The sequence below is a fragment of the Dipodomys spectabilis genome, unplaced genomic scaffold, assembly GCF_019054845.1.
Source record: "Dipodomys spectabilis isolate Male_0828 unplaced genomic scaffold, ASM1905484v1 ptg000175l, whole genome shotgun sequence".
Taxonomy (NCBI): Eukaryota; Metazoa; Chordata; class Mammalia; order Rodentia; family Heteromyidae; genus Dipodomys; species Dipodomys spectabilis.
In genome coordinates this window covers 11,955,894-12,083,454 of record NW_024870852.1, presented here as the reverse complement: position 1 = coordinate 12,083,454, position 127,561 = coordinate 11,955,894, and the positions used below count along the sequence as shown (strand labels likewise).

General features: G+C 45.5%; 3 protein-coding genes and 1 pseudogene across 5 annotated transcripts; 2 read left to right on the top strand and 2 right to left on the bottom strand.

The window, feature by feature from the left end:
• The first annotated feature begins 18,165 nt into the window (after window positions 1–18,165).
• Pigu (phosphatidylinositol glycan anchor biosynthesis class U) lies at window positions 18,166–92,715 on the top strand. The gene is made up of 12 exons (XM_042694560.1): window positions 18,166–18,440; window positions 25,818–25,882; window positions 32,299–32,358; window positions 33,917–33,979; window positions 38,647–38,756; window positions 41,970–42,070; window positions 56,437–56,534; window positions 66,960–67,114; window positions 69,176–69,319; window positions 71,286–71,410; window positions 80,761–80,903; window positions 92,285–92,715. The coding sequence occupies exons 1-12, from the start codon at window positions 18,311–18,313 to the stop codon at window positions 92,396–92,398; spliced, it is 1,308 nt and encodes a 435-aa protein (XP_042550494.1). The 5' UTR covers window positions 18,166–18,310; the 3' UTR covers window positions 92,399–92,715.
• Window positions 92,716–92,895: 180 nt separating this feature from the next.
• Window positions 92,896–94,437, bottom strand: Map1lc3a (microtubule associated protein 1 light chain 3 alpha). Of its 3 annotated transcripts, none has more exons than XM_042694563.1 (4): window positions 94,244–94,437; window positions 93,932–93,987; window positions 93,738–93,844; window positions 92,896–93,479 (listed from the first exon to the last, which is right to left on the bottom strand). In XM_042694563.1, the coding sequence occupies exons 1-4, from the start codon at window positions 94,281–94,283 to the stop codon at window positions 93,317–93,319; spliced, it is 366 nt and encodes a 121-aa protein (XP_042550497.1). In that variant the 5' UTR covers window positions 94,284–94,437; the 3' UTR covers window positions 92,896–93,316. The 3 variants fall into 3 exon arrangements, with proteins under 3 accessions (XP_042550497.1, XP_042550496.1, XP_042550495.1); XM_042694562.1 differs by having other exon boundaries at window positions 92,896–93,045; window positions 93,310–93,479; window positions 93,738–93,987; window positions 94,244–94,381; XM_042694561.1 differs by having other exon boundaries at window positions 93,738–93,987; window positions 94,244–94,378.
• A 13,187-nt stretch (window positions 94,438–107,624) lies between these two features.
• Dynlrb1 (dynein light chain roadblock-type 1) lies at window positions 107,625–127,262 on the bottom strand. Its single transcript, XM_042694756.1, has 4 exons — window positions 127,188–127,262; window positions 116,118–116,193; window positions 113,184–113,351; window positions 107,625–108,040 (listed from the first exon to the last, which is right to left on the bottom strand). Exons 1-4 carry the CDS (start codon window positions 127,188–127,190, stop codon window positions 107,997–107,999), a joined length of 291 nt encoding a protein of 96 aa, XP_042550690.1. The 5' UTR covers window positions 127,191–127,262; the 3' UTR covers window positions 107,625–107,996.
• On the top strand, window positions 121,193–122,267 carry LOC122120499 (annotated as a pseudogene).
• Window positions 127,263–127,561: the final 299 nt, after the last annotated feature.

Sequence of the window (127,561 nt, the reverse complement as noted above, 5' to 3'; positions counted from 1 at the left end):
ACAGAGTTATGGTTCCCTAACCCCAGAGGACTCTTCATATATACTCTGGTAACCTGAGATGACTCCAATTTACTTCCCAGTATTATCTTCATTCCAACTGTAGGCTGCTAGACCAGATACCAGTCTACTACTGCTGGTCCCTGGGAGTAGATTTAGTATTTTGGTACCCTCACCTCAGCCTGTGGGCTATAAAAAGAAGTAGCAGGTCCTGGTGTTGGTGACTCTTGCCTGTAATCCTAGCTACTTGGGAGGCTGATATTGAGAGGATTGTGGTTAAAGGTCAGCACAGGCAGGAAAATTTTCAAGCCCTTGAACAACAGAGAACTGGGCATAGTGGCACACACATGTTATCCCAGCTATGACAGGAAACCTAAAATAAGCAGGGTGTGGTCCAGATGCATGTCTGGGCCAGAAGCAAGACCCTAAAAATTAACCAGCACTAACTAAAAAGGGCTGGAGAGGTAGATCAGTAGCAAACCCAGGCTCAGTAACACACAATACACGCACACACAAAAACAACAGTATTCTTGGGGGTAATCCTGGAATCTCATTTCCAATCAGATACAAAGTGCTGCTCCTGTGTACATACATGATGCATATTCATAGATACCCATGCATACACTTGAAGACGTCTATGTACAAATATACACAAACACGTATGGATTTACATTCATAGGATAAACAGCTGCCCACGTCCATCTCACCCATGCTCAGATGTGAATATTGCCCAATTTTATGGCCACCGAGATCAAGAGGATACCCTACCATTCCTGCCTTAGGCTTGTCTACACTGTGCCCTGGGGACACTCCACTGCCTTGGGGCCCCCACTTCAAAGGGAAGACATGTGTCAGCTGGGCGTGTTCCTCCCGGGACCTTGAGTATGCTTGAAAGTATGAAGCAGTCTGTGTCCTGGCTGGAGAACTGTTTCACCACTCATGGCCTGCTTTTCTACTCCACCCTTAAGATAGAGGTGGAGGCCTGGCACCGTGGGCTCATGCTTGTAATCCTAGTCCCTCAGAAGGCTGAGATCTGAGGATTGTAGTTCAAAGCCACCCCAGGCAGGAAAGTCTATGTGACATCTCCAATTAAGCACCAAAACAACCACAAGTGTAACTATTTCAGGGTTTCAGCCTTGAGAGAAAAAAAAAGATCAGGAACATGATTCTGGCTCTGAGTTCAAGCCTCAGTATTAAGCCTGGGAAAGCCACTCTCTTTCTCTAAGCCTCAGTTTCCCCAACTTCAAAACAGGCAGCTCCAGGCTCCACTAGCAGTACCCTCTCCCATATCAACCTCTAAATATCCAGGTCTGTTTGTGTGAACTGTACTCAGGGCCCCTATCAGGGAGGAGGACAGCATCAGGACAGATTTGATTTCAGAGAGGGAGGCCGGTGGCTGTAAACCACAAGCAGGCCTGGCTTAGCTTTATCTCTCTTCCCAAGGTGTGAGGGAGGGGTGGCAACTTTGCGATCCTAGAGGTGTGTTTGTGAATGTGGGTACGAACCTAAGTGAACTGCTCTGGTGTGTGTGCTCATCATAGATTCCTTCACTGTAGATTTCTTTTTAAAGAGAAATGTTTGCATCCATTCCTGACCAACGGTGGTGAGAAGAGACAGCTTGGGAGCCATTCAGGAGCAAAAGGAAAAGAAGAGTTGTTAGGGTTGTGTCCTCTGCCTTTGCCTGAGCAGGGCTGGATTCTGTACCTCCTTCCTGGAATGTGGCTTAGGGACATAGCCCCAGCAGGCTGGTAAGCTGGAGAGGAGAGGATGGACAGGACTTCCCTCCAGAAGAAACTACTGCTCTTCCAGGAGCTAATAAACTCTTGAAGCTCAGATCACTTCTCTCTCCTTTTTACAGTGCAGCTTCTTACTCCAAGCTGAAATTCACATGACTCCAGATGGACTAGAAGAGTGAGCAGCACTGTCCTCACTACTCTTTTATGCTGTACACACACAAAATGTGAATGAACACACTCCACAAACCACTACCGACTTGTACTTTAAGCAATTTGCTTTTGTAGTTTCCAGCCCCTAGGGAATCCAATGTGGCACTTGCCTAATCTCCCTGTGTCTGGAGTGTGTGTGTGTGTATGTGTGTGTGTGTGTGTGTGTGTGTGTGTGTGTGTGTGTGTGTGTGTGTATGTGTGTGTGTGTGTTGGTCCTGGAGCTTGAGCTCAGGGTCTAGTTTTTGCTCAAAGCTGGCACTCTACCTTAAGCTACAGCTCTACTTCCAGTTTTTTTTTAATTTTTTGTTTGTTTTGTAGTTCATTGGAGTCTCATGGACTTTCCTGCTCTGGCTAGCTTCAAACTGCGATCCTCAGATCTCAGCCTCTTGGGTAGCTAGGATTATAGGCATGAACCACTGGCACCTGACCATATCCAGTATTTTAGTGGTTATTTGGAGATTAAAGTCTCACAGACTTGCCTGTCTGAGCTGTCTTTGAACTGCAGTCCTCAGATCTCACCCTCCTGAGTAGCTAGGATTATAGGCATGAGCCAAAATATATTGTGCTTTTATGTAACATAAAATCATTTCTATCAACAGACCCTCCTGAGTAGAGTATACTATCATGTGAACAGGGCCACATGACAAGAACTCAAGAAAGGCCTCTAACTGGGGAAGGTAACCACCTGTCAACAGATAGAAAAAATGGAGGCTTAGTAATACAGCCCTAAGAAAATGAATTCTGCCAAGAAGCTGAAGTTGCCTGGAAGCCAGTCTTCCCTAATTAACACTCCAAAGAAGAATAGAGATGGCCAACACATTGATTCAGCCTTGTGAAATCCTGAGCAGAAAACCCACAAGTCTAGGCCCAGCTTTCTGATTTACAGAACTATGAGCTAAATAGTGGGGGTTGTCTTGTGCCCTTAGGTTTTAGTGGTTTATTATGCAGCAATAGAGAAGTAGTGTATTTGCACTTAAAAGAATTTTGTGTGGTTTGGATTGATTCTACATGAAAATTGATGACCCAGGAATATAGCTCAGAGGTACAGCCCTTGCCTAGCATGCTTGAAGAGGAGGAACAAACAACTTGAGCTACTAATCTTACTCCTGTATATTTTGTTTAAATACAAGTCTTTTTGTAAATAGTGTTATAATTGGAGAAAACAATTTTTTTTCTTTCTCTGCTAATCATATAGTTGAAACTAAGTAATTTGAATGTGTGGGATACAACTTTATAGTATGTGTCAGCCAAATGACACTTTCTTCAGGAAGCTCTTCACAGTATCTCTGGGCAGGGCAAAGTGTCCCCTCCCTCCTCAGAGCCCCCCAAACACATGGCCTGACTCTGATCACCACACACTTTTAGTTCACCACATACCAGGAATGCCTTTGTTACTTTCTGGGAGGCAGATATCTTTTCTATATTTAAGAACCTCATTTGAGGGGCTGGGAAGGTGGCTCAGTGGTAGAGTGCTTGCCTTGCATGGATGAGGCTCTGGGTTCAATTCCTCAGCACCACATAAACAGAAAAAGCCAGAAGTAGTGCTGTGGCTCAAGTGGTAGAGTGCTAGCCTTGAGCTGAAGAGCTGAGGGACAGTGTCCAGACCCAGAGTACAGGTCCCACGACCAAGAAAAAAATAAAACAAAAAACCTCATTTGATGTAAACAGGACCATAATCAGAGATACTAGCCTGACTACACAGATCTAGCAGCTAGGATAGTGGGTAGAATGAGATGGTAAGTGAACTCAAAACAGAAGGATTCAAAGAAGGCTTCCTGGGCTGGGTAGGTGGCTCAGTGGCAGAGTGCTTGCCTCGTATGCATGAGGCCCTGGATTTGATTCTTCAGCACCACATAAACAGAAAACCCCAGAAGTGGCACTGTGGCTCAAGTGGTAGAGTGCCAGCCTTGAGATGAAGAGCTCAGGGACAGCATCCAGGCCCAGAGTTCAAGCCCCACAACCATCACCACCAACAAAAAAAAGGCTTCCTTGGGAGAGAGGACATTTGAGCCAGACTATAAAAGACCTTTGGGCAAATGATTGAAAGGCCTGGAAATACTATTTCAAATTAGGTGCCCTGAACCCTTGTCTTGGTTCTGCCTGTTACTTGCAATATGACTTTGAATGACTTTAGTCCTTTTTGAGCCTCCATTTAACTATCTGTTCAATGGAGCATGATGAGGATTTTTGTGTAGAGCCCTTTCTCTGTCCAAGACTAAGGAGAAGTTTGTCTTGTCTTCCTTCCAGAGCAAAGTCTATTTGTCTCTGGCTCTTAAGGTCTTCAAGGATGCCAGAAATTCCACCATTGCTCTAACCTCCTTCATAAACATTGCCCTCTTTTTTTTTTTTTTTTTTTTGTCTGTCATGGGGCTTGAACTCTGGGCCTGGGCACTGTCCCTCAGCTCAAGGCTAGCACTCTACCACTTGAGTCACAGTGCCACTTCCGGTTTTCTGAGAGGTTTATTGGAGATAAGAGTCTCATAAACTTTCCCACCCTGACTGGTTTTGAACCCTGATCCTCAGATCTCAGCCTCTTGAGTAGCTAGGATGACAGGTGTGAGCCATGGATGCGAGGCACATTGCCCTCTTTTAACACCCCCTAAGTTGTAGCTAATCAAGAAAGGGGGAAGCTGACTCCCTCCATATCTAGTGAAATGGAACTTTCAGAATGGATTCCGAGGGCTGGGAAGGTGGCTCAGTGGTAGAGCACTTGCCTTGCATGCCTGAGGCCCTGGGTTCGATTCCTCAGCACCACATAAGCAAAAAGAAAAAAGCCGGAAGTGGTGCTGTGGCTCAAGTGGTAGAACACTAGCCTTGAGCTGAAGAGCTGAGGGACAGCGCCCAGGCCCAGAGTTCAGGCCCCATGACTGGACCCAAACAAACAAACAAACAAAAACAGAATGGATTCAGAGAGAAATACCCGTTGAGGTATGTTAGGAAAAAGTAGTGAGGTAAAACAAAGTGATCATATCAAATGTCTTATTTTTCTTGGCCTGGCTCTCCCTTCCATTGATAGGCCCTCTAGATATACAACTCTATGGTTAGTTGGCTCTGCTTCTCAGCCCAGCACCCTGGTGACAGGAGCCAAGTGAGTGAGAGGTGACAGGAGAGGCTATTTGGAATGATGTTGATAATAGTCTAGGTCCCGTTGTCTAAGCCAGGCTATCCTTGGGACAGGCAGATGGGACAAAGGTCATAGCCTGAGTCCTTGCTTCAGAAAGAGGACAGAGACTTTCTATGAATACCAATAATTCTTAGTGTATTCTTCCTTTTTTTTTCCTCTAGGGCTTGTTTGGCTTCTATTTTATAATTATATTTTATTTTTTATTTGCTTAATTATAAGGACACAGTTCAAAATTCCAAAAGATTAACAGATAATCCAGTGAAAGACAAGTATCCCTCCCTCCAGTTCACAACCAAGAGTCTCCTTCCTGGGAGGCTGCTGCCAATTCCAGTTTCCTGTAATTCCTTCCAAAGAATTCTGTGCATTTAAAATCCAATGCATAAAGCCAAGCGTCGGTGGCTCACGCCTGTAATCCTAGGTACTCAGGAGGCTGAGATCTGAGGATCTCGGTTCAAAGCCAGCCCGGGCAGAAAACTCCGTGAAACTCTTATCTCCAATAAACCACCAGAAAGCCGGAAGTGGTGCTGTAGCTCAAGTGGTAGAGCACTAGCCTTGAGCTGAAGAGCTGAGGGACAGCGCTCAGGCCCAGATCAAAGCCCACGACCAACCAAAAAAAAAAAAAAAATCCAATGCACAGCTAGGCATAGGTGGCTTATGTCTGTTATCCTAGCTACTCAGGAGGCTGAGATCTGAGGAGCATGATTTGAAGCCAGCCAGGGTACAAAAGTCCATGAGACTTATATCCAATTAACCATTAAAAAAGTCAGAAGTGGAGATGTTGTTCAAGTGGTAGAGTGACAGCCTTGAGCAAAAAGAAAAAAAAAATCTAAGGGAGCTGGGGGCTGGTGGTTTACATCTGTAATCCTAGCTACTCAGGAGGCTGATGTCTGAGGATTGCAGTTCAAAGCCAGCCTGGGCAGGAAAGTCTGTGAAACTCTTATCTCCAATAAACCATCAGAAAACCGGAAGTGGTGCTGTAGCTCAAGTGGTAGAGTTCTAGCCTTGAGCTGAAGAGCTGAAGGACAACGTTCAAGCCCAGAGTTCAAACTCTACTACTGACCAAAAAAAAAAAAAACAAAAAAAACCCCACAAAAACTAATGGATATTGCTCAGGTCCTGAGTTCAAGCCCCAATACTGTCACAAGAAGAAGAGGAGGAAGCGGCTAGGTAATAGTGGCTCACATTGTAAATCCTAGGTACTCAGGAGGCTGAGATAAGAATATCACAGTTCAAAGCCAGCTTGGACAGGAAAATCTGTGAGACTCTTATTTCAAAATAACCACCACAAAGCCAGAAGTAGCGCTATGGCTCAAGTGCTAGAGTGCTAACCTTGAGCAAAAAATCTTGGCACCCAAGTCCTGAGTTCAAGTCCCAGGACCTGTGAATATGCACATGCATGTGCATGCAAATACACATACACACTCTAAATTAAACTGGGTTGCTGTTTTCCATTGTGTGAATATAGAATTTAGTTAATCAGTATTTGATGGACACTCGGATGGGTTTAGTGTCTTAACTACAAGCAATGCTACAGTGACTACCTTTGGGTTTTTTGTTGTTGTTTTGCCAGTCCTGGGGCCTGAACTCAAGGCCTGGGCACTATCCCCGAGCTGCTTTTGCTGCTTAGGGCAACACTCATCACTTGAGCCACAGTCCCACTTCCAGCTTTTTGTGTATATGGTACTGAGGAATTGAACCCAGGGCTTCATGCATGCAAGGCAAGCACTCTGCCACTGAACCACATTCCCAGCCCACAGTGACAATCTTTGTTTAGAATAAATTTGAAGAAGTCAAGTACAAACTAAATAGATCCTACCAAATCATGCTTCAAAATACTGGGCCACTTTAGAATTCCATCAGCGCTGCAGAGCATCAGCTTTAGAGCTGGACCTGGCCATGTGCTTCCTTCTCAGTCAATGTACCAGGTCTCAATTAGCACTGGGATAGGCCAAGCCCTTAGCCTGGTGCTACAGAAGAGTGGGTGAGCAATCCTTAGGAAAGGAAGGATGCTTATGGGTGAGGGACAAGCTGTACTCCATCAGCCAAATGGTCCTTCTGATAACCAATCCTCTCTAAAGCCAAGAGGTCACCTAGGAGTAAGCAAGCTCCCCGTCACTAGAAGCTAGTATCAATAAATATACTGAACAGCTTTGGGCTTGTTATCTTGTCTGAGAGATGAGTCAGCCTCAGTTTCTACCCTCCCAGAGCTTGAAACTTAAGGAGAAAACACACAAGTAAACAGACAGTGACGATTGAGTTTACTGAGTAGGACTTCCTTTTCTAACAATATCTGGAACTTCCTGCCACGTAGCGAGTGAACATGCTGGAAACAAAAACAACAAATATCTTTTTCAAGGCTCAAGTGAACCTGCAACAACTTGGCTTTTAGCAGATATTTGTGGAGATGAAGTTTGGGGCTTACATAAAACTAGGGATTGCAGACTAAGATACTAACTAAGACCCTCGATTAATCTAGGAGCTTTGAAAGGGAGAGGCCTGGGAAAGTTTGAATCTTGGCAGAACGCCCTGTGACCTTCCCAGAATATGAGAGGATGAGAGGCTTATCAGAAATAAAGGCCATCTCCATGTCTCTCATGTTCCCTGGGAGACAGACATGCCAGTTTTATTGTTTCCTACCTTCTGATTAGCATGGGGTTTGCTCCCTCTCACCCCTTCCATTCAGCATGCAGCTGCACGTAGAATATAAAACTTCTGGGCTGGGAAGTTGGCTCAGTGGTAGAGTGCTTGCCTTACATGCATGAAGCCCTGGGTTCGATTCCTCAGCACCACATAAGCAGAAAAAAGCTGGAAGTGGTACTGTGGCTCAAGTGGTAGAGTGCTAGCCTTGAGCTAAAGAGCTGAGGGACAGCGCCCAGTCCCAGAGTTCAGTCCCATGACCGACCAATTAAAAAAAAAAAAAAACCCACAAAAAACTTCTTAGCTGCTATCTGGAATTTACATTTCCACAACAGAATAGTACCCCATGACTCAAGTAGCAACAGGTGGATTGTTTTTGCTTCATTCTCATCTTTTTATGGTATGTAGGACTGAATCACAAGGAGCTGGCTTGTTTTTCTTGCTGCCTACTCAAGTAAGAAGCTATTTTAGTCTAAAATGGTTCCTCCTGTATTTCAGCCTTAGCCTTGCTTTGGTTTGTAAATATAAGCTTAAGAAGTGGTTGCTGCATGCTGCTGGGGCTGGGTACTTATTTCAGAAAAGAATAAACTCATTTCTCCAAATGGCTCCATCCCCAAATCCCAGATTTGAGTTTTGTTGGCTCTGATTGGCCTAATATATGTCATATGCTCATCCCTCAGCCAATCATGATGGCTAGGGGGCTGGTAAAGAATTGTTTATTTCAGTCATTTCAGGGTCTGGTCCTGGAATGAGATTGAGGTCAATCCCATTCAAATCATGTGGCTCAGAAATTCAAGGTCTTGTTAGAAAAGGAGAGATGGGGACTGGATGCCAGATAACAACAAGCAAAACCTATTGTACGTGCTTCCTTTCTTAGAGCAGGAAAAGTATGGGCATATTTAGGGCAAAGACACTAAGAGCTTAGATACTTAGCTGTGAGAAGTGTGACTTCCAGAGAGGGTGAGGGGCTGTAAGAGAAGAGGCCAGGAGTGGGGAAGCCAACCCTCAGCTTTGAGTTTGGGATCTACTTTACATCTTGTTCTTGTTTTACTAACAAGATGGCTTTTGAAATTATAGCCTTTTGAGAGAAAGAGACAGGAAGGAAATTGGTATAGCTAGGGGTATTAGGTTGCAGAAACCTATCCTCAGGACATTATGTAAGTGCAGATCCTTGGTTCCTTTTGGACCCTTACAACACCTGAATGGAGGACTAAGGAAGGAACTGTTACAGAGCCTTCAGAGACTCACCACTCAGAGTGGGAATCTGCTAACATAGGAGACCAGTGGTGAGACGCTGGTGTCTGATCCCAGTGTTGCCACTGCCTTGCTGTGTGATCCTGGATGTGGCCCTGCTCCTCACTGGGCCTTCGTTTTACTATATATATAGTAGGCTCCCTACTTCCCCCTATCCCTCATTCATTCTTTCCATTCACCTTCCCCACACCCTCACCTGCCATACCTGTCCTCATGCCAAAAGAACCTGGTTTACTTTCTTTTTTGTCAGTTGTGGGGCTTGAACTCTGGGCTTACGCACTGTCCTTCAGCTCTTCAGCTCAAGGTGAGTGCTCTACCACTTGAGCCACAGTGCCAATTCCAGTTTTTAGGTGGTTAATTGGAGATAAGAGTCTCACAGACTTTCCTGCCTGGGCTGGTTTTGAACCATGATCCTCAGATCTCAGCCTCCTGAGTAGCTAGGATTACAGGAGTGAGCCACTGGCCTCCAGCATGGTTTACTTTACTTTTTTTTTTCTGTCGGTCATGGGGGCCTGAACCCTGGGTCTGGGTGCTGTCTCTCAGCTCTTCAGCTCAAGGCTAGTGCTCTACCACTCGAGCCTCAGTGCCACTTCCAGCTTTTTCTGCTCATGTGGTGCTGAGGAATGGAACCCAGGCCCTCATGCATGCAAGGCAAGCACTCTACCACTGAGCCACCTTCCCAGCCCATGGTTTACTTTCTTACCATTCATTTTTTGAAGAGTTTATTAATTGTTTTACCCATGGTGTCTCAGAGGTGCATGGATTATAACTTAATCAGAATAACCTTCTCTATGGCTTCCTCTTTCTCTGCCCCTCAGAAGCAATAGCTTTCACTGAGATTCCTTATACCATCTGCAAACATACTAGCAATATATTTCAAAATTATTCACCCTCCATCTTTTTTTTCTTTCCCCTCACCCTCATCCTCCCAAACAATCCTGTGGTTAGAATCATGTTCTACATATATGTTTGTATATGTATATTCATCTGTGTATACATACATAACTATATTAATACTTAGTAGATATTAATGAATAAAATATGAATATGTATGTCCTTTAGGTCTAGCTTCAACAAATGAATGAGGGAAGTGGCGCTGTAGCTCAAGTGGTAGAGCGCTCGCCTTGACCTGAAGAGCTGAGGGACAGTGCCCAGGCCCAGAGTTCAAGCCCCACAACCGACAAAAAAATAAATAAATAAATAAATAAATGAATGAGAAGATGAAGCTTAATTTATCTTGCCCAACAGATAATCTACAATCCCAGCCACTTTCCTGCTTATATGATTTTATTTTTCTTTATGACTGTGTGATATTCCATGGTATATATGTCCTATGTTTTCTTTATCCATTTATCTGTTATTGGACACCTTAGTGGATTCCATAGTTTGGCTACAGTGTATAACACTGGCCCACTTTTCTGGGGTATGTTGGTCCTAGGGCCTGGGCACTGTCCCTGAGTTTTTTGCTCAAGTTCTAACTAGCACTCTACTACTTTGAGCCACAACACCACTTTGCATTTTCTGGTGGTTAATTGGAGATAAGAGTCTTATGGACTTTCCTGACTGGGATGGCTTCCAACTTTGATCCTTAGATCTCAGCTTCTTGAGTAGGTAGGGTTATAGGTATAAAACACCAGTACTGAGCTTTTTTGCTTAAGACTAATGTTCTACCACTTGAGCCATAACTCTACGTGCAGTAGAGTTGGTGCAGTATGGTGGTTAACTGGAGATAAGAATCTCACAGACTTCCCTGCCTAGGTCAGCTTCTAACTGTGATCATCAGATCTTAGCCTCCTGAGTAGGATTACAGGCATGAGCCGTGGAGGTCTGGCTGACTTCTCACTGTTTTTAGAGTAAGAATTCAACTTAGATTCATGGTCTACAAACGTCATCTGGCTTTTGTCTGCTTCTCTGATTTCACGTCTTGCTCACATCGTTCTTACCACAGTGGTCTCCCTTGTTGTACATTCTTTGCCAGCTTAGCCCCCTCATCCCTATAGATAGCAGTCAACTCTACATCAATGACTCCTTTACCCTCTAGACTTCAGTTTACACTTCAGACAGGCCTTCCTCGACCACTCAATCTTTAGTAGGTCCTCCTTTATTCATTATCTTTGCTCCTAGTCTAATCACAAACCCTACTTTATTTTTCTGCTTTCTTCTGTTAGTGTGACTTTCTGCTAGACTATAAAACTCCAATATGGAAAGGATTGCCCTTTCTTTTTGCCATAATTATTTGTGGGTGTTTGTTACTTTTTCCCTAAGCTAGCATCAAACACTGCACTGCTGTCACTGAATTGACTTCACCCAATTTTCTTTTCTTGTTTTAATTTAAATTTAAATTGTATTGTCAAGGTGATGTACATAGGAGTTACAGTTATATAGGTAAGGTAGTGAGTACATTTCTTGTCAAACTTGTTACCCCCTCCCTTTGAAGAGCGTTGTCTTAAGCCAACAGGCAGGTACAGGACTTAATATTTCAGTTTCCAAGAATAATAACTCTTGAATGACATGGTACAAGGTCATTACAAACCAGTTGTAGTTCACTCACTGGAATGAGTCAGAACTCAGGTGAGGCAAAAACACCCCAAAATTGAGGTAGGACAATGTTTTTGCTTACCTGACTATGCTACAGCTCTGGTCTGCTGTTTGATCCTGTGGGCTCCTAAATAACTTTATATTTATGATGTTGCAATCTGTTTGCTATTTGGAATGTACAAAATATACTGGGTAGATTGCATCTCCACAACCTAGCACAGGATCTAGTTAATGGCAGCCGCTCAACAAATGAGAAAGAAAAATCCACCCAGGTGTGTGTGGCTTAAAATTGTTTAGTTAATGGTTCAGGGCCTTAGTTTCTTCCTCTAGTTAACCCACACATCATCTAAGATGTTTGGATTTACAGCTTGCTCACTCCCTCCTCTTATTCTTTACCTATTCCTCCCCAACTGTAACAACTAAACAAGCCAACCCAACTCAACCCAACCCAAATTCCTCTCATTTTCTCAGATAGAGTAGCTTAACCACAAGATTTGGAGCGGGCATACAGATCCTGGTTCTGCCACTTGTCTTGTGACCTCGAGCAAATTACTAAGCCTCTTTGTGTTCTCATGTGTGGGTGGAGATGGGGAAATAATAGTACATGTAATAGTGCGTGCACATGTAAAGCACTTAAGATAGTATTTGGCACATAACAAGCACTCCATACTTACTAACCTATTTCTATCCTCTTTTTGTTACATAAGCTACTGGATACCTATACCTTCAGGGTTAGGGTTTTCAAGGTATGGCATCTGAGTGAAAATTAGGATTACTTTTGTTTATTTTTGTCAGTTGTGGGGCTTGATTTCTGGGCCTGGGCACTGTCCCTCAGCTCTTCATCTCAAGGCTAGCACTCTACCACTTGAGCCACAGCGCCACTTCTGGTTTTTTGAGTAGTTTATTGGAGACAAGAGTCTCACGGACTTTCTTGCCCCAGCTGGTTTTGAACTATGAACCTCAGATTTCAGCCTCCTGAGTAGCTAGAATTACAGGTGTGAGCCACAGGTGCCTGGCTACTTTTGTTTTTACTTTTATTTTTGCCATTCCTGGGATCCTGGAGCTTGAACGCGGGGCCAGGGCACTGTCTTGAGCTTTTTTTTTTTTTTTTTTTTTTCCCCCCCGCTCAAGGCTAGCATTCTACCACTTAAGCCACAGCCCTACTTCCAGCTTTTTCTGTTTATATGGTACTGAGGAATTGAACTCAGGGCTTCATGCATGCTAGGCAAGCACTCTACCACTAAGCCACATTCCCAGCCCTAGAATTTTTTTTAAAGAAAAGCATTTGCTGGGTGCTGGTGGTTCACACTTGTAATCCTAGCTACTCAAAAGACTGAGATCTGGGGCTGGAAAGGTAGCTCAGTGGTAGAGCGCTTGCCTTGCATGCATGAGGCCCTGGGTTCGATTCTTCAGCACCACATAAGCAAAAAGAAAAAAGCCGGAAGTGACACTGTGGCTCAGGTGGTAGAGTGCTAGCCTTGAGCTGAAACGCTGAGGGACAGCGCCCAGGCCCAGAGTTCAGGCCCCACAACTGGACCCCCCCCCCAAAAAAAAAAAAAAAAAAAAGACTGAGATTTGAAGATCATAGTTTGAAGCCAGTCCAACCAGGAAAGTCTATGAGACTCTTATCTCTGATTAACCACCAAAAAAGCTATAAGTGGAATTGAGGATCAAGTAGAAGAGCACTAGCCTTGAACAAAAAAAGCTCAGGGACAGCATATAGGCTCTGAGTTCAAGCACCAGGACCAGCACACATGCCCATGTGTACGCGCACACACACACACACACACACACAAGATAAGGAATGCAAGCATCTAGGATTTGTGAATTACAGTCTTTATGACAGAGCTAGGAAGTTTACATTTAAAAAATACACCCTAGGGCTGGGAATGTGGCTTAGTGGTAGAGTGCTTGCCTGGCATCATGAAGCCCTGTGTTTGATTCCCCAGTACCATATAAGCAGAAAAGGCCGGAAGTGGTGCTGTGGCTTAAGTGGTAGAGTTCTGGCCTTCAGTAAAAGAAGTTTAGAGATAGTATCTAGGCCCTGAGTTCAAGCCCCAGGAATGAAAAACAAACAAAAAAAATACCTGTGTGCCGGTGGTTTTCACCTATAGTCCTAGCTACTCAGGAGACTGAGATCTGAGGATCCTGGTTCAAAGCCAGCTCATGCAGGAAAGTCTGTGAGAATCTTTTTTTTTTTTTTTTTGTCGGTGGTGGGGCTTGAACTCTGGGCCTGAATGCTGTCCCTCAGCTCTTCAGCTCAAGGCTAGTACTCTATCATTTGAGCTACAGCACCACTTCTGGGTTTCTGGTGTTTTATTGGAGATAAGAGTTTCATGGACTTTCCTGCCCAGGCTGGCTTTGAACTGTGATCCTCAGATCTCAGCATCCTGAGTAACTAGGATTACAGGCGTGAGCCACCAGTGCCCGGCGTCTGTGAGAATCTTATCTTCAATTAAACATTACAAGACCAGAAGTGGTGCTGTGGCTCAAGGTGGTAGAGTGCAAGCCTTGAGCTAAAAACCTTAGGGACAGTGCACAGGCCCTGAGTTCAAAACCCATGACTGGAAAACAACAATAACAACAAAAACAAAAACACCCTCCCAATAATTCTGATATTTGCTATTTTTTAAAAAAGTTATTTGAAGGGCTGGGAAGGTGGCTCAGAGGTAGAGCGCTTGCCTTGCATGCATGAGGCCCTGGGTTTGATTCCTCAGCACCACATAAGCAAAAAGAAAAAAGCCGGAAGTGGTGCTGTGGCTCAAGTGGTAGCGTGATAGCCTTGAGCTAAAGAGCTGAGGGATAGCACCTAGGCCCAGAGTTCAGGCCCCATGACCAGACCCCCCCCAAAAAAAAATAATAAAAAAGTTATTGAAGCCCAGTGCTAGTAGCTCACACCTATATTCCCAGCTACTCAGGAGTCTGAGATCTGAGGATAGTGGTTCAGAGCCAGCCTGGGCAGGAAAATCCATGAGACTCTTATCTCCAATTAACCACCAGAAAACTGGAAGTGGCGCTGTGGCTCAAGTGGTAGAGCGCTAGCCTTGAGCTGAGGAGCAGAGGGATAGCAGCGCCCAGGCCTAGAGTTCAAGCTCCATGACCACCACCACCACCAACAACAACAAAAAAGAAAGGAAGGAAGGAAGGAAGGAAGGAAGGAAGGAAGGAAGGAAGGAAGGAAGGAAGGAAGAAAGAAAAAGAAAGAAAGAAAGAAAGAAAAAGAAAGAAAGAAAGAAAGAAAGAAAGAAAAAGAAAGAAAGAAAGAAAGAAGGAAAGAAAGAAAGAAAGAAAGAAAGAAAGAAAGAAAGAAAGAAAGAAAGAAAGAAAGAAAGCAAGAGAAAGACTACAAAATTAGATTGAAGAAAATCAAGGGGATCATAAAGTCCAGCCAATATTGGTGCTGGCAAAAGTTGAAGGAATAAGCCCCGGCGCTGGTGGCTCACGCCTGTAATCCTAGCTACTCAGGAGGCTGAGCTCTGAGGATCGCGGTTCAAAGCCAGCCCGGGCAGGAGAGACTGTGAGACTCCTATCTCCAATAAACCACCAGAAAACTGGAAGTGGCGCTGTAGCTCAAGTGGTAGAGCGCTTGCCTTGAGCTGAAGAGCTGAGGAACAGCGCCCAGGCCCAGAGTTCAAGCCCCATGACTGACAAAAAAAAAAAAAGTTGAAGGAATAAAGATTCTGAAATTACTTATTATGTAAATTTTATAAGAGGATTAATAAACTGGAAAAAGGAAAAGAAACTGTACCATTATCAGTCATTTTTTTCTATTCATTTAATCACCTCTGGTCCTGGCAACCAGTAATCTGCTTTTTCGGGGAGGGGGGGGAAGGGGGGACAGTATTGTGGATTGAACTCATGGCCCTGCACAATCACTTTACCATTTAAGCTATGACACAGTCCTCACTAATCTACATTTTGCATCTACAGATTTGCCTATTTTGGACATTGCACATAAATGGAACTGTGTAACACGCTCTTTTGTAACTTATTTCACTTAGCATAATATTTTAAAGGTTCACACATTTTATGGTACGTGTCATGCTTTGTTTTCTTATTGCTTAATCATGTCCCATTGTGTAGCTATACCACATTTTATTTATCCATTCATGATTAAGTACAATAGACATTTGGATTACTTCTAGTCTTTGGCTTTATGCATAAGCTATCAACATTTGTGTAGATATATGTTTTCATTTGTTTCAAACATGTAGCTAGTATTTGAATTGTGGGATCATATGGTTAACTTTTCTTTCCTTCCCTTTTTTTTTTGTGATGCTAAGGATAAGACCCAAAGCCTTGGACATGCCAGGCAAGTGTTCTACCATGGCGCTTCATTCCTCCCACCATGTTTAACATTTTGAGGAACCGCTGCCACACTCTTCCAAAGTGGCTACAATGTTTTATGTTCCCACCTGAAGTATATATGGGTTCTAATATCATGACCTATTTGTCAGCATGTGTCATAATCTGTATTTTGTTATAGCCACCCTAAGTGAGTGTAAAGCAGTATCTCACTGAGATTTTTTTAAGAGTTTTATTTTATTTATTTATTTTTTTTGGGGGGATGGTCTGGTCGTGGGGCCTGAACTCTGGGCCTGGGCGCTGTCCCTCAACTCTTCAGCTCAAGGCTAGCACTCTACCACTTGAGCCACAGCGCCACTTCTGGCTTTTTTCTTTTTGCTTATGTGGTGCTGAGGAATCAAACCCAGGGCCTCACGCATGCAAGGCAAGCGCTCTACCACTGAGCCACCTTCCCAGCCCCCTCATTGAGATTTTGACTTGCATTCCACTAATAACCAATGATGGGGAGCATCTTTCTATTTACTTACTGATCATTTGTGTTCCTCCTCCTCCTCCTCTTCTTCTTCCTCCTCCTCCTCCTCCTGCTCCTCTTCCTCCTCCTTCTCCTCTCCTCCTCCTCCCCCTCTTCCTCCTCCTTCTGCTCTTTCTTGGCTTTTCCACTTAGATATCAGCCCTGGGCTGGGCATCCTCCTAGCACCTTAATCCTCTTTTTTCTTTTCTCACCCTGTTTTTTGTTTTGTTGATCATGGGGTTTGAACTTTGGGCCTGGACCCTGTCCTTTAGCTCTTAAGCTCAAGGCTAGCCACGGCACCACTATGGCTTTTTCTGCTTATGTGGTGCTGAGTAATCAAATCCAGGGCCTCACACAAGTAAGGCAAGCACTCTACCACTGAGCCACCTTCTCAGCCCCTTGATTTCCTTTCTAATCATCAAACACATCTTGCACTTTCCTGACTCATAGTTTGATACCTTTGCTTGGAAACTCTGATTAGTATCTCAGTCACAAGCCTACAACCGATACATTTTTTCAGATAGGACACAGAACAGGCTAAGCAACTTGTTGAAGGTCACAATGCTAACAATTCTTTTACTCCAAAATATATCTTAGAACTCAATATGGTGGTTGGCAGATAGCTGGCATTCAATAAACAATGGTGGACTAAGTAAAAGAATACATTTACCACCTTTTTTGTCATTATCATGGCTTACAAACTTTAACACTACAGTTATTTTTTCCAAATTGGGTGATATGTACATTTCTTTCCTTTAGCTTAGTGTTCCCTCTTTCTCTCTCAATTCCTCTTCCCATCGCTGCCCTTGAGTTGCTCTGATTCTGTACCCTCCTCCAAGTGTCCTTCAGATGTGAACATGTATATACTATATGTTGGGTCAAGAACATGGAGTCCCCCCAAAAAAAGAAAAATTAAGAGGTCTTTTGTTTTTTGAGTTCTATTTACTTTGTCATATCTTCTTGCATTTTGAGTTTTACATCTGTATATCTGGGAGACCATGTGCTGTTTCTCTCTCTGATCTTGGCTTACCTTGCTCTACATGATTTGTTCTAGTGCCATCCATTTCCCTGTGAATGATTTACCACTCTGTGGGGGGGGGGGGGGCATGGACCCTGAACTCTGGGCCTGGGCGCTGTCCCTCAGCTCTTCAGCTCAAGGCTAGCACTCTACCACTTGAACCACAGCACCACTTCCGGTTTTTTCTGCTTTTGTGGTGATGAAGAATCGAACCAGGGCCTCATGCATGCAAGGCAATCACTCTACCACTGAGCCACCTTCCCAGCCCAGAGAAGTCATTTTTTTTTTTTTTGGGTCCGGTCGTGGGGCCTGAACTCTGGGCCTGGGCTCTGTCCCTCAGCTCTTCAGCTCAAGGCTAGCGCTCTACCACTTGAGGCACAGCGCCACTTCCGGCTTTTTTCTTTTTGCTTATGTGGTGCTGAGGAATTGAACCCAGGGCCTCAGGCATGCAAGGCAAGTGCTTTAACCACTGAGCCACCTTCTCAGCCCCAGAGAAGTCATTTTTTAAGTCGGTTGTGGCGCTTGCACTCAGGGCACTGTCTCAACGCTTTTCTGCTTAAGGTTAGCCCTCTACCACTTTGAGCCACAGCTCCACTTTCAAAGGTTTTTTTCCTTAATCATCAAACCAGAGTGGAAAATGGGACCTTAGGACAACATACACACAAAAGTGAAGGTCATCTCTTTAGAACTCGCTCACCATCCTAGGAAAATAACGACGGAACTATGACTTGTCCTTGCACAAATTTACTATGCACCTGTAATCGAAGGTGTCGCCCAAACACAAGTTTGATACACTCCACTTTCCGTCGTCTAGCTCGTCCAGCCGCACGGCCTTCTGGGAGTGGTAGTTCCCTAGTCGGCCAGCTCCGCTGACTGCACGCGCGCGCGCTCCACCACGGAACTACACAGGGCGGCGCGCAGGTGGCGAAGCTCTTCCTCCTCTCCTTTCCCTCTCCGCCTGCGCGCCCACCCCAGTTATCATGGCGGCTCCCTTGGCCCTGGTGCTGGTGGTGGCCGTGACTGTGCGGGCGGCCTTGTTTCGCTCTAGTCTGGCCGAGTTCATCTCCGAGCGGGTGGAGGTGGTGTCCCCACTGAGCTCTTGGAAGAGAGGTGAGGCCTCAGTGAGGCCGCGGGCTCCCGTAGACAGCCAGGCCCGGCCCGCGCGGGCCCGGCCTCGGTGAATGGGAGGCAGGGGCAGTGGCGGCCAGCGCGCGGTGCGGTGGGAACTGACCGGCGCCTGGGGTCCCCGGGAGAGCTGGGGGCGGAGCCGTGGCGCGAAGGGGGTGTGGAGGAGGTGTGAGGTGGAGCCACGGAGTCCGACCACCTGCGGGGTGGGCGCGGGAGGGGGCGTGTCCCCTGGCCCCGGCGGGATGGGTGGAAGGCAGGGGGTACGGGGGTGCTGGGTGGCGTGGGGTACGTGCAGAGCCTTGCCTTGTGGCGCGGGATCGCGAGCGGGATCCACAGGGTAGCAGGTCGCTTGTGGCGGGAGCTGGAATGAGGGAGGTAGAGCATCTGTACACGCTCAGCGCCTAGGCTCAGGGTAGGATTTGCAAGGAAGTTTGCCCTAGCGTTCGTTCTTTTTTTTTTTTTCCCCCTAAGTCAGACAGACATTGGTTTATGCTAAGCGCCTACGAGACACACCGACTTTGGCTGAAGGAACCACATGAACAAGTAGTTGTAATTATTTGTGAAAAGTGTGTTTTCTGTGTCCACACAGTTACTTTCTTATTGTTCTGACCCAGAATAAGCTGCCTCCATATTTTACATTTCCTAAGAGTGGAAAGTCTGGCGTGGCTTCCCTCCTTCCCCAGTACTGGGGTTTGAATTAAGGTCCTCCCCTTTGCTTGGCTGTTGCTTTTATCACTTGAGCCGTTCCTCCAGTCCTGCCTTTTTTGTCCATCGTGGGGCTTGAACTCTGGGAATGGGTGCTGTCCCTCAGCTATTCAGCTCAAGGTGAGTGCTCTACCACTTGAGCCACAGTGCCACTTACTGACCCTGCTTTTTGATGCTTATTTTAGAGATGGAATCTAACATTCTGTCACCATCCTCCAGATTTCAACTTCCTGACTAGCTAGGATTACTCAGGTGTGAGCCACCAGTACAGGTTAGAGTTGACTCTTGAAGTACATAGGATTTGATAAAGGAAACTAGAATGGGACTGGGAAGGTGGCTCAGTGGTAGAGCGCTTGCCTTGTATACATGAGGCCCTGGGTTGGATTCCTCAGCACCACATAAGGAAGTGGTGCTGTGGCTCAAGTGGTAAAGCGCTAGCCTTGAGCTGAAGAGCTGAGGGACAGCGCCCAGTCCCAGAGTGCAGGCCCACAAACTGACCAAAGAAAAAGAAAAGAAAAAGGAAACTAGAGAGAAGGGAAATAAATGTCAGGTAGCAGAAGTTAAACTAGGACAAAGACTTGTTTAAGGATGTGAAATATACAAAGTAGATAAGTGAGAAGGTGGGGCTTAGGTTGGGGCAGTTTGATTATTAAGAAAATATTTTTTTTTGTATGTTTTTTTTGGGTCTAGTCATGGGGCCTGAACTCTGGGCCTGGGCGCTGTCCTTCAGCTCTTCAGCTCAAGGCTAGCACTCTACCACTTGAGCCACAGCGCCACTTCTGGCTTTTTTCTTTTTGCTTATGTGGTGCTGAGGAATCGAATTGAACCCAAGGCCTCATGCATGAAAGGCAAGCGCTCTACCACTGAGCCACCTTCCCAGCCTCTCCTTTTTTTTTTTTTTTTTTTTAAATTGGCCTGGGCACTGTCCTTGAGCTTCTTTTGTGCTCAAGGCTACCACTTGAGCCACAGTACCACTTTCAGCTTTTTTGAGTAGTTTATTAGAGATAAGAGTCTTGGGCTGGGAAGGTGGCTCAGTGGTAGAGTGCTTGCCTAGCATGCATGAGGCCCTGGGTTCAATTCCTCAGCACCACATAAGCAGATAAAGCCAGAAGTGGCACTGGGCTCAAGTGGTAGAGTGCTCGCCTTGAGCTGAAGAGCTCAAGGGCCAGTGCCCAGGCCCAGAGTTCAAGCCCAGAACTGGCAAAAAAAAAAAAGTCTTTTGGGGACTTTCCTGCCCAGGCTGGCTTTGAACCGTGATCCTCAGATCTCAGCCTCCTGAATAGCTAGGATTACAGGCCTGAGCCACCAACACCTGGCAAGAAAAATACTTTTAAATACATTATACATACAAATTCACATATAATAAGTATAGACAGAGCTCAGTAAATTTTTATGAGCCCTGTAACCCAGTAGCCAGCACATAGATCAAGAAACAACATTTTTACCCTGTCCGGAAATCATTTGTATCCTGGAAGTTCCAGTGCTTGAGGTTTTTTGTTTGTTTGTTTTGTTTGTTTTGTTTCTTGGTTGGTTGTGGGGCTTGAACCTAGTGCCTAGGTGCTGTCCCTGAGCTCTTTTTGATCAAGGCTAGTGCCACAGTTCCACTTCCAGTTTTCTGGTGGTTAATTGGAGTTAATTGGAGTTAAGAGTCTCATAGACTTTCCTGCCTGGGCTGGCTTCAAACCATAGCCCTCAGATCTCAGTCTCCTGAGTAGCTAGGATTACAGGCCTGACCCACTGGCACTGGGCTAAGTGCTTGAGTTTTGATGTTATACCATAAGCATTTTGGAATGGAGAATGACACAATGAATGGACATTTTATTAATAAAGTTCCTAAAAATACTTAGTAAATATCACGGAGTATGGTAAGCCTATTTATATAACATTTCTCAGTCCTCACAGTAATTCTTATGTGGTAGATAGTAGTTTTTTCCCCCATTTTGCAAACAATGAAACAGATTTAGAGTGGTCATTTGCCCAAGTTTCTCAGCTGGTGAATGGTAATAAAGATGCTCATAATTTATGTGTGAAAGTTTAACTTGGATTTGAAATTTTTGCATGTAATAGTTTGTTGAGTTTAGTTGAGGCCACTTGGTTCCTGCTTTCTTCTGAATACCAGAATATTGAAAGCACTGTAGATCCTTCTCCATTGCACTCTTAGTACCTCTTTATATACCATACCTCTGTTAAGAATACTTCTCACGGGCTGGGAAGGTGGCTCAGTGGTAGAGTGCTTGCCTTGCATGCATGAGGCCCTGGTTCTATTTCTCAGCACCACATAAGCAAAAAGAAAAAAGCTGGAGTGGCGCTGTGACTCAAGTGGTAGAGTGCTAGCCTTGAGCTGAAGAGCTGAGGGACAGCGCCCAGGCCCAGAGTTCAAGCCCCACGACTGGACCCCCCCCCAAAAAAAAAAAAAAGAATACTTCTCACTTCATTGGATACATGGCTTGAGTTGTAGAGGGATTGCCTGGTAAGTGTGAGGTCCTCAGTTCAAACTCTAATATTGTGTGTGTGTGTGTGTACACGTGAGCGCATGTGCATGCACTGGTCTTGGGGCTTGAACTAAGGGTTTAGGTGCTGTGCTGTCCTTGAGCTTTTTGCTCAAGGGTAGCTCTCTTAGCACTTGAGCCACAGCTCCACTTCTGACTTTTTTTTGGGGGTGGTTAATTGGAGATAAGAATCTCAAGTGTTGGGGTTTTTGTGTGGCTTTTAATTCTATTCGTTTCTTTTGTCCCCATCTGTTCTGCTCTTCATCTTGATATTTATGTGTTGAAGAATCCAAACTATGAATGATCTGTATTGTCTCTCATAGTTTAGATTCATGGTACAATGCATAGTTCCTGAAAATTGGTAACTGGATTCTGAGACTTGATACTAGGAATATTTTGCCATGTTAGTTTTTTTTCTTTTCTTTTTTTTTTTTTTTTTTTGTTGGTTATGGGGCCTGAACTCAGCTCTTCAGCTCAAGGCTAGTGCCCTACCACTTGAGCCACAGCACCACTTCTGCCTTTTTCTGTTTATGTGGTGCTGGGAATTGAACCTAGGGTCTCATATATGCGGGGCAAGCACTCTACCACTGAGTCACCTTCTCAACTCCTTTTTTTTTCTTTGTGTTGGTCTTGGGACTTGAACTCAGACCTGGGTGCTGTCCCTGACCTTTTTGCTCAAGTCTAGTGCTGTACCACTCGAGCCATAGTTCAACTTCTGGTTTTTTTGGTAGTTTAGTGGAGATAAAAGTCTCACATTTGAGCATGTTGGTGGCTCACACACCTGTAAACCTAGGTACTTCAGGAAATTGAGATCTAAGGATCACAGTTTGTAGTCAGTCCAGGGAGAAAAGTCTGTGAGACTTTTTTTTTTTTTTGGGTCCAGTTGTGGGCCTGAACTCTGGATCTGGGCACTGTCCCTTAGCTCTTCAGCTCAAGGCTAGCGCTCTACCACTTGAGCCACAGCACCACTTCCGGCTTTTTGCTTTTTGCTTATGTGGTGATGAGGAATCGAACCCAGGGCCTCAAGCATGCAAGGCAAGCGCTCTACCACTGAGCCACCTTCCCAGCCCTCTGTGAGACTTTTATTTCTAATTAAGCACCAGAAAACTGAATGTGGTACTGTGGCTCAAAGTGGTAGAGCACTAGCCTTGAGTGAAGAAACTCAAGTACAGTGCCCAGGTCCTGAGTTCAAGCCCCATGACTGAAAAGAAAAGAGTCTCATTGACTTTCCTGCCAGGGCTGGCTTTGAACCACAATCCATAGATCTCAGTCTCCTCAGTAGCTAGGATTATAGGTGTGAGCCACCAGCACTTGGCTGCATTGGATCAGGGGAATAAGCTAAATGTAATTGCCTTATTGATGATGTTAACTTTAATCTCTGATTAAGGTGTCTATCAGAAGTCCTCCTGACTTTTCCACCACAAAGTTACTATTTCCCTTTGTAATTAAGAAGTATAGTAAGGTTGAGTCTTTGGTTGTAAAATACCATTTCTCTCTAAGTTTTTGGCCATTAAGTTTTGTATTTATAGATCAGTCTTTCTCACAGCAATCATTACTATGATATTCTAATGGTGGCCTTTCTCTGCCCCTTATACCTTTTTCAGTTCATAATTGGAATTTTTTTTTTTTTTGGTCACGGGGCTTGAACTCAGCTCTTCAGCCCAAGGTGAGCACTCTACCACTTGAGCCACACTACCACTTCTGGTTTTCTGGTGGTTAATTGGAGAGAAGAGGCTCACAGACTTTCTTGCCTGGGCTGGTTTTGGATCTCAGTCCTCAGATCTCAGCCTCCTGGGTAGTTAGGATTACAGGCGTGAGCCACCAGCTTTTTTTTTTCTTTTTTTTTTTATGGTTGTGGGGCTTGAACTCTGGGCTTGGGCGCTGTCCCTCAGCTCTTCAGCTCAAAGCAAGTGCTCTACTACTTGAGCCACAGCACCACTTCCAGTCTTCTGGTGGTTTATTGGAGATAAGAGTCTCTTAGACTTTCCTGTCTGGGCTGGCTTTGCAGATCTCAGCCTCCTGAGTAGCTAGGATTACAGATGTGAGCCACCAGTGCCGGCTCCTCTTTCACTTTCTTTCCTCCTTTTTCTGTCTCTGTTTCTGTCTGTCTCTCTGTCTCTCTGTCTCTCTCTCTCTCTCTCTCAATATAGTATCTCACTTTCTGGCATGGGCCATTATCCTCCTATTCACACTTCCTAATATAGCAGGGATAACAGGTGCACTTCACCATGCTCAGCTTTTTGGGTTTTGTTGTTGTTGTTGTTTTTGACTGTCATGGGGCTTGAACTCTGGGCCCAGGTGCTGTCCCTGAGCTCTTCAACTCAAGGCTAGCACTCTACCACTTGAGTCACAGTGCCACTTCTGGTTTTCTGGTGGTTTATTGGAGATAAGAGTTTCAAAGACTTCTGCCTGGGCTGGCTTTGAACCACGATCCTTCAGATCTCATCCTCCTGAGTAGTTAGGATTACAGGTGTGAGCCACTGGTGCCCAGCCTGTGGGGTTTTTTGTTTTGTTTTCTCCTGTTCTGGGGTTCTTATGAACTTTTTACCTATGCTAGCCTCCAATTATTTCCTCGCAATCTCTACCTCCTGAATAGTTGGGATGACAGGTATGAACCCCAGCACCTGGGCTTGTCTCTTTTCTTTTTTCTTTTCTTTTTGTCATGGGGCCTGAACTCTGGGCCTGGGCGCTGCCCCTCAGCTCTTCAGCTCAAGGCTAGCGCTCTACTGCTTGAGGCACAGCGCCACTTCCAGCTTTTTCTGCTTATGTGGTGCTGAGGAATTGAACCCAGGGCTTCTTGCATGCAAGGCAAGCACTCTGCCACTGAGCCACCTTCCCAGCCCCTCTTTTCTTTTTTTTTTGAAACAGGTACAGGTTCTTACTATATAGTCCAAGGTAGCCATGAGCTATGTAGCCCAGGCTGGCCTCAAATTTACTTCTCTTGCCTCAGCTTCCCAAGTGTTGGGAACGCAGGTGGGCACTGGCTTTTTATTTATTTTCTCAAATTGAATGAGTGTTTTAAAGTGTAATGAGTGTTTTAGGGGGGTGAATATACTCAGAATAACTTATATGTATGAAATGTCATAATGAAACCCATGCGTTGTACACATGATACATGGTAAGAAGTTTTTGACCACTAAAATAACTTTCATCTTTATTTTCAGCTTTTTAAAATTAAACTTATTTTTTGTTGTTTTTAAACAGTTGTACAAAGGAGTTTCAATTCAGCATGTCAGTTTTATGAGTACGATGCATCTTGATCCATGCCTCCCTTTCCATCACATCTTCCATCTAGTTACCTAGTTCCATTTTCACATAGGTATGTTGAGTATCACAGCTGTATTTGCCCACCATTCCTCTGTCCATTTGGCTGCCAAGATTTTTTTGTTCTTTGGTGTGGCTGCTGCTGCTTGAACTCAGGGCCTCATTCAAATGGTAGACTAGAAGCATGGCTCAAGTAGTAAAGCACCAACCATGAGTGAAAAAGCTGAGTGAGAGCACAAGGCCCTGATTTTAAGACTTTTTTTTTTTTTGTCGTGGAGCCTGAACTCTGGGCCTGAGCCTGTCCCTCAGCTCTTCAGCTCAAGATGAGCACTTGACCACTTGAGCCATAGCACCAGTTCTGGTTTTCTGGTGGTTAATTGGAGATAAGAGTCTCATTGACTTTTCCTGCCTGGGATGGCTTTGAACCATGATCCTCAGATCTTAGCCTCCTGAGTAGCTAGGATTACAGGCATGAGCCACTGGCACCAGGCTAATTTTAAGTACACACACACACACACACACACACACACACACACACACACACACACACACACACACACACACACACACACACACACACTTACTTCCTGGGGATGAGGTAAAAGGATTAGATAAATTCTAATACCCCTTCTTGGTCCTGAGCCACTGGCACCAGGCTAATTTTAAGTACACACACACACACACACACACACACACACACACACACACACACACATACACACACACACACACACACACACACACACACACACACACACACACACACTTACTTCCTGGGGATGAGGTAAAAGGATTAGATAAATTCTAATACCCCTTCTTGGTCCTGAGTGTAACATATTAATTCATGATCCTTTGTTGATATCTCTGAAATCTGAGTGAACTTGGATGTCTTACTTTTCAGTGGTTGAAGGCCTTTCACTGTTGGACTTGGGAGTGTCTCCGTATTCTGGAGCAGTATTTCATGAAGTAAGTGTTCTTATTTTCTTTTCAGTGCACTGAGTAGTTTGCAGTCATGGATGCCAAAGCCTAGCCACTGTTTTATACAAAGATTTAAAAAGATCTATTTTTGAAAATCCTTTTTGGAAATGGCCCCTTTTTTAGACATCTTTATAAAAAGGAAGTTTCAAAATTTCAATGGAAATGATCCAGATTAGGATTTTAACTTTAAATAAATGAGACTTTTGTAGAAATGCCTATTTTTAATGGCAAATAAGTTACAAACAGTTCCCAATCCATGCACAGATTGTATGCTAAGCAGCCTGAAATTGGTTCTTTGAAACATGCTCTCCCATGAAAACTGAAGTAATGTTGGTTTCTTAGAAAGCCCACCAAGTTTATTTACCCATAAAATTATCTAAGCTTAGTAAAACCACTCAATTAGTAAAAACACTCTTAAAACAGTCCTAATCTTCTGTTGCTTGTGTAACTGCAACATTCCTGACAAATCCTTTATAGTTATAGTTCAGTCTTTTTTTTTTTTTTAAACTAAATTTGACTGTGTGTGTGTGTGTGTGTGTGTGTGTGTGTGTGTGTGTGTGTGTGTGTGTGTGTGTGTGTGTGTGTGTGTGTGTGTGTGTGTGTGTGTGTGTGTGTACACATGTGTACCTAGGGTTTGAACTCAAGGTCTTTGCACTGTCCCTGAGCTTTTGTACTCAAGGCCAGCAAACTACCCTTGAGCCACAGCTCCACTTCTAACTTTTTGGTTGTTAATTGGAGATAAGAGTCTCATGGACTTTCCTGCCTGGGCTGGCTTTGGACTATGGCCCTCAGCTAGAATTACAGGTGTCAGCCACTGGTGCCCAGCTTGCCATCATGTATTTTTTTGAATTTTATACAGAGGGGGATTTTTGTTACAGTTCTCCACATGTTCACAATATATTCTTTTTTTTTCTTCTGTGTGGGGCTTGAACTCATGGCCTTGGTGCTGTCCCTGAGCTTGTGTGCTCAAGGGTAGCACTCTACCATTTTGAGCTACATCACCACTTCTGGTTTTCTGGTGGTTAGTTGGAGACAAAAGTCTCATGGACTTTCCTGCCTGGGCTGGCTTTGAACTGGGATCCTCAGATCTCAGCCTCCTGAGTAGCTAAGATTACAGACTTGAGACACTGGTGTCCAGCTGTTCACAATATATTCTAATGAGTTTCACTCTTTCTATCACTCTTTTTCATGTGGTAAATAGTTGGGAAGGTGTGCTGAGTCTCTGAGCTTAATAAAACCAAGTCACTTCCCTTCTGGTTCTGGGGGATTGGTGAACTAAATTGTAGTAGTAGACCAACCCTCTTGGCAAAAACAGCTAGAAAAGCAGATTAAAAAAAAAAGTGTGTAAAGACAATGGAAAGTACCAAGATAACCCAAACTCAAGAGCAGAGTTCAAAAGTGAGATGAGTAGTCTAAGATTTTTTTTTTCCTTATGGCATTTACCAATTTGTGAGTTTCACAGGCTGAGAGGTCACAGACAGAAACTGTCTTATAATAGGCCAAGAGTTAAGCAAAGCTATTGTGCAATGCCATAGTGTTAGAAAAATAAATATTTCAAAGTAGGACAATCAAGGTAGTAGGGCCTTGTTAAATTGCTTGGGTTTTTAGTTGGCCCCTCTGAAGGACTGCATTCTAAGACTAAGGATAGATTAGATATAGACCAGCCTTACAAAGACTGAATCCAGTTTCTTCTTAGCTCAGTCCCTAATTGGATTAAAGCAGTGCAAGCTTAATTGCTTACCATAGTTTAAAGAGACTAAAAAATTCTAGAATAGCCTCATCCAGAGCTCTGATTTTTCAGATAGTGTCCACCATTCAATAAAAAATTACCAATATAAGAGGCAGGAGACTGGTAATAAAAACAGATTCACAGGGGCTGGGAAGGTGGCTCAGTGGTAGAGCGCTTGTCTTGCATGCCTGAGGCCCTGGGTTCAATTCCTCAGCACCACATAAGCAAAAAGAAAAAAGCTTAAAGTGGCACTGTGGCTCAAGTGGTAGAGCGCTAGCCTTGAGCTGAAGAGCTGAGGGACAGCGCCCAGGCCCAGAGTTCAGGCCCCACGACTGGAAAAAAAAAAAAAAATAACACACACACAAAAAAATAGATTCACGGGGCTGGGAAGGTGGCTCAGTGGTAGAGCGCTTGCCTTGCATGCTGAGACCCTGGGTTCGATTCCTCAGCACCACATAAGCCGGAAGTGGCGCTGTGGCTCAAGTGGTAGAGCGCTAGCCTTGAGCCGAAGAGCTGAGGGACAGCGACCAGGCCCAGAGTTCAGGCTCCATGACTGGACCCAAAAAAAAAAAAAGATTCACAAGGGCTGGGAAGGTGGCTTAGTAGTAGAGTGCTTGCCTTGCATGCATGAGGCCCTGGGTTCGATTCTTCAGCACCACATAAGCAGAAAAAGCTGGAAGTCGCACTGTGGCTCAAGTGGTAGAGAACTACCCTTGAGCTGAAGAGCTGAGGGACAGTGCCCAGGCCTAGAGTTCAGGCCCCATGACTGACAAAAAAAAAAAAAAAAAAGCTTCACAAGTAAGTCTGATACTGGAACGATCAGACTTATTTTAAAGTAGCTGAGTTAGGTGTTGTGCAAGCCTGTAATCCCAGCACTTGAGAGGCAGGAGGATCTTAAGTTTGAGGCCACACTGAGCTACGTTGTGAGCTCCAGGCCAGTCAGGACTACATAGCAAGACTCAATCTCAAAGATTAAAAACACAAAAGCAATGATTATTATGTTCAAGATGACAAGGTAGAAAAATTCACCAGAGGGCTGGGAATGTAGCTTAGTGGTAGAGTGCTTGCCTAGCATGCATGAAACCCTGGATTCAATTCCTCAGGACCACATAAACAGAAAAAAGCCAGAAGTGGCACTACGGCTCAAGTGGTAGAGCACTAGCCTTGGGCACAGAGGGGCTTAGAGACAGTGCCCAAGCTGTGAGCTTAAGCCCCAGGATCGGCAAAAAAAAAAAAGAAAAGAAAAGAAAAAGAAAAATCCACCAGATAGTTTTAAGATAAACTTGGCAGATTATACGGAACTAAAGAGAAGCTTAGTGATCTGGAAGATAAAGTATTTAGAAAATTCTAGACTAGTCAGTCAGGCACCATTGCTCAAATGTCCAGCTACTTGGGAGAAGCATGATAGTGACTTTCTGTAATCTGCTAAGCTATGAAGGAGAATTGGTCTGAGATCTACCCTGAGCAAAAGGCAAGGAGCCCCAATACCATACCCATACACCCACAGAGGGGATTGGGAAGGGAGGGAAGGAAAGAAGGAAAGAAAATTCCTACACCGAAGCTTAGATTAAAAAAAAAAGGAAAACAAAGAAAAAGATAGTCTTTTAAAAAAGCCCAAGAGACCCAGAAACAAAGATAGATCTATTTACTAATGGGGTAGAAGTCAGTAAAGATATCGTTGGTTGAAAAGTTGTGTTTTTGTGTTGTTGTTTTTGGCTGGGAATGAGGCTTAGGGGTAGAATGCTTGCCTAGCATGCCTGAAGCCCTGGGTTCAATTCCTCAGTACCACACAAACAGAAAAAGCTGGAAGTGGCACTGTGGCTCAAGTGGTAGAGTGCTAATCTTGAGCAAAAGAAGCTCGGGGACAGTGACTAGGCCCTGAGTTCAAGCCCCAGAACTGGCAGAGAGGGAGCGAGAGAAAGAGAGGGAGAGCGAGAAAGAGAGGGAGAGAGAGAAAGAGAGGGAGAGAGAGAAAGAGAGGGAGAGAGAGAAAAAGAGAGAGAGAGAGGAAGAAGAAAAGGAAGGAAGGAAGGAAGGAAGGAAGGAAGGAAGGAGGGAAAATGTGATTGAGCCGGGCACCAGTGGCTCCAGCTACTCAGGAGACTGAGATCTTAGGATCATGGTTCAAAGCCATCCCTGGCAGGAAAGTCTGTGAGACTCTTATCTCCAAGTTAACCATGAGAAAGCCGGAAGTGGCTCTGTAGCTCAAATGGTAGAGCACTCACTTGAGTTGAAGACAGGTTCAGGGGCAGCGCCCAGGCCCAGAGTTCAAGCCCCATGACCGGCAAGAAAAAAGAAAAGAAAGAAAAAGAAAGAAAGAAAGAAAGAGGTGCCAGTGGCTTGTGCTTGTAATCCTAGCTACTCAGGAGGCTGAGATCTGAGGATCACAGTTCAAAGTCAACCCAGGCAGGAACATCCGTGAGACTCTTATTTCCAATGAACCACTTGAAAACCGGAAGTGGCGTTGTGGCTCAAGCGGTAGAGCACTAGCCTTGAGCTGAAGAGCGCAGGGACAGTGCCCAAGCCCAGAGTTCAAGCCCCATGACCGACCAAAAAAAAAGAAAGAAAGAAAAGTGTTTTTTTGTTTTTTTCAGTATTGGAATTTGAACTTAGGACTTTTCTCTTGCTAGGAAGATGTTCTGTCACTTGAGCAACTCCTCCAGCCTTCAAAATTTACCAGGGATTGTCATTCAAGAAGCTCTGTATATCCAGTGTATACTGTGTGACTTTAAAATGTCCAAAGATGGGCTGGGAATGTGGCTTAGTGGTAGAATGCTTGCCTAGCATACAAGAAGCCCTGGGCTTGATTCTTCAGTACCCTATAAACAGGAAAAGCTGGAAGTGCTGTGGCTCCAGTAGAGTGCTAGCCTTCAGTCTTTTTTTTTTTTTTCCGGTCGTGGGCCTGGGCACTGTCCCTCAGCTCTTCAGTTCAAGACTAGCACTCTACCACTTGAGCCCCAGTGCCACTTCTGGCTTTTTTCTTTTTGCTTATGTGATGCTGAGGAATCGAACCCAGGGCCTCATGCATGCAAGGCAAGCGCTCTACCACTGAACCACCTTCCCAGCCCCCATTTTATGTAAATATATGAAAAACATATGGCTTTCAGGCTGGGTTAAAGAAAAATAAGTATATGTTTCTTTTTTTTTTGGGTCTGGTAGTGGGGCCTGAACTCTGAGCATGGGGGCTGTCCCTCAGCTCTTCAGCTCAAGGCTAGCACGCTACCACTTGAGCCATAGCACCACTTACGGCTTTTTTTTTCTTCTGCTTATGTGGTGCTGAGGAATCGAACCCAGGGCCTCATGCATGCAAGGCAAACGCTCTACCACTGAGCCACCTTCTCAGCCCCAAGTATATATTTCTTTTTTAAAAAAAAAAATCTCAGCTGCGTATACAGTAGCTCAAGACTGTAAATTCTAGCTGTTCAGGAGGCTAAGATCTGTAAGTTGAAGTATGGCTCAAATGTTAGAGCCTTGAGGAAGAAAGCTTAGCAAGATTGCAAGACCCTGAGTTCAAGCCTTAATATTGTCACAAAATAAAACAGAATTTAGGCTGGGAAGTTGGCTTAGTGATAGAGTCCTTGCCCAGCACACGTGAAGAAGTAAGCCATGGGTTCAATTCTTAGTACCACATAAACAGAAAAAGCTGGAAGTAGCATTGTGGCTCAAGTGGTAGAGTGCCAGCCTTGAGCAAAAGAAGCTCAGAGACAGTGTGCAGGCCCTGAGTTCAAGCCCCAGGCCTGGCAAAAAACAACAAAACAAACCTAGAATTTAAAACAAAACCCTGCATCTAATTGCATAGTTTAAAATATATAAATCAAAAATGATGAACTAAAAAAGAAATCAATAGTCAGTGGGAGACTTTTTTCAAGGACTTTTTATTGGTGTGTATTAGTTATATGGGGAGTTCATTGTGACTGTTCCATACATGCATACAGTGTACCCATCACATTAACCCCTCTCATCACTCTCCCTTATCTTCCCACTCTGGACCTGTTTTTAACCCTTTTTTTTGGTGCTAGTACCAGGGTCTGAACTCAGGGCCTTATAGTTTTGCTTTTTCCCCTCACATCTGCCACTAGAACCACAGCTCCAGTTGGACATTTTACTGGTTAATTGGAGATGGAGTCTCAAACTTTTTTATGCTAGTTGGCTTGGAACTCTGATCCTCAAATCTCACCCTCCTGAGTAGCTAGCATTAGGGGTGTTAGCCACCAGTGCCTGGCCTCCTCACTTCTTAAAAGAATTTCAATAGGATTCACTGTTCTGCTTTCATCCATATATCTAAATGAAATACTTCAACCATATTCATCCTCATTCATTCTCCGTTTACCCTTCCCTCTCCTTCTCCCAAGAGAACCTGTTTTACTCCTATCATTTGTCTTTTTTAGTGTGTATTAATGGTACCAAAAGAAAACAGCATTTGTATACACATTTATCAGAGACTAGAAAAAGGTATAATTTTCTAGTTTACTTATAAGTTCAGCAGTTTTGGTCCTCTGTTGTCCCCATTGGCTGTTTGATATTTCCTAGAACTAAGATTTTCCTCCCAGTAAACACTATTAGGGAGAGGGAACACATTTTTTTTTTTTTGCTGAAGAATAGTTTCCCCATTTACAATTGATAATTTGTAGTAAGATTTTACTAAATTTTTTGTATGTTTGTTTTTCTCCTACAGACACCATTAATAATATACCTCTTTCATTTCCTAATTGACTATGCCGAATTGGTATTTATGGTAAGTAACCTTCCATAAGGTCACTATGTTTGTATTTCTAATTTTATAATTATCTTTTTTAAGGGGAAAAATCCATCTTAAGAAATTTATTTATTTATTTATTTAATTTTGTCAGCCATGGGGCTTGAACTCTGGGCCTGGGCACTGTCCCTCAGCTCTTCAGCTCAAGGCTAGTGCTCTACCACTTGAGTCACAGCGCCACTTCCAGGTTTTTTCTTTTTGCTTATGTGGTGCTGAGGAATCGAACCCAGGGCCTCAGGCATGCAAGGCAAGCGCTCTACCAGTGAGCCAACTTCCCAGCCCCTCTTATTTTTTCTTTTAGGGAGAATAACTTCAAAAACACTTAAATGACTAAGTTTACTTGATGGAGTTAAGAATGAAACTTGTCAATTTTTTAAATTTATTTTTATTTTTTTGCTGCTAGTCCTGGGGCTTGAACTCAGGGCCTGGGCGCTGTCCCTGAGCCTCTTGGTTGCCAAGGCTAGCACTCTACCAATAGAGCCACAGCACCGTTTCTGGCTGCTTTGAATAGTTTATTGGAGTTAAGAGTCTCATGGACTTTCCTGCTTGGGCTGGCTTTGAGCCACAATACTTAGATCTCAGCTTCTTGAGTATCTAGGATTACAAATATGAGCCACCAGTGCCTGGAGACACTTACCAGTTTTAACATTACTGTTAGATCTGAAATAAACTTATGGTCTGGCTTTTTTAAAATGGCTACTTTTTTTTTAATTGGCAGTGGTGACAAGTGGCTGCTATTTATTGAACACTTTTTGTGTGCTAGACACTTGACATATCTGAGCAGTAGGCAATAAAGCTGCTATTTTACAGAAAACTGAATTGACAATTTTAGAGCAGATGTGAGACACTAAACTGAAATGGGCTGGATGGGTCCTCATGCTGAGGATTTTCCACTTCTATTTCCCTGAGTGAGTCTGACCTCTGAATGGTCAAAGTGAGGGTCAGGCAGCATTCTGTTTCTTCTACAATAACTTTCTTTTTTTTTTTTTTTTCTTTCCCCTTGGTCAGTCATGTGCCTGAACTCTGGGCCTGGGCGCTGTCCCTCAGCTCTTCAGCTCAAGGCTAGCACTCTACCACTTGAGCCACAGCACCACTTCTGGAACTCTGGGCCTGGGCGCTGTCCCTCAGCTCTTCAGCTCAAGGCTAGCACTCTACCACTTGAGCCACAGCACCACTTCTGGCTTTTTCTACTTATGTGGTGCTGAGGAATCAAACCCAGGGCCTCATGCATGCAAGGCAAGCACTCTACCACTGAGCCACCTTCCCAGCCCTGTTCTTCTATTCTTTTTTTTTTTTTTTGGGGTCCGGTCGTGGGGCCTGAACTCTGGGCCTGGATGCTGTCCTTCAGCTCTTCAGCTCAAGGCTAGCACTTTACCGCTTGAGCCACAGCACCACATCCGGCTTTTTTTTTCCTGCTTATGTGGTGCTGAGGAATCGAACCCAGGGCCTCAAGCATGCAAGGCAAGCGCTGTACCATTGAGCCACCTTCCCAGCCCTGTTCTTCTATTCTTATTACTTCTCTTCCTCTTCTTGACAGATCACTGATGCACTTACTGCTATTGCCCTATATTTTGCAATTCAGGACTTCAACAAAGTTGTGGTAAGTAGTTGGGGGGCAGGTGGGGGGTGTGGGAGGAAGACGTTTACCCAGCTGATTGAATTTGGTAGCCTGCTGGTCTTTGTTCTTGTAAATAATCAAAGGTTATGTACTTAAAGATCCAACTGTTTTAAAATCCTAAGTGGGAGTTAAGCTTCTGTAGTGGAAAAACCCAACTGACCAGACAGTTTTACTAATAGATACAGAAATGTCAGTTTAATCTATCGTTTATTAATGGCCACATATCTATGCAAAATGAGACTTTCCGGAAAAAGCTGAATGATAGTTATATTAATGAAGCCTCGTAAAAATCTTTACATTCTTTCTTTTTTATTTCAAAGGAAAATGAATACAGACTTTAGCTCACAGTGTTAGCCCACTTGAGATAAATGTTGGATTCCTAGTGTTAATTATACAGTTTCCTGTAGAGAATAATCTTTTTTTTTTTTTTTTTGCCAGCCTGGTGCTTGATCTCAGGGCCTGTGCACTGTACCTGAGCTTCTTTTGCTCAAGGTTAGCACTGTACCACTTGAGCTACAGTGCTACTTCCGGCTTTTTCTGTTTATGTGGTACTAAGGAACTGAACCCAGAGCTTCATGCATACTAGGCAAGCACTCCAACACTAAGACACATTCCCAGCCCGAGAGTAATCATTTTGGAGACAGGGGTGGTGTTGTTAAAGATTGAATCCAGAGCCTCATGAATCCCAGGCAAGTCCCTTTTCATTGAGGTAGTAATCTTAATTAGGAAATTTGGCGTGTATTAATATTAATGCCTGTTGAAAGTATTGATGTAAACTTTATTCTTTTTCTTCCCCCCCCCTTTTTTTTTTTTTGTCGGTTGTGGGGCTTGAACTCTGGGCCTGGGCACTTTCCCTCAGCTCTTCAGCTCAAGTCAGGTGCTCTACCACATGAACCACAGCACTACTTCCGTTTTTCTGGTGGTTTATTAGAGATAAGAATCTCACGACTTTCCTGCCTGGGCTGGCTTTGAACTTTGATCCTCAGATCTCAGCCTCCTCAGTAGCTAGGATTACAGGCGTGAGCCACTGGCACACGGCCTTTTTTCTTTTTTTGTCAGTAATGGGGCTTGAACTCAGGGCCTAGGTATTGTCCCTGAGCTCTTTTTTGGCTAGTGCTCTACTACTTTGAGCCACAGCTCCAGTTTTTGAGTGGTTGATTGGAGATAAGAGCCTCATGGGGACTTTTCTGCCCAGGCTGGCTTCGATCAATGATCCTCAGATCTCAGCCTACTGAGTAGCTAGGATTACAGGCATGATCCACTGTCGCCCAGAAACTTTACTCTTAACTCTGCAAGAGGAATTGCACGTCGAGACCACTCTCCTTCCTCTGAGATCTGAGAGAATTAATGGATTAACCATGTGTACTACCCTGTTAGTTGTGAAATTAATTATTTTTGGCTTAATCCTTCTTGATTGGCTGGGAGCCACTGAAAGGATTTTGGCTGACATGAGATAAGGCTGCATCATATTTGTGTTGCCAGTTTGTGTTTCGTTTTCACTTCTGTTACCAAGTAATAGAACCATATATAAAAGTGTATGCTGCTGTGACACTGGGGTCATCAGTAATAAATAAAGCTATTGAGCTCTAGAATTTTAGTTCTCAGGAAGATTTTTAAACATCTAGATTGCAGATTCTTTTTTTTTGGTCGGTCATGGGGCTTGAACTCTGGGCTTGGGCACTGTCCCTATGCTCTTCAGCTCAAGGCCAGCACTCTACCGTTTGAGCCACAGCGCTACTTCTGGCTTTCAAGTGGTTTATTGGAGATAAGAGTCTCAGGATGTCCCTGCCCCGGCTGGCTTTGAACTTTGAACCGTGATCCTCAGATCTCAGCCTCTTGAGTAGCTAGGATTACAGGCATGAGCATCTGGCGCCTAGCTTAGATTGCAGATTCTTAATTTGGGGACTCTTTATAGACTTAGTGGTCTATAAAACCCTTGAAATGGCTGAGTACCAGTGCCTCACACCTGTAATCCTAGCTACTCAGGAGGCTGTGATCTGAGGATCATGGTTGAAAGCCATCTCAGGCAGGAAAGTCAGTGAGATTCATCTCCAATTAACCACCAGAAAACCAGAAGTGGTACTGTGGCTCAAGTGGTAGACCACTTGCCTTGAGCTGAAGAGTTCAGGGATAGCACCCAGGCCCAGAGTTCAAGCCCCATGACCGACAATCAATCAATCAATCCCTTGAAATGGTATGAAAAAATTATATATGAGCTGGGCTCTGGTGGCTCATACCTGTAATCCTAGCTCTCAGGAGGCTGAGATTTGAGGATCGTGGTTCAAAAGCCAGCCTGGGCAGGAAACTCAGTGAGACTCTTATCTCCAATAAATTGTTCAAAAAAGCCAGAATTGGCACTGTGGTTCAAGTGGTGGAACACTCCCCTTGAGCAAAAGAAGCTCAGGTATAGCACCCAGGCCCGAGTTCAAGCTCCAGGACCAGCACACACACAAAAATAAAACATATTTGTATATGAATGTGTTGCTTCTTTTCTGGAGTCCCTACCTGTTATTGGAGCTCAAAAGCTTTGACTTCTCCCCTAACAGATTAAGAACTATCATTTGAAAGCTATTATCAATAAGGTTAGGGAATGTAAATTTTACTAATAAAGAGTAGCTTAACTTTAGAGGCAGAGATGAATTGCTCTTAACATGGGGGAGAATGATGAAAGGGGTGATATCAATCAAGATGTATTGTATTTATGAACTGACATATTGAATGGTAACCCCTTTGTACTAGTTAAAGATAGTTAATTAAAAATAACAAAAAAAAAGAAATATTCTAACAAGATTCCTTTGAGGAGCACAGATGAAATAACTGGGCATGAGATCCAGAAACTAAAGAATTCAAATATAGATTGGCAGTAGCTATTTTCTCTGCTGCCAAGTTAGTGTATATACAGGAGAAAAAAAAATTGAATTTCACGTTTTGTTTTATTTTTATTTATTGTTGATGTTGGTTCTAGGGCTTAAACTCAGGACCTGGACACTATCCCTGAGCTTTTACTCAAAACTAGTGGTCTACCACTTGAGCTAACACTTTACTTCCATTTTTTTTTTGGTGATTAATTGGAGATAAGAGTCTCAGGGACTTAACTGCACTGGCAGGTTTCGAATTGTGATCCACAGATCTTAGCCTCCTGAGTAGCTAGGATTACAGGTGTGAACCATGGGCACCTGACTTGTTTTATTTTTGTTTGAAGTAGGGACTGAATATGTAGCTTAGCCGGGCTATATACTTAAAAAAATACTAAATGTTGCTTTTTTTTTAATGTCATAGCAGCCAGAGCCAGTGGCTTAACACCTATAATCCTAGCTAATCAGGAAACTGAGATATGAGGATCATGATTCAAAGCCAGCCTGGGAAGGAAAGTCTGTGAAACTGTTATCTCTAATTAACCACCAGAAAAATGGAAGTAGCACTGTGGTTAAAAGTGATACAGTGCTAGCCTTGAGCAAAAGAGCTCAGGGACAGGGCCTAGGCCCCAAGTTCAAGCCCCTGGACTGAACAAAAAACAAAAATGTAGCTCAGACTGACTTTGAACTTTTTTTTTCTTATTGGTCGTGTGGCTTGAACTCTGGGCCTGGGTGCTGTCCCTGAGCTATTCAGCTCAAGGTGGGTTCTCTACCACTTGAGCCAAAGCGCCACTTGGGGTTTTCTGGTGGTTAATTGGAGATAAGAGTCTCATGGACTTAACTTCCCAGGCTGGCTTTGACCCGTGATCCTCAGATCTCAGCCTCCTGAGTAGCTAGGATTTTAGGAATGAGCTACCGGTGCCCAGCATCTGTCACAGTTTATGTTGTCTAAAGATTCTCTGATCATTTCCTCAGCAGGGCTATCCATGTGGGGTTAAAGAGGCTTTACCTTACATATTCTGACCCCTGTTTGCTTATAAGGTTCCCTATATCTTTTTTCTTTTCATTTTGGAACACACCCATGAACTTGCTGGGACACATCAGGAGAAGGCACTATCCACCCCCATCCGTCTTAGCTCTTCAGCTCCCAACCACACCCTCTCTTTTTCTTCATCATGACCATTTTGCCCCTCTTCTATGGGAGGAAAAAAAAAAAAGGAAAAAGGAAAGCTTGTAACAAGAGAATGAGGATGCTGGAATGTATTTTGCTCTGCTAATGACATTTTTGGGTCCTACGACCACTGATCACTCTTCAAAATGGCTCAGAACTGGTTATGCCACTCATTCATTCATTTGGTTATTCAACAGATCTCTATTGTTTGCTAGCTGTGCCAGGTGTTAGGCATATGTGGTGAACAATTATGGAACTCATAGTCTTAAGGAAAGCTAGGCATTAGTTATGCAAATAAGTGAAAAAAATTCTAACTATGAGCAATGAAAAAATGTGTGGCTCAACTAGTGGGGTGCCTGGTAAGGACAGTATGCCTTCCTGAGGAACTGATAGGAACTGACTATGGGAAGGGAAGAGATCAGATACAAAGGCCAGAAGTAGGAAGAGCATTGGCCTGTTCATTTTGCTGGAACTCAGAAAGTGGGAGGTAGGGAGAGTGAGTATGAGATGAGCCTAGAGATGTAGGGACAGACCAGGAAGGGCCATGTGAGCCATGGCAGACTTGTCTTCATCCTAAAAGCCATTTGTTTCATGCATTTTGTTATCCCCACCTCCCTTCCCAGTTTAAAAAACAGAAACTCCTCCTTGAACTTGACCAGTATGCCCCAGACGTGGCTGAACTCATCCGAACCCCTATGGAAATGCGGTACATTCCTCTGAAAGTGGCCCTGTTGTAAGTATTCTTTGACAAACCAGTTGAGTGCCAACAAATGCGAGGAAAATCTGATGAGACTTTCCCATGTTGTTTGTTGTATTTTTGAGATTTTTCAGTCTTAGTCATCAAGTATTTGCTGTAGTTGTGTTGCACAATTGGGGTTCTGGCCAACAAAAGAGACAGAGCCATTCTGTCTCTGTTGGGACAAAGACTCACTCAGGGACATGTACAATCAAACCCTTCAAAATGCTTTGTGACTCAGTGCTGATCTAGTTACTACTTGTAGCTACTGTTTCTAAAAAATAGTAGTTTTTCAATATATGGATTAAATAATGTTCAATCTTTATATGGTTATTATTTTCAAGAAGCTCCTGTGTTTTCTGTACAGTTTAGTTACCCATTTGTAATTCAGAAAGTAGAAGTAAAATGTCAAGCCAACCCATCCTATCTGAATGACCAGTGTGGCAGAGTAGAACTTAATGAGGTTTTATGAAAGAATTTTCTGAGTACTAGTGCTGCCAGGAAGTTTACTTCTTTCAGGTTATTCCCATTTGTGTTCCTGACATGCACCAATAATAATTATTATTCAATTAGCTAATACTTGTTGAATATTTATAATATTTTAATTTCTAAGGATACTCACAATAGATATTTCCTTATGGAAAATCATGCCCTCCACTGTTGGTTCATGCATGTAATCCTAGGTACTCAGGAGGCTAAGATCTATAAGGATCAAGGTTTAAAGCCAGCCTGGGCAGGAAATTCCCTGTGAGACTTTTTTTGTTGTTGGTCGTGGGGCTTGAACTCTGGGCTTGGGCACTGTCCTTGTGCTCTTCAGCTCAAGGTGAGCGCTCTACCGCTTGAGTCACAGCACAACTTCCGGTTTTCTAGTGGTTTATTGGAGATAAGAGTCTCACGAACTTTCCAACTTTCCTGCCCGGGCTGGCTTTGAACCGTGATCCTCAGATCTCAGCCTCCTGAGTAGCTAGGATTACAGGCGTGAGCCACCGAAGTCCGCCTTCCCTGTGAGAATTTTATCTCCAGTTAAACCCCAGAAAACCAGAAGTGACACTGTGGCTCAATGTGGTAGAGCAGTAGCCTTGAATGAAAAAGCTTAGGGACAGCACCCAGGCCCTGAGTTTAAGGCCCATTATCAACAACAACAACAAAACCCAAAGCATTCTATGCAGAATTAAGGTGGGTGCTGGTGACTCTTGCCTATAATCCTAGCTGTTTAGGAGGCTGAGATCTGAAGACCTTGGTTTAAAGCCAATCTGGGCAGGAAAGTCCATGAATCTCTTCTCCAATTAAACACCAAAAAAGCTAGAAGTAGAGCTATGGTTTAAGTGGTAGAACACTAACCTTGAGCAAAAACAGCTCAGGGATAGCACCCAGGCTCTCTGAGTTAGCCTTAACATCAGCATGTGCTGTGTGCACACGGGCGTGTACACACACACACACACACACACACACACACACACACACACACAAAATGTTTCAAAATTAGAAGAAGCCTGTTAAGGAGGGCTTATTCATTCCTTTGCCCTTTGTGTAAGTTTTGTTTGTTTGGTTTTTTTTTTTGGGTCCGGTCATGGGGCCTGAACTCTGGGCCTGGGCGCTGTCCCTCAGCTCTTCAGCTCAAGGCTAGTGCTCTACCACTTGAGCCACAGTGCCACTTCCGGCTTTTTTCTTTTTGCTTATGTGGTGCTGAGGAATCGAACCCAGGGCCTCAGGCATGCAAGGCAAGCGCTCTACCACTGAGCCACCTTCCCAGCCCCCCTTTGTGTAAGTTTTGTGTTCAGTGTTTCGTTAGATTTCTGGGAGCTGCTGCTTCAACATTGTTTTTTTTTTTTTTTTTGGGTCCGGTCATGGGGCCTGAACTCTGGGCTTGGGCACTGTCCCTCAGCTCTTCAACTCAAGGCTAGCACTATACCACTTGAGCCACAGTGCCACTTCCGGCTTTTTGCTTATGTGGTGCTGAGGAATCAAACCCAGGGCCTCAGGCATGCAAGGCAAGTACTCTCCCACTGAGCCACCTTCCCAGCCCTCAACATTGTTATTTAGAAATGGCTTGTTTTCCCTCCTGCAAAACAATTTTGGAGTATCAATTTACATCCATATATTTCAAAAACATTGATGGGAACTAATTTATAGGACCAAAGATTAACCTTATAAATCCTTATGGACTTACGTTTCGTTTCTCCTGGGTTTTGTAATAGCAACAGGTATTATTTTAAAGGTCATGTAATAAGCCTATCTACAATTGCTGTGGGGAAAAATGTTAGGCCTTTGGCTTTAGAAGTGCTAATCTTATTGTCCTGGGAGGTATTGGATTTAGGGTCTTTATTTGTGAATAATAATTAAAATATATTCCTAAGAAACTGGGATGTTTCTTCCTTTGTCATACTCAGAATTATATAACTGGCCTCCCTTTTACTTCAGAGTCAGATTTGAAGCTGATTATTATAACACTATAGAAGACCCATTTTGGTTTCTTTCCTTTGACTTTATTTTCTCTGTTATTTATTTTTTCCTTGGTCTTGATTATTGCTACATTAACTACTATTTTTGTTATCTGTTCTCATTTTAGTCACTGCAAATTCTTTATAGAAGCAGGATAGAAACAAATAACAATAGTTCATTATGATTATAGAAGATTTCCTAGTCTCGAGCACTTCATATTCATTTTCTCAGTCCATTCCTTCCAACTTAACTTTTTCTCATGGAAGGTCAGAAAGTCCTGTGAAGTTCTGTGCCAGGTGGCTTGTTAAATTTAGGGGACAGGGAATATATTTTCTTTCATTATCTGGCTCAGTGGATACTGATTGACTACCATGAGAGCTAAGTAGTAGAAAGAATGTAGCCTTGACAGCCAGAAAGACCTGATTTTGAAAGTATTTATTAGCTTGTGAAACTTTGGGCAAGTTTTTAAATCAGAGTCTCTTTCATCATCTACAATACTAGAATAATATTGTTGCTAGTTTATAGGTTCTTATGATGATTAAATATGATGGTTTTGAATATACAACATAACCATAATATTCAGTATTTTTTTCTCATTGATCCCCAGCTCTATTTCATTTCGTTTAACTTGGGAGAACTTATTTCTAAGAAGTCACTTTCCTCTGACTATGCTTTTAGTAAATCTCTGAACTTCCTGGCTATGGTAGCCAGAACATACAGGTCCACTGATCAAGGTTACTAATACCAAATATGTATGTTTTTCCCCAGCTATCTCTTAAATCCTTACACGGTCTTGTCTTGTGTTGCCAAATCTACCTGCGCCATCAACAACACCCTCATTGCTTTCTTCATTTTGACTACAATAAAAGGTAAGGCCCCAAGAAGAGTATATAAGGCTCAGTCCCTGATTTTTATGCTGGGTTTTATAACACGTATGCAATAACTTTTTTAAAAAAGGATTTTGTTAATTACCATATATTAATTGTACAAGAAGTTTCCATGTGACATTTCCATATATACATACAGTATACTCCATCAAAATTAGTCCCTCCATCTCTCTCCCTTTTCCTTTCAATGAGGATTGTTCTTTGAAACAATTTCAACAGTTTTCTTTGTACTATTTTCAGAGATACATATAAAGTTTTTTGACCATATTTGCCCCCTCCTGCTGTTACCCACCATACAGCATGGCCTATTTTACTCTGCTAAGACTGATTTCTATTCAGCCAATACTGATGGTGTAAAGAAGTTTCGCTATGGTAATTCATATTCATTTATTATAATTTAGTCAGATTAATATCATCTATTACTCTCTGCTATGGTTTTTTTTTTTTTGGTCATGAGGCTTGAACTCAGGGCTTAGGTGCTGTCCCTGAATTCTTTTGCTCAAGGCTTATCACTCTACCACTTGGAGCCACAGCACCATTTCTAGTTTTTGAGTGGTTCTTTGGAGATAAGAGTCTCCTGGAGACTTTTCTGCCTGGCTTGGCTTTGACCCAAGATCCTTAGATCTCAGCCTCCTGAGTAGTTAGGATTCCAGACATGAGCCACCAGCACCCAACCTTTGACTTAAAAAAAAAAGCCGCGTTTAGTATTTTTTAAATTATACAAGTCATATAACGTTACTATAGAAAAAAAAATTTATTGTCAGTAATGGTGCTTAAGCTCTTTCAATCAAGGCTAGTACTCTACCATTTTGAGCCACAGTACTTCTTCCAGTTTTCTGGTTGTTAATTAGAAATAAGAGTCTAAAGGACTTTCCTGCCTGGATTGGCTTTGAACCTCGAATCTCTGATCTCAGCCTACTAAGTAGCTAGGGTTATAAGTGTGAGCCACCAGTGCCTGGCTTAATATAGAAAATTTTGATGACAAGAGAAAAAAAATAATTAAAGCACCCTAAAAAACTACTCAGAATCATTATTAGCATAAGTCTTTTTAAGGTTCTGAACTGCTTTTTGGCTTTTCCTTGGATGGACTTGTGTATTTTTTTTGTGTGTGTCTGGTGGTGGGGCCTGAACTCTGGGTCTGGGCGCTGTCCCTCAGCTCTTCAGCTCAAGGCTAGCGCTCTACCACTTGAGCCACACTCACCACTTCAGCTTTTTTCTTTTTGCTTATGTGCATGCTTATGCATGCAAGGCAAGCGCTCTACCACTGAGCCACCGTCCCAGCCCCGGACTTGTGTATTTTTTAATACATTTTGAATAATTACATTGCTAATTCATGAATTATACATTTCATTCTTTATTGCATTCCTATATAAGAAATAAAAATTTCTGATACCTCTTTTGTACCAATATTCTTACTTCTGCTTTTCCCATTTTCTTATAATAGTTATATTGCTGCTTTGATTTAACTAGTAGTCAGAGATTGAGGTGTAGTTATAGTAGAGTGTATGTTTAACACTCACAGGATTCTGGGTTCAGTCACTACCATTGCAAAGGAATAAAATATCCATTGTCAATGTTTCATTTTACATTTTTTTTCCTTGTTTTATTTTTTTGGTGTCAATGGGGCCTGAGCACTGGCTTAACACTCTACTACTTGAGCCACAATTCCACTTCTAGTTTTTTTTTTTTTTTTCCTGGTTAATTAGAGATGAGAGTCTCACGTATTTTCCTGCTCTGGTTGGCTTCAAACCTTGATCTTTAGATTTCAGGCTTCTGAGTAGCTAGGGTTACAGGTGTGAGCCACTGGCACCAACAGTTTTAGCTTCTTGAGTAGCTAAGATTATAGGTATGAGCCACTGGAGCACAATGATTACTTTTTTGTAGGATTATTCTTTTCTTTAGGATTACATCTTTTTCTTTTTCTTTTTTTTTTTTTTTCTGGTCAGATGTGAGGCTTGAACTCTAGACCTGGGTGCTGTCCCTGAGCTCTTCAGCTCTATAACTTGAGCTACAGTACCACTTCTGGTTTTCTGGTGGTTAATTGGAGTAAAGAGTCTCCTGAACTTTCCTGCCTGGGCTGGTTCTGAACCATGATCCTCAGATCTCAACCTCCCGAATAGATTACAGGCATGAGCCACTGGCACCCAGCTTTTTTTCTTATATAATTTAAAAAATTTTTCTGGGATTAACAATTGCCTTTTTTTTTTTTTTTTTTACCATCTTGGGGCTTGAACTCAGTACCTGGGCACTGTCCCCGAGCCTCTTTGTGCTCAAGGCTAGTGCTCACCACTTGAGTCACAGTCTAGCTTTTTCTGAGTAGTTTATTGGAGAAGACTTACAGACTTTTCTGCCCAGGCTGGTTTTGAACAATGATTCTTAGATCTTAGCCTCCTAATAGCTAGGATTACAGGAATGAGTCACCAGCACCTGGCATCAATTGTCTTTCAGTGTTTAATATTTTGCTTAGGTTTTCTTGGTAGCAAACATTTTCCCCCCATTTTCCCTAACAGATCTGTCAAGTAAGTACCTAACAATTTTGTTTGCGAATACTTAAAATACCTGTCAGTCACATGGTTTTTCTTGAGAACTCTCTCACGCATCTGTTCTAACCTCTTGTTATCTGGTCCTGGTGCAAAGCTGAAACTTCCCTTCATAATTCTCTTCTGCTGTCTTGAGATTTATTGATTTTGATTTCTCCTGTTTTACTGAAATATTTTCTATAATCATTTTCTAAAAAAGGTTATATAGGATAGATACACTGAATAATACTTTATCTGGAAAAATGTCTTTGTTCTAGTTTACTACCTAGGTAATAGCTAGTAAGGATTTGGGAGTATACTAACTCTGTTTCAGAATTTTGAAGCTATTGCTTCACTTACGCGGTAGCATTTTGGTTTTGACTGGCCAGTTCAATGGCATTACATGTAGCACAGTACTCTTTTTTTTTTTTTGGTCAGTTGTGGAGTTTGAACTCTGGGCCCGGGCACTGTCCCTCAGCTCTTCAGCTCAAGGCGAGCCCTCTAACACTTGAGCCACAGTATCACTTCTGGTTTTCTTGTGGTTAATTGGAGATAAGTGTCTCACGGAGATATTCCTGCCCAGGCGGGCTTTAAACCGTGATCCTCAGATCTCAGCTTCCTGAGTAGCTAGGATTATAAGCATGAGCCATGGGTGCTTGGCTTCTTACTTTTTTTGGAGGACATTGTCATGTTTTTATTTTCAACTTTTGTTGCTTCTTTCATCTTTTATTTTTGTTAACAACATAACATTTGTAATATGAAGGGTTTTGCTGTGAGATTTCCATACACACATAGAGTACTTTGAATAAATTTTCCCTCTTCATCATTTTCCTATTCCTCTCCCTGCTTTTTTTGGGAGGGGGGCGGGCGGGGTCTGTCGTGGGGCCCCACACTCTGGGCCTGGGCGCTGTCTCTCAGCTCTTTAGCTCAAGGCTAGTGCTCTACCACTTGAGCCACAGCACTACTTCTGGCTTTTTCTGCTTATGTGGTGCTGAGGAATCGAACCCAGGGCCTCATGCATGCAAGGCAAGCACTCTACCACTGAGCCACCTTCCCAGCCCTCAGTTGTTTTTTTAATAAAATAAATCAAGCATATTAATTGAAAAATAAGTTTTTCCTCACCCTGCCCCACCCTGACTTCCATTTCTCATGCAAATTAAAGTCCCAGCTCTCTTCCCTTTCACAGAAGGTTTGTTTTCCATTGTGGCTACTATAAATAGAGACTCACAAACAGCTTCCTAATCTGTTAAAATATTTGAAGAGTTTTATTTTAGCTGGCTCTGTGTACCACTTTGACTCTTCCATATTACTAATACCTACTAACAGTTTCTACAATGAAACAACTAGATCATTTACTCATTTTTTGCATTCACATTTTTATTGTGTAGTAAAATGAGTGAAACTTTAATTTGGTCCATTTTTAAAAGAACATGGGGGAATAAACTTGACAGAAAATATAAAATCACTCAGAAGTCCAGAAGAAATCTTCAACTCCATAGATAATAAAAAAGCAAATTGAAGTAAATAGGAATGTCTTTGAGGGCGTGTTTGTGTGTGTGTGTGTTAGTGCTGGGGATTGAACCCAGGAAGGACCTCCTACATGTTAAGGTAGGCAAGCCACTACATGAACTACGCCTCCAACTTGGTGATCAAATAAAAACCTCACTTGGCCTTTGGAATTGGCATAGATTTTAGAAGATAATTCTCTGTACTGGCAAAGGTTCTATCAAATAAGTATTTTCTCACATAGCAGTTTTACTTAGAAATGTATATAACCCTTTTGGAAAGAAGTTTGGCAGTTATCTTAAAGTGTTTGTACTTTTATTTCCCAAATTTACTTTTGAGAACCTACCCTGAAGTAACGCAGAAATACAGATAAAACTTTGACGATACAAAAGTTATTAGTGGAATAATTTGGGGTTGTAGAAAGTGGAAAATATTTCAAAATACAGGTGTGGTTAAGAGAAAATTAAGTAAAACACAGTAGTAGGTATTTAAAGTAATTGTAATTATGTGAGAACATAATTAGTAGTTTTCTGGTCCTGGGGCTTGAACTCGGGGTCTAGGTGCTGTCCCTCAGTGCTTTTGCTCAAGGCTAGCACTCTACCCCTTGAACCACAGTGCCACTTTCAACGTCTTCTGTTTATGTGGTACTGAGGAATCAAACCCAGGGCTTCATGCATTCTAGCTAAACACTTTTTCACCAAGCCATATTCCTAGCCCTGTCCTTGAGTTTCTTTTGCTCAAGACTAGCACTCTGCCATAAGTCACAGTGCCATTTAAGCTTTTTCTGAGTATTTTTTTGGAGTCTCATTGACTTTCCTGCCTGGCTGGCTTCAAATCTGAGTACTGCAGTCCTCAGATCTCAGCTTCCTGAGTAGCTAGGATTATAGGCATGAGCCACCAGTGGCCAGACTGTAGGATTTTTTTTGTTATTCTCATACATAATCTATACAAGGGATGGGAGGTTCATTATAACATTTCCACACAGGTATACAATGACAATTGTAGTTTTTTAAATGCAGAACACAAAGTTAGATTTTAATTAACCTTAACTAGTTTAAGACAACAAAAATAGTATATCCCAAAAGAGCAATATTTGTCTCTCAAAAGTAAATTCATGGGTGATTTTTATTGTCTTTTTATATGTTTCTTTAATCCCCAAAGTTCTTTCAATAAGACAATTAAAAATAAATTATTTGGGGGCTGGGAAGGTGGCTCAGTGGTAGAGCGCTTGCCTTGCATGCCTGAGGCCCTGGGTTCAATTCCTCAGCACCATATAAGCAAAAAGAAAAAAGCCAGAAGTGGCGCTGTGGCTCAAGCAGTAGAGCGCTAGCCTTGAGCTGAAGAGCTGAGGGACAGTGCCCAGGCCCAGAGTTCAGGCCCCACGACCAGACCCAAAAAAATAAATAAATAAAATAAATTATTTGATGCTGGACACTGGTGGCGTACACCTGTAAGTCTACCTACTCAGGAGACTGAGATCTGAAGATCACAGTTTGAAGCCAGCTTGGGCAGAAAAGTCTGTGAGACTCTTATTGCCAATTAACCAGCATAAAAGACAGAAGTAGAGCTGGGATTCAAGTTGTAGAGTGCCAGCCTTGAGCAAAACTTAAGTGAATCAAGACCATGAGGTCCTGAGTTCAAGCCCTTAGTACCACCACATCCACAAAAAATTATTTGACTATTTCTCATTTAGGCTGATAGGAATAAAACTATCACATTAAAAAATTAAACATAAATTAACTTGTGATAATAAAGGCATAGTGAAGATCCCTAGACTTCCTTGGAGTAGATACCCCTACAGAAGAGAGTGGCTTCATTTGCTCTGATTCCTTGACTTCTACTTGCTTTCTTTTGACTTCCTTTGTGGCAGCCCAAGGTTGCCTGGGACACACTGAGAGACAAGCCAGGCCCAGGCAGAGGCCACTGCATTGTGATGTCCTTAGTGGAGTGTTGTCAAGGAAACACTGGACTGGACTATGAGTAGGATTGATGTTGATATAGTGAGTTGCATGGGTTTCACTTTGAAGGCTGTTGCTTTGGTCAAAGGGCACTGTGCCTTTCAGTGAGCTAATTAAAATACTTCATTCCTGTGAAGTAGTCTTCATTAGGCCTTTAAAAGAAAAATAAACTGACTGGTGGTGATAGGTACTCCTGCTTATTCATTGCTGGTATTTGTCAACAATGAGATACTCCAAACAGGAAACTTAAAGTTTGCCAGTAAGGATCCTTTCAACTTCACTTACTCCTCCAAAAGAAGCCATGTGACACATCTTCCTTGCCAAGGAGAAAAGAAAGATCAGGATGTACCTTCAGAAGGCAGTCAAGGATGATTAAGAGCTCAGACTGCTCTGATGTTAGATCTGGTGGCTAATCCCAGCTCCACTGTTTACTGTCTGCATTACCTTGGACAAGTCTCTTAACTGTTCTGGACTGTAGTTTCCTTTCCAAGAGCTTGGATATTGAAACAGCCTCTACCTTATACAGCGTGGTGCATAGTACAGAGGCATGTACTAGGTGTGAATGGTTTACTCTTTGTAGCAGTCATTTTTAAAGATCTCTCAAGATTAATAGTCTTTCTGGGCTTGGGTAAAAGACCCAGCTGCAGGACAGAGCAGGAATATTATGAGGAGGGACCATGGAGAAGATCAGATTAAGGAGTTTCCTTGTTTCCTTCCTTCCTTCCTTCCTTCCTTCCTTCCTTCCTTCCTTCCTTCCTTCCTTCCTTCCTTTCTTCTTTCCTTCCTTCCCTCCTTCCCTCCCTTCCTCCCTTTTTCTTTCTTTCCTTCTTTTTCTCTTTCTCTCTCTCTCCTTTTTTTCTCTCCACTCCCTCCCTCCCTCCCTCCCTCCCTCTCTCTCTCTCCTTCCTTCCTACCTTCCTTCCTTCCTTCCTTCTTTCCTTCCTTCCTTCCTTTTTCTTTTCTTTTCTTTCTTTCTTCCTTGTCCTGGGGTTTGAACTCAGGGCCTGGGTACTGTCTCTGAAGGCTATGCTCTACCACTTGAGCCACAGCTTCACTTTGGTAGTTTATTGGAGATAAGAGTCTCACAGACTTTCCTGCCCAGGCTGGCTTTGAACCTTGATCTTCAGATCTTAGCCTGAGGAGTTAGTATTGCAGGCATGAGCCACCAGTGACTAGCAAATAAAAGGTTTTCTAATTACAAGCTTTGTAGTCTTGGGCAAGTGATGCAACTTCAGGAGCCTCACTTTGATCCCACAGATATCTGCCTCCTAGAGTTAGTGAGGAATAAATGAGAAATACAGAGTGCTTAGCAGAATCCACTCAATGAATAGTTGTACTCCTTTATTATGATTTTTATGGTTCAAACACAAATGGAGATTGAGATTGCCATAGTAATGCAGGAAAGGAGGAAAGGTCTGAAGTAAGACTACCTGGGATCAATCCTAGTCCTGTCATTGACTGACTTTGTGATCCTGGTCAAACAATTTATGTCCTTCAGTTTTCTGACCTGTGCAATGAGAATAATAATAGTACTAACTTCCTGGAGTTATTGAAAGGACTAAAAGGTCTATGACGTACAAATTGCCAATGGTTGTGACTGGGCTGAGTAAAGCTTTTATGGTCATTGGGGTGGACATGCTTTGAAGGCACCTACCAGGATAGAAGAGCACACTTGGCAGGAAATGTAGTACCTCGGGCCTTGCTCTACCCCCACTCCAGCCCTTCTTTCTCACTGTTGCCTCAGACACTGGTGTAACTTCCTCTTCTGTTAATCCCATGGGACCTTAGCCCTTTTGACCACATTCTAGTCTGTCCCACTGCCTATCCTGGGACAGGACATTGTCTGTGCCTATCCCTGGCTCTCTGCTCACTCTCCTTGAAGTTCATATCCCCAGCCAGTCCCCCAGGCCCCTCCTTGTTTCATTCTTGCTTCCCCCGGCAGCTGTGCCACCCACCCAGGCCCAGATTAAGGTACGGTCCCTGGAGGCCAAATGTTATTCCAGTCTTGCGGAGGCTTGTTTTGGCCCCCACCCTGACACAAATGGAGAGTTGGAAAACATACTCAGAGCTAGATTGTGTAGATAATGATGTTCCCTCATATTACGGCCAAGTGCACAAACCCACTTGATTGATTTTCCCTAATATTCTGTGATCAGGCCTTGTTCAAAAAACCTACTCTATGAGCATCTTGGATGCACTAGCAGACAATGATTGAGTGGTATCATTTTGGGGTAAAACTCATATCCCTCTTGGCATAGTTTGACCTGCCCTCACTCTTACCCACACAAAGCTCTATTTCAGACGTTACTTCAGTATTCCTGTCTGGGCCTGTAGGTCATTGTTTTGAATAAATTTTATTGTTAAGCCCTCCATGATCTGACCCCAAGCTGCTTGCTAAGACTTTTCAGGTTGTGACTTTTTAGTCAAGGTATATAATATATGCAGAAGTCATTAATGTACAGATAAATAAATGTTTACAAAATGGTGAGTCTCAGGGCTGGGAATGTAGAGTGCTTGTCTAGCATGCACAAAGCCCTGGATTCGATTCCTCAACACCACATAAACAGAAAAGGCCAGGAGTGGTGTTATGGCTCAAGTGGTAGAGTGCTAGCCTTGAGCAAAAAGCAGCTTAGGCATGGTGCTAAGGCCCTGAGTTCAAGCCCCAGGACTGGCAAAAAAAAAAAAAAGGTGAGTCTTATTACCCAGATTAAGAGACAGAACGTAACCAGCATCCTCAGGAGCCCCTTGGTGTCTTCTTCCAGTCATTCCTCGAGTTCTCTCTATTTTGCCATGTTGAGCTACTTGCTGTCAACACCTCACGCTAGCACATGATTGTGTCTCACCCTCCTGCCGCTGCATGTGCCATTTCCTGAATGTTAGGCCTTATATACTGTTCACAACTCTGGTGTCAGTGTCCCCTGATGGGCTAGGTCTGCTTCTCCTGCCCTTTCCTCTCTTGTGTTGCAATTGTTCACAGGAGCTCCCTGAGGACACAGGCTATCTGAGTCACCAGTCTCCCTGCCACCCAGCACATGCTTGGCAGAGAGCAAACTTCAACAGTGTTTGCCTATTGCATAGTTTTGTCTACCATGTTTGGAGTCACCTTTTACTTTTATCTTCCCTGCCCCAAGCACATATCGTTCCAGCTGTGTCTTCCTTCCGAACTTACTGTTGTTGCCCCATTTAGTTTTTCTCAAAACTTACTAGCTCTTCCTGAGTCTTGTGTGCCTACTACTCCCCCTCACTTTAGATCAGGCTGTGCATGTGCCCATCCACACCTGTCCTCTCATCCCACACCCAGAGCACCCACACTACACCACTGCCTGTTGCAGCACCACGTTTCTGCCCGCAGCCTTCAGGCCTCAGCCATCCGGTCCTTCTTCCACAGAACATGCCTGTGCCCAGCCCCTGCCCCCCAAATGCTTTGCTTTGTGTTTTGCCAATATATTTTCTACTTAATGAGTTCTTCCTCAAGAATATTGATTTCTTTTAATATGTTTTTTAAGGATTTTATGTGTGTCACTGAATAATATTGTTAGTTACAACATTCATCACATGTGCCAAGCACTGTGCTAGGTACAAGAGATCTAAAATTAAGGTTTATTGTCCTTGAGCAATTAGGAAGACAAATAGCGGAGAGAGGATCCAGGGGCAGACTCCTGGAGGACAGTGTAAGTATGGCATATAGAGGCTCCCTGGCACAGAGCGAGGATGGGCTGACGGTGATGTGTGGTTTGGGGTTCATACGTGGTCTCATTTCTATGCCTTAGGTTCTTTGCCTGTAAAATGAGAAGCATATGTACTTTGTATTATCCATGAAACTATTAACAAGATAATGAACAGACAAATTTCCCCAAGATGGTTGTTATGCTTGAGGGTCTTTTTGAATCTGGCATGTTCTTAATGCAGAATACTTAGTACATGAGCAACAAATGTTAGCTGCTTGCACTGGTAGAGGAAGTGACATTTCAATTGGCTGTGAGTTTCTGCTAGAAGAATGGGAAAAGATGGCTGTAGCAGAGGGAGTAGCCTGAGAACAGACATAAGAAAAGGCAGAATTTTTTCAGGAACTGGGGAAGAGGCCATTGTGGTGGAGGATAGGGTGTGTTCAGAGGTGTTGAACGGCAAAGCTGGAAGCAGAACACTGAAATGAGGATCTTGCTTACTCTTGGAGTTTGGATTTAATCTCAGATGAAATGAAACCTCACAGTTTAATGATCCTTTCAGTGCTTCTGTGGAGGGTGGGCTGGATACGAGGGAAGGAAAAGACTGTTGAGATCTCTGCTGATGTAAGGAGAGAGGAGGGAACTGGGGGGGAGGGGGTGGTTGGAGGGATGGCTGGGGTATTGAGCTGGAAGTTGGTGGCGCTTGCTTACAGATAGATTCTCCCTTTGTAAAGATTTGGTCTGGCCAGGCATCTGTGGCTCATGCTCATAATCCTAGCTACTCGGGAGGCTGGGTATCCTAGGCAGGAAAGTTTGTGAGATATCTATCTCCAATTAGCTACCAAAACACTGGAAATGGTGCTGTAGCTCAAAGTGGTAGAGCACTAGCCTTGAGCACAAAAGCTCAAGGATAGTGCCCAAGCCCTGGAATTCAAGCCCTAGGGCCAAAATATACACACAAAAAGATTTTGTCTGTGGCTGGGAATATGGCTTAGTGGTAGAGTGCTTGTCTAGCATGCATAAAGCCCTGGGTTCAATTCCTCAGTACCACATAAACAGAAAAAAACAAAAGTGGTGCTGTGGCTCAATGGTAGAGCACTAACCCTGGGCACAGAGAGGCTCAGGGTCAGAGCCCAGGCCCTGAGTTCAAACCCCAGGACTGGCAAAATATATATTTGTTTGTTTGTTTGTTTTGAGCGAGGTGCCCATGGCTCACACCTATAATCCTAGCTACTCAGGAGGCTGAGATCTGAGGATCACTGTTCAAAGCCAATCCAGGCAGGAAAGTCCATGAGACTCTTATCTCCAATAAACCACTCAGAAAACTGGAACTGACACTGTGGCTCAAGTGGTAGAGCATTGCCTTGAGCTGAAGAGCTGAGGGGCAGTGACCAGGCCCAGAGTTCAAGCTGTACAACCGACAAAAAAAAAAAAAAAAAAAAAAAAGATTTTGTCCGGGGACTGGGGATGTAGCTTAATGGGAAGGTTTCCTTGGCTTGTACAAGGCCCTGAGTTCAATTGCCAGAAACAGTGTTTGAAGATCTCATCTAAGGAAGACTCTTGGCTGATCCTCAGAATAAGTTTTCTAAAACTCACAAGTCCATTCTATTAGGCTGTGAATCTTTTCTTCTCTCTTGGTCTTATAAACAGCTGTTCCAGATAATTATTGATCTCAGGCAATTAAGGTAGGAGAGGTGGCTGTGTATACCTTACTTGCTAGGGTCTCATGAGGCAAAGTAAGAAAGTCAGATCTTTGTTTTTACCTCATCTATGAGAATAGATTAAGTTGGAACAGAAGCCTTCTTCCTTTGGTAACATATGATCCTCTCCTTTCTCCTACCCCAATATCTGTAGAAAACCATGCTAATGAAAAGTTTTTTTGCCCTTTTTTTCCCAACAAAACATCATTCAGATTTTCAGCCAGGAATCCTGAGGCCATCTTCACCATTAGGCGTTAGGACATACATTTCCCTCTAGTGCCATCTCCTCATTCCAGCATGGTTCTGATGCTAGTCTGTAGCCTAGCTGGTGTATGGAGGCCTCTGCTGGTGGCTTCACTTAGTTGTTCCTCTCCCTGCTCAGTCATTTATACAGGGACCCTGGATCCAGAACATCTTGCCTAGCACTCATGAATTGGTTGGTGGGACAGCCCCACTCAAGAAATTTTGTCCTCCCTCCCCTCCTGCCGCCAGTGGTACTAGATTTGAACTTAAGCTGAACAGGCACTTTACCACTTGAGGCATACCTTCAGCTCTTTTTGCTTTAGTTATTTTTCAGATAGAGTCTTGAATTTTTTCCTGGGTTCTGCCACAGATCAAATTCCTCTTGTATAACTAGAATCTTAAGTATGTATCACCATGCCTATCTTATTGATTAATACGGGGTCTTCCTTGCTTTTTCTCTAGGCCAGTCTCAAATTGCCATTCTTTTTTTTGGGGGGGGTGTGGGGGTCCGGTTGTGGGGCCTGAACTTTGGGCCTGGGCGCTGTCCCTCAGCTCTTCAGCTCAAGGCTAGCACTCTACCACTGGAGCCACAGCACCACTTCTGGCTTTTTTTTTTCTGCTTATGTGGTGCTGAAGAATCGAACCCAGGGCCTCAAGCATGCAAGGCAAGCACTCTACCACTGAGCTACCTTCCCAGCCCATCAAACTGCCATTCTTCTAATCTCTTCCTCCCAAACACTTGAGATTATACTTTTGCACTGGCTCTCTGCTTCTTTCTACTTTATATTCTGTCCACCAGGATTGTTCTAGCTTGTGTTTTAGTTTGAAAGATGGAACACTCAAAATTCTTTTCTCTCCACTTCCACTTCTATGAAGTGGTAACGTTCATTGACCCATGCCCACTTATCCTCCACAGTGGCTCTAGGTGTTTCTGGTACATAGACCACTGTGTTGAGCAGAGGAGCTAGGGATCATTTCCTACTGTTGTCCTTGGTGCTGGGTTGGTAATGGGATGAAACTCCTTAGACTGAAAGGAGTTATGTTTCTTTTTATGAAACTAATCTGTTATTTTCAGTGAACACTTGACCCCACACAGCTAATAAGATTGACCATGGGTATTGTTACTTTATGAAACATAATCATGAACATCAGCCTCGGATCGTTTCTCCTGAGTTCTGAGCTACTTTGAGTCCTCTGCCGTAAACTCAGCTTCTCGAGCCTTACTTTTATAGTGCCCTGTTGTCTTAAAACATCTGAATATAGGGCTGGGAAGATGGCTCAGTGGTAGAGTGCTTACCTTGCATGCATGAAGCCCTGGGTTCGATGCCTCAGCACCACATAAGCAGGAAAAGCCGTAAGTGGTGCTATGGCTCAAGTGATAGAGCACTAGCCTTCAGCTGAAGAGCTGAGGGACAGAGCCCAGGCCCAGAATTCAGGTAACATGACCAGCAAAATAAAAATCTGAAAATGGGGAGCAGTTGTTTCTTTTTTTTTTTCAAAAACAAATTGCCTATGACAAAAAACAAAACATGTTCATTTTTTTAAATTTAAAGGAATACAGAGAAGCAAAAATAAAAAATAATCCATAATCCTACCATGTAGAGATAACAGATTGTAAACTTTTGTGGTCTAGACTTCAGTTGGTTTTTTTTTTTGGTAAATATTTGATCATACTTAAAAAAAAAATCACAGGTCTGGGAAGGTGGCTCAGTAGTAGAATGCTTGCCTTGCATGCATGAGGCCCTGGGTTCGATTCCTCAGTACCACATAAGCAGAAAAAGCCAGAAGTGCCACTGTGGCTCTTCTGTGGTAGAGCATTAGCCTTGAGCTGAAGAGCTAAGCGACAGTGCTCAGGCCCAGAGTTTAGGCCCCACAACCGACCCCCCCCCCCCAAAAAAAAATTACAGCCAGGTGGCTCATACCTATAATCCTAGCTACTCAGGAGGCTGAGATCTGAGGATCACAGTTCAAAGCCAGCTAGGCAGGAAAGTCTATGAGACTCTTTATCTCCACCAGAAAACCAGAAGTGGCACTGTGGCTCAAGTGGTAGAGTGTTAGCCTTGAGCTGAAGAGCTCAGGGACAGTGCCCAGGCCCAAAGTTCAAGCCCCACAATGGACCCCCCCCCAAAAAAAAAACCCCAAAACAGCGTCTATTTTATAAACTTAATAGGGTTTTATAAGTATCTTTCCATGTCATTACAAATTCTTATATAACATTTAATTCTTTCATAGTTATTTTATGTGGGGAATAGAGACATTATTAACAAAAAATTCATACACTTTTACATAGAACAAAAAGGAAGCACATGACTGAAGATAAGGAGTGTGGCAGGTCGTGTGATGAGATACTACACAACCCAATGTAATAGTTTCACAGCTTCACATTTTATAAGCAGTAATTGCAAGTTTAATAAACTAATGCATTAAGTAGAACATGGATGTTAATGGACTTGATCCCTTTGTACATCTTTGGCTGGAGTTTTGTAAAATCTTTCTGGGACTGAAAATTTCACAAGAAACATGCCTACAGCATCTCAAGTTACTAAAGGTGGATGGTTTTGATGTCCTTGGTTTCCTTTCATGGGTAATGAAGCCAAGAAGCTCTCACTCCACATGAGTTTGTATAATACCTTGCATACCAGGAAGCACTTGGCAGGTGATTGAGCAGTTATGGAAAGTTTCATGTTGATAGGGACTTGCTGAGTCTAATTCTGATCGGAGAGGTGGGTTATTCCATACATTTATTTCTTTTTACAGGCAGTGCTTTCCTCAGTGCTATTTTTCTTGCCTTAGCAACATACCAGTCTCTGTACCCAATCACCTTGTTTGTCCCAGGACTCCTCTATCTCCTCCAGGTAAGCATTCACTGGTCAGAAACCAGCACCAAGTGACATTTATTACCAAACCTGCCCCTACTGGGGGAAGTAAGGTCTCCTGCTTGATTCTGCTTGAAAAGATCAAGGGAAGTTGACTAATTGTTAACAAAGCAGACCTAACAATCTTATTAAATTCTAACTATGCCTATCATTCCAAATGTATAAATGCATTTGTCTTTGCATGTTTTTAGTTGGTATCATATGCTTTATATTTTTCTTATCTAATGTACATAATCCCTTCTCTGCTATTTCTTCAACATTTCCTTTTATTTCCTGTTTGTTTTTTGCTGGTATGGGGGTTTGGACTTGGATCCTTACATATTTCCTCAACCTGGTGCTCTATCATTTTAATCATGCCTCCAGCCCTGCTTTTCACTAGTTATTTTTAAGGTAGAGTCTCACAGACTTTTCTGCTCAAACTGGCTTGAACAATAATCCTCTGGATCTCAGCCTCTTGAGTAACTAGAATTACAGATGCAACCCACCAACACGTACCAGAATCTTTAGCTTTTCTTTATAGTAGCATACACCTTAAAGGATTATTATAGAAGCCAAGTGCTGGTGGCTCACGCCTGTAATCCTAGCATCTCAGGAGGCTAAGATTTGAGGATCATAGTTCAAAGCCAGCTCAGGCAGGAAAGCCCATGAGACTCTTATCCTCCAATAAACCACCAGAAAATCCAAGTGGCGCTGTGGATGAAGTGGTAGAGTACTAACCTTGAGCTGAAGCACTGAGGGATAGTGCCCAGACCCAGAGTTCAAGCCCCATGATTGACAAAAAACAAACAAACAAACAAAACTATGCTGTAGGTCATAGTAGCCATGTTAGATACATGAATTGAAAATAAAATGTTGGGAAGTTAAGTCACTTACCTAAGGCCACAAATGACAGCACTGGGAGTCTAATGAGACAGCTTGCTCTCTAACCTCTCCTCTTTTCTACTTTAATAAGAATACAGGGGGGCTGGGAAGGTGGCTTAGTGGTAGAGTGCTTGCCTTGCATGTATGAGGCCTTGGGTTCAATTCCTCAGCACCACATAAGCAGAAAAAGCCTGAAGTGTCACTGTGGCTCAAGTGGTAGAGTGCTAGCCTTGAGCTGAAGAGCTGAGGGACAGAGCCCAGGCCCAAAGTTCAGGCCCCATGACTGACAAAAAAAAAAAAAAAGAGAGAGAGAATACAGGGCTGGGAATGTGGCTTAGTGGTAGAGTGCTTGCCTAGCATGCTTGAAGCCCCAGGTTCAATTCCTCAGTACCATATAAACAGAAAAAAGCCAGAAGTGGTGTTGTGGCTCAAGTAGTGGAGCACTAGCCTTGAGCAAAAAGAAGCTCAGATACAGTGCCCAGGCCCAGAGTCCAAGCCCCAGGACTGGCAAAAAAAAAAAATACATACCTCAAAATTGGGCGCCAGTGGCTCATGCCTGTAATCCTAGCTACTCAGGAGGCTGAGATATAAGCATCATGGTTTGAAGCCAGGCCAGGCAGAAAAGGTCCATGAAACTATCTCCAATAAAACTACCAAAAAAAACCCAAAAACAAGCACTGGTGATTCATACCTGTAATCCTAGCTACTCAAGAGGCTGAAATCTGAGAATTGAGGTTCAAAGCCAGCTAGGACAGGAAATTCCCTAACTTGGCCTGGGCACTGTCCCTGAGCTTCTTCTGCTCAAGACTAGCACTCTACCACTTGAGCCATAGCACCACTTCTGACTTTTTAAAGTAGTTTATTGGAGATAAGAGCCTAACAGACTTTTCTGCCGTGGCTGGCTTCAAATTGTGATCCTCAGATCTCAGCCTCTTGAGTAACTAGGATTACAGGCATGAGCCACTGGTACCCAGCTAGAAATCTGTATTTATTTAAGTCATTTCCTTGAGATATGTTCCTCCAGCTGAACATTGGACCCAAGACTGAAAAGTTTTATAGCTGTCTTTATAAAATACCAGATTTGGGCTGGGAAGGTGGCTCAGTGGTAGAGCGCTTGCCTTGTATGCCTGAGTCCCTGGGTTCGATTCCTCAGCACCACATAAGCAGAAAAAAAAAAAAAGCCAGAAGTGACGCTGTGGCTCAAGTGGTAGAGTGCTACCTTGAGCTGAAGAGCTGAGGGACAGTGCCCAGGCCCAGAGTTCAGGCCCCACAACCAGACCCCCCAAAAAAATAAAATACCAGATTTGTCACCAGAAAACCTGAGCTTGTTGGCAATGCTACCTACCACCAGTGTCTGAAAACAAACCAACTGCTTCCAGGCTGCCAGCACTGGCTTTTCAAGTTTTAGTATTTATTTATTTATTTTCCTTTTTTTTTTTTTTTGGATCCGGTCGTGGGGCCTGAACTCTGGGCCTGGGCGCTGTCCCTCAGCTCTTCAGCTCAAGGCTAGCACTCTCCCACTTGAGCCACAGCACCACTTCTGGCTTTTTTCTTATGTGGTGCTAAGGAATCGAACCCAGGGCCTCGAGCATGCAAGGCAAGTGCTCTACCACTGAGCCACCTTCCCAGCCCCTCAAGTTTTATTTATGATTGCTGGTTCAGTAGGGGTATTATCATAGAATGAAGTTACTTAGTTTTGATTTTCTTTCTGTATTTTTGTTGAATCCAAGAATTTTACACATAACAATATGCAGTTACAGTAGAAGGAGGGAAGGAGAGGAAAAAGAACTTGTTTAAAACTCAAGGGACGGGTTGGGAATGTGGCTTAGTGGTAGAATGCTTGCCTAGCATGCATGAGTCCCTGGGTTCGATTCCTCAGGGCCACATAAACTATAAAAGCCAGAAGTGGTACTGTGGCTCAAGTGGTAGAGCGCAAGCCTTGAGCAAAAGAAGCTCAGGGACAGCGCCCAGGCCCTGAGTCCAAGCTCCAGGACTGGTTTAAAAGCGAAAAAAAAAAAAAACACTCAAGGGAATTTTCTGCAGACAGTAGTAGACAGGACTGAGTTATGAGATCTAACAGTTGGGCTAGTCACTTTTTTTTTTTTTTTTTTTTGTCAGTCATGGGGCCTGAACTCTGAGCCTGGACGCTGTCCCTCAGCTCTTTAGCTCAGCTCATGGTTAGGGTTCTACCACTTGAGCCACAGCATCACTTCTGGCTTTTTCTGCTTATATGGTACTGAGGAATCGAACCCAGGGCCCCATGCATGCAAGGCAAGCACTCTACCACTGAGCTACCTTCCCAGCCCACGGGCCAGTCACTTATTTAGTTGACTTGGCCCTTCCCACCAAATGTCCAGTGCTGAACACCTATAGTGTGCTAGGCACATTCTGATCTCTGCAAGATAAAGTAATTGAGGATGCTGAGCAAAGAGAACTGCAAAGACTGCTCTAGAGGCAGCCTCTGAAATGGATGAGAGTTACTAAGAATTTGTGACCCCATTTACAAAGGACCCCATTTATCTAGGAATTAAAATTCTAGCCCAAATTATATTTACATGTCTTTTTTTTTCTTTTTCTTTTTTTTTCCAGTCCTGGGGCCTGAACTCAGGGTCTGGGCCCTGTACTTGAGCTTCTTTTGCTTAAGGCCAGCACTCTACCACTTGAGCCACAACACCACTTCCAGCTTTTTCTGTTTACTGAGGAATCAAACCCAGGGCCTCATGTATGCTAGGCAAGCACTCTGCCACTAAGCCACATTCCCAGCCCTACATGTCTTTATGTAAATGTGTAAAGTGGCCTAAAAAGCATGGTAAGATGATGGAAAAAATCAGTCAGTCACATCCAGGAAGCAAACCTTCCTGTTTAAACATGAGGGAGGAACCAGAAAAGCAAATTATACTTTAGGGCTAAGTTCCTCTTAGATCCGTTTGGTGGACCCTTTAGACCTAAGTTTCACAGAAATCCATAAGCTCCAAGGAGAAAAGCTAAAACCAGTCAGCTGAGTGTGGGACAGTTCTGTAACAGAATGGAGAATTCTGTCCCAAAGTGAGGTGGCTCCCCTGAGTCTGGGTTAAGGCCAGTGGATAAGTGGCACTTGTTGGGGAGTCCTAGCACTGGCGTCAACCTCAGCATGCGTGGCTGAACCTAATGACCCTCCACATCCCGCCAACCTCTAACTTGGAATGGTTTGAACCCTGCAAGGACATGAGCCATCTGCTGTTTTTCTGGGTTTTTCGAGCCGCCCCTCCCCCCACCACACACAAACCAGGTACATATTTTTGTCTTGAAAAATTTGTAGAGCTCAGGATTGACTGGGACATCTGGGGAAGTCAGCTGTAACATTTTGAGTTAAATAAATTACTGAAATTTAAGGCTGCTAACCATATTTGCAGAGTGAAAATTTGCAGAGTTCTGGTGTGAATTTAGGGCTCTCCTAAGGGAACAGTGTTGAAGTCTACTTTCCATTCTTTGAAGGCATCTTTTTTCTTTTTCACTTCATGGTTTATTGCTAAATACTTCAGTAGGAAAGGATAGGAAGACAAAACCAAAGTTTTACTTTTGAGTTTTTTTCTTCCTCAAAAGTTTTGGACCCAAGATTTTCTTCCATTTTCTTTTCTTGATAAATGACAGTGTTTCTCAGGTAGAAGAGATCAAAAGGATCAAAGTACTTGGAACCCAAGTACCTTCTTCTTTGTCTTACTATTTTCCGATCCCCCAAAATGTATCATTCTCTTGAAACTGCATTTTTTTGTTGTTGTTGTTGATAGTTTGTGTACCAATTCTGGGGCTTGAACTCAGGGCCTGGGTATTATCCCTGAGCTTTTTTTGCTCAAGGCTAGTACTCTACACTTGAGCCATAGCTTTACTTCCAGTTTTCAGATGGTTAATTGAAGGTAAGAGTCTCAAAGATTTTCCTGCCCAGGCTGGCTTCAAACCACCATCCTCAGATTTCAACTTCTTAAGTAGCTAGGATTACAGGTATGAGCCACAAGCACTCAGCCATTCTTTCTTTTTGCTGGTCCTGGGTCTTGAACTTAGGCTTTGACACTGTACCTGAGCTTCTTTTGCTCAAGGCTAGGGTACTACCAGTTGATCCACAGACCCACTTCCTGCTTTTTCTGAGTCTCATGGGACTTTCCCACCAGGGCTGGCTTTGAACTGCAGACCTCAGATCTAAGCCTCCTAAGTAGCTAGGGTTACAGGCATGAGCTGCCAATGTCCAGTTCAGCCATTCTTTTGTTGTTGTTGTTTCCAGTCCTGGGGCTTGAACTAGGCCTGGGTACTCCCTAAGATTCTTTTGCTCAAGGCTAGTACTCTATCTAGAGCCACAGCACTATTTCCAGCTTTTCTTTTTTCTGTTTATGTGGTACTGGGAAATTGAACCCAGGGCTTTGTGCATGCTATGCAAGCACTCTACCACTAAGCCACATTTCTAGCCCATCTTTGAACATTTTAAAGTCACACAATATACACTGGATATATAATTCAGTAAAGTTCCAGGCATAGCTTTTGTAAGGATAAATATTAAATGGTTCAAGTATGCAATGATAGAAAAAAACACATCTAAAATAACAGAAAGGGCCGGGCACTGGTGGCTCACGCCTGTAATCCTAGCTACTCAGGAGTTTGAGATCTGAGAATTGTGGTTCAAAGCCAGCCGAGGCAGAAAAGTTCTTGAGACTTGAATCTCTAGTTAACCAGAGAAAAACTGAAAGTTGAGATTTGGTTCAGAGATAGAGAAGCCACAGGAAAGCATGAGCCCCTGAGTTCAAGCCTCAGTACCAGTATACACACACACGCACGCACGCACGCGCACACACACACACACACACACACACACACACACACACACAGAGTCTCTATAGGTTTTGTATGTTTCTTGTTGAATTGGATTTCTAAGTTTTAGCCTACCTTTTTGTTATGTATTTATTTATTGTTGGTTGTGGGGGTTGTGGGGCTTGATCTCTGGGCCTGGATGCTGCCCCTGAGCTCTTTAGCTCAAGGTGAGCGAGCACTCTACCCCTTGAGCCACAGTGCCTATTCTGATTTTCTGGTGGTTAATTGGAGATAAGAGGAGTCTCAGACTTTTCTGCCCTGGCTGGCTTTGAATCACAATCCTCAGATCTCAACCTCCGAGTAGCTAGGATTAGGTGTGAGCTACCAGCACCCGGCCCTTTCTGTTAGTTTAGATGTGTTTTTTTCTACCATTGCATACTTGAATCATTTAATATTTATCCTTACAAAAGCATTGCCTGGACCTTTACTGAATTTTTTTATTGTTTGAATTATTTTTACATGAGTAATTATTAGATTACTTTTCTATAGATATCATGGTAATTGATTTTTTTAAGCTATTTGAAATAAAGAAGATAATAGCTTTTCTTTTTTTTTGGTCAGTTGTGGGGCTTGAACTCTGGGCCTAGTGCTGTCCCTCAGCTCTTCAGCTTAATGCAAGCGCTCTACCACTTGAGCCACAGCGCCACCTGCTGTGTTCTGAGTGGTTTATTGGAGATAAGAGTCTCACAAACTTTCCTGCCCGGGGTGGCTTTGAACCATGGTCCTCAGGTCTCAGACTCCTGAGTAGCTAGGATTACAGGTGTGAGCCATCTATGCCTGGCTAATAATAGTTTTTCTTATGTTGAACTAACCTTGAATTCTTGAAACAAACCCAACCTGTTCATCACTCAACTTTATCATAATCTTTTTCGTGCACTGTTGAATTATATACACTTCAGTTCATAGTCTTGCATTTGTGTTACATTGGTAAGTAGTTTGGTACCAAGCTCATAGTATCCACTGTGAAAGAGTTAATATAAGATTAGAATTATCAAGCTGGGCGCTGGTGGCTCACGCCTGTAATCCTAGCTACTCAGGAGGCTGAGATCTGAGGATCGCGGTTCAAAGCCAGCCCGGGCAGGAGAGACTGTGAGACTCCTATCTCCAATAAACCACCAGAAAACCGGAAGTGGCGCTGTAGCTCAAGTGGTAGAGTGCTGGCCTTGAGCTGAAGAGCTGAGGGACAGCACCCAGGCCCAGAGTTCAAGCCCCACGACCGACAAAAAAAAAAAAAAAGATTAGAATTATCTACTACTTTTTTTTTTTTTTGGTCAGTTGTGGGGCCTGAACTCTGGGCCTGGGCTATCCCTCAGCTCTTCAGCTGAAGGCTAGCACTCTACCACTTGAGTGCCAGCCCCACTTCTGGCTTTTTCTGCTTATGTGGTGCTGAGGAATCGAACCCAAGGCCTCATGCCTGCAAGGCAAACACTCTACCACTGAGCCACCTTCCCAGCCCAGAATTACCTACTTCTTGAATGCTAGTAGAATTTGCCTGTGAAAATAGCTGGGCACTGGGTGCTGGTAGCTCACACCTGTAATCCTAGCTACTCAAGAGGCTGAGATCTGAGGATTGCAGTTCAAAGCCAGCCTGGGCAAGAAAGGCCGTGAGACTCTTACCTCCAATAAACCACCAGAAAACTGGAAGTGGTGCTGTGGCTCAAGTGGTAGAGTTCTGCCTTGAGCTGAAGAGCTCAAGGACAGTGCCCAGGCCCAGAGTTCAAGCCCCACGACCGACAAAAAAACAAAAACAAAAAAGCTGGCTGGGCCCACTCTTTTCTTTGTGGGAAAAGTTTCTTATTACTAACTCACAATTTTAAATGGTTATAAAAGCATTCAAAATTTTTACTTCTTGCTGGGTGCCAGTGGCTCACGCCTGAAATCCTAGCTACTTAGGATCCAGACCAGGCAGGAAAGGCTATCAGACTCTTATCTCTAATTACCCACCAGAAAACTGGAAATGGCACTGTGATTCAGTGGTAAAGCACTTACCTTGAGCTGAAGAGCTGAGGGACAGCGGCCAGGCCCAGAGTTCAAACCTCTCAAATGCCTCTCCCCAAAAATCTACTTCTCAAATTAGTTTTTTTTTTTTTCCTCATTTTTTTTTTTATACCAGGCTTTCAGGAAAGTTGATTGCATAATGAGTATACCTTTTAGATTTTCTTTAGTTATAATTTTGTCATACTGTCTGTATCTATGTGGATATACAGACTTTTTTCTTTGTCTCTCTGTGTCTCTCTATTTTATGCACAACTGCAAAACTATTATCACTCAAGAAGTTTACCCTTGCTAGAATAATATTATATGTACTTCAAATCCAGATTCTCCAATTTATGATCATTATAGGATTTGTGGGGAAGAACTAATCAGGATCTAATGGGGATCATGTGTTACATTTCATTATCATCTTCTTTGGTCTTTCTCCTATTTAGAAAAGGACATTGGTATTTTAAAAAAAATTGCATCATTTCATATTTTCTTAGAATATTTTCATTCCACCTACGCTTTCCCGCAGTTTTTGTTTGCTTGATATTTGTTTACCTCAGACCGATCTCTCTAGGTAGCTCAGGCTGTCCTCAAATCCCCTAGATAGACCAGACTGGCCTGCAATTCCAGATTCTTCTGCCTCATCTTCCTGTGCCAATACTGGATTGTATAATTATTGAGATTTTAGAATTATTTTCAAAAGTTTGGTAAGGCTGGCTTTCCCTTCATAATTTCTTCCTTATCAGTGTTTGCTTCTGCATGTTTGTCTTGCTCCATGAACTTTACTATGTGGTATAACCTCATAAGCTTTAATATCTGGTATAATACCATGACTTGTTGGCATTGACATTTTTATTGGCTGCAATTATAGGTATGTATCATTGCATCCAGCTCCTGGCATAAATTTTTCAGAGAGAGAGAGAGAGAGAGAGAGAGAGAGAGAGAGAGAGAGAGAGAGTGTGTGTGTGTGTGTGTGTGTGTGTGTTTGAGCAAGTTCTGGGGCTTGAACTCAGGCCCCAGTTGCTATCCGTAAGCTTACTTGTATATATATGTAAGTATGTATGTCAGTTGAGGGCCGTGAATTCAGGGCCTGGGCACTATCCTTAAGCTCTTTTTTCTCAGGGCTAGTGCTCTACCATTTGAGCCATAGCTCCACTTCCAATTTTCTGGTGGATAGTTGGAGATAAGAATCTTTCACATTTTCCTGAATGGGCTGGCTTTGAACCATCATCCTCAGATCTTAGCCTCCTGAGTAGCTAAGATTACAAGTGTGAGCCATTGGTGCCTGGCAGTTTTTTTATTTTTATTTTTCTCAAGGCTAGCACTCTACCACTTGAGCTTATTGGTGATTAATGAGAAATAAGAATCTCACAGACTTTTCTGCCCAGGCTGAGTTTGAACCATGATTCTCAGATCTCAGCCTCCTCAGTAGCAAGGATTATAGGCATGAGCCATCTATCCATTAAGTTTTGTGGGGTGGAAGTTGTGCTGTGGCTCAAGTGGTAGAGCGCTAGCCTTGAGCTGAAGAGCTGAGGGATAGTGCCCAGGCCACAGTTCAAGCCCTACAACCGACAAAAAAAAAAAGTTTTGTGGGGTTTTTTGCTTTTTTTTGATCAGTTGTGGGGCTTGACCCCTGGGCATGGGTGCTGTCCCTGGGCTCTTCAGCTCAAGGCGAACACTCTACCGTTTGAGCCACAGCGCCACTTTCGGTTTTCTAGTGGTTTATTGGAGATAAGAGTCTCACGGACTTTCCTGCCCAGGCTGGCTTTGAATGACGATCCTCAGATCTCAGCCTCTTGAGTAGCTAGGATTACAGGCATGAGCCACCAGCACCTGGCTGCCATATTGTTTTATCTTTGCTTTTGACATACTTTCTATAAATACTAAAGATAAATCATGCTTTCTACATTCCAGGATGCTATTGCTATTATGACTTCAGAATGTATCTTTCTAATCTATGTTTTATAAAACTTCTAGAACATTTTCCTGTATTTCTATAAATAATACATAGTATTATTTGGCATAATCTCAAAATATTACACAGATATTTTCATTTTACATTGATTGGTCATTTTCTGTATAGTCCTTACCACCACCATCCCCTTTGAGACAAGATGTCAGTCACTGTGTGACCAGGCTGGCCTTGAACTTGTGACCCTCCTGCCTTAACCTCCCAAGTGCTGACATTATAGATATACACCACTATGACATCTAGTTATATTGAAATATTATAGGCACCGCTTATTCATGTTACCTGCTGAACAATGTATCATTATGCAGTTGTATCACAATTTATTTTTTCCTCTGCTGAAGGTTCATGGTGTTGTGACTATCCTTTCATTTTTTTTCTTATGGAACATATCTCTAAGATGCATATCTGGAATGATCTTACTGAGTCTCAAACCACAGTATATGCACCTGACATGTTTTTAAATGCTTACATACTTTGGGTTTCATTAAGGACAAAGCAAACACTGAGTATGATGGCACTTGCCTGAAATAACAGTACTCAGGATGCTGCAGCAGAAAGGTCCTGAGTTTGAGGCCAGCCTGTGTTACATAATAAGACCCTATGTGTAAAATCAACAACCAGACAACAGGAAAGATAGCAAAAGCTTAAATCTATGCATCATGGCACAGTTTTGCATGAGGAATCTCTAGGTACTAGATGAGCGCATCTATCTTTCCTTGGCGTCCCTTAACGTCTTCTGCTCTCTCTCCTAGCGGCAGTACATACCTGTGAAAGCGAAGAGCAAAGCCTTCTGGATCTTTTCTTGGGAGTATGCCATGATGTATGTGGGAAGCCTAGTGGTAATTGTTTGCCTCTCCTTCTTCCTTCTCAGCTCCTGGGATTTTATCCCTGCAGTCTACGGCTTCATGTAAGTAAAGACCTCATTAGAGAACTCTGGAAGCTAGTTTGTTTTTCATAGTTCCTGTTGAAATCAGGCAGAGAACTACAGGCAGCATCCACGGCAGGTGTTCTTACACTTTGAGGTCACCTCAAAACCCCTTCAGGGCTTGCTGGCCCATTCCCAGGGTCTATGTGGGGACCAAGAATTTTCATTTCTTAGATGTTCATATGGTGCTGCTGCCTCTGGTCCAGGGAACATACTTTGGAAACTTCTGCTCTACTGAACACCTTTGATTAGTGGGATTAGAAAGTATTTTCTAGAAACAATCAACTAACCTCTGACTGAGAGGTAGGAATATATACATTTCTGCTTGAATGTATATATTCATTATTGCTAGAGGACTCCTGACTTTTAACATAAATCAGATAATTTGCACTATTGCAGGATTACATGATTGTTCATGAATTGAGCATTTTCAAATATTGTGTGTCAGGCTCTGTGCAGGTGCTGAGGGCCTGGGTGCTGCCTAAGCCTGGGGAAGCTTACAGCTTGTGGGTGACAGACTTTAAACCTGTGAGGGTGAGAAGAGATGGGAGTGACAGGGCTCCTCCTTGGGTCTCCAGGCTGCTTCCTTTTGTTAAACCTGCTGGGCATAACAAAAGCTTTTGTGTTTTTGCTCCACTCTGGATGGAGTTTGTGATGCCTGGTGAAGAGTTTTTCCTGGCTCTCCAGTGGGCCAAAATTCACAGAGGAAATGTACTTGCCACAAGAGACAAAGATTTACCCTGGAGGGGTGGGCTTTAGTCAAGAAACATTACCTGTCTCTCCCTCTGTCTCCATTTGATGTCCTTTTAAAATTGTGAATTGAGTCCGGTTTCAGTTCTTTTTATTTTATTTATTTGTTTGTTTGTTTTGTCAGTCGTGGGGCTTGAACTCTGGGCCTGGGCGCTGTCCCTCAGCTCTTCAGCTCAAGGCAAACACTCTACCACTTGAGCCACAGCACCATTTCTGGCTTTCTGGTGGTTTATTGGAGATAAGAGTCTCACAAACTTTCCTGCCCAGGGTGGCTTTGAACCACAATCCTCAGATCTCATCCTCTTGAGTAGCTAGGATTACAGGCGTGAACCACCAAGCACCAAGCTTGATTTTTTTTTTTAATAAAAAATATAATGTAGGACTTGGGATGTAGTTTGGTGGTAGAGCACATACCTAGTATGCTGGAGGCCCTGGGTTCAATCCCTAGTATTAAGGCTATAAATGAATAAATAATTATATATATACACACACACACACACATCTAGATATGTGTGTGTATATGTGTGTGTGTGTGTGTGTGTGTGGTGTGCATGCTGGAACTGGAGATTGAACTCAGGACCTCATACTCTTGCTTAGCTTTTTTGCTGGCTCTCTACTGCTTGAGCTGTACTGCCACTTTCAACTTTATAATACTTAATTGGAGATGAGTCTGTCAGATTTATCTACCCAGGCTGGCTTCAAACCTCAATCTTCAGATCTTAGCTTCCTGAGTAGGTAGCTAGGATTTACAGGTGTGAGCCACTGGCACAAAACCCTATTTTCTTAAATGAGCTCTCTGACCCTGGGGTAGAGCCTGCTAAAGTTCCCAAAGCCCTGGATGTCTCACTGCAGACTCAAGCACAGTCTTGTAGATCCCTCCTGCTGTGGGGATAGGGAGCAAGAAGGGGAAGGAGCAAGATCTCTGCACTTAATTTCTCCGGGCAGGACTTTAGAATGCCCAAAATAGATCTTATTTATAGTTCTGGTAGCTCCTGATTGTAAACTGTGCTGAGCAAGAAAAGAGTAGTTGATTTCCAGGATAAATTCTTGCCTCATTTCAGATTTGTTTTACTTAACTCACATTTATTATGGCTTGTCATTCTCTACGTCTAGCCCTTGTTTTGTTTATCTGTATCTGGGGTACCTGGGGAGCCCTTCACAGCCTCTCTAGAGGGAGGAGGTCAGTCTTGACTGCCCAGCATGACCCTCAGTCTTCGGGAGAAAACAAGGGCAAACCAGACCATTTTTAACGCTGCTCTTTTTTTTTCTCTCCCTGTGTTTTCTTAATTCCAGACTTTCTGTTCCAGATCTCACTCCAAACATTGGTCTCTTCTGGTACTTCTTTGCAGAGATGTTTGAGCACTTCAGCCTCTTCTTTGTCTGCGTATTTCAGATCAACGTCTTCTTCTACACTGTCCCCTTAGCCATCAAGCTGAAGTAAGTGGGAGGACCTGCTGCTGCTTTGTCCTCTCCTCCTCCACCCCTAGTTGAGTACCCTGCTGACCAGGGGCACCTGTCATCAGGTTTATAGCATCGTTGCCCTTTGATCCATGTCCTCACTCACATCAGGTACCAGTAGCCAGAGCCAACAGCTGATAGTCATTCACAAGTGCAGGCCATAGGGAGGGTAGCTTATAACCCTGGGCTCCCCCTGGCCTCACTTCAACCCACCTGAACCCACATTGCTACTGAGCCCGCTCACCATTTTGGGCAAAAGCAGAGGTTTTTTTTGGGGTTATGTTGGAAAAAGCAGATCAAGTAATATGTCCTTGAACAGTACTCCAGAGATTGTCCCAAGAGACTTAGATTGGGTTGGCTGGGAGTCTGGGCACCTGCAGCTCTGTTTAATCTTTTAATCAGGTTTTTTCAGATGGAGTTTTCTGTGGAGTTCTCTTACGCAGTATAAGAGGGCAAGCATATATTGAGCCATCTCCTTTCCAGGTACCTTTCTAGGCCAAAATGGAACCGTCCCTAAGTCAGTCACTTAGAGAGGTCAGCATTATCTTATTACCATCACTCTTATTTTATAGTTGAGGAAATGGATGCTGAAAGAGGTGAGGTGGTTTTTCCTAGGGTTACACAGCTAGTAAGCAGTGGAGCTGGAATTTAGATATCGGTTTATCTGGCTCCAAGGTCTGTGTTTATCCCTTGTGTCATGCCCGACTCCTGAGGAGAGGACTTTCAGTAGCTCTGGAAGTGATTCCCTGTTTCTGGCTTCAGAAAGCTTGTCCTCTGAAAACCTTCATGAGCAGTCTGTATCCAAGTTCTATGCAGAAGTAGGTCATGTGTATGTGCTTAGGTCAGTGAAGAGGCTGCAAATCTGACCTCTTCCTGTTCACTTCCCTTTAGCATTCAGTATGCTCTGAGAGGGGCACTGGAGGCTGAACTCCATTCCCCACTCTTTCCTTGATGAGGCCGTGAAGGATGTGAAGTGCTCAAGAGAGCAGTATGGTGGTATTAGGAGCTCTGAAGACAGCTCTGTCACTTACTAAGTTAACTCAAATTTCACTTCTCTGAACCTGAGTGTCATCATCTGAAGGACAGGGAACTGAATTCCCTATCCAGAGGGACACTTGAGGTTCTGTAGGGATCGCCTGAGATAAGCACAGGAGAGGTTTTGCACAGAACCCAGCCCAGCATGCGGGTTTAGGCCATGGTAGATGTTGCCATCACTTGTTTTAGTTTAAAAGTCACAGTTTCAACTACTGTTAGTTTAAAATAACAAGAATTCTAGTCCAGTCCTTTAAGAGCTGAAGCTTTTTTGGGGGGAGGGGGGGCGGCGCTGGTCAAGGGGCTTGAATTCAGGGCCTGAGTACTGCCCCTGAGCTTCTTTTGCTCAAGCGTAGCACTCTACCACTTGAGCTACAGCGCTGCTCCTGGCTTTTTCTGTGTATGTGGTACTGAGGAACCCATGCATTCTAGGCTAGCACTTTACCATTTGAGCCATATTTTCAGCCCTGAGCTGAAGCATTTCAGGATATACACACCCCATTGGTCACATTGTCAGTGAGCAAAGCATCAGCCAGGAGGGCTTTTTGTCATAGGGCCCTCTGGTGGGGAAGGCTATTTAGATCTGGCAATAAGCAATGGTGACTTCACTTGTTTTCTCCTTGTGGCTCCTGGGAGAAAGCCCAGAGCTGCAAGAAGCAGGGGTGGATATAGATGGGAAATGTCTCTATAGGCTAGTTCGCTAGTGTTTGCCAGGCCTGATTCATACCTGGGCATTTCTGAACTTCTGCAGTCCTCTGCTCTGCTGCTGGGACCTGGCCTATCATGGTTGAGGGTAGCAGACTACCCCCTGCCTCAAGTCCCCTTGGGAGTGTTTTGGTTTAAAGAAGGGGATTAGGAGTCTTGGCCTGGTCCCTAGCTGATTTCTTTGTCTATCTCCCCTGCTCTGCCCCAGGGAGCACCCCATCTTCTTCATGTTCATCCAGATTGCCATCATCTCCATCTTCAAGTCCTATCCAACAGTAGGGGATGTGGCCCTCTACATGGCTTTCTTCCCCGTGTGGAACCATCTCTACAGATGTGAGTACTCTGACTCCCCACTGGTGGCAATTTGTGTCAGACTGGCCCTTGAGTGAAACAGCCAGAGAGAAAGGAATTGATAAGCATGCACTGGGCACCTGCTGTGCTGGAAGCACTAGGAAAGGGTACAGGCCTAAGACATAGCGCCCCCTGGTGCTGACTCATAATGATAATAAGCATAAAGACTATTTATGGAGCCCTTTCTGTGTACCTAGCTATTGTGGTTCAAAGACTTGTACATCTAAGCCAGGTGCCAGTGGCTCATATTGGTAATCCTAGCAAATCAGGAGGCTGAGATCTGAGGATCAATATTCAAAGCCAGCCCAAGCAAAAAAGTTTGTGAGATTTTTTTTTTTTTTCCTGTCGTAGGGCTTGAACTCAGGGCCTAAGAGCTGTCCCTGAGCTCTTCAGCTCAAGGCTATCACTGTACCACTTAAGTCACAGTGTCATTTCCAGTATTCTGGTGGATAATTAGAGATAAGAGACTCACGGACTTTCTGGTCCATGCTGGTTTTAAACCTGGATTCTCAGATCTCAGCCTCTTGAAAAGCTTCAGTTAACCACCAGAAACTCAAAAGTGGAGCTGTGGCTTAAGTAACAGAACTAGCCTTGAGTGAAAAAACGCTAAGGGACAGCACCCAGGTCCTGAGTTCAAGGTCCAGTTATGGCACAGGGGGAAAAAGTGCTATATCCATTTGCTCATTTTATCTGTCTAGCAGCCATTTAGGTAAGTATCACATTGTACAGATAAGAAAGATAGAACCTTCTACCCTGTGTTGGTGGTTCATGCCTGTAATCCTAGCTACTCAGGAGGCTGAGATCTGAGGATCATGGTTCAAAGCCAGCCCAGACAGGAAACTCTGTGAAACTCTTTATCTCTAATAAACCACTCAAAAAACTGGAAATGGTGCTGTGACTCAAGTGGTAGAGTGCTCGCCTTGAGCTGAAGAACTAAGGGATAGCACCTAGGCCCTGAGTTCAAGCCCCACCATCATCATCAACAACAACAAAAACATAGAACTTCTTGTTCAAAGCCACATAACCTTAAGGGCTAGGATTAGAATATAGATCTTGACCCCTGTCCAGTGTTGTCCTACTGCATTTTATGTGTGATGGAAATACCCATTATCTGCATAGGCCAGTGGAGTAGCCACTAGTACTTTTTTGCTCAAGCTTAGTGCTCTACACAGCGCCAATTCTGATTTTTCTGGTGGTTAATTGGAGATAAGAGTCTCATAGAGTTTCCTTCCTGGGCTGGCTTTGAACCACAATCTTCAGATCTCAGCCTCCCGAGTAGCTAGGATTATAGGCATGAGTACCAGCACCCAGCATTTTTCTTGTACCTTGTATTGATAGAAAGCTTGAACTTACCAGGCCTTATATACTCAGTTGGCTTTTTCATTTCTAGCTAGTGCTCTCCCACCCTGTCCAGCATTTTTTTTATTCAGAATTTTGATCATTAATTAGAAATAAGACTCTCTCAGGCCTGGCACCAGTGGCTTACACCTGTAACCCTAGCTACTTAAGAGACTGAGATCTTGGGGCTGGGAAGGTGGCTCAGTGGTAGAGTGCTTGCCTTGCATGCATGAGGCCCTGGGTTCGATTCCTCAGCACCACATAAGCAGAAAAAAAATAGCCGGAAGTGGCGCTGTGGCTCAAGTGGTAGAGCACTAGCCTTGAGCTGAAGAGCTGAGGGACTGCGCCCAGGCCCAGAGTTCAGGCCCCATGACTGGACCCCAAAAAAAAAAAAAAAGAGACTGAGATCTGAGGATCAAAGCCATCCCAGGCAGAAAAGTCCCTGTGAGACTCTTACCTCCCATTAACCACTCAAAAACAGGAAGTGGCTCTGTATCTTCAGTGATAGAGCACTAGCCTTGAACACAAAGAGGCTCAGGGACAATGCCCAGGCCCCAAGTTCAAGCCCAACAACCAACCAAAAGAAAAAATCTCTGAGAGTTTTGTGCCTTAACTGGTTCTGAATCTCAGACCTCAGATCTCAGCCTCTTGAGTAGCTAGGCTTACACACTGAGCTCTTGCCGAGTTTTTTCCTGGGCTGGCCTGAAACCAAGACCCTCCTAATCTCTACTCTTGGGTCACCTCTGTGATGGTTCTTTTCTGTCTGGGGGCTTCCATAGGACAGATATCATGATTCCTGTGTCCTGAGCACTCAGGATGGAGCTCCACACAGAGGAATCCATTTCTGTGGAAGGAGCTTCTTCGTGTTTGTTTCCCCCTCTGGTTTTCAACTCAGGATCTTGTACTTGCTAGGCAGGTGCTGTACCACTTGAACCACACCTCCAGCCCCCCAGGCTGTCTTTTTTTTAAGTCTAAGGAGGAGTTAGTGTTGGTGACCCACCAGATTCCCTTTCTTTTTTTTTTTGTCAGTTGTGGGGCTTGAACTCTGGGCCTGGGTGCTGTCCCTCAGCTCTTCAGCTCAAGGTGCTGTCCCTCAGCTCTTCAGCTCAAGGCTAGCACTCTACCACTTGAGCCACAGTGCCATTTCAGTTTTTTCTGTTTATGTAGTGCTGAGGAATGGAACACAGGGCCTCAAGCACTCTATCACTGAGCCACCTTCCCAGACCTCTCCCTCCCACCCACCCCCGCCCCTGCCCCCCCTACACACCTGATTCTGTATCACAGAGTTAAGAAGGGAACTGTTGAACTTTCCTCACCTGCTGTGGAGCACAGCAAAGTGTCAGGGATTAACTCAGGAATGCAGGCTTCAGAGGAAGTGAGTCTTTGTTGTTGTTTTGGTGTTGTCTGGGAATCAACCAGGAAGTGAAACTGACCAGCTGTCAGTAGAAACCTACCTTCAAGTATAGCCTTGAAGTGAAGGTATGTATACCAGCTCCTTCTGCTGGTGATGACCCTGGGCCTAGTGGGGTGATGACAAGTCTGAGCTGACTGGAAGGAAAAAGCAACATCTTCTACCTGTGATAACTTCATTGCAGTAATTACCCAGTCCATCAGGCTCAGAGTCAGTTTGGTGTCCCCAGCACATTGGCCAGTAGCAAATCATGAGGGTACCAAAACATGAGCCTTATGTGGGAGGGCAGGTCTCGGGAACATTAGTCTTTTTCCCCAAAATTGGTTGTCCTTGGTTGACTGGCTGTCTAAGGGAACTGCCTCTTCCTCTATTTTCTATCCTACTCTGCCAGATCTGATATGCAGAAAGACTTTAGACTAGCTCTCCCAGCCTTAGCTATATGTTTTGAGGCAAATCATTTAGCTTTCTAAACCTCTGACTTTCCTACCTATCAAATAAGGAGAACAAACTGAGTGTGATAGTTCATGCCTATAATCCTTAGGGTACTGAGGCAGGAGAATCCAATGTTCAGGTGAAAGAATCGAGTTCAAGGCCAGCTTGGGGTACTAAAGAGTCCTGTGCCAAAAAAAAGGAAACAAGCAAGGAAGCATAGCAGGAATGCTGTAAGTTTGAAAAAGAAATTCTACCAATGGCACTGTAGTTACTTACCATCATCAATAATAATTACGCAGGAGAGTCTTCTGCATGTTTCCATTATCAAAGTGTCCAGCTTTGCAACTAGAATCATTGAAATAAACATTTGAGAGTTATTTCCTCTTTTGAAATAAACATAATTTTTAAAAACTTCCCTGAAATAAGCTGTGTTACGCCCTTAGGGCTAGTGAAGCAGAGGAGAAGCATGCAGTTTTCCGAAACCCAAATGATCTAATAGAAGCTGTTGGTGATTGGCAGGACAAGGAGTTTAGACTCAGCTTGTCTGAAGCGCCTGCTAAGAACAGTGGCTGCCACCCTAATTTGCTTCACTGCACCTGCAGTGGGGAGTACTCATAATGAAGCACCTGTTAGGGACTTTACTCTGAGTCATTATACCCAGCTATGAGCATCTTTGGTCCGGGCCTTAGAACTCCTGTGTATAAAGACTATGAGAATTATTTTGACCTAGTTGAATATATTTAATGCTAGAAATCCAATATAAATACAATGTCCCTGTTCCCACCTCACCCTTCTGTTTTTCTGTACTGGTCAGTGATGCAGAGGGAGGGGAAGTGGGGCCTTGCCCTGATTGCAGGCCCTGAATGTTGGCCTTGGAAGCCTGGGGCCAGGATGAGTCAGACAGATGCACACTTGCAGTGTTAGGGAGCAGCCTGCTGGTGTAGCAGGTGCCAGCTGCAGAGCCTGCTCCCATATGGCTAGAGTGGAGTGTTTCTGTGTTTTATTGTTTTATTTTTATTAATTTTGTTATTTAAGGGTAAAAGAATTGACTACACATGAGTAAATTGTAAAGAATTACTAGACAGAAAGTTCTCATGTATCTAGCTAGTAGTTTAAGAAAGAATGGGCTGGGAAGGTGGCTCAGTGGTAGAGCGCTTGCCTTGCATGCATGAGGCCATGGGTTCCATTCCTCAGCACCACAAAAGCAGAAAAAAAAGCCAGAAGTGGTGCTCTGGCTCAAGTGGTAGAGCACTCTCCTTGAGCTGAAGAGCTGAGGGACAGTGCCCAGGCCCAGAGTTCAGGCCCCACAACCAGACCCAAAAAATAAATAAATAAAATATCACCTAGACCTTTCCTAATGATACCAGATTTTTTTTTCTTTTCTTTTCTTTTCTTTTTTTTTTTTTTTTGTGCTGGTCCTGGGGTTTGAATTCAGGGCCTAGGCAGACACTGTCATTGAGCTTTTTGTTCAAGGCTAGCACTCTACCACTTGAGCCACAGCTCCACTTCTAGCTTTTTGGTGGTTAATTGGAGATAATGGACTTTCCAATCCAGACTGGCTTTGAACCTTGATCCTCAGATCTCATCTTCCTGTGTAGCTAGGATTACGGCATGAGCCACCGGCGCCTGGCTTGTTTTTTGTTTTTGTCAGTTATGGGGCTTGAACTCTGCTGGGGCACTGTCCCTCAGATCTTCAGCTCAAGGCAAACCCTCTACCACTTGAGCCACAGTGCCACTTCCCATGTTCTGGCGGTTAACTAGAAATCAGAGTCTCATGGACATTCCTGCCTGGGCTGGCTTTTAACTGCAATCCTCAGATCTCAGCCTCCTGAGTAGCTATGATTACAGGCGTGAGCCACCAGCACCAGCTTGATATCAGATTTTTATTTATTTTTTTATTTATTTTTTGTCAGTTGTGGTGGCTGAACTCTGGGCCTGGGCGCTGTCCCTCAGCTCTTCAGCTCAAGGCTAATGTTCTACCACTTGAGCCACAGCACCACTTCCGGCTTTTTCTGCTTATGTGGTGCTGAGGAATCGAACCCAGGGCCCCATGCATGCGAGGCAAGCGCTCTACCACTGAACCAACTTCCCAGCCCCAATATCAGATTTTTAAATGACATCTTATTTCTGAATTCCTGAGGATCAGAAAGGAAAGGGGCTTGCGAGAGTTGCTGTTCATCAGTAGTGGAACCAGATTGGGTAAACAGTGAATTGTATCCATCAAATGCAGTGAGGAGCCTGACTCCATCAGCCTTGCAGGTCTGATGAAGGCTGAGCCCTTTCATCCAGTTAGGCCCTGTTCGTCTCTGACACCTCCTGGTGCCTGGAACAAGCTGTTCTGTGTCCCAGATCCTCAGTTCCATCTGCTCTGGCATATAGCTTTAATCTTTCAGCCTGTCAGCCAGGAAGGGGAGTGGCAGCTCCCTTTTCCTGCAAAGGTCACTACCAGCCCAAAGCCAATTGGATGCTAGTGACAGGCATGTCTCCTGGCAGCCCAGAGACTGCCTGTGAGCCTCTCTCATCTCTGTTGTCAGTCTCCTTCCTCTCACCCTATCTGAAATCTCCATTTCTGGTTGAGGCACAGGACCAAGAATCAGCTAGGCTATCAGGCCCCAGGAATTTTTTTGTCAGCATAGTATATGTTCTTTCCATCTGAAAATTTTTCAGGGAATGAGACAGAACAACTAGCAAATGAAAATAATAACATTGTGGTGGAGGAATAGCAAGCAGATCTGTTCCCTTTTCTTGAGTTGTAACATTGCTTAATAACAAAAATAATAATAAGTCTCAGTGCAAATATCCCTTTTATTAGGCCCTGTACTCCTAGGAGTAGAGGCACAGGCTTCCCTAGGAGGTCTTGGAGGTGTCATCCAGGGCTTTAACAACTCTAACTTTGATAACCGCTAATCTGAACAATTGAAGTTTCAGATCAGAAAAGGGGGGATGTCCAAACCTTTTGGCCAGCATCCAAATTATGCGCCTGGCTGCAATCCTTAGTAGCTCATCAGTAGCTAGGATTACAACGCATGACCCACACAGCCAATTCATTCTTTATTGAGAAATGACAGGCATCTTTTATTGTTAAAAATCCTAATGCCAGGCACTAGTGGCTCATGCCTATAATCCTAGCTACTCAGGAGGCTGAGATCTGAGGATCATGGTTCAAAACCAACCCCGGCAGGAAAGGTCATGAGACTCTAATCTCCAATTAACTACCAAAAAACCAGAAGTGGCACTGTGGCTCAAGTGGAAGAGTGCTCGCCTTGAGCTGAAGAGCTCAGTAGCAACGCCCAGGCCCAGAGTTCAATCCCCAGGACCAACCACAAAAAATCCTATTAAGTGGGGACAGATGACTGGTAATTGGTTGTTCCTTTTAATGAATTTATTTTTAGATAATGTTTATTCACTTTTGAAAATACAATAAATATAAAAAAATAAAATATAAAAACATCTCCCACTGTCAGATTAAACTCTACTAAATCAAAAGCAAAAACAGTGAGCACTGTGTGGTAGACAGCATTAATTCACCTCTTCACAACTCCCAAAGATGGCCACCTCACAATCTCTAGAACCTGTGAATATGTCACCTTACACCACAAAAAGAACTTTAAGGACCTCAAGAAGAGATTAGCCTGGGTTATCCAGGTGGTCTGGTGTAATCAAAACTATCTCTAGGGCTGGGAAGGTGGCTCAGTGGTAGAGTGCTTACCTTGCATGCATGAGGCCCTGGGTTCGATTCCTCAGCACCACATAAGGAAAAAGAAAAAAAGCCCGAAGTGGTGCTGTGGCTCAAGTGGTAGAGAGCTAGCCTTGAGCTGAAGAGCTGAGGGACAGCGCCCAGGCCCAGAGTTCAGGCCCCATGACCGGACCCAAAAAAAAAAAAAAAAGGGATCTCTGAAAGTGAGAGAGGTGGAAGGTGAGGGCATATGTGACCTCCAGTTTTGCTGTGAATCCAAAACTGCATTAAAAATAATGAATTCTGCAAAACAAAAACAAGCCAGGTGCCAGTAGCTTTATCCTCTAATCCTAGCTACTCAGGTGTCTGAGATCTGAGTATCGCAGTTCAAAGCCAGCCCAGGCAGGAAAGTCTGTGAGACTCTTATCTCCAGAAAACCAGAAGTGGTGCTGTGGCTCAAGTGGCGCATTGAGCTGAAGAGCTCAAGGACAGAGCCTAGGCCCAGAGTTCAAGCTCTACAACCAACAACAACAAAACAGTGAAAACTAGAAGAAGGAAGCAGAAAAGGTCAGATGGATACACTATGAGGTCTCCATCCCCCAGTGCTGGTTTTGAAATAGGAAGGGGCTATGAGCCAAAGAATGCTAGCAGCATTCTGGAGCTTGACTGCAACCTGGAAGACCCATTTTGTACTCAGATCTCCAGAACTATGTAATAGTACATTACATTGCTTAAAACACTAACTTTATAGAAATTTGTTATGGTAACAATAGAAAGCTAGCATACACACAAATATTTATGCCCATTTTTTCACATATCTCTCTGTTGTTTGCATTTTTATTGTTGTTTGAGATCGTGTATTACTATATAGCACCAGCTGATCCTTCAGCCTCAGCCTCCCATGTGCTGACTACAGGTGTGTACAACCATGCTCATATTTTACATATCTTCTTTTAAAAATTTGTAATAACATACATTAGTTTTCCCAAGGGGCTTTTATTGTGACATTTCTATATATGCATATAATGTATCCCCATCAAAATCATCCCCTCCACCACTCCCCTTACCTGCACACCCTCCTCTTACACACTTTCATGAGGTTTCATTGTACAGTTTTTGTATTTGCAGGTAAACTAACCACGTTCATCCTCATGTACCTTCTTTATTTTGAAGTGACAGAGATGGGACTCAAGGCCTGGTACATAGCAGTCAAGTGCTCTGTCACTGAGATATGTACATCCATAACCTCCCACTGGGCCTGGGCGCTGTCCCTCAGCTCTTCAGCTCAAGGCTAGTGCTCTACCACTTGTGCCACAGCGCCACTTCCAGCTTTTTTCTTTTTGCTTATGTGGTGCTGAGGAATCAAACCCAGGGCCTCAGGCATGCAAGGCAAGCACTCTACCACTGAGCCACCTTCCTAGCCCTGTTAGCTCATTTTAATGATAAAAAAACTGAGACTTAGACAAAGTTGCTAATATGACATAAGAATTTTAGTTTCACTCTCTCCAAAATCTGTGTCCAGCCAACACCTGCCTTCCTATCCAGCTGGATGATGCCTGTCTGTCTGGGGACCACCCTTGGGTAGCATGGTCTCCTTAAGGATCCCAGCATTCTCTCTGGAGCAGGGAGTAATGTCAGAGGAAAGGTGTTCAAAAAAGAGTCCTAAGCATGAGCTCAGGCCTATAATTCTAGCTACACAGGGAGCTGAGAACTAAGAATAATAGTTCTGGTTTAGTTGGAGCAGAGAAATCTAAGACACTCATTTCCAATTAACTAGCAAAAAGCTGGGAGCAGAGGTATGGCTTAAGTGGTAGAGCAACAGCTATGAATATAAAAGCTGAGCAAGAGTGCAAGTCCCTTCCTGAGTTCAGACCCCAGAGCTGGAGGGGAGGGGAAGGAAAGAGACAGAAGGAAGGAGGGAGAGGGAGAGAGAGAGATTTATAAATTATTTAAGAGGGAACACTTAAAGAGCAAGGCAAGTAAATGAGATCAATTAAGGAGAGTACAAGATGTATTCCTTAAAACCCCAAGGTCCCTGGAGACTCACTATGGGACTCATCTCCAAGGCTGATGCTGCACTTCCACCCATGCACCCACTTGGCCATAGAGAGAGGTGTTTCTCCTGGACATGCTGAGATTAGAGGATGGGGGATTGGTATCATCCTGAATTAGCCTCTTTGTGGAGCTCAGAGGCCTTCTTAGCATTGCTGATTGTAGGTCGCCTTTGGCCAGCCAAGCCCACAGAGGGGCATATGCTCCATATGTAGGCACTCTGACCAGCTGTGGGCCTGGGGAAGCTTTGACTAAGGAGATTGAGGTTTGCTTCTTTACACCCAACTCCGGGACCTTTTTGAATGCTCTGCTTTGAACCACATGAGCTCTTCCCTAGGCCTCTGCCCTGTGAGGTCATCCCAGCAAGAAGAACATGCTAGAAACAAGCATTGAGCTGACTGTGACTATCTTTAATCTTTGCAGTCCTGCGGAATATATTTGTCCTCACCTGCATCATCATCGTCTGCTCCCTGCTCTTCCCTGTCCTGTGGCACCTCTGGATTTATGCAGGAAGTGCCAACTCTAATTTCTTTTATGCCATCACACTGACCTTCAATGTTGGGCAGGTAAGCGTTGAGGAGTGAGGGGTTCATTTTGTCGTCTTAGGTGTCCAACCAAGGCTCTGGGTTCCCAGCCTAGGGATTTGGGCACAGAGCAATGACATCTGTCTGCAGACAGATCCTCCCTCAGGAGCTCACAGCCTCATTGAGGGGGTAGGGAAGCAGGGAGGTGAGCAGTCTGCCCTTGAACCCTGCTGTTGCTGAGTACCATGCTGAGAATCACTTGATTGCATCATTACAAGCCTAGGGAACCATAGTGTCATCTGCAGTTTATAAGTGAGGACTGAAGCTCCTCAGTCAGAGTCCATGGAGCCAAGAACTAAAGTCAGGTAAGGCTTGATTTCTGAGACACCTCCCTGTAAAGGTATTGGGTTGCACTTGAGGTGGGTACAACCAGGTGGCCTTCAACTCGAGGCAAAAAAGGAGTGCAGGGCTGAGTGGGACAGCCTGGCTGTTGGGCAAAATGTTTAAATTGTGCAGTGTAGTGAGGAAGAGGCTGTAGGGTCATCACCCAATTCTTATACCTCCAGTTAACCAGCAAAAAGCCGGAAGCGAGGTGGAGTGGATGGTAGAGTGCCAGAATTAAGAAAAGCAAAAACAGGGACTGGGAAGGTGGCTCAGTGGTAAGAATGCTTGCCTTGCATGCATGAGGCCCTGGGTTCGATTCCTCAGCACCACATAAGCAGAAAAAGCCGGAAGTGGCACTGTGTCTCAAGTGGTAGTGCGCTAACCTTGAGCTGAAGAGCTCAGGGATGGTGCCCAGACCCAGAGTTCAGGTCCCACGACCGACCAAAAAAAAAAAAAAGAAAAAAAAAAAAGAAAAGAAAAAACACAGCTTGGAATGTGGCTCAGTGGTAGAGTGTTTGCCTAGCATGCATGAAACCCTGGTTTCAATTCCTCAGTACCACATAAACAGAAAAAGCCAGAAGTAGTGCTGTAGCTCAAGTGGTAGAGTACTACCATGAGCAAAAGAAGCTCAGGGATGGAGCTGGGAAGGCGGCTCAGTGGTAGAGTGCTTGCCTTGCAAGCATGAGGCCCTGGGTTCGATTCCTCAGCACCACATAAGCAGAAAAAGCCGGAAGTGGGGCTGAGGCTCAAGTGGTAGATTGCTAGCCTTGAGCTGAAGAGCTGAGGAACAGTGACCAGGCCCAGAGTTCAGGCCCTACGACTGACCAAAAAAAAAAAGAAAAAGAAAAGCTCAGGGACAATGCCTAGGCCCTGATTTCCAGCACCAGGACTGGCAAAAAAATGTAGATAGGTAGGTAGGTAGGTAGGTAGGTATCTAGATAGATAGATAGATAGGAAGAATAACAACAGCTGGGCACCAGTGGCTCACGCCTGTAATCCTAGCTACTCAGGAGGATGAGATCTGAGAATCACAGTTCAAAGCCAGCTTGAGCAGGAGAGTTTGTGAGACTCTTTTATCTCCAATTAACCACCAGAAAACCGGAAGGGGTGCTGTGGTTCAAGTGGTAGAGCGCTAGCCTTGAGCTGAAGAGCTCAGGGACAACACCCAGGCCCCGAATCCAAGCCTCAACAAAACCTAAAACAAAACAAAATAAAATAACCTTACCAAAAAAGGGAAAAAAAAAAGTGAGAGCATGAGGTCCTGAGTTCCAGCCCCAGTACCATCATACACACACAAAAAACAATTCTTGGGTCTCACTTCCAGAGATGTTGATTTAGTGTGAAAAACAAGGACAGGAACTTGTATTTTTCACTAGGTCTCCCAGACATTTGGTGGAATGAAACCTAGCAAACATCTTGTGATCTCTGCCAGGGAGTAGGCCCACAGGGAACTTCTTACCTCCCAGGTTAGCTGATGGGAAGAAAGAAGGGCTGGTATTTGTGTGAATAAGAGATGGGACTGGTGTTCTTGAATGAGCGCATCTAGCACTCGCTCATCTTGGTATGGGAGTAGAAGGGGCAGAGCCTCAGCCTAAGTTACTGATGGTGAATGAGCAGCATCGCCACCTGCCATACTAGCAGAAATTTGCAGAATTTGACTTCATATTTGACAGACTCCAAAAGGTTGTCCTGACTCTTGTGTCTTTGCTGGAATCCCCTCTCTTTCTCCACATGTGAGCGTGTGGCACATGCAGGTATTGCTCCTGCCTGGCCCTCTTGAGGAGGTTTGTGAGTTTAACACAGAGCCCTCAGCCAGTTGATAGGAGTCTCTAGTTTTGCTCAGGAAATGAGTTTGCAGTGCTTTCGTGAATTGCAGGGGGATGTTTGTAAGTGGTCAAATGCCATTCAAGGCAGAGACACTAAATTAGTGGAAAAGAGTATTTGGGGCTGGGATGGAAAGCAAACGCAGGGGATCAAGTGCAGTGGTATCTGAACTCCAGAGAAAAGACATTTATCTTTTTTATTTTTTTTTAATTTTTATTTATTTTTTATTGTGAAAATACTGTACAGAAGGGTTACAATTACATGGGTAAGATAATGAGTACATTTCTTTTTTTTTTTTTTTTTTTTTTTGGGTCTGGTCGTGGGGCCTGAACTCTGGGCCTGGGCGCTGTCCCTCAGCTCTTCAGCTCAAGGCTAGCACTCTACCACTTGAGCCGCAGCACCACTTCTGGCTTTTTTCTTTTTGCTTATGTGGTGCTGAGGAATCGAACCCAGGGCCTCATGCATGCAAGGCAAGCTCTCTACCACTGAGCCACCTTCCCAGCCCAATGAGTACATTTCTTATCAAGCATTGTAGCCTCCTCCTTTGTTTCCCCTTCCCATCCTTTCCCATCCTCCCCCCACCCACCACATTTATCTTTTTTAAAAGATAATTTTTAAGTTTTTTTTCTTTTTTTTTAACTTTTTTTCTTTGGTGGTGGTGGTGCTGGAATTTACAGTTTGAGCCATGCCTTCAGCCCTTATATGTATTTGTAATCATACAAGTAATACATGACTTGATTATTATTATTGGGGAAAAGAAATCAAACAAGGGCCTGGGCATGGTGACTCATGTCCATAATCAATCACAAGCTACTGTTTTGAGGCTACTGTGGCAAAACGTAACCAAAACCATATCTCAAAGAACAAACCAGTCAGGTGCTGGTAGCTCACCTATAATCAATTGTAGGTACTTGGTACTTGAGGAGCATGGCTTGGAGCCAACCCAAACAGACAAATCCATAGACTCCAGTAAGAAGCTGGAAATAGAGGTATGGCTCAAGTGGTAGAGTACCAACAATGAGAAAAAAGAATAGTGTGAGATCCAGGCCCTGAATTCAAGCCATAGTACCAGTGTACCAAAGGGGCAGAAGAGGAGAGAAGCAAAAAGGACTGTGGGCATGGTTCAAGTGGGAAAGTGGCTGCCTCAAAAGTGCAAGACCCTGAGTTCAAACCCTAGTACTTAAAAAAAAAAAAAAAAGCCCACCAGGGCGTGGTGGCTCACGCCTATAATCCTAGCTACTCAGGAGGCTGGGATCTGAGGATTGTGGTTCAAGGTCAGCCCCGGCAGAAAAGTCCATGAGACTGGGGCTGGGAAGGTGGCTCAGTGGTAGAGTGCTTGCCTTGCATGCATGAGGCCCTGGGTTCGATTCCTCAGCACCACATAAGCAAAAAGGAAAAAGCCGGAAGTGGCGCTGTGGCTCAAGTGGTAGAGCACTAGCCTTGAGCTGAAGAGCTGAGGGACAGTGCCCAGGCCCAGAGTTCAAGGCCCCACGACCGGACCCAAAAATAAGAAAAAAAAAAAAAAAAAAAAGTCCATGAGACTTATCCCCAATAAACCACTAGAAAACCCGAAGAGGTGCTGTGGCTCAAATGGTAGAGCACTCACCTTGAGCTAAAGAGCTGAGGGACAGCACCAGGCCCAGAGTTCAAGCCCCATGACCAAAAAAAAAAAGCCAAACAAAATAAGAATTCATAATGAAAAGTGAACATGTAGAGCACTTGTCTAGCAGGCAAAAGGCCCTGGACTCCATCCCTAGCACTGCCAGAGACAAGCAGGGTCCAGATTCCATCCCTAGCGCTGCCAGAGACAAGCAGGGTCCAGATTCCATCCCTAGCGCTGCCAGAGACAAGCAGGGTCCAGAAGCTGGGCTATCATTGCCAGAGTCAGGAGTTTCATTTGTATAGGATGTAAAGAACATCTTGGCCTTTTGTTTTTTGTTCAGATCCTGCTCTATTTGAGTTCATCAGTGCCATGCCCTATTACAAAATAAAATATGTGGGGCTGGGAAGGTGGCTCAGTGGTAGAGTGCTTGCCTTGCATGCATGAGGCCCTGGGTTTGATTCCTCAGCACCACATAAGCAAAAAAAAAAAAAAAAGCCAGAAGTGGCACTGTGGCTCAAGTTGTAGAACATTAGCCTTGAGCTGAAGAGCTGAGGGACAGCGCCCAGGCCCAGAATTCAGGCCCATGACCTGACCCCCCCCCAAAAAAAAAAAAAAAAACAAAATAAACAAAATAAAATATGTGGAAGTGGCGCTGTAGCTCAAGTGGTAGAGCGCTCTCCTTGAGCTGAAGAGCTGAGGGACAGCGCCCAGGCCCAGAGTTCAAGCCCCACGACCGACAAAAAAAAAAAAAAAGAATTTAATTGACAAAATAAAATATGTGAGGATTATTATACCAGGAGGCACCAGTGACTGAAAGCCCATCTGCTCTTCTGGGAATCATTAAGAATTTTTTTAGCATGTGTCACACATCATTTGCTAATTACAGTTGTGCCTCAGAGTCAGTAGCAGGAAATGACAATAGTAAACTATCCATGGAGTGCTCAGGTGAGAGAGAAGGGAAGATTGAAATGGACTGGTTGTTTGAGATCCTCCCCACTTCCTCACAGTATGGCTTCAGCAGTTACTTTCCCATTCTCAGAATCCAGGGTCTTAATCCCCATCTCACTGGGTGTCTAGTGGATTGTACATATGTATGGGTTCTATTATATTGTGTATTGACATGAGAAATAGCAAGAACAACATTCTGTCAAAATACCCAACACAAACTTGTACAGCAGTTGTAAACCAGAAGAAAGTTCATGCCTTTAGAAAGAAGAGGAGGGAAGTGGAGCTGTGGCTCGAGTGGTAGAGCATTAGTCTTGAGCTGAAGAGCGCAGGGACAGCACCCAGGCTTAGAGTTCAAGCCCCAAGACCGACAAAAAAAAAGGAAGAAAAAAAGGAGGGACTTTTCTACAGGTGCTAGTGGCTCACGCTTGTAATCCTAGCTATTCAGGAGGCTGAGATCTAAGGATTGCAGTTCGAAGCCAGCCTGGGCAGGAAAGTCCATGAGACTCTTATCTCCAATTAACTACTAGAAAACTGGAAGTGGAGCTGTGGCTCAAAGTGGTAGAGTATTAGCCTTGAGCAAAAGAGCTCAGGGACAGCGCCCAGACCTTGAGTTCAAGCCCCATGACGGACAATTTAATTAAAAAAAAAAAAAATAGGGGCAAGGAAGGTGGCTCAGTGGTAGAGTGCTTGCCTTGCATGCATGAGGCCCCGGGTTCAATTCCTCAGCACCACATAAGCAGAAAAGGCCAGAAGTAGAGCAGTGGCTCAAGTGGTAGAGCACTAGCCTTCAGCTGAAGAGCTGAGGGACAGCACCCAGGCCCAGAGTTCAGGCCCCACGACCGGCCCAAAACAAACAAACAAAAAACCACCTTTTCTTCTGTGGGTCAGTAAGCAGCAGAAGAAAATCATTGTTCAAGGATTTATATATAAGGTAAAAAGTGATCAATTTAGCTTTTTTAGAGTCAGTAAACGTTCCCAGTCACCCTAAATAAACTTAAAAACGAACTTAAGACAATCTTCCCATAAGATTCTAATTAATAGTGGCTCATGCTTAATGAGTGTTTATTATAGGCTGGCCCATATGATCCTTTAATCTTCTGAATCCTGTGTTCATGTGGCTTTCTGGACCTTTCCTTCTGCATTTCCAAGTGCTAATGTGCTTATAAAGGATGAGTTTTAATCTAATAAAACACCTTGGTTGAATATAAGAAGAACTTCCTTCTCGTCTGTGTAACTCATGACTACTCTCTGGCAGCGCTTTAGATTGTTTTCCTTTTTTGATTTTGGTGGTGGTAATGGTGGTAGAAGTGGTGGTTTTGTTGTTGTAAGGAGCTCATTTGATTTTTTATAATAGCCCTTTGCAGGAAGCAGTGTTTCATGGTAGAAATTTCAAGACAGAAATGAAGAAGCTGTGGTTTGGGAGGATGAGAGACTCCTCCAGGTCACAAGAGCTCAAAAAGTGGTTTTATTTATCAATCACATCCCCTTAGACTTGAGGTTCCGTTGGGGCAGCCTGTGTCTGTCCGGTTCATGGCTGTATTTAGCACCAAGGAGATTCTCTAGTGACTAATTCCAATGCCTGAATGCAATGAGCTGAAATCAGAAACCATATTTTATAACCAGTGACCTACAGAAAGCACCTTAACCTTCCATTCTGTTTCCATCAGAATGTGGTAGGGTCTGGTGGATTCCTAGAGGGTCAAGCAGGTCCCTTTCCCCTCTTATCCTGGGCCCTGGCCCTGAGAGCCCCATTCCCTTTGTGTTTGTGTCCTCAGTGGTCTCTGCCTGCCCTGCCTCTTCCCTGGCCAAACAAAGTCTAGAACTCTGGAACACTACTCCACATGCAGCAGCCCTCTATCCAAGCTGTGAAGGAGATGGTTGCCATGAGTGGCTGCTAGTGGGCCTCTCTTTTCTCAATGCTGTGAGCATTCAGTATGGAATTGGATGGGAATGCTTTTGAGACTTGAAAGGAGCCACATAGATGGCAGTGGCTCACACCTTTAATCCTAGCTACTCAAGCTGAAATTAGAGGATCAAAGCCAGCTCAGACAGAAAATCCACTAGACTCTCTCCAATTAACCAAAATGCTAGACTTGAGATATGGCTCAAGTGATAGCCAATTGTGATTGAAAAAACCTAGCAAAGCCTTGAGCAAAAGAAGCTCAAGGGGCTGGGAAAGTGGCTCAGTGGTAGAGTGCTTGTCTTGCATGCATGAGGCCCTGGGTTTTATTCCTCAGCACCACATAACAGAGAAGGCTGGAAGTAGCACTATGGCTCAAGTGGTAGAGCTCTAACCTTGAGCTGAAAAGCTCAGGGACAGTGCCCAGGTCTAGAGTTCAAGCCCCATGGCTGGCAAAGGAAAGGAAGGAAGGAAAGCTGGAAGGCAGGCAGGCAGGCAGATTAGCCACTCCCACTGGCTTAAAGTCTCATATACTTAGCTCATCTTTTCCAAAAAGTATATCTTTCTTCCTAGTTGAGCATCCCTACAGGAGATTAAGTATGGTGAATTTCCCAGGCCAGGCCAGTGCAGAACCTAGCATGTGAATACAGAGCCCGAGGGGTTATGGGGCAGTGGAAAGAACTTGGGGTTTGGCCTTAGGCAAGACTGGTGATTTAGCCTGGCCCTTACTACCATATGATCCTGGGCAGATTGGGCAGATCTGTCTCTTCCCCCTCTCCCACCCCCACTCTTGACTCCCCAGGTTGTGAAGGGTATGGCTTGGTGGTGATGGTGGTGGTGGTGGGGTGTGTGTGTATGGGTGTGGGTGTGGGTGGTGGTGGTGGTGGTGGTGGTGGTGGTGGTGGTGGTGGTGGTGGTGGTGGTGGTGGTGGTGGTGGTGGTGGTGGTGGTGGTGTGTGTGTGTGTGTGTGTGTGTGTGTGTGTGTCAGTTGTGGGGCCTGAATTCTGGGCCTGAGCGCTGTCCCTGGGCTCTTCAGCTCAAGGCTAGCACTCTACCACTTCAGCCACAGCACCACTTCCGGCTTTTTCTGTTTATATGGTACTGAGAAATTGAACCCAGGGCCTCATGCATGCAAGGCAAGCACTCTACCACTGAGCCACCTTCCCAGCCCCGTTATTTTGTTAAAAGGTCTCGCCTAAGACTCAGAAAATGTTCCTTTCCTTCCTCATCTTCTGTCTGACCCAGTAAGAAGACATATTCTGAGTCTCTGCTTCCAGTTTGGCCTTCTCTGTCCCTGGCTACCCCTATATCAAGCCACCCATAAAGTCCCCACCGCAACCTGGGACTGTCTTGGCTGTAATAATAGAAACATGATCCAATTGAGCCATCTGTGGAGGACACTGCCTAGAGGATGGGACTGGACGCATACCTCCAGGGCACCAGCCCTGTCCTGGTTCAGGAGCCACAGAACTGGAGCCGATGCCACCCGATTTGTGCTCACTTAACTGAGCACATAATTTGGCAGGCATGTCTTGATGGGAAGTCATGCCTGACAAACACAGGAGCCTCAAGCTACTGGGCAGACAGAGGGGAGCAGCCGAGACTGGAGCCTGCCTTGAAGGGCCTGTGTGCCTGTGTGTGTGCACGCACTTGCGCACAGCACTTGATAACCTATGCTTGTGAAGATACCTTGGGTGCCAGGGACGACGAGGGAGACCTCCAGCGGGCCAGGGGTTGGGAAGCAGAGTTGGGTTGCATGTGTGATGGGAGGGGAGAGGCAGGGCAGCCCAGCCATGCTGGTGGGACAGCTTCCAAGAATGGGCCTCCGGTGTGTGAAGCTGAGGAGGGACACGTGTGTTCTGGAACCCCTAAGTCCCAGGGAACCCACCATTGTGAGTTAATAACTAGAGTTTATCACTCTAATTTTATAGATAAGGAAAGTGCAGTTTCAAGAGTGGAAGTGACTTACAGGGAATCATACAGCCAGTGACTTGCCCATGCTGTCTTCAATGATCATTACCCACTGGTGCCACCCAGTCTGGGTTGTGTTAGCTGAATCCTAAGGCTTCTGGGCAATTCCTTCTACTAGTCTCAAGGTCAAACAGCTCGCCATAGCCACAGGCTTCCCTTGGAAAGAGCCAAGCTTCAAGCCATCTTGGTGTCTTTCTGGAGACAGGGCACCCCCAAAGACAGATGACATTCAAGAATGTATGATCTGGGCTGGACATGTGTCCCAAGCCTTGAGCTTTGAGCCAAAGGAGAGCTGGAATGTGTGCCCTTCCCTATACTCCCGCTAGAGCAAATCTTGACCTGTTGAACATGCCCCCAACTCCGTGGACTCCACCAGTAACATTCTGCTGCTGTTAATTGATCAGAATATTCATCCTTTATCTTAATTTTTTTTTTGGGGGGGGGGTCAGTCATCAGGGCTTAACTCTGGGCCTGTGCACTGTCCCTTAGCTCTTCAGCACAAGGCTAGCGCTCTACCACTTGAGCCATAGCACCACTTCCGGCTTTTTTCTGCTTATGTGGTGCTGAGGAATCGAACCCAGGGCCTCATGCATGCGAGGCAAGCACTCTACCACCTTCCCAGCGCCTTACCTTATTTTTTAAATTTATTTCAGGCCTGTCACCATTGGCTCACACCGGTAATCCTAGCAACTCAGGAGGCTAAGATCAGAGGATCATGGTTCAAAACCAGCCTAGGCAGGAACATCCATGAGATTCATCTCCAATTAACCACCAGAAAACTGAAGGAAAGTGGCGCTGTGGCTCAAGTGGTAGAGCACTCGCCTTGAGCTGAAGAGCTCAGGGACAGCGCCCAGGCCCAGAGTTCAAGCCCCATGACTGCCCCCCCCCCCAAAATATATATATATATATATTTCAGAGTGACCAAAACATATATATATTTCAGATTGATAGTACAGACATCAGTATATTTCCTAGTAGATATGTTAGCAAGTATATCAGTAACTAGAGTTCACTGTTTAATTTGCATATAGAAAATTAACATTCAGTGAAAAACACATGAGGGCTGGAAAGGTGGCTCAGTGGTAGAGTGCTTGCCTTGCATGCATGCAGAAAAAGCCAGAAGTGGCACTGTGGCTTAAGTGGTAGAGTGCTAGCTAGCCTTGAGCTGAAGAGCTCAGGGACAGCATCCAGGCTCCATGACTGACAAGAGAGAAAGAAAGGAAGGAAGAAAGAAAGAAAGAAGGAAGGAAAGAAGGAAGGAAGGAGGGAAGGAAGGAAAGTAAGTTTGTAAGGTTCATCGCTGTTGTTACTTGGCTTCTTTAGCTGAACTTTTTCTTCTTTTGGAATCATTTTAGAGTGGTAGAAAAGTTGCAAAGATAGTACAGCGAGGTCTTGTGTGTCCCACACCCTCTTTCCTCTATTAATATCTTAAACCGAATGAATTGTCAAACTAAGAAACTACCCTGAGAAATTAACCAATAATAATGCCAGGCTTGGTTAAGATTTCAAATTTTTCCAGTCTTGCCATTCTCTTCTTCCAAGGGAATCCCAACCTAGGGCTCACCTTGTATTAGGGTCATGTCTCCCCATATCCTCTGCTCTTTCCTTAGACTTTATTTTCATCACTTTGGTCATTTTAAGGAGCAGTGGTCAGGTACCTTGTGGACAATCCCCCAGTTAAATTTGTCTGATGCTTATCATTAGACTGGGGTTTGAACTTTTGGAAAGAATCCTCTCAGAACATTCTGTCAGGGTGTGGGCTAGCTATGTAATTCCCCCTTTCTCTTCCCCCTCTCTCTCCTTCTCTCGCCCTCTCCTCTCTCCTCTCTCTCTCCCCCCTCTTTTGGCTTTTCAGTCTGGCTTAGCTTTCTTGCTGATAGCCGCCACAGCCAGGCTTCCAATACGGCATTTTGCTGGTTAGAGATGGAGTTTTGTGGAGTTTTCTGCCCAGACTGGCTTTAAACCTTGATCCTGTAGGTCTCTGCCTCCAGAGTACCTAAGTGTGTAGTTGTGAGCCACTATCCTCCAGCCAGCTGTGTAATTTCAAGATAATGTTTTCCCTTAGCTCTTGGTTCAGTGTTTGCCAGCTTTCTCCACTCCAGAGTGATTCTCTATTCCTGCCGCCACGCAGGAAGCAAGTACCCAAGCCTAGCCCACCAGGGGCAGGGGAGTGGCAAGAACTTGATGCATATATTGTTTGGAATTGTTCCAAAAGGAGTATTTGTCTCATTTCCCCAATTTGTTTGTTAAGTCACATTTGTACTAAGAGGTGCTTAGTTCAGATACTGTCCGTAGAACAGTAGTGCTGGCGGTGGTGGCCCGGCCCCTCCTCCCTGAGGTAGCGCTCCTCTGTGGTCTCAGGCAGTGTGGGCTGAGTAGGATTATAGATTCCTGGGCCTGTTATGGGTCTTGGTACAGAAGAGAAGTATTAGTGTCCTGAACTGGATGGGAGGTGGGGGGCCAGGTCTGTGGTGGGAGAAGCAGGTTTGACTGGGTGGAAGTACCTATGGATACCAAGAGGTGAGATACACAGGCTACTGGTTACACAAACACCCAATTTGGGTCCAGAGGCCAGAGCTCGGGGTGGAGCATAGGCCTGGAGGTGAGCAACCCGGCTACTGCTGAGAGGCCAGGAGGTCAAGGGTGGGCTCTGAGGGGAGGGCCCTGGATAGAGCCTGGGACGCTGACGGAGATGTTGGGCAGGGGCTCTTTTGTCACTCAGCACCTGCTTAGCCCCACTGGGGGCCCAGTTCAAGGAGGTGCAATTTCTTATTCTCTTCCCCCTTCCCCAGATCCTGCTCATCTCTGACTACTTCTATGCCTTCCTGCGGCGGGAGTACTACCTCACACATGGCCTCTACTTGACTGCTAAGGATGGCACGGAGGCCATGCTTGTGCTCAAATAGACCTGGCTGGCACAGGGCTGTACAGACCTCAAAGGGGAAGGACCAGAAGCTGGGCCAAGACTCCCATCCAGAGCTGCCAGCAGGCAAGTCCTCAGGCAGAAGAGGTTTGAGTCCAGGGTCACAAATCTCTAGAACCAAAGGGTACCCTTGCTGGGAGCAAGGCCTGTGGGGAGCACCTTTGAGCACCCCACTTGGACCCCCACTTTGTGGCCCTGCACACCAAGGAATCCCTCCCAGGCAGGAGGGGTGAGCAGCAGGTGAGCAAGGCCTAATAGGTTATGGCTTCTTAATAAAATAAATTTTTTTTGTTATGAAGACATTTATTGTGGGACCATATCGCACTCACAAGGGGGGCTGGCTGGTCCCTAATACTAGGTGGCACTCTACAAGGATGTGTGGGTTTAAAAGGAACCAGGAGTCCACGGAGCACAAGTCTTCTGGTGACTGAGCCCCCTGCACCCTCCCTACTCCCAAGTAAACAGTGGAACGCAAAGGGCCAGGCAGGCCTGAGCAATCTTTATTCTGCAGAGGGACAATGTTCATGTGGAGACCAAGGAAGCCAAGGGCCAGTCTTTCAGGGGTGGGCAGGTCCAGGCAGGGGCAGAGTCTCAGGTGAGTGAGGGGCAGGTGGGCAAACAGGCATAGGCCTAAAAAAAAGACAAACCACACAGCAGGGGTGCTGGAGGTTGCTCCTCCCCACCGCCATCCCAGCCAGCACCCAGAGAGAGGAGCAGCCTCAACGGGAAGGGCCCAGACCCACCCAGGGGCACAGTAGACTGGCAGGTGCCTGCTAGCTAGGGGACCACATCCCTGCCCAGCCCACCAGGGCCAAGGTAGCTCAGTTCAGGGGCCAGGGGCTCCCTTGGCAGAGCCAGACCCAGACCCCAACTCCCAGGCCAATGCCCCCCTACTGCTGGCTCAGAAGCCGAAGGTTTCCTGGGAGGCGTAGACCATATAGAGGAAGCCATCCTCATCCTTCTCCTGCTCGTAGATGTCCGCGATGGGCGTCGACACGCTCACCATGCTGTGCTGGTTCACCAGCAGGAAGAAAGCCTGCGTGGGGTTCAGCTGCAGGCGGCGCCTGTAGGGGCGGGAGGGCAGGGTGGGTGAGGAGCCAGCCTGCTGGGGGCCTGGTCCTGACCCCTCCTTAGAGTGATTCCCAGCCTGCCCTCCATCCCTGCCTCCCTCCCTTCCCCAGCCCGGACCTCCCACTCGTCCCAGCCCCTTCCCCAGGCTTTCCCGCCTGATCTGACCCCGACGGCAGCGTGACCTTCCCCAGCGCTCCGTCCCCTGCCCCTGACCTCACCCCACCCAAGGCCCCCGCGTGCGGCCCACACACCGGATGATCTTGACCAGCTCGCTCATGTTGACATGGTCCGGGACCAGAAATTTGGTCTTGTCCAGGACGGGCAGCTGCTTCTCTCCCTTGTATCGCTCGATGATCACCTGGGTGGGACGCGGCGGGACAGCGTGAGGCCGGGGCGGGGCCGGGGCGGGGCCTCGGCAGGGCGGGGCCGGGGGCGCGGGACTCACCGGGATCTTGCTGGGGTGCTGGTCCCGGATCTGCTGCACCTCCTTACAGCGGTCGGCTGCGGACGGCAGGCGGAGGGTGAGGCCCTCCCCGCGGCGCCGCCCCGCCCCGCCCCGGCGCCCGCCCCCGAGGCCCGAGGCCCCGCCGCCCCGGGCCCCGGACGCGGCGGGGAGGCCGGCGGCCCCGCCGGGCCTAGTGGCCTCTTCGGCCGGGGTCGGTGCCTGACGTCATGGGGCTGACGTCACCTGCGGCAGTCGGGTCGGCCGGGTCCCCTCCCCAGCCCCGAGCCCACTCGCGGTCTCTCTGGGCCTCACCGAAGCTCCGCCGCTGCTTGAAAGGCCGGTCCGAGGGCATCGCGCGGGCCCGGCGGGGCGCGCAGCCGGGTGTCCGGGGCGCGCGGCTCGGGGCTGTGGCTGCGGCTCGGCGGGCGCTCCGGGGGCTCCGGGGCTGGCGCTCACGGGCTCGAGGGCTCGCGCTGAGCCCGGCGGCGGCGGCGGCGGGAGGTAACTCGCCCGGGTGACGTCAGGTCACAACATTCCTTAAAGGGGAGGCCGGCGCGCTGCTCCCATTGGGCCGACGTAAAACCCGCCCGCCCGGACCCGTGATGTCACGGCGCAGAGATCCTGGATTCACGGCGCGGGACGCGAGGGGGGCGGGCGCGGGGCGCGTCACAGTCTCGTGACGTCATGCCGGCCGGTCCGGCGCAGGCCGAGGTGAGGCGGGCTGCGGGGAACCGGAGCCCGGCCTCCCCTCTCCGGACCGCGACCTCGGGCCGCGCGCGGGCTCCGAACCCACGGAGCCAGGGGCCGAGGGATGACGGGAGAACCGAAGGCGCTGGAACGGAACGCGGGGCCTTCGAATTCCCGAGCCGAGCCGCGGCCTGACAGGGCGGGGCGGCCTGGACACCGACCGAGAGAAATCAGCCCGGGGGGCGAGGACCGCCGGCGAGGCGGCTCCGACGAAGGCCGAACGGGGCTCACGGAGAGCCCTCTGGCTACGACGGCCTGGCAGGACTGTTCGGAGCGACCCGACGGGGCTCCCTCGCCTACCGCGGGGTCAGGCCCGGAGGGCGCCGAGCGAGGGACGGCCGCCGTGGGCCACGCGGTACCTCCAAACCACCGCGGCCACCAACTGTTCATCCACGGTTTGAAGAATCGCGGGGGCTGGGAAGGTGGCTCAGTGGTGGAGCGCTCGCCTTGCATGCATGAGGCCCTGAGTTCGATTCCTCAGCACCACATAAGCAAAAAGAAAAAAGCCGGAAGTGGCGCTGTGGCTCAAGTGGTAGAGTGCTAGCCTTGAGCTGAAGAGCTGAGGGACAGCGCCCAGACCCAGAGTTCAGGCCCCACTGGTGAGAAAAAAAAAGAAATCAACTCCATTTCCAATTAACCAGCAAAATGCCGGACAAGGTACAGCTCAAGTGATTATAGCACCAGCTGTGAACAGAAAAGCTGAGAGGGCAGAGGCCTAAGCTGAAGCCCCTGTACCAGAGAATGTCTATTGTAACGTTTTCATAATAAGAAATCGGAACTCTCAGCTGGACACCAGTGGTTCACACCTGTAATCCTAGCTGCAAAGGAAACTGACATCTGAGGATCGAGGTTCAAAGCCAGCCCAAGTAGGAAAGTGTGAGATTCTTATTTCCAATAAACCACTAGAAAACTGGAAGTGGTGCTGTGGCTCACCTTGAGCTGAAGAGCTGAGGGACAGCGCCCAGGGCCAGAGTTCAAGCCCCACAACCACCACCCACAAAAAAAAAAAAAAAAAAAAAAAAAAGGAACGCTCCTAAATTTATGTGTTATGTAATTTGGACTCGTTTAAATATCATGCTGTACTCCTGTAATGAAACAGCCTCTTGCACCAATGTAAGGGAGAGCAGGCATCAGCAAACTTCTAGAGAGTCCCACAGTAAAGTTTAGGCCTTGCAGCTACAAGGTCTCTGGCTGGCAATGACTCGGTTCTGCTGAGACTTAAGGCAGCTTCAACTCACATGGCTTGTTGCACCCCAATAAAACCTTGTGGAAACAGACTTGGCCTGGGGGGTCTCAGTTTCCTCAAATGCAGAGCTGTGTCACTGTGGACACACCACAACAAACCATGAGCAGGAGGCTGTCATCAGAGCCTCTGAGGACAGCAGAAAGAACTGGGTCAGCCGCAGCCTTGATGACGGGGTTACACCTGTCTCTAGTCAGACTCAGCCCTGAGCCCAGGGTGCAGAGGGGGAGGGGTGACGGTTCTCTAGCTGAAGGCTGCACTTGGTCTTCCTCTTATCTGCCACCAGCAGGATGATGCCTTCCAGTCCTCTGCTCCCTGGGCTGCCCTGTCTTCACTGAATCCACCTTGATGTTACTTGAATGTCTGACTGACACCTTCACCTTGACCTGCCCAGAACAAACCACTGTGCTTTCCCCAAAAGGTACTTCAACTGTATGCTTCCCTGTGTGTCTTTAGGTCGTAAACCTTAGTCGAAATCCCTTTCTCTCCCATTCCATCCCCTCACCCAGTCCATCCTCAGATCCCATTGGTTCCACCTTCACGGTGGCTCTGCAATCTGACCACACTGTACCTCCATTCCTCCCTAAGCCCCGCCCACCGCCACCCAGGCCAGAGCTACCACCGTCTTGTCTGCCATAATATTCCATCATCTCCGTGGTGCCCCCTCAGTCTGGCCTCTTGCACCTGGGAATGGGATCCTGTCCTTCCTGCTCGGGCTTGCTAGGAGCCAAAGGCCCACATTGCAGCTCCCCAGCCTCATCCGCCCATTCCCCCTCTTCACTGCAGCCTGGACTTTTCTTCCCCAGGGCCGGTGTGGCTCACTCTCACCTCCTGCACTTGGCTCAGCTGGTTTACATGGTCTAATTTAGTTTGCAGCACTCATCCCCCACTTGTCCACCTATTCTTGTTCTCTACTTAATTTTCTTCCAGAGTAGTTATCACCTGATATGTGATGCTTTTAAGTTTTTTCAAGGGCTAGGGATGGAACCCAGGGCTGCATAAATGCTAGCCAAGGGCTCTACCATGGAGCAACATCCCTAACCCCTACATGATCCTACAGCACTTTATTTAGACATAGTTCAGTACTCAATCATACAAGTGTGAAAGACCACAAGCATTCCTACACAAGCATTCCTGAGGACTTAGCAACACACACACACACACACACACACACACACACGTGTAGCATGATGGCATACATCTGGAATTCCAGAGGCTGAAGCAGGATGGATCCCATTTTTAAAAAATTAATCTGATTTTTCTGCATCTCCATTTTTTTGGGGCAGTTCTGGGGGCTTTTGCTCAAGGCTAGCACTCTATCACTTGAGCCACAGTACCACTTCTGGCTTTTTCTGTATATGTGGTACTGAGGAATCGTAACAGGGCTTCATGCATGCTAGGCAAGCACTCTACCACTAAACCACATTCCCAGGCCTCCAACTCCATCTTTTGGTACATTTCAGAGCAAAGATCTGTTTGTTCTCTCCCTTGACTTTTCACATACATTTCAGTATTTTTAAGTTCTTTTTCTTCCTTTGGGGCAAAATTTACAAGGAAATGCACTGTCTGTTAAGTTTGAAAATATACATCTCCAAGTAGCCAAAAGCCTTATCAACATGGAAGGTGTGCCGGGGATGGTAGCGGGTGTGTGTAGTCCTAGCAATCAGGAGACTGAGGTGGGAGGATCACTGGAATTTAAGAGTGTGCGATCTAGCTTAAGAATGAAAAAAAAAGAAAGAAAGGGGGGAGATACAGCACATAAGCATGGCTGCTTCTGCTTCGGGCTATGAGGACTGTGAGGAAGACCAGGCCATGGCCACCCTCACTACAGAGGCTACCAACCCAGCGGCTTTTTCACCATTGTCTGGCCTGGCCTACAACTCCATATGAACAGAATCACCCAGCACTACAGCTGATCATCTTCTTCTATCACTTTGAACCACAGCACCACTTCTAGGTTGTTGGTGGTTTATTGGAAGTAAGAGTCTCACAGACTTTCCTGCCTAGGCTAGGTTTGAACCTGAATCCTCAGACCTTAGCCTCCTGAGTAGCTAGGATTACAGGTGTGAGCCACCAGCTCCCAGCTCAAAGACTGCTTCTTGATTAGATGAATGAGGTTCTTTTGCGCAGATGCACCAGTTTATTCATTCTCCCATCAATAGACAACTACTCTGCCGTGAACATTCCCATCCCATCTTGGTATGGCCATGTTCTTTAGTTTCACTTGGACATACACCAAGGTGAATTACTGGGTTGGGGGAGCAGGTATGTCTTTACTCTTAAATTACCATCCCTTTTATTCCAAAATGTTCTACATTAGAGGCTTACCAACAATAGTTACAGTTAGTTGCCTTGCGTCCTGGTCAACACTTAGTGTTGTGATTCTTTATATTTTAGCCAACATGATGTGTGTATACTGACACTGTGGCTTTAAATTTACCATGCTAAACTATTTCAAATTTTTATGTTTCTTCTTCCAATTAAAATACAAGCCCCTAACAACAGGTTTATTAATTTATTCTCCCTATTTTTGCAGTGCGGGGGACTGAACTTAGGGCCTTGCCCACGCTAGGCAGACACTCTTCTTGTCACAACAGACCCTTCCCTGCCCCACTCCTATCCAGCTGCTGCCTCTGGCTGGCCTGGGCGACCTCTCCTTACTGTGTGACCTTGGGTGGATCACATATCCTCTCTGAGCCCTTACACGCTGGCAGGCAAGCCAGGGACAGACCTGCACCCACAGTAGCTTTGCCACTTGCTGATAACCAAGCAATGTCCTTCTCCCAGGGGCCTCTGTCCACAAAGTGGAGACACATCCCTTGTGAGCGGGGCTCAGCAGCACTGCTGCACTGTGCCCAGGGATGGTGAAGCAGGAGGGCGAGGAGGACGCCATTGACCTCTGAGTCATTACCTCTGAGTAAGTTCCTGTTTACAGACACCGAGTGGAGTTTTCCTGGGGATGGAGGGCAGGGACTGCACAGGGCCTCACCATTGCACATGAAGGCCTGGACCTGCCTCTCCCTTTCCCCTGGGTCCTCTCTCCTGCCCACCCCCTCCTCACTTGAGAATGTCCAGGTCTAGCCCCACTTTCCCCAGCAACAGGGCCAGGAACATTCTTGACTATGGCCTCGAGTTCCCATCCTCTAAGCTGGCAGTCACCCAAGGGGCTCCTTCCCTGCCACCAGTCTCCTCAGCTGTGCCCTGGGCATTGCTGGGGCCCCTGACCCCCCCCCCCCACACACACACTACCCCCCACCCCCCAACCCCACCCCCCAACCCCCGTCCAGCCTCTCCTGCCGGACATGAGGCTGCACCTGTGCATTGCCCAGGCCAACTCAGCCTCCCTCCAGCCTGCCTGAGCCCTGCGTGCACTCCCCGCCCTCACTCCCCTAGGGCTAAGCGAGGCCATGGCTCCACCACGCTCCCTCTGTCAGTGGCTGCGTGCAGTCATGCACCACACCTGTCATCCCTAGCCATACAGGGAAGCAACAAGTAGGAGGACTGAAGACTAGGCCTTTCTGGGCATCAAGCGTGACACCTTACCTAGCAAACTCAAGGTCCTGAGTTTAAATCTCAGTCCTCTGAGGCTGGGAAGGAGACTCGTGGACAGTGCTGTCTTAGCTTTAAATCTCACACACCCGCACTGACAACGTACAGGGAAAAGCAGAGCAGCAGCGCTCTGGCTCTGGCCCTGTTGATTGCCCAGACACAGTAGTTAGAATTCTCCAGGAACTGAGCAAGACCGTAGCTTAAAGCAAGACATTTGTTCTTGGGGGGAACAGGGGGCGGTGGTGGGAACTCTTTGGGCCTTGAAAGTGTTTGTAAGGGAAAATGGATTTCACGGAAGGACCTGTCTCGAAGGGGGTGTGTGGCGGGGTACCCCTCCTTTAATGAGATGCCCCCCCCATCTGTGTCATGGCCCAGATTTACTCACCCAGCCTTGAAATCTCTGAGTCCAACTGATAAAACAGAGCAACAGCAAAAATGAGTCAAGGTACCCAGGGTCAGAACAAAAGTGGGGGGAGCACTCATCAAGTCAAATGTAAGCCAGACCCCCAGTAAGTGTTTCACCACAAACACCCCCAGCTTGAAGCCACTCAGCCACTGCTATGGCTGCGAGCCTCCAGGTCTGCGTGTGCACTACGTTGCCTTTGCTTTATGAAATAAGCTTTTTTGGTCTCTACTTTGATGCTCCCTAAAATCATGATGATTACTTTTTACACCAAGGTCACACGCTTGGTACCCAGGAGCCTAGTGGAGACCTTCTGCCCAGGTCTCCATGCACAGAAAATCAACCAGCTTGCTGCAGCTGCAGGCTGCCCTGCCCCCACTCCCCCATGCCCCATCGCCGGTGCCCCCCACTGCCTGACCCTTCTCACCCCATTGTCTGAGGAGTTGGTTCCATTCCCAAAGCTAGCTTTGGGGCCTGGGTGCCAGCCTCCCTCACCCCTCTGGGCTCTGTTCCTTTTGTTACTAGAATAAGCTGGTTGTGGCAATACCCACACACACACACACACACACACCCATCTGCCTCTTCCCGTTCCCCTCAGACCCCGTCTGCTGTGGGTGTTTTGCCTCCTCTGAGCTTCATCCTCACCAGCATCTCACCAAGGGCAGCAGACGCTCAGGTTGCTAAGCCAGTGAGTGGTCCTGGCCTCATTTTACTTCTCCAAAGATCCAATGGCCACCTCCTTCTGGAAATTCTTTCTCCTCTCGGCTTCTATGGCAGCGACTGTGGACCCTGAATGTCCTCAGGGAGCCATTCACCCAGCTCCAGAAGTTGACGTCCCAGTTTCCCTGCAGTTAGGAGTGGCAAGGTGATTCCACTTGGGTAAATGAAATACCAATGCATTTGTACGGGGATTCTGAGAAATCTTCAAGCTCCTTCTCTGCCTCCGCCAGCTGCCTGGAATTTGAATGTGAGTATCTGGGCCTCCAGCAGCTATCTTGAATAATGACAGGGGTCTCCTTGGAGGTAGTGGAAAATTAAAAGAAGCCTGAATCCCGAACTGCTGACCAGATCAGCTCATGTCAAAGTCCCTGTTATTCTTGGTTTCCTGCAGCTAAACTGTGCCCTAACTGAAACAGCTTCTGCGACTCTGGCTCTCCAGGATAGGAGTCCCAGGTGAAGCCTTTGGAGTATGATTCTCCTCCACATTCTAAGAACTTCTTTTCCCTGGCAAATTCTTCTGAGGCTCCTTGGCTTCCCACAGTGTTGGAAACACTGGATAATAACAGGTAGGAGACTGAAGACAGACCCCTAACGCTCACCCTGTGCAAAAAGTAATTCAAAATGGATCAAAGATCTAAACCTATAGAATGGGGGAAGAAAATCCTTGCCAGCCATTCATCAGACAAAAGATTCATACTCAGAATACATAAAGAGCTCTAAAGCTTAAACACAATAAATGAGCGAATAAGTTGAGCAGTTCTCAAAGGAAGTATAAATAGCAAATAAATACATGAAAGTTTCAACAGCCTTAACCATAAAGGAAGTACAAATCACAAACATTGTGATTCCATCTCACCCCAATGAGAATAGCCATTATCAAGAAAAGAAGCAGCTGGGCGCTGGTGGCTCATGCCTGTAATCCTAGCTACTCAGGAGACTGAGATCTGAGGATCATGGTTCAAGGCCAGCCCAGGCAGGAAAGTCTGTGAGACTCATCTCCAATTAACTACCAGAAAAACGGAAATGGCACTGTGGCTCAAGTGATAGAGCATTTGCCTTGAGCTGAAGAGCTCAGGGACAGCTCCCAGGCCTAGAATTCAAGCCCCATGACTGACAAAAAAAAAAAGAAAAAGAAAAGAAAAAAAGAAAAACTTGTAGGTAGGGAGAGAACGAAGAAAGGTATGTCATTGAGGAACACTGTACTCATAACCTGACTTACTGAATTGTAATCTCTTTTTACAACTAAATAATAATAATAGAAAAGAAAAAGTTGGGCGCTGATAGTTCACACCTGTAATCCTAGCTGCTCAGGAGGCTGAGATCTGAGAATCTGTTTAAAGCTGTGAGACTCTTATCTCCAGTTAACCACCAAAAGCCAGAAGTGGAGGTGTGGCTCAAGTAGTAGTGCACTAGCCTTAAGCAAAAAAAAGCCTAGGGACAGTGTCCAGGCCCTAAGTTCAAACCCCAGAACGGGCACAAAAGGAAAAGAAAGGAAAATAAATTCTGATGAAGATGGGGGAGAGGGAGGGGATCCTTATACAATGCTGGTTAGAACTAAATTAGTACAACCACTATGGAAGTCAGTATGGAGGTTCCTCAAAAAAGCTAAAAATAGGACTACCAGCCGATCCTGCTCCACCACTCCTGGGCATAGATCCAAAGGAATGCAGGTCTGCATACAATGGAGGTATCTGCACACCCATGTTTATAGCAGCACAGTTCACAATGGCTGTACTATGAGATCAGCCTAGGTGCCTATCAACTGAAGGATGAATATGAGAATATGGCATGTAGAGGGGGAAGATGGGTGCCGGGGTAAATATGATCAAAGTACATTATATGTATATGAAAATAGCATAATAAACCCCACTAAAGGCTGGGAATATGGCTTAGTGGTAGAGTGCTTACCTAGCATGCCCAAAGCCATAGGTTCCATTCCTCAGCACCATGTGAACAGAAAAGCCAGAAGTAGTGCTGTGGCTCAAGTGATAGAGTATTAGCCTGAAGCTAAGGGGGTTCAAGCCCCAGGACTGGCAAAAAAACAACAATAAAGACAAAAACCCACTAAAAACCACTCAAAAGGGAGGATGAAAGACAGAAGAGGATTAAGAAAGTAATGCGGAAGCTGGGCGCTGGTGGCTCAAGCCTACAATCCTAGCTACTCCGGAGGCTGAGATCTGAGGATTGCAGTTTGAAGCCAGCCCAGGCGGAAAAGTCCCCATGAGACTTTTTTTTTTGGTCATTCGTGGGGCTTGAACTCTGGGCCTGGGCGCTGACCCTCAGCTCTTCAGCTCAAGGCTAGCGTCCTATCACTTGAGCCACTGTGCCACTTCTGGTTTTCTAAGTGGTTTATTGGAGATAAGAGTTTCAGGGACTTTCCTGCCCTGGCTGGCTTTGAACCACGATCCTCAGATCTCAGCCTCCTGAGTAGCTAGGATTACAGGTATGAGCCACTGGTGCCCGGCTGAAATATCTTTTGAAATACAGAAAGAAAAAGAAAAAAAAAAAAAACTGCCTGTCCTCCTGTTTCTACTTCCCACATAGCTGGGATGACAAGTATGTGGCACCAAGCAGGGTTTTTGGTTGAGATGGAGGTCTCATGAACTTTTTCCCCAGGCTTAAAACTGCAACCCTCCAAGATCTTAGCCTCTGGTGTAGCTAAGACTACAGGTGTGTGCTATCATGCTTGGGGCTAGTTTCCTGGCCTATTTCAGTAGTGCTTGGTGAAAGGGTAGATGGGTGTACATGAACACATGTAGCCTTGTGAAGTCTAGAAATAAAAATATATAGTTTACACGTTTCTAACAGAATGATTGGAAAGAGAATTCTAGTTGGTGAGTGGCTTGTATTGTTATTTTTTATTTTTTGAAACAAAATCTCACTATGTAGCTCAGGCTGGTCTCAAGCTCTATCCTGGCTTTAATCTTTAATCTCAGACTTCTGAGGCACAAAGTCTTCTCGTTTCTGGTGCTTCTGGGGATGTCCAGTGCTGTTCTAGTTTCTAATCTTGTGTCTGACTTGTCCACTGTGTTCTAAGATTTCACAATGATGGGGTTTGGCCTGAGTCTTTTTAAAATTAGAGATTCAAAAGCCTTTTATTGTGGACATGCATGTCCTTAGTTCTGGGACTTTGTCTTTTGTCTATAATTTTCCTCCTAATTTTTAGTCCTGGAACTTTTTTTTTTTTTGGTCGTGGTGCTTGAACTCTGGGCCTGGGCGCTGTCAGCTCAAGGCTAGTGCTCTACCTCTTGAGCTACAGCGCCACTTCCGGTCTTCTGGTGGTTTATTGGAGATAAGAGTTTCACGGACTTTCCTGCCCGGGCTGGCTTTGAACTTCGATCCTCAGATCTCATCCTCCTGAGCAGCTAGGATTTACAGGCGTGAGCCACTGGTGCCAGGCTAGTCCTGGAACTCTTGATAAAGGTTGACTATCCCAGACTCTTTAAAATGTCTTTTATTAGGACTAAGGGCGTGGCTTAAGTGGTAGAGCACTTACCTACCAAGCTCAAGGCCCTGAGTTCAATCCCAAGTACTGCCGATTTAAAATGTTTTATTAGTGTAGATTATACAGAATAACGGGTTTAATTTACTTTTTTTGTGCATTGTGGGGCTTGAACTCAGGGCCTGGGCACTGTCTCTGGGCTTCTTTTGCTCAAGGCTCTTATCACTTGAGCCCCAGCACCATTTCCAGCCTTTTCTGTTTATGTGGTACTAAGGATTTGGACCCAGGGCTTCATGCATGCTAGGCAAGCACTCTACCACTAAGCCACATTCCCAGCCCTAATTGTGACATTTTTATACTGATCCTTAACTTTGTTTTTCTCTCTCAATTTTTCTCCTAAGTCTATTGGCTGGCATTTGAACCCAACACGCCATAGTTTCTAGGCAAGTTTTCTATCCATTGAGCCCCATCTTCAGCTCTTTTTGCTTTAGATTAAGTCTTGTGTTTCTCTGCCTAGGACCTATATGGACTGCTTTTCCTCCTATGCTTCCTATATAGCTGGGATTACACGTGTGAGTCACTATGTCTGGCTTATTTGTTGAGATCGTGAGGGCAGGGGAACACTTTTTGTCTTGGTTTGATGCGGTCTGGAATTGTGATGCTCCCAATCACCAACTCCTGAGTAGCTGGGATTATAGGCATATTTAAACTGGGAGATTTCCTCAACTTATATTGTCACACTTCTGCTGAATTGATTCTATTTTTGTGGTGGTAGGGACAAACCTAGGGCCTCACACATACTAGGCAAGCAGTGTAAAACAGCTTTGCCTAACTCCTCCCTTCATGGTTTTTTGTTGTTTTTTGGTTGGTTGTGGTGCTTGAACTCAGAGCTGTCCCTGAGCTCTGGGTGTGTGTGTGTGTGCTGTGGTGGGGCCTGAACTCCGGGCCTGGGCACTGTTCCTCAGCAATTCAGCTCTTGAGCCACAGTGCCACTTCTCATTTTTTTTTTTCTTTTGTGGTGCTGAGGAATCGAACCCAGGGCCTCATGCATGCAAGGCAAGCGCTCTACCACTGAGCCACCTTCCCAGCCCCTGTCCCTGAGCTTTTTGCTCAAGCCTGGTGCTCTACCACTTTGAGCCACAGCACTATTTCCAATTTTCTGGTCATTAATTGGAGATGAGTGTCATGGACTTCTCTGCCTTGGCTGGCTTTGAACCATGATCCTCAGATCTCAGCCTCCTGAGCTGCTAGATTACAGGTGTGTGCTACGGCCTCATGTTCGTCATTGCTCAAGTGTTCTCCCAGGTCTGAACTCAATCACGGCCTATGGGACGCCCGTCAATGGCTCTGCACCCTCACTGCGGGTTGCAAAACAATGACAGCCTTAAAAAAGCAACTCTGCAGTCCTCAGTCTCAGCAACTATGACTGAGTGGCCAGGCCGGGCCTGAGCAGATGTTTGTGTCATGTTCATGAGGATGCTTGTCATGCTGTCCTTGCTGTCGAGGCCGGCACTTATACCTGCTCAAGGACAGCCACATGGAGTTGTCCTGTTCCACCAATGCTACAGAAGACTTGGGATCAACATCGTGTTCCTTTACCTAGCATGGAAGAGGCATTCAAACCCCAGAGAAGGAAGACAAAGCTGGCAACCTCCTTTCGCCTTGCTTTTGCAGAACTCCAGGAACTACCCATTTGGAGGTTGATCAATGTGAGCTCGGCATCACCTGTCGTCTCCAAAGCCTAGTCCTAGCGGGGACTCTAGAGGACACAGGACAAGGCGGGACTGCGGCCAGGGGCCACGGCGTGTGCAGAAGCTGCAAGGCAGAGGGGTGAGGCCACGATGGGCCTCCCCACTATGAGGGAGGTGGACCAACAAAGGAGCAGGCAGAGGGGACCCCGAAACCAAAAAGGTGGGAAGTGGGGAGGGGCACATCTTTGAAAATTCATGAGAAACGAAGGCCAAGCCCAAGCTCTGCTTTTGGCACGTGCCAAGCTGAGCCAGCTGTCATTTCAGTTGTGTGGGAACTGTGAACTTTCCTTTTTCCTCTCTCCTTGTGGGGTGAACAAGGCCAAGGCCACTCCCCACTCGGCTCTAGTACAGGCAAAATTGAATCAAAACCAAATATACCTGTAGTTTGTTTTTGTGGTTCTGCTGTTTAAGCCTAGGGCCTCCTACTGCAAGGCTGGCGCTGATCACTGGAGCCACACCCCCTGATATTTTTAGGATAGGGTCTTATTCCCATCCAGATGTGTGCCAGAAATGCAAGCCCATTACACTTCTGGTACCCGCTGGGCACAGGTGCACGTCAGCATGCCCAGCTTCTCTCTATGCAGTGGAGTCTTACGGACTTTTCTGCCTAGACTGGCCAGGAACCTCAATCCTCCTGATCTAAGCCTCCCCTCTCACACAGCCACCAGGCCCACTTTTGGGAAGAAAATGTAGGTGTTTCTGCCTGGACTGGTGTTGAACTTTGATCCTCTGATCTCACCCTCTCAAGTAGCAAGGGTTCTGGGCATTGAATGACTGGGACCCAGCATATGCATGTGTGTTTGTGTGTGGAACTGAGGTTTGAACTGAGGGCCTTGCACTTGCTAAGGGCTCCACACTTGAGCCACATCTCTAGCCCTCTGCGCTGGTATTTTTTGAACAGGGTTTTGCTTTTGTGGCCTGAGATCCTCCTATTTATGTTTCCCTCCTAACTGGGATAGTACAAAATGAACCACCATGCCCAGCTTTTTACTGGTTGAGATGGGGTTCTTGTGTGCTTTTTTGGCTCACATGGTCTTGACCCACAATCCTCCTGATCTCAGCCTCTCAAGTAGCCAGGACTACTGGCATGAGCTATGAATGCCTGGCGAAATGGTGGTTTCTAAGTAGAGAAAATGATACCTGGATGCAAGAGTGTGGATGATCATTTGGAGGGAGCTCCCCTCAAGTGAAGGGGACCATCCAGGGGTTCTGGGGAAGATGGACTGAGTCAGCCTTGTTTTCCTTCCTGAGGCCTCAGGAACTCTCCCAATCTCACCTCACCCCACCCCACTCTGCCCAGCATATTCCTAATCCTGCATCTTAAGGCACGGTAGTACTTTCTGGAGGCTCAATAGAGATCACTATCTCCTTACCCCAAGCAGTGCAATAGAAAAATCCAGGCGAAGCTGGGCGCCGGTGGCTCACGCCTGTAATCCTAGCTATTCAGGAGGCTGAGATCTGAGCATCATGGTTCAAAGCCAGCCGGCAGAAAAGTCCGTGAGACTCTTATCTCAAATAAACCACCCAAAAAAACGGAAGTGGCGCTGTAGCTCAAGTGGCAGAGCTGAAGAGCACAAGAACAGCGTCCAAGCCGAGTTCAAGACCCACGACCGACAAAAAAAAAAAAAAAAAGAAAAATGCAGGCGGAAGTAGGAAGTGATAAAAGGGGTGGGACAAGGCTGGGAACTAGGGCAAGCTTCATTGAGGATACAACACAAAGACAGTAGGCAGGCAGCCCAGCAACAACACCAGGAGCAGGAGGGAGTTTACTTTTCAGATCTCATGGTGACACAGAGGCCTTCCCACCCCCGTGTTTACAGACACAACAGCAGAATAAGTGGCTTGGTTATTTTTAGTTAAAGAAAAACAACCTTTTCCAAAAGCAACAGTGAACTGAAGGTCAGAAGGAAGCTGGGTGTGGGCTTCTCCTAAAGGGAGGCTCCAAAGCCAGGAAGGGAAGGAGGAGCCTCCTGGGAACTCTGGGGTCACTGGAGTGGGGAAGGGGAGAAGAATTCCTCCATCGTGGTGAAGGTAGAGGGGAGCTGCCAACCCACCCTTGGTCATTGAATTGGCTTATGAGAATCTACAGTGATCTCTATTGTTTCACGAGGGATCTATGGTCATCTTTATGGGCTGGTCAGATGACATGATTGACATTATAATTCTTGGAGGGCATTAAATTAAGGAATGACATGGGGAGCCAAGAGTGGCTATTCTGTTGGATTCTGAATCACAATCAGGAAATAGTCCTTATCTGAAAAAGAGAAAAATGAAAAAACAAATCACTAAATACAGAACAAGAAAAATACAACACTAGAAATCAAATAATTTCTTTCTTTTTTTTTTTTGGTCCGGTCGTGGGGCCTCAACTCTGGGCCTGGGCGCTGTCCCTCAGCTCTTCAGCTCAAGGCTAGCGCTCTACCACTTGAGCCACAGCACCACTTTCGGCTTTTTTTTTCTTTTTGCTTATGTGGTGCTGAGGAATCGAACCCAGGGCTCGAGCATGTAAGGCAAGTGCTCTACCACTGAGCCACCTTCCCAGCCCTCAAATAATTTCTTAAATCACTAACTACAAAATGGGAAGAGAGTGGAAAACCTTATCATCAATGCTGCCGGGTGCCAGTGGCTCATGCCTAGCTACTCTGAGGATCACGTCTCAAAGCCAGGCAGGAAACTCCGTGAAACTCTCATCTCTAATAAACCACTCAGAAAACCGCAAGTGGCACTGTGGCTCAAGTGATAGAGCACTGGCCTTGAGCTGAAGAGCTGAGGGACAGAGCCCAGGCCCAGAGTTCAAGCCCCACGACTGACAAAAAAAAAAACAAAAAAAAAAACCCACATCAATGCTAGGGGCTGGGAATGTGGCTTAGTGGTAGAGTCCTTGCCTCACATGCATCAAGCCCTGGGTTAGATTCCTCAGTACCACATACACTGAAATAGCCAAAAATGGTGCTGTGGCTCAAGTGGTAGAGTCCTAGTCTTGAGCAAAAGAAGCTCAGAGACAGTGCCCAGGCCCTGAGTTCAAGCACCAGAACTGGCAAAAAACAATAACAACAACAAAACCTACCATGGTAGGCATTACAGTTTATTCTACTAATAATAAGTCTGCTGATCTGGTCTCCACCTTTTACAAAATGGGTGGCTTTTTTCTTCACTTCACCCCATGGAGACAATTTGAAGGAAAACAGGAAGTTATTTGCTTCTTTTCCAATGATGCAAATATCAGGAATCAGATCCTCCATGAAGAGGAAGCTTTATTTACTAAGATACCAGTCATCTTCTGTCTGTCCAAGCAATTTACTCTTTTTTTTTTTGCCAGTCTTGGGTCTTGAACTCAGGGCCTGGGGCACTCTCTCTGAGCTTCTTCTGCTCAAAACTAGCGCTCTACCACTTGAGCCACAATGTCACTTCTGGCTTTTTCTTTTTTTTTTTTTTGGGTCCAGTCATGGGGCCTGAACTCTAGGCCTGGGTGCTGTCCCTCAGCTCTTCAGCTCAAGGCTAGCGCTCTACCACTTGAGCCACAGCGCCACTTCCGGCTTTTTTCTTTTTGCTTATATGGTGCTGAGGAATCCAACCCAGGGCCTCTGGCATGCAAGGCAAGCACTCTACCACTGAGCCACCTTCCCAGCCCACTTCTGGCTTTTTTTGTATATGTGGTACTGAGGAATTTAACTCCGAGCTTCATTCATGCTAGGCAAGCACTCTACCACTCCCAGCCCAGCAAAGCACTTCTTACTGACTTTGCCATAATCATGCAATCATGCTATGATTAGTTTATTTGTTGACTGATTGATGTTGCCGCTGGAGGTAGAGCCCTATCACTGGGCTCCATCTGCAGCGTGAAGTTCATTTACTGGCACCAGGTTTGGGTAGCCCTAAGCAACACACAGTTCCATCTTAGCTGTGTTAAGCAAGCATGCTTGAGCTAAACAAAACTGCCACTAGAGATCTGGTGAGGGCAATGAGGCTGCAGCATTTGTGGGCGTTTGGTCTCAGACCATCTATGCCTCTGATCCTAATGAGAACGCCAATTTGGGTTCTGCAGGCATACAGAAGCTGCCAGCTTTTCTTGCCACCTCAGACATTTGAATCTCACTGCTGTACTCTGCCTAGGTTGTCTGTGATACTGCTTAGCTACTTCATGAATGAGCTTCCTCCTTCCTTTTTTTTGTCGGTCATAGGCTTGAACTCTGGGCCTGGGCACTGTCCCTCAGCTCTTCAGCTCAAGGTGAATGCTCTAACTTGAGCTATTTTTCTAGTGGTTTATTGGAGATAGGAGTCTCATGGTCTTTCCTGCCCAGGCTGGCTTTGAACCACGCTCCTCAGATCTCAGCCTCCTGAGTATTGTGTGTATGTGTGTGTGTGTTGTTGGTTTTGTGTGTGTGCGTTGTTGGTTGTGAGGCTTGATCATAGGCCTGGCTCCTGTGTGTGTGTGTGTTGTTGGTTGTGTGTGTGTTGTTGGTTGTGAGGCTTGATCATAGGCCTGGCTCCTTTGTGTGTGTGTATGTTGTTGGTTGTGTGTGTGTTGTTGGTTGTAAGGCTTGATCATAGGCCTGGGTGCAGTACTGGAGCTTGTTTAAGGCTAGTGCTCTACCACTTAGAGCCACAGTGCCACTTTGATTTTCTGGTGATTATTTGAAGACAAAAGTCTCATGGACTTTTCTCTGTCCCAGTTACCTTTGAACCATGATCCTTAGAGCTCAGTCTCCTGAGTAGGTAGGATTACAGGTGTGAGACATGGGTACCCAGCTCCTCTTTTACTTTTTTTTTTTGGTCGGTCATGGGGTTTGAACTCTGGGCCTGAGTGCTGTCCCTGAGCTTTTCAGTTCAAGGCTAGTGCTCTACCACTTAAGCCACAGTGCCACTTCCAGTTATCTGAGTGGTTTATTGGAGATAAGAGTATTTTGGACTTTCCTGCCTAGGCTGGCTTTGAACCGAGACCCTCAGATCTCAGCTAGAATTACAGGTGTGAGCCACCAGCACCCAGCTTCCTCTTTTACTTCTGAAGCATAGTTTGAGAAAGCCTTCTTGGGCACTCCTGTTTCCTAATAGGGGCATTGAGGTGTAGGAGGTTTCTCCTTGAAATGGAGGGCCTCCAGTCACCTACAGGGCCACTGGCCCACCCACAGCCACTGGTTTGTGTGTGGGTCTGGGTGAAGCCCAAGAATTTCCATTTATAACGGGTTCCCAGTGATGCTGATGCTGCAGCTTCTAGGAAGACTGCCACTTAGTGTGGAAGGCAGAATTCCAACCTCACATTCACTGGTCTTGGGGTAAAGTAAGTTCCTTTCACAGCTCAGCTATTGGTTTTCCAGGCTGTCTGGACAAGAAAAGGCACTAGGTCAAAGAGGGACAAAGTTGCCTGGACATCTAGACAGGAAGGCCTGGCTACTCTTCAGCTTACAGACAGGAGGGGAGGAAGGGTGAGTTCTAACGCTGCCTACTTAATAATCACACTGTGGCCGTTTACCAAGGCCTCCATGTGCCACGCCTGGGCCACCACTTCCCATGCTGCACCTCAGTGGTCCCAGAATCACACTGCGGCAATAACAGCATTTTCCCATTTTACTAAAGAGAACACTGAGGCCCAGAGCTCAAGTCCTTGCCTGAGCTAAGGCAAGTACTTATACCGAGTGGGCTGGGGCAGGTGGTAGGGGGGAGCTGCACCAGTTGAGCAGAGGAGAAATGGCAGACTTGGCCTTGTCTGCTTTGTGGCTTCTCAGACTCAAGTATAAAGCTTGGTTCTTCCCATAATGATATTCTATTGCAACTGAGAATACAAGTTAGGTGACTAGCAGTTTTGTGGCTAAGCAACCTATACACATAAAAAATTACTATTAAAAATAGAAGTAAGTCAGGTGCCTGGCAAAAGCTATTTTTTGGGGGAGGGGAGGGGAGTTGGTCGTGGGGCCTGAACTGTGGGCCTGGACGCTGTCCTTCAGCTCAAGGCTAGTGCTCTACCACTTGAGCCATAGCACCACTTCTGGCCTTTTCTGCTTATGTGGTGCTGAGGAATCGAACCCAAGGCCTCATGCATGCAAGGAAAGCACTTTACCACTGAGCCACCTTCCCAGCCCAGCTATTTGTTTTATAAAAGCTATTTTGAGCCGGGTGCCGGTGACTCACACCTGTAATCCTAGCTTATCCTAGGAGGATGAGATCTGAAGATTGCAGTTCAAAGCCAGCCTGGGCAGGAAAGTCTGTGAGACTCTTTTTTTTTTTTTTTTTGGTCAGTCGTGGGGCTTGAACTCTGGGCCTGGGCGCTGTCCCTCAGCTCTTCAGCTAAAGGCGAGCACTCTACCACTTGAGCTACAGCGCCACTTCTGGTTTTCTCGTGGTTTATTGGAGATAGGAGTCTCACGGTCTCTCCTGCCCGGGCTGGCTTTGAACCGCGATCCTCAGATCTCAGCCTCCTGAGTAGCTAGGATTACAGGCGTGAGCCACCAGCGCCCGGCTCTGTGAGACTCTTATCTCCAATAAACCACCAGAAAACTGGAAGTGGTTCTGTGGCTCAAGTGATAGAGCACTAGCCTTGAGCTGAAGAGCTGAGGGACAGTGCTCAGGCCCAGAGTTCAAAAAACAAAAAACAAAAGCTTTTGTGGGCTGGGAAGGTGGTAGAGTGTTTGCCTTGCAGGCATGAGGCCCTGAGTTCTGTTCCTCAGCACCACATAAGCAGAAAAAGTTCAAAGTGGTAGTGTGGCTCTAGTGGTAGAACACTAGCCTTGGGCAGAAGAAGACCCAGAGTTCAGGCCCCACAACTGACCAAAAAAAAAAAAAAAGCTTTTGCAGCCCCCCCACCCCCCACCTCCCCAAAATCCACTACATCCATTCTTTTTTGTTTTTGGGTCAGGTTGTGGGGCCTGAACTCTGGGCCTGGGCACTGTCCCTCAGCTCTTCAGCTCAAGGCTAGTGCTCTACCACTTGAGCCACAGCGCCACTTCCAGGTTTTTTTCTTTTTGCTTATGTGGTGCTGAGGAATTGAACTCAGGGCCTCAGGCATGCAAGGCAAGCGCTCTACCACTGAGCCACCTTCCCAGCCCTACATCCATTATTTGATGGTTTTCAAGATTCAGCTCTAACATTTCTACATCTGGGAAGCCTTTGCCAATGGCTCCAGGCAGACTTTATTGTGCCCCCCCTGTATTCCAAATGCGCTTGGAATCTCTCATACGAAGATGGCTGATCTGCATTATGCTGCATGTCTTTCTTCCCCATTAGTCTATGATTCCTTAGTGAGGTCTACAATCATTAAGAGGATCTGTTGGGAGACACCAGTTGAAGGTGGCTAGGCAGAAAGACACTGCCTCCACACCTCAAGCCTTTTCTGCCAGGGCTTCCAGATGGGCCACAGAATTTGCTGAGCCTGCTCCTAAGTGGGGAGGTGAAGTAAATCGTACCTGGTGCAACCATAATTTCATTTTTCTTGGAACGAATTCGAAGGAAGGTCAGGTCATTTTGGGGATCAATTTCACGCACAGTGCTCCGAGCCTTCAAGATGAAGTTATGCATGAGGTTGGCGTACTGTGTAGTGGTGGGATTGTCCATGGTGCTCTTGATAGGAATGCCTGAGGGAAGAGCAGATAGAAACTGAGTAGGACATGGGGGCCTCTTTCTGTCAAGATCCTGACCCCACAGCCCTAACTCTAGAATATCAAGTTGGCAGTTAATGCTACTACTCACAAATGACTTGATTTATAACAGGCACAATGCTTAAAAATGTAAGTGCCAGGCAGGCCCAGAACCCTCTGAGGGTGTATAGCCATCTTCAGTTATCAGTGAAGCAACAGGAGCCCCGAATGATAGGATGACCTGCCTATATGCTCACATCAGATGAGCACTGAGGCCAGACCCACGGGCCCACTCAAATCTCTTTCCCAGGGCCACACTGCCGGACTGGTTCCAGCAAGAAAAGGAGAGGTGCTATTTCATAATGGTTGGAATAGGAGGGCAGCACTAAATAAGTGCAGTCTGCAAAGGAGAAAGAAGAAATAAAAATGATCAGTTTGTGCCACAATGTAACCGGTTGGCTTTTTTTTTTGTCCATCGTGGGGCCTGAACTCTGGGCCTGGGTACTGTCCTTCAGCTCTTTAGCTCAAGGCTACCGCTCTACCACTTGTGCCACAGCACCATTTCCAGCTTTTTCTGCTTATGTGGTATTGAGGAATTGAACCCAGGGCCTCATGCATGCAAGGCAAGCATTCTACCACTGAGCCACCTTCCCAGCCTGGCTTTTTTATTTTTGGTTGGTTGTGGGGCTTGAATGCAGGGCCTGGGTGCTAGCTCTAAGCTTTTCTACTCAAGACTACCACTCAAGACTACCACTCTACCACTTTGAGCCAGAGTGCCACTTCTGGTTTTCTGGTGGTTAATTAGAGATAAAAGTCTCACAAATTTTTTCCTGCCTGGGATGACTTTGAACAGTGATCCTTAGATCTCAGCCTCCTGAGTAGCTAGAATTTTAAGTGTGAGCCACTAGGAACCAGCTTAATTAATAGCTATTTTTTTTTTCTTTTTGGTTGGTCGTGGGGCCTGAACTCGGCCTGGGCACTGTCCCTCAGCTTTTCAGCTTAAGGTGAGCACTCTACCACTTGGGCCACAGCACCACTTCTGGTCTTTTTTGCTTATGTGGTGCTGAGGAATCAAACCCATGGCCTCATGCATGCAAGGCAAGCACTCTACCACTGAGCCACCTTCCCAGCCCCAGCCCATAGGTATTATTACCAGGTAAGCTTAGGGCCCAGTTGTAAACATGCCTGTGCACATGACGGTGCCTCCCAAATCGCAGCATGAGTCTACACCTGTGCACACCCTTTGTAGAAGCATTGTCATCTCTTTCAAAGAGCTAATTATGGGCTTGGGGCTGCAGCTCAGTGATAAAATGTGCTTACCTTGTGTAAGTCCCTGCATTCAATTCCCAGCACCAAAACAAAATAAAACAAAATAAAAAATGGTCAATCCATTCTCCTATTGCTAGGAGCACTTTAAAGTCAGAAATTTATAAGTTAGACTGAGTATAATTTGGGCAATTATTTTTACTGTCTACTAAGTCTTTTTTTTTCCTTGAGGATCAAACAATTAAATGGACAGCATTCAGATGTGTGGAAATGAAGCAATGAAATCCTTTTCTGTCTATCTAATGTAAACTAATTAAAAACAAAGGCTAACAAATAATAAACAAACCACTTACTCGATGGCACCTAGTGTCAAAGAGGTGAAGAATGTGGCTCAACCATGATCAAGTGGCCACTTCAGGTCACAATGAGGTTATTGGGTGCCTGCATTTAGTTGTCACTTAGCAGAAGGCTCCATCCACAGGACTGAAGAACTCACCAGCTGACACTCACTTCTCAAGTATGTGGTGTGAATGACTCCTCACATACAAGAGGCCTGACTTTGGGGTAGGACCCTGCTAATTTGGTTCAAGTAACCAGCCCAGAGATTATTCAGACAGTCATCCTCAGTCCAACCAACAGGTGGCAAGAAACAACTTGATTTCTTAGGCACCAGAAACACAAGCAGGTGCAGAAGAGGATATGGTGGTAAAAGAGGCAGAACTGAGAGATTCTTCTCAGTCACTGGCAAAGGCTGTAGTGGTATCTGTAAAGGACGGCTGAGCTGCTACAGGGACCTGCATGGCCACAGTCACACCAAAGTCCTGTGAGGCCTCCCAAGGAGGTGGTAGGAACAGTGTCTCCTGCGGTCCTCAGCCCATAATGGGAGTGATGAGGGAGTAGGATTCAGAATCTGATGGCCCCGCCTTAGCTCTGCCCCATCGGTGCTGTGAGGCCTTAGGCAAGTGAGTTAATCTTCCCAGACTCACTCGTTTCATCTGTATGAAATGCCACTGTGGGCTGGGCGCTGGTGGCTCAGGCCTGTAATCCCAGCTACTCAGGAGGATGAGATCTGAGGATCACAGTCCAAAGCCAGCAGGGGCAGTTAAGTCAGTGAGGTTCTTATATCCAATTAACCACCAGAAAACCGGAAGTGGCGCTGTGGCTCAAGTGGTAGAGCGCTAGCCTTGAGCTGAAGAGCTGAGGGACAGCGCCCAGGCCCAGAGTTCAAGCTCCATGACCCACAAAAAACAAGAAAACAAAACAAAACAAAACAAAAAGAATGCTTTGTAAAGGCTGGGAAGGTGGTTTAGTGATAGAATGCTTGCCTAGCATGCAATTATAGTGTCAGAATATTGGGAATGTTAAAAAGATGATGATAGGATATTTAAATTGATATTAACCACATGATGGCCAAGCACAAGTTTAAGCAGTGTGTGAGTGTGTGGCTACCGATGGGGCCCTGCCTGGGTGGGAGTCACGGCTGGAGGGAGGCTGTACCTTCTGTATTCACCACGATGATGCCCTGTACTCCCTTCTGGCTCTGAAGTCGCTTCAGTGTCTCTTCCACCTCTGCCTGTCAGAAAGAGACCAAGATTAGGAGATGCCAGGCAGGCAAGCTTGAACCCAGGCAAATATATCTCCCACTAACAAACAGTAACATCAGGCACTTGGTTGGCATGCCACAAAGCCTCTCAGGCCTGCACTGTGTGAGGTTATCTGAGCTGCAGGGTCCAGAGGCCACCGCTGTACCTCAGACAGCTGTAGTTAACAGCACTGCATGAGGCAGGCTGCTCCCGGCCCTTGGCCCATCAGATGTGATTAGCCCCATATCCTTCAGTTTTTTGGGAGCAGAATATAAAGACATTCTTTGGAGAATGTGACTCTCCTGTCCCATACAGTTGGGAGGTGGCATGCTGATTTTTAAAAAGTCAAAACCAACAGTAGTTCTTTTCTTTTTTAGAAACTAGTACACATTAGTTGTACAAGGGGATTTCATTGCAAAAGCTTTGCACAAGTATACAATGTATCCACCAAATCCACTGCAGCCCCTTTATGACTCTTCCATCCAACTCCCTCCTCCTAAAACAATTCCAGCCCAGAGCCACGCACATTAGTTACTCAGGAGGCTGAGATCTGAGGATCACGGTTCACAGCCAGCCGCAGGAAAGTCCATGAGACTCTTATCTCCAATTAACTACCAGAAAATAGGAAGTGGCACTGTGGCTCAAGTGATAGAGTACTTGCCTTGAGCTGAAGAGCTGAGGGACAATGCTCAGGCCCGGAGTTCAAGCCCCATGACTGACAGAAAAAAAAAATTCCAACAGGTTTTATGTTCTAACCGATTTCTAACAGGAAGGAGATACTGTATCATTTGTGGCCCAAATAACTTACCTGAAAACATTTGAAAGAAAATTACTCCATGAAGATGACATAATAAGGCAACATGTGGGCAGTGTGACACATGACACACAGTCACAGGAGGTGTGCACAGGAAGGGGCCCATTAATCCTGATTAGCCAGTCAGGGTGCGGTATTTCAGCACATGCGGTTTGTCAACTAAGGCACCCATGTTTGGTTTCTCACCCTGTCATTCAAGGCCCTCCAAACTGTAACTCCTCTCACACCTTCCCTTCCATTCTCCATCTCCCTGCTCATACCTCCTGTCCTTTTTATTCTATGAGGTTTCTTCTGTGCTGAAGTCCCAAAGTCCTCTACACTACCTATCGCCTTTTTTTTGGTGAGGGCGGGGGGGGGGGGGGGAGGGAGTCCTGGGGTTCAAACTCAGAGCCTTATGCTTGTCTGGTAGATGTTCTTTACACTTGAGTTATTCTCCAGACCTTTTTTTTTTTTGGGTCCGGTCGTGGGGCCTGAACTCTGGGCCTGGGCGCTGTCTCTCAGCTCTTCAGCTCAAGGCTAGCGCTCTACCACTTGAGCCACAGCACCCCTTCTGGCTTTTTTCTTTTTGCTTATGTGGTGCTGAGGAATCGAACCCAGGGCCTCATGCATGCAAGGCAAGCACTCTACCACTGAGCTATCTTCCCAGCCCCTCCCCAGACCTTTTTACCTTAACTGTTTTTCAGATAGGATCTTGTGCTTTTGTCTAGATTGGCCTCAGACTGTGATCCTCTTACCTACATTTCCTGGGTATCTGGGATTATAGTTATGTACTACCATGCCTGGCTTGTTTGTTGAGATGGAGACTTGTTCATTTTTTCCCCAGGTGGGTCTTGAACTATGATCCTCGTGATGTCTGCCTCTTGAGTAGCTAGGATTGTAGCTGTGTGCCACCACACTTGACCTAAGACATCACCTATTTTAAAAGCCTTTATGGTTCCCCAACATAGTGGATGGAGTCTTACTTACCTCTAAGACCTTGGCTATATCTTCCTGGGACATGAGTCAGGCACTTGTCTAACTATATAGAATCCTTAAAATGGTCTGCAGCATAAGAACTTGATAAACGACTGTTCAACAAACCTAGGCCTAACTCTTCTGGTGGCTGGACCCTATCTTTGAAGTGTGCTTGTTCTCAGAAGGTCCTTCTAGACTACCCACAATCAGAGGTGGAAAGTCATGGAAACAGAGGCTCCATTTACCAAAAGACCAGGGGCCAACTAGAGTATGTATGTGTGGAGGCTCCTAAATAACTGCTGGAGATAGCACAATGAATTGTTGTTTTTCTGGAAAGCACAAGATTGACACCGCCACCCACTCTCTAGTGATGTAAGAATACTCTCAAAGGTTGTAGGGAAGGGCACATAAGAACCTCCTACAAAAGAATAAGCAGCTCAACATCTGAAGCCTGGATAAAAAGACAGGACTGGCTCTGTGGAAGCTGTGGGTCATGCATGCTGGAGATCCTGTCATGCAATAGATCTTCACTGAGTTTACTATGTGCCAGGTGCTATTTGGGAGTCAAGAGATAAGTATGATAGATCAATAGTGTACATTCTGACTTGTTACCCTTCAGACATTCCTTTTAAGAAAGTAACTAGAGTATTTGCCTAGCATATATGAAGCCCCGATTCCTCAGTACCACATACACACAAAAAGCCAGAAGTGGTACTGTGGCTAAAGTAGAGTGCTTGCCTTGCATGCTCAAGGCCCTGGGTTCGATTCCTCAGCACCACATAAGCAAAAAGAAAAAAGCCGGAAGTGGCACTGTGGCTCAAGTGGTAGAGCGCTAGCCTTGAGCTGAAGAGCTGAGGGACAGCGCCCAGGCCCAGAGTTCAGGCCCCATGACTGGACCCCCTCCCCCAAAAAAAGAAAAAGATCACAGTAAGATGTCTGCTGCAGTAATATCTACAATAGCAAAAAGCAAAAAGAATTTTAAATGCCCAACAACTAAAGATAAGGCCAATATTCACTCATAGAAATGTATTACACATATTAATGATGGTAGATTGTGATACTACCATGAAAGTTCTGTGATATGATGCTAATTGAAACAGCAAAATGCTTGGTGACTACAAATGCATGACAAGAAGGCTATGAAAAATTATAGATAGGCCGGGCGCTGGTGGCTCATGCCTGTAATCCTAGCTACTCAGGAGGCTGAGATCTGAGGATCGTGGTTCAAAGCCAGCCCGGGCAGGAGAGACCGTGAGACTCCTATCTCCAATAAACCACCAGAAAACCGGAAGTGGAGCTGTAGCTCAAGTGGTAGAGCGCTCGCCTTGAGCTGAAGAGCTGAGGGACAGCGCCCAGGCCCAGAGTTCAAGCCCCACGACCGACAAAAAAAAAAAAAAAGAAAAATTATAGATACTCCTTCCTTCTTCCTTCCTTTCTCTCCTCCACCTCTTTCTTCTCCTTCCGCCCTTTCCATCCTTTTCCTTTTCACCCTCAAAATAGCCCTTTTTGTTCTGTTATATTGTCTCTATTAAAAGGCCCTCCAGGAGCTAGGAAGGTGGCTCAGTGGTAGAGTACTTGCCCCCCATCCATGAGACTCTGGGTTCGATTCCTCAGCACCACATAAACAGAAAAAGCCACAAGTGACTCTGTGGCTCAAGTGGTAGAGCATATGCCTTGAGCTAAAGAGCTGAGAGACAGCACCCAGGCCCAGAGTTCAAGCCCCACGAACAATAACAACAAAAAGGGTCCTCAGGTGCTGGGAATGTGGCTTAGTGGTAGAGTGCTTGCCTAGCATGCATGAAGCCCTGAGGTCCATTCCTCAGTACCATATAAACAGAAAAAGCTGGAAGTGGCGCTGTGGCTCAAGTGGTAGAGTGCTAGCCTTGAGCAAAAGAAGCTCAGGGACAGCGCCCAGGCCGGGTCCAAGCCCCAGGACTAGCAGGAAGGAAGGAAGGAAGGAAGGAAGGAAGGAAGGAAGGAAGGAAGGAAGGAAGGAAGGAAGGAAGGAAGGAAGGAAGGAAGGAAGGAAGGAAGGAAGGAAGGAAGGAAGGAAGGAAGGAAGGAAGGAAGGAAGGAAGGAAGGAAGGAAGGAAGGAAGGAAGGAAGGAAGGAAGGAAGGAAGGAAGGAAGGAAGGAAGGAAGGAAGGAAGGAAGGAAGGAAGGAAGGAAGGAAGGAAGGAAGGAAGGAAGGAAGGAAGGAAGGAAGGAAGGAAGGAAGGAAGGAAGGAAGGAAGGAAGGAAGGAAGGAAGGAAGGAAGGAAGGAAGGAAGGAAGGAAGGAAGGAAGGAAGGAAGGAGAAAAGGAAGGTCCTCCACACCCTCAGTGGTACTAGGATTTTGAACTCAGGACCTCCAGCTTGCCGGGCAGGATTTCCAGAGGGCTGTGTGCATGCAGCAAGAGTTGGCCTTTATGGATATCAGCTCCTGACACTCCTCACCACGACATCCTGATGCTTAACATGTATCTTCCCAGGTGAAAGCACAAGTCATCACTTGATCTGCTCTGCCGGCATGGGCTGATCTTTTTAAGTACATAGTCTTAAGAGTACCAGAAGAGGGGCTGGGAAGGTGGGAAGGTGGCTCAGTGGTAGAGCACATGCCTTGCATGACAGAGGCCCTGGGTTTGATTCCTCAGCACCACATAAGTAAAAAGAAAAAAGCCGGAAGTGGCACTGTGGCTCAAGTGGTAGAGCGCTAGCCTTGAGCTGAAGAGCTGAGGGAAAGCGCCCAGGCCCAGAGTTCAGGCCCCATGACTGGACCCAAAAAAAAAAAAAAAAAGAGCACCAAAAGAGGGCTGGGAAGGTGGATCAGTGGTAGAGTGCTTGCCTTGCATGCATGAGGCCCTGGGTTTGATTCCTCAGCACCACATAAGCAAAAAGAAAAAAAGCCGGAAGTGGCGCTGTGGCTCAAGTGGTAGAGCGCTAGCCTTGAGCTGAAGAGCTGAGGGACAGCGCCCAGGCCCAGAGTTCAGGCCCCATGACCGGACCCAAAAAACAAACAAAATAATACCAGAAGAAAAAAAAGCTAAAGTTTAGGTGACCCTAAGTTTAATGAAAACTAGCCACTGAGAAAGTACATGCTCAAGTTGGTAGACTGCTTGCCTAGTAAACACAAAGTCCTGAATTCAATCCTTGGTACTAACAGCCACTAAAGAACCAGCCACTCAGGCATGATTCTGTCCTGTGTCTCCCCTTGGCCGCCCGCCCTCACCATGCACCACCCATGGAGGACTCCATGGATATGGACATGAGCCCGCTGCGGCCCCAGAACTACCTATTCGGTTGCGAACTGAAGGCTGACAAAGATGATCACTTTAAGGTAGATAATGATGAAAAGGAGCAACAGTTATCACTAAGAATGGTTAGTTTAGGGGCTGGTGCAAAAGATGAATTGTGTACCATTGAAGCAGAGGCAATGAATTATGAGGGAAGTCCAATTAAAGTTACTCTGGCAACTTTGAAAATGTCTGTACAGCCAACACACCGGTGTCCCTTTGGGGCTTTGAAATCACACCGCCTGTGGTCCTCAGGCTGAAGTGTGGTTCAGGGCCTGTGCAAATCAGTGGACAGCACTTAGTTGCTGTGGAGGAGGATGCAGAGTCAGAAGATGAAAAAGACGAGGATGTAAAACTGTTGAGCATGTCTGGAAAGCAGTCTGCCCCTGAAGGTGGTAGCAAGGTTCCACAGAAAAAAGTAAAACTTGCTGAGGAAGATGAGGATGATGATGATGATTTTGATGATGAGGAAGTAGAAGAAAAAGTTCCAGTGAAGAAATCTATACAAGATACTCCAGCCAAAAATGCACAAAAATCAAACCAGAACGGAAAAGATTCAAAACCAGGGACACCAAGATCAAAAGGTCAAGAATCCTTCAAAAAACAGGAAAAAACTTCTAAAACACCAAAAGGACCTAGTTCGGTAGAAGACATTAAAGCAAAAATGCAAGCAAGTATAGAAAAAGGTGGTTCTCTCCCCAAAGTGGAAGCCAAGTTCAATTAGGTGAAGAATTGCTTATGGATGACTGACCAGGAGGCTATTCAAGATCTCTGGCAATGGAGGAAGTCTCTTTAAGAAAGTAGTTTTAACAGTTTGTTGAAATTTTCCGTCTCATTTCATTTCTGTAAGAGTTGATATCTGGCTGTCCTTTTTATAATGCTAAGTGAGAACTCTCCCTACTGTGTTTGATAAATGTTGTTCAGGCTCTGCTGCCAAGAACCTATTGTCCAAAATGCCTGTTTAGTTTTTAAAGACAGAGCTCCACCCTGTGTTTGGCCTTAAGTATGTGTGGAATGCTATGGTGGACCTAGCAGAAGTGATGGTCAGATGTGAAAATGGGGGGGGGGGGGGGTACAAAATACACATGGGAAATAAACTCAGTATTTTAATAAAGTAAAAAAAAATAAAAAGAAACAGCCACTGAGATGTGTGTATGTGTTTATGTATGTATATATATGTACATAGATATTCATGTATTGAGTACTTACATGGGCTTTATACTACCATCTGAACCTCTCATTCACCTTCCATGATTAGGATTATCTCTACTTTACAGATAAGGAAACTTAGGTTTACAAAGAAGGGTTGTTTTTTTTTTGGTCCAGTTGTGGGGCCTTAACTCTGGGCTTGAGCACTGTCCCTCACTGTCCCTCAGCTCTTCAATTCAAGGCTAGTGCCCTACCACTTGAGCCACAGCACCACTTCCGGCTTTTTTCTTTTTGCTTATGTGGTGCTGAGGAATCGAACCCAGGGCCTCAGGCATGCAAGGCAAACGCTCTACCACTGAGCCACCTTCCCAGCCCCACAAAGAAGGGTTCTGACCAAAAGCATATAAAGGTTAAAGTACAAGCTAAAAGGAAGCACAGGACCCGGTGCCTGTGGTCCCAGCACTACAAAGGCGAAGTTTAAGTCCAGAATTTAGGAATTTCAGACCAGATGGGGAAACCAAATGCTGAATACCAGTGACAACAGTTAATAAAGTGCCTGCCCTTAGAGAGCTCAGTGTAATTTTTTTTTTTTTTTGGGGGGGGGGTTGGTCTTGGGGCTTGAGCTTCAGGGCCTAGGCACTGTCTTTGGGATTTTATTTTTTTGGTCAAGGCTAGTGCTACCATTTTGAACCACAGCTCCACTTTTGTTTTTTAGGTGGTTAACTGGAGATAAGAGTCTCACATGGGGCTGGGAAGGTGGCTCAGTGGTAGAGCGCTAGCCTTGAGCTGAAGAGTGGAGGGACAGCGCCCAGGCCCAGAGTTCATGCCCCACAACCAGACCCCCCCAAAAAAAGTCTCACAGATTTTTCTGCCCAGACTGGATTCGAACCATGATCCTCAGATCTCAGCTTTCTGAGTAGTTAGGATTATAGGCATGAGCCCACCAGCTTTCGGCAATAAATTCAAAAAGATTCTTACAGGGCAAGAGATAAGCTGAAGGGTAAAAGATGCTTCTCTGGATAGTGTGCTCAGGAACACTTGAGAATGTTATCTTCAAGCTAAGTTAAATTATGAGAAAAAAATGTACTCAGGCAATGGGGAAAGGAGACAAAGTCCCTCTCTACTATAGGTCCATGGGGCTTTCAGATGGAAATATAAGCAGCAGTAACATTCCAGGGCTTTTTATTGATTCAGCACAGGAGGTTTAAGTATTTGAAGTAAAGGATTCATAGGAAATTGTGACCAATGTCACAGTTAATCTCTGTAAGCAATAAGGTATCACAGAGGAGAACATTTGCATCAAAGAGTAATTCCAAAAAATATCACATAAAATTATTCAGAAAAACACCAAGAATCCAATAGGAAGTAGAATATACACCTAAATTTCAAACACATAGAAAGAGTCATGGCCGGGTGCCCGTGGTTCACACCTATAATCCTAGCTACTCAGGAGGCTGAGATCTGAGGATTGTGGTTCAAAGCCAGCAGGAAAGTCTGTGAGACTCTTTTTTTTTTTTGGGGGGGGGTCCGGTTCTGGGGCCTGAACTCTGGGCCTGGGCGCTGTTCCTTAGCTCTTTAGTTCAAGGCTAGTGCTCTACCACCTGAGCCACAGCACCACTTCCGGCTTTTTTGCTTTTTGCTTATGTGGTGCTGAGGAATCGAACCCAGGGCTTCATGCATCCAAGGTAAGCGCTCTACCACTGAGCCAACTTCCCAGCCCCAAGTCTGTGGGACTCTTTTTTTTTTTTGGGTCCGGTCATGGGGCCTGAACTCTGGGCCTGGGCACTGTCCCTCAGCTCTTCAGCTCAAGGCTAGCGCTCTACCACTTGAGCCACAGCGCCACTTCTGGCTTTTTTCTTATGTGGTGCTGAGGAGTAGAACCCAGGGCCTCGAGCATGCAAGGCAAGTGCTCTACCACTGAGCCACCTTCTCAGCCCCGTCTGTGGGACTCTTATCTCCGCAAAACACTAGAAAACCAGAAGTAGTTCAAGTGGTAGAGTGCTCACCTTGAGCTGAAGAGCGCAAGGACAGCGCCCAAGCCCAGAGTTCAAGCCCCATGACCAACAAAAAAAAAAAGAAAAAAGAAAAAAAGAGTCATTCCTTGTAAAGAAGGAAATAGAAAACCCTGACAATGCTGAAATTCTTTTGTAAAGGCAGGACTTTTGTAAATTACAGGACTCAATATGCCTTTCTGGAAAAGCCGTACAATTTATTGTAAAGACCATGAAAGTATTGAACCATTTGCCTCAGAAATTCTTTTCCTGAGTATTCTAAACACACACACACACACACACACACACACACACACACACACACACACCACACAAAACAAACCATACAGAGTAGCATCACCACAGCATTATGACTACTAATTAGGAACTGGAAGCCATATGTACACTAGGGAAATTGTTTTACAACTTATAGAACAATATTTACCTAAATAGTATGTGATCACTAAAAATACAAAGATGATGCAGCAACAAGGTTAAATGTTTTTGGACAGGGGGGCGGGGGGGAGGCTGGGAAGGGATGTGAAGGGTAAATAAAGGAGGAGGCTGCAATGCTTGATAAGAAATGTACTCATTATCTTGCCCATGTAATTGTAACCCCTCTGTACAGTATGTTCACAAAAAATAAAAATTAAAATTAAGGGGCTGGGAAGGTGGCTCAGTGGTAGAGTGCTTGCCTTGCATGCATGAGGCCCTGGGTTCGATTCCTCAGCACCACATAAGCAGAAAAAAGCCAGAAGTGCTGCTGTGGCTCAAGTGGTAGAGTGCTAGCCTTGAGCTGAAGAGCTGAGGGACAGCACCCAGGCCCAGAGTTCAAGGCCCATGACTGGCAAAAAAAAAAAACAAAAAAAAAATTAAAATTAAAAAAATGTTTTTGGACATTAAGCAAAAATGAAAAACTAGCATGCACATCTTGAAAACATGTACATGTGGACAAAGGAGAACATACAAAGAAGAAAACAGCTCTGTTGGCTGAGAATTATGCAAGATCTACTGTTGTTCTAGCTAGGCAGTTTCCAACAAAGTAGACTCTATTCTGTTATCAGAATTATTTAAAAATCAAACAAACAGTAACAGTTACTACAACACTGTCTGGAATGAAAACTGTGAGCTACTACCTAATGTGTATGCGGAAATAAGAACTATACAGCTTTAAAATGAAGTAGGATTGTGTACATGGACATGAAAATTATCTGTTTTTTAATGGGACTGGGGCTCAAACCTAGGGTTTTGTAAAATATTTTATAATGAGTGAACAAAACAAACGGCAGAATGAGGTATATTTTACATACAGCTTAAACTTACCATGTTTAAGCATATTCCATTCTCATGCAATGGACAACATAAATGTGTGTGTGTGTGTATGCATGTTTATATACTAAACAAATCTGGAAAGACAGCCAACTATCAGAAGTATTGACCACAACACAGTAACAAAGGAACTATGTACACTTTCTATATTATATAACGCAATGATGCTTGGGGTTTTTTTGGTTGTTTTTTTTTGTTTTTGTTTTTTTTTTGGGTCCGGTCGTGGGTTTGGTAGTGGGGCCTTAACTCTGGGCCTGGGCGCTGTCCCTCAGCTCTTCAGCTCAAGGCTAGCGCTCTACCACTTGAGCTACAGCACCAAACTTCCGGCTTTTTTCTTTTTGCTTATGTGGTGCTGAGGAATCGAACCCAGGGCCTCATGCATGCAAGGCAAGCGCTCTACCACTGAGCCACCTTCCCAGCCGATGCTTGGGTTTTTTACAATTTGTATCTAAATAGGTATTGATTTTGAGTATAAACCCAGAACACGACAGTACAGAATGCAGAAAACGATCCTCTGTGTATTAGAAGCGAAGGGAAGCCTGTATCACTATACAACAAACTAGCATTGGTTGTTTCTGATTGAGATTGAACCTAGGGTTGGGTGTTCACTTACATTTACATTTTTTTCTAATTATTTCCATATATACACATATATTACTGTTCAAACAGTGATGTGAAGGATGAAGTTACAAATATCTGAAGCATTATTTTTCACAAAATGGAGACTTTGTGGTAGCATTGCGCCAAACGCAGAACCCACGACTGCAGATCCAGTCATAGTTAGACTGAATGAAAATCAGGCTAGCAGTGACCCGCCTGACTGGCGAGCATTCTTTATTTCTCATCAGTTTCAACGACAGCCTCTGCATTCCAAATGGGACTTTTGAAAATGCAAGGTATTCCCACGGTCTACCATGTAAAAGGCCTTCTCTATCCTGTGGCGGCCAGGGAGGATGACAAGCACGAGAGCGCCCACAACTGCGGCCGGCCGGGCGGAAGGCAGGCCTGGGCTCCGCGGCGGCGGCCTGGGTCCGCCGCACGTCCGGCCACCGCCATTTCTGAGGCAAGGCTCGGCTTTAACCCACGCGCTAAGGCCCTACCTACCTCCCAGCGCCGTGAGGAGGAGAAACAACACCCAAAGGGCGTTCAGCAGTGCCCCGCCCCCGCCCCGAGCGTGTAGGAAATGCTACCCGCACACGCGGGAGGCGTCCAAAGACCGACACACTCGGCCGGGAGGGTCGGACCCCAGGCCGCGCGGACCTGCTTCCGGTGAAGGAGCAGCAACATCCGGCGGCCCCGCCTCAGCCTGGATGGAGAGGCCCGCAGCTCCCGGGTTCCGCTCTCCAGTCCGGTCGCATCCCCGCCCAGCCCCACGCATCCCTCGCCGGCCGTTCGGAGACCTCCCAAGGAAGACCGCTAACTTGTCTCGAGGTGGCAGGTATCCGCTAGCCACCAGCCCCGAACAGATACTCACCATCTTGGACGGATGCGACACCGCCGCGGAGCCAACACTAACTCCAGTTCCCTGCCCGCCTGCGTCTGCGTACAGCGTCCTGTCGAAACGAGCAGCGTGGACAGCCTATCAGGAGCAGGCGCTGGACGTGGGGCGGGAAAGACGGCGGATCTTAGTCTCCACGGGCTGGCGGGCTAGGAGTTGGCTCTCCGTTGTCCAAAGGCGAGAAGCAAAGGAACATTTAAGCTATGGAAAATTCCCAACTCCCGCTGTGTTGAAAAAATGCTGTTCCTCCCCGTTGGAAGAGGCGTTCAACACCTGTGCGGTCTGAGCTGGGTCTGGAAAATCCTGGGTCGAGGGTGGTGGAGAATGAAAGGTTACTGAGACCCTTGATC

Bases quoted from the DNA above. Each gene is read 5' to 3' on its own strand.
- Map1lc3a (XM_042694562.1), bottom strand. From the start codon at position 94,283: ATGCCCTCGGACCGGCCTTTCAAGCAGCGGCGGAGCTTCG. The intron at 93,988-94,243 runs GTGAGGCCCAGA...TGCCGTCCGCAG, and splicing joins CAAGCAGCGGCGGAGCTTCG to CCGACCGCTGTAAGGAGGTG. The intron at 93,480-93,737 runs GTGTGTGGGCCG...CCGCCCCTACAG, and splicing joins GAGCTGGTCAAGATCATCCG to GCGCCGCCTGCAGCTGAACC.
- Dynlrb1 (XM_042694756.1), bottom strand. The intron at 113,352-116,117 runs GTACAGCCTCCC...CTCTTCCCTCAG, and splicing joins CATCGTGGTGAATACAGAAG to GCATTCCTATCAAGAGCACC. The intron at 108,041-113,183 runs GTACGATTTACT...TCTCTTTTTCAG, and splicing joins TGAAATTATGGTTGCACCAG to ATAAGGACTATTTCCTGATT.
- Pigu (XM_042694560.1), top strand. From the start codon at position 18,311: ATGGCGGCTCCCTTGGCCCTGGTGCTGGTGGTGGCCGTGACTGTGCGG. The intron at 18,441-25,817 runs GTGAGGCCTCAG...CTTACTTTTCAG, and splicing joins ACTGAGCTCTTGGAAGAGAG to TGGTTGAAGGCCTTTCACTG. The intron at 71,411-80,760 runs GTGAGTACTCTG...TAATCTTTGCAG, and splicing joins GTGGAACCATCTCTACAGAT to TCCTGCGGAATATATTTGTC.